General features: G+C 45.3%; 3 protein-coding genes, 1 long non-coding RNA gene and 1 other non-coding gene across 8 annotated transcripts; 2 read left to right on the forward strand and 3 right to left on the reverse strand.

The window, feature by feature from the left end:
- Positions 1 to 277: 277 nt before the first annotated feature.
- ARMH4 (armadillo like helical domain containing 4) lies at positions 278 to 67,858 on the reverse strand. Its single transcript, XM_075152464.1, has 8 exons — positions 67,844 to 67,858; positions 61,527 to 62,919; positions 59,353 to 59,565; positions 57,922 to 58,137; positions 42,480 to 42,731; positions 5,280 to 5,311; positions 552 to 686; positions 278 to 346 (listed from the first exon to the last, which is right to left on the reverse strand). The coding sequence occupies exons 1-8, from the start codon at positions 67,856 to 67,858 to the stop codon at positions 278 to 280; spliced, it is 2,325 nt and encodes a 774-aa protein (XP_075008565.1).
- Positions 67,859 to 71,818: 3,960 nt separating this feature from the next.
- Positions 71,819 to 76,908, reverse strand: LOC142082623 (uncharacterized). Its single transcript, XR_012673763.1, has 3 exons — positions 75,898 to 76,908; positions 73,110 to 74,817; positions 71,819 to 72,161 (listed from the first exon to the last, which is right to left on the reverse strand). It is a non-coding gene; the product is annotated as an uncharacterized LOC142082623 (long non-coding RNA).
- Positions 76,909 to 79,506: 2,598 nt separating this feature from the next.
- On the forward strand, positions 79,507 to 94,587 carry ACTR10 (actin related protein 10). 2 transcript variants are annotated; one of them, XM_075150822.1, is made up of 14 exons: positions 79,507 to 79,723; positions 81,847 to 81,919; positions 82,457 to 82,539; positions 83,578 to 83,686; positions 85,346 to 85,453; positions 85,820 to 85,887; positions 86,172 to 86,251; positions 86,657 to 86,692; positions 88,214 to 88,293; positions 88,384 to 88,457; positions 88,905 to 88,986; positions 90,434 to 90,635; positions 91,843 to 92,065; positions 94,228 to 94,587. In XM_075150822.1, the coding sequence occupies exons 1-13, from the start codon at positions 79,647 to 79,649 to the stop codon at positions 92,022 to 92,024; spliced, it is 1,254 nt and encodes a 417-aa protein (XP_075006923.1). In that variant the 5' UTR covers positions 79,507 to 79,646; the 3' UTR covers positions 92,025 to 92,065; positions 94,228 to 94,587. The 2 variants fall into 2 exon arrangements, with proteins under 2 accessions (XP_075006923.1, XP_075006924.1); XM_075150823.1 differs by lacking the exon at positions 94,228 to 94,587 and adding an exon at positions 81,431 to 81,528 and having other exon boundaries at positions 79,635 to 79,723; positions 91,843 to 93,724.
- Positions 94,588 to 96,879: 2,292 nt separating this feature from the next.
- On the reverse strand, positions 96,880 to 96,952 carry TRNAK-CUU (transfer RNA lysine (anticodon CUU)). Its single transcript has one exon. It is a non-coding gene; the product is annotated as a tRNA-Lys (tRNA).
- Positions 96,953 to 97,021: 69 nt separating this feature from the next.
- On the forward strand, positions 97,022 to 110,959 carry PSMA3 (proteasome 20S subunit alpha 3). Of its 3 annotated transcripts, none has more exons than XM_075150824.1 (11): positions 97,022 to 97,204; positions 98,330 to 98,412; positions 99,514 to 99,637; positions 100,652 to 100,753; positions 102,151 to 102,224; positions 102,826 to 102,898; positions 103,863 to 103,928; positions 107,522 to 107,568; positions 109,986 to 110,053; positions 110,198 to 110,262; positions 110,772 to 110,959. In XM_075150824.1, exons 1-11 carry the CDS (start codon positions 97,184 to 97,186, stop codon positions 110,814 to 110,816), a joined length of 768 nt encoding a protein of 255 aa, XP_075006925.1. In that variant the 5' UTR covers positions 97,022 to 97,183; the 3' UTR covers positions 110,817 to 110,959. The 3 variants fall into 3 exon arrangements, with proteins under 3 accessions (XP_075006925.1, XP_075006927.1, XP_075006926.1); XM_075150826.1 differs by lacking the exon at positions 97,022 to 97,204 and adding an exon at positions 97,686 to 98,161; XM_075150825.1 differs by lacking the exon at positions 97,022 to 97,204 and adding an exon at positions 98,820 to 99,033 and having other exon boundaries at positions 98,331 to 98,412.
- Positions 110,960 to 118,922: the final 7,963 nt, after the last annotated feature.

A 118,922-nucleotide genomic window follows, 5' to 3' on the forward strand; every position in this document is an offset into this window, starting at 1 on the left:
AATCATCCATACGTATCAGCTCCAGCTGTAACAAGACGCGCTGTGGATCTGAATGAGGTGCCGGGTGCGAATGTGAAATCTCACTACTGTATCAAAACAAACATCACTGCGCGGTACACGTAGAGCATAGCATGCCGTTTCGCCGGGGTGGTACCGACCACTGCTCGGTGGCTCGGGGCGGCGGAGAGCAGCGATGCAGGAGAAAGTCACTTGTTCTTTTTCTCCCCCTCCCTCCTTTTAAAAGTCACGGGCTGTCACAAGGGCACTGCGGTTCGATTCAAAATTCATCTTCAGAGCTGTCAGCTAAGAGCATGACTCGGTCTTGCATGCTGTTAAATTCCCTCTGCTAGGGGAAGAAAAGAAACATTGAAGAGCTCCACGTGCAAAAAGGAAATGAAGAGCATTCCGATCCCCCCCACACTCTAACCAAGAGGTCCCGGGCTCTTCAACCCAGACAAGCCATAACCATAACCAGGCTGCGCTCGCTTTACAGCCAAAATGGTTATCAGGAGAGTGGGTGGGATTGGGGTTTTCCTTTGCAGATGCCATACCTTCCTTTTATGTCTCTTTGAGCCATTTCTCCTTCGGCGATTCATAATCTTAATGCTGTAGAGTGCTCCTAGGATAAAGAGAGCTCCGGCTATTCCGACTCCTACAGGAACCAGCATCCCCGACATGTATCCTGCCTACGCGGAAAAGAGAGAAGCAGAGCAGCACTCACAAGACCATCCTTTCAGAGTCGTTTTTCACCAGTCTAGGACTGCAATATATCCCTATGCTGCTTTCGTCAAAGTTTATTTGAGTCCCTATCACCCGCCTGCATAGGATGAGCCCTGCTTCCAGGATTACGAATCAAGCCCCCAACCAGCCCCACTCCAGGACCAAGCTGGTAACCACCACGGCTCGCTCACCATCAGCTTTTGCTAACAGATACTTCCTTGTGATAGCTGAGACACTGCAGCGTTTGCTCGCCTTTAGGAGAGGAAACAATTTTGGTGCAGAGTTGCAAGTGCTGGGGTGAAGTGTCTGTTAAATACGGGTGCACGTGTGAAGGAAAACCTCGATGACCAAGGGCAGGCAATCTCGAGCCACAACAAAGACCTATGACCACCAAACAGCTTCACCGCACGCTGTGTAAAGTAGGCTGAGTGCTGCTCCCCAGGTACCCCCAGCATAAATCAAGGCACAGGTATATGTCTGGCCGTGTTCAACAAAGCTCAATCCGGAGAGCTGCCGTTATGCTTTTCGGCACAAATCCGGACTAGCAGCGTGGCACCGAGTGGTGCGGTGACGAATGCCTCGGCACCCCACTGCCCACAGCCCTCCGCACCGCAGCCCTCGGGGCGGCAGGAGCAGGCAGAGGAGAGCAGGGTGCAGGCAGAAGAGCCCGCGGGTAGGAGGCACCAGGCGAGACGGCGGGCACCAGCCGGGGCAGAACGGGCAAGGAGCTGTTTTCGGAGAACGGCTGCACTGCGAAGCAGGGATGCTGACCTCCACCGTGGGAGGTGGATGGGAAAGGGACCCAACATCCTCCTGGCCAGCTCTGATTGCTGGAGTGTGTCTCACCGTGGCCAAACTGCTAAATTTTCCCCCACTAAAGATTATTACACAGCTCCCACGCTTCCCAGAAACACGCTGGCATGGGAAAGCAAGTGCCCTGGGACGCTAATGTCGTATCTCAGCCCGGGGACGGCAGAAGCTGCTCCCAACACCCGCAGCTGGGTCTCTGAAGGAGCTGAAATGCAAAGCCAGGCTGTGCTCACTTTTGCAGGAAGAAGCAGCAGTTTGCCCTCTCCCTGCCCAGCCTGAGCCTCCTCGCTTTGTACTCAAAATCCTTGAACCAAAAGCTTTCGTTTTGCGGGGGAAGGGGTCGCTTGCGTGAGCAGGACAATGACGTAGGGGAAGGCCACGCACACCTTCAGCTGGCCTTAAGGGAAGCACAGCAAACGTAAATCAGCTCTAATTCAATAGCTGTGATCCGTATGTTTGCATTGCCCAATAAAAAAACATTAAGCATGAGTAATTTAAAATTACACATTTAAAAATTTAAAATTACACATTTGGACATTTCAAATCCTTTGGAAAATATTCCCCAGTGCTTGTTATTTTATATTTTACTGCTTGAAATGAAAATGAACCCAAATTTTAAAGTGCCAAATTGCTTCAGCATCCTCTTCAGCATCTTCACCTAATTCAGGCTGGGAGGCTCAATGGAGTAAGGGAAGGCAGGTACAGCCTGGCTCCCTCCCTCATTAGCGCTGCCTTCGTTCACACTGCAGCAAGAGTCCTCTGCTGTGGCACCACAGCCACCTACACCCCCCAAAATAGATTTTACATCTGCCAAGGGACAATGCACAATTCAGAGGACTATCCGACAGCTCTTAGCAAGCCTCAGTCCATTGCTTACAACCACTCATCTTCATCTGCATTCCCAAACTGCAACGCAACTTAACAACACAGGCTTACACCGTAATTGCTTTTCTGCCATAATCCACTGAGTGGGGGGAAAAAAAAAGCTATTCAGTGTGCGCTGTCCTGGCTTCGTACGCTTACCTGGAGAATGAAAATAACTGCTTTCATCCAGGGAAGAAATAATGCTAGCAAGGGCTGTTTTGCTCTCCCAAACCCCTCCAGATCCTGCTCGGTGCTTTAAACAGTAACAACTTTGTGTGTGGATCGCAAGGCTTGAGGGATCTTCAGCTGCATCGTGCAGGTTCCCTGAATGCCCTCCCAGAAAACCCGGCCCCGCTCAGCAGATGCGCCTGGGGGGGGCTGTGTCCCTGCACCCCAGTTCCCGAAAAAGGAGGTTAGTGAGAACACAGCTAAGAGACTGCCTCTGCGAGGCAATTAAAGTGCCTTAATTGGGTGACCTAATTAGTGCAGTGTGGGTTTTTCTATTTCTGGAACTTTGCTGCTGGCGTGGGTGTGAGACTGGAAATGGCTTTTTAGCTGCTGCCCAGCTGAGTTTCTGTATCAGAAATCACTGGTTTTAACACGGTGAACTCTCTAGCCCGTCCGTGAGCCTTTACCACGCCTGACCAGCCCATGCCCTTTTACAGGTTTCCCCCAACAGCCGGACCAACGATTTCTACCCCAAAAGCCTACAGTGTGAAGCAGATCCAGGACCTGTTCTCCCAGCCCTGTGTCACACAGCCCAACTCATGAGGGCTTCTGCACTTGCCTGATGGGCTACCCCATTTCACAGGCAGCTCCGATGCCACTTTTTTACCCCTTGCCCGTGGGGAAGATGCAGCTTCTTTACAGATCCTAGGGATGTTTTTCATACACCCAATCCATGACCATAACCCTCCTGGCTCTGCTGGACTTTGAGATAACAGCAACAGAGGACTTCAGAGGAACCTCATGTCCATTTTTCGGCACACCAAATGCAACATTCGCACAGCATTTGCAGGAGACTGGACATAAATCTGCCACTGACCCATGCTCCTGGTCCCACGCTCCCCACACCCTTCCCTCTCCCAGCAGGGCGGCCCTGATGGACACAGGAGGACACATCTCTCAGGAGTGGGGCCATCATGCGCCACCATACTCTTTTGGGTGGTGGGATTGTAAAATAGAGAGGACAGGGCTCTGCCAACAACAAATGAGAGGGGCACATATTATGACTGGTGCTGATAAACTCAACAAGGAAGAGGAGGAAACGGGGTGAGCAGGTTTACCTGGGAGTGATTTGCTTCACCAGCATTTGGTTGGGGGTGGGGGAGTGGGTTTTGTTGGGTTTTTCTAAGGGAAAATGTGAGCAAGGTGCAAGATCTGCCTCCACACATCTGCCGTTCCCCAAAGGAGGGAGGTGGCTCAGGGCCGAGTCTCTCTCTTTTAAGTGAACACTAGCAGATCCCCAGTTACACCAATGCTTGTACTGGGCACAGCCACGCAGTCCAACTTCTACCTGCAAGAGGTTCAGACCCTACAGAGCAACTCTGTTGGAGACTGGACCACGCAACCCCCCTCTGCAATGGGGAAGGACAGAGGTAGCCAACAAGGTGCCAAGAGGAAAGAAGTGAAAGCTACAGCTTCAGTGAGAAGACACCTGATGCCCCCGAGCTTGTGTTGTGCCGGCTGGGGTAGGTCTGGCACGAGGAGGTGACCCCTGCATGCTACATTCACTCCAGGCACTCAACCAGTCTTGATATCTGCTTTTTACCTTTGTCGGGAAAACCATTCTCTGTCCTTTCGGCATTCGCTCTGGCTGAATCCCAGGCCAAGGTACTCTGCTATGAGCATAGATCACACTAGACATGCCTCCTTCCTATTGTAGGCAGAAAAGCAACTCAACAAGGGCTGGGCAGGAACCCACCTTAACCCTTCCATGCCCCAGTCCTGGAAAACAGATACCCAGACCCCGTCTCCCTGTTCAGACTTGATGGTAAGGTGCTGCTGAAATTCGGTGGGGATCATGTGGGAAGGCTGGGCTCATTCGGTGACAATCTGCACAAGCTTCGAAATGTATTTTCAGGGGCTGGAGTTTTCTACCGAGTTATCATTCCTTGTCATGGTTTTTTTCTATACTAACTCTAACCCTGTTCAAGAATTTCCAAGCCCTGTTGAGTCACAAAATGTTCTTGTCTTTAAACACTACTGTCACCTCATTTCTAGCTTCCTGGCTTTGCTGTCATCAACACAACATTTGGAAGGTTTCACAATCATTTCAAAATGTTAATATTTTCCCTAGGGCAGCAGAGCCTAGAAAGCCATCACTGCCTGTGGCTGGCACAACTCTTGATTTCACGTACCACCACCCTGTAACATCAGGGTCTGTTATCCTTTCAGTCTTCCCGTGTTTGCTCTTTTTCCTTCCAGGAATTTGCAACTCTTCTTGGATGTGGAGGCAGGAAAGGTCTCGTCCAGAGGCGGTGGTGTGGCACACAGCCTCTCACCAGAGAGGACCACCAGATCCTCTTGACTTGGATCTAGAACCAAGCTTAGGACTTCGAGAAAAGGGGTGGAGGTAAGTTAGAGGGCAATATAAAAAAGTAGCTCGGGTAGTCTGAAGAGAAGGTGATTTTCTAGTGCAGAGAAGTTTACCAAATACCTCTGTCCCTCCTTCTGCTCTTAGTTACTACTCATCAGGGATGTACTGTGGATTTACACCACTATATACAACAGCAGCATCTGGTCCATTTGCCTCCCAGAGAAAATTTTAAGCCCTTTCTCAATTGTTTTTGTAGAGATAATGAACTGCACTGACGAGAGTTTATTTATTCCTGCAAGTAAAAATGTTTTTCCTGTTAAAGTAATCGAAACACTAAGCCTCCTACCTTATCTTTCAGCTTCTCCATCCAGCTTCTCACTGAAAAATAAGACAAAAAAGCTGTAATCATGTTACTTATGTTATATTAATTAGTAACGAATGATAATGATAGTATTAAAATAGACACTAATTAACTTGACAAGCTGATAACACTTCTCATTAGATTTCCTCTCTTCTCATTCATGAAAAAGAGCAAATGCAGCAAATCAACACGAGAAACTCTTCAAGCGAGTTGGCAGGCAAGAAGCTCGCTTTTGCCTGTGCAATTCACATCTTCAGAGTGATTAAAAAAGGAAGATGAAAAACAGTATTTCAGGTTGTGGGTTTTTAACCAGCACTTCTCATACACACAGTGGGATGAAAACCTTACAGCGTGGCTATCCCCTTCCACTGGCCTCCTCCACATGGATATTCTTCCCTCTATTTGGCATAGCCTGTAATGATGCCTAAAAAAGTATTATTCCCTGTCTTTTATTCCCTTGCTTTTTCTGCAAGCAGCCACTGCCTGCTCTGGGAAGTCACCAGATAATATCTGAGGACGGGGATAGCACTGGAGGTGCTAAATTATTAAACCAAGTAAATTTATACTGCCATCACAGAGACTTTCATTTCCTAACAGTTAATATATTAAGTCCCATGAAATATGATACCCAAGAATTAAAAGTCGTTAATGGTATGTACTTTGGGATGAAATATTCAGCTAATTTCAAAGAACTGCAAGCGCTTAGCAGCGGGTGCACAACTCATTAACTCCACAGGCGACTGGATTCATCTGCACTGCACCGAAGACAAAATGCTCAGCCTTTGAGAGATCCGCTAACGTTTTAATGAATTCCTACTTAGGTAAAAGGCAAGAAAACAGTTAAATATTGGGTTTTTTCAGGGTTCTGCAACTGTGTTTTAAGTCCTGGTCAAGGATCCCCATTTCTCCAGGAGGACAATGCTACAGGCTCAAGGGGACTCTTGGATGCGCCAATGTCCTTTAGAGGGATATTTCTCCCAGGATGCATTAGATCCCAAATGTAACACCCCGTTTATGGAGTGAGACCCTACTTCCAAGCCTGCTTTCTTATAGAAGCTCCCTTCAAAGCTCGCATTAGCAGTATTAGAGCCTGCCTGTTGGCACATAGACCACTCAGGGTGACCATCCTACTGCGAGTGGGGAGGGTGCAGCAGTAGGGCCATCACAAATGGCCTCTTTATGTCTCAGATACAATACGGAGAAGCACAGCAGCTAGGAAGTAATAAGACTCATCACAGACGTCAGCATCACTGAATTAAACTGCATGATTTTAACAAGTTCCAAGTGATTTGAATGCTCCCTTTTTAACTATTAGTAATACAAAACTTTCCAAACAGAAGGATCCCAAATTACCTAGAGGTGAAAAAAGTGTGAAACAGGCACAGGAGCGGACATGCAAACTCACCTATCTCTGACAGGTAGATAAGAAAAAAAAGTAGTTATCCAGGAGACATACTCAGACACCCACAGCAGCAGAAGAGGACAAGATGTCTACTTTTATCAACTCTTCTCACCATCAATCCTGACCTGCGTGGACTAAGCCATAGCAAACTCAATTGATGAAGGTGCCATCGCCATCATCCTCTGCCAGTCCACGCCTGCATGCCTTGAATTTCTGGTATTTCACTCCCAGGGGAATACCAGAGAGGAAGGAAACGCATGGTTCCCCTGGGCTAGGTTTCTCAACTGGGTTTCTAGGTGTAACACTAAAACACTGGGCGTAAACATAGACTTTCAAGGAGAGCCCCTACACCATCGCCTTGCTGACAGGCATGGGAGAGACCAAACACCCAGAAAATTCTGCTTGAAACCACAAATATTGCAAACCAAAGGAATTAATCCCAAAAATTCTTGCCAAAGAGCCTTTTCATGATTCTCATGTTTAACGATGCTATCGTGTTTTATTCCAGGCTGCCAGGAGGAGTGGTGACGGTGACTCACAGTCACACAGTAACAGCCACAGCTTCAAAACCACAGTGCACATTTTGAAGCTTTGGACTGATGTCCTCCGTGCACAGGCAGACAGCTACCGGCGCACACGTGGTGCATACACACAGCCGGTTAAAGCCGCTGTGATGCTCGGTTGGCCCCAACTCAAGCTAAGCACAAGGCCTATTTTTACATGTCTTTCACAATAATTACATGGGATCGGTGATCTTGTCAATAGTCCAGCCACTTTCTTGCAGCTGAACAACAATGGTGCCTCTGAAGCAGCAATTAACTCCGGAGTATTTCTGACAAGTCATAGGCAGGGGCTGATCTAATAATATTCTACTGCCTACTTCCAAGGAACACAAATTCTGGCTTCGCTCCCCTCTGCTCCACAAAAATGACAGCAGCACATCTGTTGGGACCCCAAACGCTACAGTACAAATCTTTATTTGCTATTTATACAATTGCTTATTATTAAACCCGACCTTGTTTTCAGCCATGTAGAGCACATGTCAGACACCTTCGTGAATCAGCCCAAGCCACAAGAAAAACAACACAACGTGATTTCTCCCAGACTGGGCGCCTCTCTGAGAGATGCTCCAACGCAGCCACAAGCTGGCTGGCTGGGTGAAAGCCTTTGACCTGTGCTAGAGGAAAATAATGGTCTCAAATTCAGCAGCATTATCCATAATTAATATTCTGAACTCGATCTTGGAAGAGGAACATTGTGAATGACACCTCCTCATAAAAATGCAACGCTTTCCAAGAACCCTAGGTGACTTGCCAATGAGGCCAAGCAAACAATTAGTAACAAATACTCTAGGCCATGTATTTTTCATCATTGCCTTTTTTTAACTTCCCTGATCACTGAATGTCCTCGACAAACGGCAACAGTCTCTGGGTGTGAAATTACTAACAAGTGTCTGCAGTGCTGGCTCCTCTTCCATGGCATTTTAAGGATGGTGACTAGTCCAAACTCTCTGCTTCGGCTTAATTTTGATTCCTTGGTTTCATGGGGAGCTGAGTTAGATGAGTGTGGAGCACTTCTGAAAATTACATACAGAATCTGACATTTCCTCAGTGATTTATATAACGTCTGCATCTCTGCAAATTAATTTAAAATAACATATAGCTTTAGATTCAGCAGGTCAGGAGCACGGAGGAGGAGCACGGTTATCTGGCATTGGCGTCAAAGCAGCCCAGGATGAATTCCGACAGTTAGACGTGCACCGTGCTATTTTCAGTCATTTTTACCCAGCTTTCCCCTTGAAAATATGCAGCTAGCTATTAAGTCACGGTGCCAGCTAAAGAAGTTAGGCTAATTTGCAGAGGTAAGCAGCAGCCTGCGGTGCCTGCTTGGCCGTTCCATGGAGGAACCTGGTCCACAGGGGCAGTCAAAAAACCCCATGAGCAAAAACTTTGTGAAGTTTGGGTTTTGCCAGATGGAGGCTGAAGGCTCAGGGGAGGGGCGACAGGTGACGTTTGAGGGTCTGCGGTATATGGCACTAGATGGCCCAACATCTCCTTTCACCACTGAACTCTTCAATGCTATAAATCCAAACAAACCCTCGTGGGAGACGGCTTGTGTTCCCATCCCTCTCCTCTCCACTGTGTCCTACAGCTTTGCATCCCCTACAAGAATAGATTCAGCCAGCTTACCCAAGCTGCTCATTTGTTTTTTTGCGGAGCTCCTCTTTACAAAGGGGTTGATCAGATATATAATATACATATATAATTATATATAATTATAATTATATATAATTTACAACGGAGAATCGAAGCGGAAGAGGTTTGGAAGCTGCCTCCAAGTTCAGCTGGAAAGATCCTCTAACAATGAAGCGTTTGCATGATTTACATCAGGGGAAAATCCAGTATTTGTCACTTCTGACCAAAGAAAATGAAATTGAGGTAGCATAACAGACCATATTCACTGCAAGTCTAAACCACAGTCTGACACTTTCCTCCTAGGGAAGAGTCTGACCTCTTGGTGCTCTGCTCGAGGATCTCGCAGCACCCTCAGTTTATGGCCCTGCAAACTCTCGCTACAAACAACTCACCTGAAAGGAGAGGGGATGTTAACTGAGGGCAAAGGTTTGGAAAAAGCACACAAAACATTTACTACACAGTAACTCCCATGCATCCCCACCACGGGAAAAAGTGGGTCCATATGTACCGTTATTAGAATCATAGAATATAGAACATCTCGAGTTGGAAGGGACCCGTAAGGATCCAACTCCCTGTGCTCTCCTTCCCTGAACCCTTATCGGTGGCCTTCACTCATGATCTCACTTCTTTTTGCTGTTCCGAAGACCGTCCCTCTTCAAATAAGTTCTTTTTTATTAGTTAGGTCTCTTGAACCCCCTTTTGTTCTGGAAGCTGCAGGGTGCTGGGTAGGAGAGCCAGGCCCTGCCTTTAAGCCTCACCAAAACGCACCATCAAATCTCTCGCCAAAGGCTTTTCCCCGCTTCCCTCACCACCCCCTCTGAAATCAGGAGCACAAGTCCTCTGGGCTTCATGCTTTGCCAACCTCTAGTAATCCTAATTGTCTAATTATCCACTCCAGTGCAATGATAAAGCTGCTTAATAATTCTGTTCACTTCTTATTCATTCTCTCCTTTCCCAGATAAGAAAATGCAAAGACTTTACTTTCTGGTGAAGATTTCAATCAATAATTCATGCTCTCCTGCCATCAGTTCCATCTCTCCCTTCCCCTCTTGGACGCCCTGCTGCTTTAGCTTGTCATTTTAGCTTCATCTTATCGGCTTGTTTTAATCATATTCCCTTTTTTAATCATCATCTAAAGCAATTCTGTTTTTCCATGGCAAAACCGGCACGTTATCCCTCTGCCCTGTGCATCTGGCTGTATTTTCAAAACCAGCATTTACATCTTCATTCCAGAACTTCATCTTGATACTGATGAAGGTACATCCAACACCTTCTTTTTTAATAATTCTCCACCATGACCACCAGACCAGCCGTGAAAATGTGGCACCCAAGCTCCTATACACGCCCCAAAGACTAGAGAAAAGAGCTGAAGGGTGGTTTTATGGTTAAGCTGGAGCTCAGGTAACCTGACCCAGCCATTACGTCTGTAATTCCTTAAATGCAACAGGCTGAGCGCGCTGCACCAACCTTCATTCTGAGAAACCAGAAAATATCAGTCACCCCAATATGCTCGGGGCATGAAAAGATTTTCATCTAACAGCTACTCTTAATTGCTTTCATGTCTGTCTGAAATCAGAGGCATCCCTATCTCAGGAACCAGAGAAGCCTTTTAAGGACAAGGTCCCCACTGCAGCAGATGAGAGTCCCCACCGCAAGTGATCTGTGTGTCAGACAAAATGCAGGAGGCAAAGACAGATGGAGCCAAGGAGCAAAGGGAGCAGCAATTTTTGAGCACTGGCAATGCCTGCCGTGGATGTTGGGTTTGCTCTGTCTTCCTGTGGCCAGGACAAGGTCTTCATCCCACCCACGGCTACGGTTGTTTTAAGGCAGGAAAAGGCCAGCTTGGCATATTTGAAAGAATGTGGAAATTGTAAATACATAGTGAGGAGGCTTTGTGTAGGTCACGGTACAGTGAAACGTTAACTGCACCTTGCAGCCGATGCAGCTCAGCACAGCTCTGCCATCACCTTTTTCCCTAGGACAAATTAATTCACCTCTTCCATGCCTGGCCACTATCCTGCTCTTCCCATTCCCTGTCATGAAATGGCTGGGGTTTGGCGTTGCTTCTGGTTGGGGCTAACAGCTGGTGGTAGTCAGGAGGAGTAAAGTTCCTTCTTGATGGTTAGACTTTGCTAGACTTCGCTAGAGACCTGCTGCCAGAGCAGCTACCTGTGTAAGCCTCTGCAGTGAGAAAACAGGACGATACTGTCCCCTAAAGCGCCTGTTTAATCTCTGTTACATACATTAGAGCAAGAGATTTGCTATAGTTAGTTCTCCTCTTCTCTCACTTACATGCATAATTTCCAAGATGTATTCCTCGCTCCAGCAAAGGAGAGCTGGTTGAAGTGTAAAAAATAAAGAAAAGATCCATTACTTTAAATCAGTCTATCCACACCAAGCAATCTGCTCTTTTACATTACAGATTTCATCCCTTTCTCTTGCAGGTAAGACTTTCTTTTAAATGAAGCTAGTGAGAACAATTTTGCAGAAATGCTCCGTGCTTCACCTGCTCAGCTCTGACAAGTTAATGGCACAAGGCTGCATCGGCTCCTTTTCATTAAAAAACACAATGGCCAATTTACTTACTAGCACAAATAAATAATACAGAAAATGGCATTTGGCTGGAAGGCAGAATATTTTTAATTCCAGAAGAAAAACTATTTCTACTCGATGGGAATTTGGATGAATGCATTTCCCCCATGCCCAACTCAAGAAGACTTGAACGGCCGGATAATCAAACAATTGTCAAACTGACAATTACCATTTAGTTTTCAGAAAAAAATTTTGGTTGGGTGAACTTTGAATTAACAAAGTGAACTTTAACAGTTACCATACAACTGTCTGGTTTGTTAACTCTACAGCCTACAACCTCTTCCCTGTCCACCCAGCTACAGCCCAAGCCTGGCTGCACCCTGCCGCCTGCCACGACCTACCCAAACCTCTTCAGAGAGAAAGGGAGATGGGGACGACAACTCGCCACACTCACCCAGAAAGCAGAAGCTAAAATGGGCTTCTTAACTCCTTCCCTGACCTTAAAAATCCTTTTGACGCTGCCTTCCCCATGGCATTAGGTCAGGTTTCTCCTTTTCCTTTTCCCTTGCGTTTTTTAAGCTGTTTTCCACTTTGATCTGCCCACACCGAGTAGCCACTTGCTGAGCTTCTGCCTTTGCGTTTCTCTATAAATGCAGTTCTTCTGCGGCGCCTTGGAAACACTTGTTGGTATAGACAAACTGTTTGTTTCTCTCTAAGTGATCCCAGACAGGCGCAAGATGTTAAAACAAAGCCGAGGTAGAAAACCTCTCGGTATCCTAAGAGTAAAAGGCATCAGCAGGACGTTGCTGTGAATTGGCTGTCACAATTTGTTGTACGATTGAACATTTACTGGATCGCACCATGTCCAAAAGCTGCGTGCACTCTGGGAGAGGAAATGCAAAGCTTCCTTATGGAAACGGCAACGCCTTGGCCAGAGCCCAGGCTGGACCAGTTTCTCCACCGCTCTGCCCTGGCACAGCTCCTAGAGCAACACAAGGACTTACCAGCGGCGAGAATCCACCCTGCTTTAGCTGATGGGTTTTCTTGTGTGCTGAAAATGTTCATATTCACCAGCTTTCATTCATGACATAGTCACAGCGCCCATATTGGGAATATAAAGCAGTCCTAAAAATTGAATTGCGATGCCTTAGCTGCTAACCGGCTCTGCCACTTGTAGCTAGCCCTCCTCCTCTCCAAGATGCACGTCATCACTGCCTGCCTGAAAGGGAAAAAAATGTTTGCAAGACTTAAGGTGTATCCCATCAAACTGCAACTCCCAGAGTCATCAAGGGAGAGACCGGCACCTGCACAATGTCATCCACCCCATTCCAGGTCTGATTTATCCTCTGAAGAAGCCCTTCTCTTCTGCTGGATACAGACATATGAGCAACTCTGATGCTTCACTTAGAGGGGAGGCTCCTGCACTACATTGCCTGGATGTTTTCAAACAGAAAGTTTCACTCAGGAAAAGTGCAAAGTATAGAGACAAGATGGGTGAGGGTGAAGGAGGAAGCACAAAGGGGGTGAAGCCAGAGGACTTCTGTGCGCTCGCAGCCCAGAAAGCCAACCGTATCCTGGGCTGCATCACAGGAAGCGTGGCCAGCAGGTCGAGGGAGGGGATTCTGCTCCTCTACTCTGCTCTGGTGAGACCCCACCTGCAGTGCTGCATCCAGCTCTGGGGTCCTCAGCACAAGAAAGACATGGACCTGTTGGAGCGGGTCCAGAGGAGGCCACAAAAATGATCAGGGGGAACACCTCTCCTGTGAGGACAGGCTGAGAGAGTTGGGGTTGTTCAGCCTGGAGAAGAGAAGGCTCTGGGGAGACCTTACTGCAGCCTTTCAGTACTTAAAGGGGGCCTATAAGAAAGATGGGGACAGGCTTTTTAGCAGGGCCTGCTGCGACACGAGAAGGGGGAATGGTTTTAAACTAAAAGAGGGCAGATTCAGACTAGATATAAGGAAGCAATTTTTTACAATGAGGGTGGTGAATCCCTGGCACAGGTTGCCCAGAGAGGTGGTAGATGCCCCATCCCTGGGAACATTCCAGGTCAGGCTGGACGGGACTCTGAGCAACCTGATCTGGTTGAAGATGTCCCTGCCCACGGCAGGGGGGCTGGAGTAGATGACCTTTAAAGGTCCCTTCCAACCCACACTGTTCTATGATTCTATAATTCTATGACCTGGAACGGAGCACACACAATACTACTACTGACACATATTGTGATTTATTGCACATGGAAGCTGCCCGATTCCTGTTCTGACTGTGATATTATCTTCCATCCCTCCCTCTGTAGTCCAGCCTCCGTACCATTAGTCTTACTGAACCAAGGAGAGAAAGAGAAATACCTTAAAATCTCCTAAAAAGACATAAAATGCAAGGGCCGTTCTACAACATAAATCTGCCACGACTGCAAGATCTAATATCCTAAAAGCAAACACGGCGTGGTCTTACAGGCAACGGTGAAAATCTCCATTCAAAACTCCAGTCTCTGGGTCCCCTTGGCTGAGACATGAGAGACAGCAAACCCTGGTCTGGGTCTCAAGGGCTTCCAAGGTTGCCAGAAGGTCTTCACGCTGCATTTCTTCTTCAGCCCCTCTCCAAGGGAAGCAGCATGAACAAAGTGGGGTAGTGCTTTCACGGCAGTTTTGGGTTCATCTTGTCGCTCTTTGGAGATTTTTAATCCATTCTTTGGGTCACAGGAACCTGGGTCAATACCACTCACCTGGTCATTGCAGTGAGCAACGAGGGCATTGCACAAGTCCATCCCAGCCCAGCATGATTTGGGCTGGGGAGGGGGGAGCTGCAGAGGGTACTTCAGCTGGGTGGCAGAGTAAAACATCTGTATGGCAAAATTTTACAAGAATTCAGAGTGCAGGGGTTAGCAAAAACTCTGGAACAGATGTATTAGTGCCCTGAGAAAAGCACTGAAAAAGCACATGAAAGCTTTCTTTCATAGGACACATGGCTCTTCAATTGCTGCTTTTATGTAGTAATATTTGGATAGTGTTACGTAAATAAACGACACACAAGAGCTATCTTAAAAAGGGTATTAAAGCTGCAAAGTCAAGACTCATGAGTAAAGAAACGCTCCATTTCGTATATTCAGCAGGATACCACTTCTAATTGCCCAATATTTTTTCCTCAGAGGTTTCCAGCAAAAAAATTACTGATGGTTTCTTTTTTTTTCCCCTCTCTTCATCCACTAGAGCAGGTGAACTCCTTGAGCTAAAAGCTCAGGGCAAGCAGGGGCAAGCAGCATGGAAAATGTTGGTCCAAACAGTTAAAATTTGGCAAAGTTATCAAGAACTAGAATATAACAGGAAACATCCGACAAATTTAATGATTGGCATGGCTGTTATTGCCAGGCAAGCCACAGGCATGTGGAGATTTACACGGCAATGCCTTCTGAGGGAAGCATTACCCTTCCATAGTAAGCACATCTCAACCTTAATGACGGGTTTTTTAAAAAGCTTTAAGGTACGTTGAGATCCTTAGTTGATTTGCAATAGCTGAGGATGCAGCCCTAGAACATAAATTCTTCCTACCGTCAACGGGCTCTGTGTTGTGTTTGCAATCTGCCCAAGTCATCTTGGGGATTAGAGAAAACAAAGCGCGATAAATAACGGCGCGGAGCCGCTCTGCGGCGGTTGGGAAGCTGTGCCATCTGATGCCACCGACGGCGAGAGCCACGCTGCAGAAATGGTTGGGGGATCTTTGTACTTACATTAAGCCAATCTTTTAGGTCTTTCTGGCACCAAGTCCCCCTAAAATCACCAGTGGTTTTTCCTGAGCGACGACTGTAGGATTTGACCCCATATATTTGTAGAAAAAGAACATGAAATGGAAATCGGTCCCACGCTAACTTTTAATGCCCATTTTTCAACAAGCCTATTTTCTGCTCCATAACCCCGCACCCTTTCCCATAATCTGGGAAAGACAGATACATTTTTGCAAATTAAAACTAAATGTCAAGTCGCTGTGATGGGGGGAGTGAAAAAGCAGGGGAGGCTGCAGATGGAGCGCGCCTCACGCATCCCTCTGCTCTAACAGCATCTCATTTCTGCTGCTGGATGGCAGCAAAACAACGGTCACTGTTATTTGACTAAATACCTTCCAAATCTCCAGCTGAAGCCACGTGATTTTCCCCTCTACAGAGAGGAGAGGGCATTTCTTCATGTGGCTACTCAACCCACTCATTCAGCCCTTTCTAAATGCAAGCCACATAGACCCTCCTGTCCTCCTCACAGCCCGCATCCTTATCTACTTTAAAGGATCAGCAGCTAAACTGCAAAATTTCTTTCTGTACTTCAGTTTATGTCTGATATTAATCAGGCTCTGAAAAGATTCTTGGTTTGCTTTTTTCCTTCCATAAAGAGCAAATGTAATTTTCAGAATCATTTTTCCTGGGGACAACGTATGAAGGATTCGCCTGCAGCAAGCAAAGCTGAAATAGGGTATTTTCCATTTTTTTGTATTTAAGAAAAAGAATATATTTTTCTTATTTCAAGTTTTGGCCTTTATTTCGGTTGGAAAGATGCAGCACTCATCATGAAATGACATAAAGATCAATAAAGTACTAAATGGTTGGAAATGAAAATGATGGAGTTGACCTTTAAAGGAAAAAATAGATATTGAACTGTGTTTTCAGCAAACAATTATTCTAGTAATTAAACCACAAAGCCCTGAGCATCGATTAGATGCTAGAAATAAAATCTGATTATCTCAGAGACTCATTTTCATGCAAATACTTAGGAACACGAGCAGACTGAGCACTGTCCTGTGCCAGTCACAAAAGGAAAATGCACTTGCTTATATTTGCTAGCAGAAAAAGTCTGATCCCGCGTTCCTCTTGCATCAAGAACAGAACATCGATTCCCACTGTGATTCGATGCTCTTGTGATGAAACACCAAATGGGAACTTAAGGTTCCTGACACTGGTTCGATAGCCTTGCAATTGACTTCTTGTATAACCACAGGCAAGTAAATTAACCTCTGTTATTCCATTTTCCATCCTTACCACGAGAATATTAAGGGTATAATACATAATATTTAGTCTGTCTTTTCTGTTTCTCTTGTGAGTTACTTGTGTCAGAGCCTCTTCCTACATATTTTAATAGCCCCTACTGTAACATCTCCATCTGGATGTGATGTTCTAGAAGCTAATACAATACATACATTGAATCACAGTAAAATGGTCTTATTCAGAAACAAATACTCTTTAGGAAGCCATTATTTGAAGTATCAAAGTATCTAGGGTGCTAAGGAAAAAAAAATACATTCTCGTTTCCCTACCCTCATTAGCATCCACTCAGACTGTATTACCTGTTCTTGAAGACAGGACACGCAGAGAAGTTTTTAACGAACATTTGCAGGGAGAAGCAAATTGTCAAATAAATATAGGACGAAAGAGGGAAGAACTCTGCTGCTCAGAAAGCTGCTCTGAGCATGTATTTGTGACAGAAATGGAACCTGATCTTACTCCTGCTCCAGGAAGGAACATGAAACGTGGGACAACAGACCAAACTCAGCCTTTCCCTACGCGGTGAGACTCCGCTAACTTCAGCAGAGTTTCCACCAGAGGACGTGCCCTGACCATTATACGCCTCTAGTGTCCACTGATACCTTCAATAACATCAGGAAAATTGTGCATGCTGCCAGGAGAAGCCCGGCTCCAGGGAAGAGGTGATACCCAACTGCTACTCATAAACCTGTGCCTGCCTGGACTTCATACTCGGTGCTAATGAAGAGTCCATGAAAAGATGCTTTTTCATTTAATTCACATAGTGCCTTACCAGCTGTCCACTAAGGACAACATGAACCTGACCGAAGACTCAAAACCAGTATATATTAAGCCCAAAATGGTCAATACCCATCTCCATTTATGGCAGAAATCACAACTGTGAAGGCTGAAAATCTGTGAAGCAAAGCATCCTTATCCAGCCGGGGAAGAAGGGAAGAAAAATGTACTAGATTCATTAAGCAGGTGAAGGAAGTAAATGGGTTTTCCCAAAAACTCTCCCAGCCACCTGTAATGTTCACAGTAGACCTATGGGGATGGGCCCCAGGGAAATCACAAAGAGGGGAAAGGGAATGAGCAAAAGGCAAAGCAAACCAGTGGGGAGAGAACATGGAAATGGTAGGATCTTACTAGTAGCGCAGTGATGTTCCAGCGTGCTTACACTTCCCAGTGATTTATTCCTGCTGTCTACAAATGGCCTCTGTCACTGGCAGATTTTATCCCCCCAAAACCTGAAAAACCCCAGAAATTGCAGCATTCTTCGGAGGGCAGGTCACTGAGAAGGTCGCAGGAGAGCTGGGTACCAGGAGACCGCTGATTAGATTCCGAGCTCCAGAAAAGCGATGGCACAAAAATACTTCATGCCTGGAAGTGAGGCAGACAGGGAGGTAATGACACACAGCATCACGCCAAGGCAGCGTGAATGATGCCTTCTGCTTGCTGTAATGCATTTTGAATGAACACCGCCACCCTAAATTTATAGCATATGAAGAGGGGGAGGGAAATCCTCTGTGTACATCCCATGAAGTCACGTAAGACCAGGCTGAACTAGAAGCCAAGCGACAGGATCTGCTGCGTCAGAAAGTGTTACTACAGCACTGAGTAAAACAAAATATAAATCAGAAACGTAATTCTCGTCGTGCCAGGCTGCTTGGTGCCTACAGGAACCAGAGTGACCGTGGGCAATCATCCAGCCACAGGAACCAGGGTGATGGACCCATTTGCAGCAGAAATCAGCCCCTCCAGTGGGAACGTGCTCCGCTCCCCGCTGCTGGCAAGCTGTCTTAAAATGATTTCTCAGGGGAAGGGGCTCAGGTTAAGGAACATTTTGAGGTGGTTTTGGAATCACAGTCACCTCCCGGGCAAAGACTTTGTGCCTCATTGTATGATGCGCCCAACGCTGCAGCAGCCTGAATGAAGTGCCTGGGACGGGATGAAGGTCAGCACTACAAGTCCCATTTTTTTTTGACATTGTGACATCTTGTGGCTCTTTTTTGACTGGGGACTGCTGTCTCCACGGGACACTACGCTCTTCGGTCTTTTGTCACAACATGGCCTTCAGATGAATGTGGGCTCATCCCATGCCAGTGGTGTGGTGTCAGGTCAGACGCTGTGCAGCCTCCCCGAGTCAGAAACCTCTGCCTTTTGATTTATAACTCCAGACCTTGGAAATTGTGCAAGGGAAAAGGCAGCTCCTGGGACAGCAGAGGCCTGACTTGCTTGGAGAGTCAGTGCTTGGCAGCAGTGAGATACATTTATAAAGTGCCACCACATTATAACAGAAATCCCATCGCTGCTCCAACAGGTCAAGGCACAGGACAGTATGGTGGGAGGATGCCGAAGGCTGGCTGAGCTTTCATTAGAGCCAACTTTAGCAGTCTAGTTCAGGCCAAAAATGCTTGAATTATTCACATCATATCACCACCTCCCCTTTAGATGCTGTCTTTGGGCCGGAGGAGAGTTGCAGACACCACACTCTTGAGGAGCCACCCTGGGCACACCACGGTGTGCTTGGGGAGATGCACGTCCAGCCGGCTGGTCCACCCCACCAGACCTCAGACAGCCACTGGATGGACAGTCCCTCAGGGCATGCGCGTATTCAGTGAGCCCCAACACACATCCAGTATAGGTCATCCACTACAACTAAAGCACTTTTGTTTCCCAGCACCCTGATCCAAATCTCAGCTCAGGACACCCAGTCAGTTATGATGGACCACATTTGTCATCCACATGGTAAGGCTAGAGTTAAATACAAGAGATTTGTAGTGAAGTGATAGCAAATCCTGATTTGATCCATCACCTACTTTCCCCTGAGATCTACAAGCTCCGAACGAGCAGCAGGTACCTGTCCCGCTCCTCAGCAGTAAGCTTGCAAGCTATTTGGCTGATCCTACCAGCCAAACAGCCCACGAACGGTGAAGCAATGGCATGCTGTGGCGTGGTGTTTCAGACATGGCAGTGTCTAGCTTTGCTTCTTCTGCACTATATTTTTATTGTTGCCCTTTGATAGAGTGCTGGAAAACAGAATACTGACGTGCTGCATTGCTAGAGGTTTAGGAATCTGCACTTCCCTCCTGTTTCTCAGGCCCGCTCGAGCCGTGACCAGCAGTGGAGTGAGCACAAGGAGAAGCAGGCAGCACTTCTCCATCAAGGCTCTTGACCATGCTGTGGTTTGCTGGTGAATGCAAACACAACTGTACCGAGAGGATGATGCAGTAAGGAAGAAGAACCTGCAATGGGGAGAAAAAGCTGTCAGTGACAGCACGGGGGGGCTATGGAGACATGGTGAGGGGAGGGAAGAGGCTGTTCTGATTGTCCTCACGCTGAGGTCCCACTCTCAGCTGGCTCCTAGGTGCTACCACACAGCCGAAGACTAAAAAGGGAGAAGACTTCTTCCTGTTCTCCTCCAGGCTGGGCTGGCCATAGGACAGGTCTCCTTGGCGGTCAAGTTGACCGAAGCGCATAGGGCTCTTCCCATCCAACCCTAGGTGGATGTAAGGAAAGATCTGGTCCCAGAAAAGCTGAAAAGCTGATAAGCCCTAAATACAGTCTTTCTAAGCTCATTTCTGAGCCAAGTTGCAATTGTTCTGGCACTGCAAATGCGCACTTATACCAATATAAGCTCACTTACACCAATATAAGCTGAGCAGAAATCACTGCATCATTTGAATGGCAGTGATTTATTCCCATCTCATACCGAAGGAAGCAGCTGAGCCAGGCTCAAGTTAACCAAGTCCCTCCCGCTTCAGTGCTTCACCTCTGTGGGCCATTCCCTCCTGATGAGTCCATTACAAGAAGCTGGAGACTCACAACTGGGTGACAGGAGAACGTCTCTGTGGGAACACAACAGAGAGAGCGTTCTTCTCTATTGCTATCGCAAAGTCACACTGAAGCTCGTGCTGAGCTCTTAGGGACCCTTTCTGTACTACAGAAGTCTATTCTCAGCCCCCTTCCTCCAGGAGCTTGCATGTGTCAACAAAGAACAACTCTGCCTAAGATTTGGCCAGTGCCAACTGCTGCGTGCATCGCTTCCCACTGGCCCACCCCACACCCACGTCGCCTTGCTCAATCCTACCTTGGGTATCTAGGTCTGCAAGACAGACCAGGAAACCCATGGATGCCATGGAGATGCGACTAACTCAGAGCCACCAACCAGACAGGGCTGGGATGCGGGCAGGAGCGAGGTTCTCTATCCCATTTTGTATTCGTGAGCCTCGGTAACGGCATTACTACCATGGGGCAGTGTTTTTCTCACCACAGTGAGAGGAGTGGCAATGCTTTCAATTTTGCCGGCTTGAAACTAGCAACCCAGGACATCTCGTGTGTGACTGAAAAGGCCAAAGTGGCTCTAAGCATTAGCTGCAGAAGCTGCTGGAGGATTTCAGCAACGGCACACCGGCAGAAGTGCACTTCAGTGCTCTCCTCCAGCTCCCTCCTCTGCGCTCAGCCGCCCCAGATCAGGGGAGCTGGAGCTGTCACAGGCAGGGACTGCTGCTTACGGCAGGCACTGTGCTGATGTCTGTCTGCAGATGAGCGTTAATGCTCTGGCAGCGCTCACGCCTTGTCAGTCCTGCCATATATCACAGGCTGCCTTGTGCAGTGAACAAGCTTGGGTTGGTAATTGAAAGCGGTGCCCACCGATTTATTCCACTTCAAACACATTACGTGACATCTCCTGGGCTCTGAGCCTGGTCTACGAAAGGAACTCAGAGTATGGAGAGGAATGAAAAAGAAATAGTTTGCCCTGTTTTGAGGGGTTGGAGGGAGGTGAATCTCTAATTATCCTAACACAGAGGATCATAGTCTCATACTCGGCATCTGTCTATCCCCAAAGCTTGGCGCATGCCTCTGGCCCACACTACTCACCAGACCCTTAAGATATTTGTAAAGCACCTCCCTGTTGCTGGTGTCCCAACATCTTTCTCTGAGTTGCACGCACCTTCCCTAACAGGTTATGAAAAGCCACATATAGGAGATGTTCGTAACAGACGTGCTCAGACTGTCTCAGTGGTAGGATGCAAAACCAGAAGCTATCTTAAAAGGAAAAGCAAAAGACACTTGGCTCATTCAGCTATAGCAAAGGCTGGAAGGGTGCAGCATTGCACTCTATAGGCACATCCTGGTGTGCGAGCACCAGGACAGGAAGAAGAGCTATGGACATGAGATAGTTAAACTAAATAATCATGTTGCTCCAGGGACAAAGGGACCACGGACGCTTGAGACCAGAAAGTCAAAGGCTTCTCATTATCAGAGCCACAAGGCTCCTCTCATAACATGGGCCAAAGCTTAAAGTAACTCCGAGATGGAGCTTGCCGATGGAAGAGGATGGTATGGTACAGCTGCCCATCACAGAGAAGCGATGTGTTTACCAGCATCTCAAGTCAATGCGCCAGGACGTCTCCCTCCTACTGCTATGCATCAAAGCTTCTCAAGATGGCCTTTTGCCACCCCATGGAGAGAAGCCCAGGTTGGGCTGCCCCTGTCATTAGACGGGGCAGGACAACAAGAAGGGATGTAGCTAAAACACAGCATCAGGAACTATCATGTCCTTCAATGCAATGGAAATCCACAATCACAGTGGGCAGGGGAACTTACAAATATTACATGGCTTTGTTCCAAAACAGTAGTTATGGGCTTCCTATCATACCAGGACTTTCCAGGCCTTAGATAAGATACTCCTAGAAACCCATGAAGATCTCCCATCACCACCAATGGGGATCAAACCCAGCCTTGATCAAGCAAAATCTCTGCAATATGCCAGTGAATGGGGCTTGGGGATCACCTCCCTGACTATGATAACTAGGACAAACCGGGAAACTTAGCGCCAGCCAAAACGGTGATTCTGGTCATCTTTTGCGTTGTGAAAGTGATGAAGAGAAGATGCTGTCCAGAAGGGCTCCGGGTACCAGGAGCCCTGCCGCGTGCCCTGGGGAAGTTACTTCATGTCTCTGAGTCTCAGCTCCCCAAATGCAGAAGAGGGTTAATGAGATCAGCTGCCTTTGAGAAGCATCTTGCACAAGACCTGTTCTGCAGAGGGAGCTGGACACTATTATTTGTCAAGTCTACCCTGGAGCTGCACAACAAGGATAATTATTCAGCTCTTCTATTTCTAAAGAAGCCGGTGCTTCGCAAGCATTGGAAAATGATAATGTGTTGTTTGCCATAAATGCGGTAATTATATCTAAAACTCTTCATTAACATGGAAATGACAAATAACAAATTAGAATCAAGCATCTACAATTAGGCTAAAAAGCCATGGCAACTTATTATTCTTCGCAAGAAATCATTTTTCACATCATTTACTGTGAATGAGGTCTCATTATGTAATGATACTTAGCTCTTCCACTACTTTTCAGTTTTGCAGCTTTATTAACTGCATTCACAACAGTTCTCTAATATAAGGAAGCAGTGTTATCTTCATCTATTCACTGGGAATCCAAACCTGAAAGCATCGATGGGATGTATTTACAGCCAAATGGAGGCAGGAAGACCCAAAGCCAGTGGAGAAAGCAGGGGCAAAAATCTGCAAATATCTTCAGCACAGATATGATTCTGTTCCAGCTGAGAAGAGGAATTTGCATTTCATCACAAAGAGGTTAAGACCAGCGCTGAATTCTTCTGCCAATCCCACCAAAGTCCTATTTTACTGTCATAACAAAAATTATCTAGATGACACTTCCCATTCAGTTAATAGCAAAGCTTCTTATTGAAAGTTGGGCCATGAGGCAATGAGGGTTCAAAGCCAGTGGGTATTTCCCAGTACTAATGACTCAGACCCCCAATGGCAATCCAACCAAAATGGTTTCACTGAGTCTGTACCGGCTGAGGAGAAAGAGTCTGACAGACAAAAACTCTCCTAGGAGGCAGAACGTGGCAGTCCAATGCTGGGCTATCCAAATGAAGGAGCCACAAATATATTTGGTAGACGAAAGGTGGAGAAGGCAGCTCCCTTTTTAGCTTGCATTGGGGGAAATGGCTGATCTCCAACACTTCAACACTGAAAAGTCTCTGAAGGGAAACACTTTGAAGGAGAGGAGCAATTTTGGTTACTGGCTAAGTTGGCAACTTCAGCGTATGTGCCATGGTAGGACCTGGCTTTTTTTGCTCTGCATGAGGCCAAATTCAACCCCCTGACAAGCAGACCTGGTTCCATGGGGCTGATGGTGTAAAACCATACTGGCGGGACTCAGCACTGCGCGGCAAACTGGTACACTGCCTTGGCCATCACCTGGACCCTGCAACTCCTGGTTCCCCCTCAGATTTCATCTACACCCTGGAGAGGTGCTCTGGCTTGAGAGAGTAACTCCAAACCAAGCACCAGCCCTACCTCCATGTCCCTCTGGCCTTGTACCTTCAACCTATGTCTTCATATATTAATTGTTATGGAGTGGTTATTCCAGGGGTTGCAGAGAAGCAAAACCTCTCTCTCCTCTGCAGCACCTATTAACAGTTACGGGTGAGACCTCGCAGGCAAATGAATATCCCAAAATCTTGTTGAAGTTTGCTGCCACCCACTGAACCTTGTAAAATCATCATTATCTCCCAGCCAGCTCTGCATGGTGCTGCAAGTGAAAAGGTTAATTTACCCTCACATCATCTGTTATCAGCATTTTCCATTTATTTCACATATGGCACAGAGCACCACTCCTGCTCAGCTGAGGCGGCTAGATTCATGTCTGCGTGATTTCAGTCTCCATGGGGTTTGCTGCTGCCCCCAAGCACCCATACCCGCTGCTGTGGCATTCTCCATCCCAATCCTTCCGCTCAGAAATGAATGGATCTGGTGTTTCTCCAAGCAGATGAAGATAATCTGTAACAATTTACTTACACTGAAAAGGCATTACCCTGATTGGAACTGGTCAGAGACCACTCTCTGATTAGGATAGTGATACGAGGTGGATCTAAGACGTTTTGGAATATGAATGCCTCGGAATGAACACCTGGTTTTGCTGCCATCATCTGTTCAAATAATGAAGAAATGATTTGACGTGCGAGAACCTTCACAAAATTATCTGGATAAGGCTTCAGAGGTTAATCCGCTTTCAAAGTAGCCGCAAATGTTTATTATCTAAATGCTGATGGCCACTCTCTACTGCTCGGCTTCCAAAGTCCACGAAATGAGCCAGAAAGTTTTCTGTTGACTTGGCAAGTGTTGTATCAGGTCCTCTAGGAAGACAAACTCTGCAGAGACAGATGTATAAAGACGGCACTGATAAGCCCCATGGAAGGAATAAACAGAGGACACTTTTTAAGCTTTTTTTTGTAGTGGCCTGATTGCACTGTGGTTTTAAAGGAGATTAGATACACTGAAGAAATTAATGCACATGTGTATAGGGTTTGTGTGGCAAGGTTTTGGTGGGGGGGAGGGCTGCAGGGGTGGCTTCTGTGAGAAGCTGCTAGAAGCTTCCCCCATGTCCGATAGAGCCAATGCCAGGTGGCTCGAAGACATACCCACCGCTGGCCAAGGCTGAGCCCATCAGCGACGGTGGTAGCACCTCTGTGAGAACATATTTAAGAAAGGGAAAAGAAAACTTCGCAACAGCAGCCGGGAGAGAGGAGTGAGAATATGTGAGAGAAACAGCTCTTGCAGACACCACGGTCAGTGAAGAAGGAGGAGGAGGAGGAGCTCCGGGTGCTGGAGCAGAGCTTCCCCTGCAGCCGTGGTGAAGACCATGGTGAGGCAGGCTGTCCCCTGCAGCCCATGGAGGTCCACAATGGAGCAGATATCCACCTGCAGCCCGTGGAGAACCCCACGCCGGAGCAGGTGAATGCACCCCAAGGAGGCTGTGACCCCATGGAGAGCCCGCTCTGGAGCAGGCTCCTGGCAGGACCTGTGGACCCATGGAGAGAAGCCCACGTTGGAGCAGGTTTGCTGACAGGACTTGTGACCCCATGGGGGACCCAGGCTGGAGCAGTCTGTTCCTGAAGGACTGCACCCCGCGGAAGGGACCCACGCTGGAGCAGTTCATGAAGAACTGCAGCCTGTGGGAAGGACACACGATGGAGTTCATGGAGGACTGTCTCCCATGGGAGGGACCCCACGCTGGAGCAGGGGAGGAGTGTGAGCAGCCCTCTCCCTGAGGAGGAAGGAGCAGCAGTGACAACGTGTGATGAACTCACCACAACCCCCATTCCCTGTCCCCCTGCACTGCTCAGGGGGAGGAGGTAGAGAAATCGGGAGTGAAGTTGAGCCCAGGAAGAAAGAAGGAGTGGGGGAAGGTGTTTTAAGATTTAGTTTTTATTTTCTCATTATCCTACTCTGATTTTGATTGGCAATAAATTAAGCTAATTTCCCCAAGTCAAGTCTGTTTTGCCCATGACGGTAATTGCCGAGTGATCTCCCTGCCCTTATCTCAACCCAGGAGCCTTTCATTATATTTTCTCTCCCCTGTCCAGCTGAGGAGGGGAGTGATAGAGTGGCTTGGTGGGCACCTGGCGTCCAGTCAGGGTCAACCCACCACAACATGTAAAGGCTTTCCGACCATACACAACCTCATTTCTTCTTGATGACCACCTCCCCAACATGACTTGACCCGTACATGTCAGCAGATCAATGCTGCAGGCTCTCTCCTCCTCCATGGCCCCACGCACCAGGCAGGAGTCACTCACCCTGCACTGACCAGGTGCTTCATGCCCACCAGGTGAGACGTGCAACGGGATCAGAGCTGAAGGCCCATGCCCAGCTGTGGGCAGCCACTCCTCCTGAGACCTCCAGGTTCTTGGCAGATGATGGGATGCATCAGGCTACATACTTCATCACACAGAGACTTGTTCGCACCCCAAGCAAATGGGGAGATGGGAGATCTTTGTCCAAACTCACCGCAGGCGACTCTCACCTCCAGTCTGGAAGGTTTGTAGGACGCGGTGTCACCCACAAGGTAAGGGGATGCAACAAAGGTCAAAAAAGACAAGAAGCAGCAGCAGGAGAAGGCACAACGAAATATTTAGAGACCTTTGCCAGGATTTTATATCTCCTGGTGTGCAGATAAATCTCCACGTTACATGCTAAAACTAATCAGGCTGGAGGAAGACACAGGCATTTCTCAGACTTCAAGCAGGGGCTGGTCGCTTATCTTCCAACACGTCTTGCAAAATCCTGCAAACAAGCCAGTGAGCAAGCTCTAATCTCAAAGGCAATGTTAACAGCCTTCCCTGAGAAGGAAATTGTTATCCAACAGCATATTCCAGAAATACACAAAGCCAAGAAAAAGTGGGGAACCAGAAGTTTCTTTTGGCTGTTTCGAAAGTATCACAGTCCATCAGACAGGAGAACGCTGTGCCTGAATAAGATGCATTTTTTTTTCAGTTTATAATTGCAAATATTCTGCCCAGAGAATTCCCTGGGGAAAGGTTGCCTTCTCCACAGCACAAACAAAACCTCTACGGGCCACCTAATATCTGCATTTCTTTGTAGGTACAGAAAACAGTGAAACTGTAGAGCACTTCCAAAATTTAGTCCTAAACATGAAAGATAAATTACTGGCCTTACCCTATACTGCTGTGAATCGGTTGACAGATTTAGGCAATTACTGATCAAACCTAGTTAGGAGTTTGATTGACGGACAGACGAACTGTTGACTCAAACCAGTTCATCACAACATCCTGATTTATATCCTGATTTATAAATCTGTCCCTTGACTGAGAAATGCTATTTGTCCACATTTACTTGAACTCGAAGCGATACAGGAGCTTAAGTTTCATTTTCAAAGTCCATTTCTAAGAGATAACAAACAGACCTACCAAAGCCAAAGGAGCAATAAACCATGCGTTTCCATATGAGCTGTTGGACCCATAACCCAGCTTTGGGAATCCACAGCCAATTTGTGCATCCAAGAAAATTTCCATCCCGGTATCTGTGAATAGCAAACAAGACCCTGCGAAACAGAGCAGAACAAACCTATCTGGTGCCTTGCTGAAAATGCCACTACTTTCTATGCTATTGCACCAGCTTTTCTGCATTGAAGACTTGAGATAAGATCCTGCCTGTGCTGCAAGCGGGAAATTAACTCAACCCAACAGCGACAACAACTGCAGGGCAGCCCGGCTGCAAAAGAAAATGTGCAGAGTCCTCGGCAAGGGAAGGGGATGACACAGACCTACGCTGATATCTGTACTCAGCTGCTTGTCTTTGGTCCCTGAGCTAAATTATCAACAGGGTCACACCTCTGATTTCAGCGTAAAAATGTTTTATGTGGAACCTGGTGGACCTGAAAGATACTGCTCAGATAAGCACCTCGGAAGGTACCTTGACTTATTGAGTCACATCTCCCTGCCGGTGCGCAAAGCCGGGGTTTCTGTCCCTGGCATATGGTTAAGGGCTGTGGGGGGAAGCTTGTGCTGAAGGAAGAGAATGTAAGAACGGCTGTACTGGATCAGCTTAGCCCCGCAACCCATCTCTGAAGGCAGATGCTCACAGAAAAGCCTAAATGCAGGGCAAACACACAGTTGAGACTTCCCTGCCTCACTCTCCAGCCTGCGGCAATTTACTGCTGATTCAGGGGGCACAGCTTTCCTCTTTAGCAGGCTTCAATAGATATTTTTGTCTGAGCAACTGTCAACATTTTTTTTATGAGCAAAATATAATACACAGAGGAAGAGAAGGAATTTCTTATTAATTATTTCTATTACTGCAACAGTTGAAAGCCCATCTGAAAGCCCATTATCACTCATGTGATAAATGCTTTACAAACATGTAAAAAGAGACAGTATCTGCCCAAAAGAACCTAAACGAATAAAGCACCACAAAAGCATTTATATTGTCCCGTCTATGAACACCAGTACTCAGGCACAGGATGGGTAAGTGATTTGCTCAAGGACACATAAGAAAAAAGCAGCACTGCAGTAATTAAACAGATGAGGAGATCAGGCTCTGCTTACAGCCATCTAGGTCAGACCAAGGTCTGGCTGGCTTAGTAAGGCTGACAGTGGCCAATGGCATCCATTTAGGAAAAGCTTATGAACGGGACGATCACACAATGACGCTCCCCTTACGCACCCTCCGGGCACCCCGTGCTCTGTGGCTCAGAGACCCACGGAGCCAGATGCAGGGTTTCTGCATGCGGAAGACTGGGATGGATTATTCCTCTGTGAAATTGCCTACCCAAACGGAAAAGCAAACGCGCAAACTGCGGGCATCCTCAGCGAGTGTGGATAGGCGTTCTTCCACGGTCAGCAATGCACCGGGCGACGTCTCCCGTAATTTGTTACGAACCTGCCTCCTCCTGCCTGTTTCACAGGATGCTCCCCAGGTCTGGTATCAGGGGACAGTCACTCGCTGTTCTGCTGCTCAACACCCTTTCTGATTTTACCCACCTCGGCCAAGGTCTGTGTAGTCATTCCTTGCACAGAATCCCATTTATCCTCCGGTTATTCTTGTTTATTTTATCTTTTTGGTTATTCTTTGGTTATCCTTCTTCTTCCACATACCTTTTCCAGCTCTGCTGTATCCTTTTCCAGATGGGCAGAATGGCACTGAGTATTTAGGGTCAAAATGATGGTTGTTATTTTTCTTTCTGTTCCTTTGCTCCCCCACATCCCACCAGACCACTGTTCCTAATGTATCATACTCCCCTTCCTCTCAGAAAGATTTGGAGCAGAGGATTTGCTTTAATTTCTACTCTTTGCCCACAGACTCCCCAGATCACCATCCAACCTCACTCTGTTATGGTGACAGGACTAACAATAAAAACAACTTTCAGCCTAGATTTCCCCCTGGAACTTGACTGTCCCTAGGATTTTCTTCAGGATCTCTTTCAGAAACATTATCTATCCTTTCCTACTCCCCCAGGCATAAATAGGTCCTGTTTTCTTCCATGACTCAGCAGGGATATTTACTCTGAGTGTTAACACCCACCCACCCCAAGCTCAGGGTGACTGTAGAGAAAACCTCTACATCACTGCCTGGGCCTGGGACAGGGTAGGATGGGTCCAGTACTCACCTGGGAACCCTATTAGTAAAGTCTGGTTTTAAGCAGTGCAGAACAGAGGAGGGAAGCACAAAAGCAACTGAGCCAGCAGACCAGGAGGAGGGACTCAACACCCTCAGCAGCGCTCCGGGCAGCTCCAGACCTCTCCCGGCTCATCCCGGGGCGGGGAGGACAAGGGGACGCATCGCCCGCCCATGCGATGTAATATATCCAGTGTCACTGTTGGCAGGAACTTGAAGCAGATTCAGAATATATTAAGAATTAAGAGTCCCACTGTTTTTTAAATCCTCATATTCATCTTCAGAGCCCACACACTAGTAACAAATCAAACCTTAATAACTAATCATTGCTGCTGTCAATTAGTATCATTGAAGCACAGTTTCCCTACAGAAGATGACTCAGATTCGGGGATGCCAGCCCTGGTTTGGAGGGATGTCGTCGCAGCGCCTGTGCCCGTCCATGTTCACGCACTGTCCCAGGAGCTCCCACTGGCTGCAGTGACAGCTCCGGGAGACATCCCCAGGGACAGGATCCCCTGCAGCGCCCTGGGAAGGAGCCATGAAGATGCATCCCAAACCCCGCTCTGCCCCTGAAGGCATTTCTGTACGCTCGGTGCTGTCAGAGCCCACCTGCAGCCAGGCCAGTACCTCCTCTTGCACAGAGGTGATCTAGCATGGTTTGATTTTTTAATTTAATCACTGTGCTTTTGCTCTGAGCTTATCAGGATGCAAAGTTTGAAGTCAAACACGAGGGGCCAGTGACACAGCCCTGCTAAGCATGAAGCAAAATGGTACACAGTCCCGGAGAAGGGTCTTCACAGCCATAGCAGCTCCAAGGCTGTGGGACAAGAGCCTCCACTGGAGCACTCACCAGAACGATGCTCAGTTTTGCTAGCTGGGATTCTGACTTTACCTGCTCCATGAAGATATGCACCTTAGCAAAAAATGCTCCTGGCTTACCTCTGTCTAGTAGAAGTTAAATTAACCCTCTGCCTCTCCTGCTCCATGCTGCGACTGTACTGGAGCATGCAACGTGTGGCTGAACAGGAGTCACCGCAAACTGTGAATTAAGAGGTCATCGCAAAATACCTAAGCTGCACAGACCAGCCACAGGGACATTCCCAAGTGACAGGAAACACAAGGTGCTCTGACCCAGCTCAGCTCGTCTCTCTGTGGCCAGGCGATGGCACGTCACCTTGAGGTCGCTGCAGACTAAGCCCACATGCACAAGCAGCTACCGTGCTTCAGCTGATGCTCCGTAACTTGACAGAAGCCTGAGGCACAAGACCAGGAGTCTTCCAGGAAAGCTGCAATCAGGAACACATTTGCTGGCTACAATAAAGACAGCAAAGAGTACAGAAGTATGCAGCTGCATTTTGTCTGGCAAAGGAACCCACCTCCAGCCTAGATATTACACAGCTGCACACATTTACAGGCAGTAGATGTCTACTGGAGGACTATATCCTTGCCCGCTAAACCCCAAACCATCTTCTAAATCAATAGCATACTATTTGCACCTAATAAAATCTAGCCTTCATAAACAGCACTCAGAGGAACATGTTCTGGCTACAGGAGAGCACATATAACCAGAAAGCATTGCTTCATCGAGGCTATTCACTCAGTCTAATACTATACTCAATCCTCTACCCAACACTCCCTACAACCGAAAACTAGAAAGAGACTGTATTTAACCAGTTCTTACAGATACAGAAAACAACAAAACCCAAGAGGAAGGTATTTTCCTGACAGGGTATTTATACTCAATCTTATATTACAATTTTCCAAAACTTGCTTATGGACAGTTGCAAGGAAAGCCAGAACCAAGCAGGGCAAAGCCACCGCCCCCCAAGGCTTACTCACAGGAAGAAACGGCTTCTGCCTGGACTGGAAGGGCCGACGCCGAGATCTCTCCTCAACCCTGAACCAAAGTACATGCTTAAGTCTGGATTTTTGGAGCTTGGGACAGCTGTGTTGAAAGGAAACAAAATCAGGGCAACTCAAGGGGGGCAATCCCATGGCAGGTCGACGGGGTGGTATGAGGAGAGAGAGGCATCGGGGGCCCTTTGAAATCCTCCACTGGCGTTAGTCCTGTCCTCAAGCGTGCAAAGAGAAATGCCAGCTCAACTTGCACGTGCAGCAAAAGCACAGAAGGACCATCACGATGCCACGTGTGCCAGGGCTGGGTTCCTGACGGGGACCTCGGAGCAGCATCCAGATAGCCCTCGGCATGGGCATCCGTAAGCTGGTATGATGGATGCAACAGCACGTCCAACTTATGGGGATAGAGACAGGAGCGCAGCACATGACACGGCTAAACAAAATGGGGGGTCCCCAGGGGAGACACATTGTGGCTGCAGAACGGGTGGCCAGGAGGACAGAGCTCAGCCCCAGTGATTGCATCGAGCCCCTTGCTAAAAACAAGCGCAAGCCTCAGCATCCACTACTGCAAAACAGGGTTGTGCAAAAGCCTGAGCGGTCAGAGAGAAATGGGGGAGATGTGGGGAAAGCCACTTAGAACAGGAATAAAACTGGAGAAACTCTTGGCCTCGCTTCACATTAATAAAGCCTCAAGCGCAGACGGTGTTGCCGGTATATTAAAATAAATGATAGGCTATAGGGAAACAGCCTTGCTGAAACCCTTTATTATATCCCAGGCTTGGATGAGGCTGTGATTAGAGTTATTCAAAAACAAGGGAAAAAAAAAAAAAAAAAACCAAAAAGTCTCTAGTAATTCTCACCGTATCGACCCCTCTCTGTGATTAATGCTGATACCCAGCATTTTTGCAAAACAACAATTGCTTGAGGTTTGAGGTAATTGTTTTATTGTCAGTCAAAATCTAAGCAATTTACTTATTTCCAATACATGTTCCTAACTCACTCTCAGGCAGGGCAGGATTTATATGCGTATCAAGAGAGCATCCTTCCAGGAAGGAACCTGGATCTCCTTTGATCCTCAAGTAGTCTTAATTTGAGCAAACTCCAGAGGGGAGGTAGGTTTAGCATCAGTCATTTGTGGTTTGCACTGCCCAAGCAGAGAGAAAACACACCTACGGTCTCATTAGAAAGGAATATTTTAAAACCATCTTCTCAATAAATTACCCTCTCTCCCCCGGCTACTTGTCGCAATTAGCTCTTTTCCTCTATTTTTCTCTTATCAGCTCTGCAATGGAGCCAACATTTTAACCCAAAAGATCAGCCTCTGACGCAAATCCCCAGAAGGACAGAGGCAATTCAAGGCCAATGAACCTTCAATTCCCTCTCTCCATTTTTTTTCTGGAGGGCTGAAATGCCATGCAAACAGACAGATCTTTTGCACCGTAGTATAGATGGCTATTAGAAAATAAATGTGATTTCTCCAACATAAGGACAAGTCTCTTTTTACAAGGCAAAGGCCACCCAGACTAGCACATAAAAGAAAAATTAACAACTCTCACCCAGGGAAAGCTACTGCCCTGCCTGTGTTCTTCAATCAAGCTAAGTGATTACTACAATCCAAGGCGGGAGAGAGTTGAAAACCATCTCCTCTGTCTAAATGGAGCCAAGTTTTCTGACACATATAAACTGAAGGATAGAAGAAGAGGCAAAGCACACTGAGATGTGATACACGCATACACTGAAATTACAGACATGAGTCAAAAAAGGATTACTGCAGATGAAAAAGACAGCAAAGACACTACGATTTATATTACAGTAGGACTGACAGACAAGGGGACAGACAGACAGTGCCAAGGCAGCCAACAGTCTAGAAGGATGCCTGCCTCACCACGCTGTGCAGAACCAGATGGTGCTTCGTTAGCAGATGCAGTCCAGCCTTCGCAGCACGGAGCTCTGCGCAGGCTAATGGACCCTATCCTTTAATCCAGGCGAAAAACCAAGATAAATTACTTGGAGCAGCAAATGCCAAGCCATACTCCAAGGTAGACACATCCTAACTCTAAAGGCTGTAGCAAACGGATGGATAGAGCCAGACAGATGGAGAAGGTCAAAAACACTCAGCCACGGGTGTGTTTTCCAACTTTGCTTTCTTGGGCCAACAAGAGCAAGTGGAGGTGCAGGCAGAAAGCCTGGTAGAAGGAGTCCTCCTGTGCTGGGAAAGCCCAGGACTTGGTGCTGCTGCAGGCTGCCTTTCTGTGCTCCCCAGCAAGCTAAGAAGAGTGAATTTGCTCAGCTATGGTCTGCCAGGCAAATTGTAGGCAACCGGTGGCCCAGACTTCAGTTCCCTTCAGCAAAGCTTCCCTAACGCTCTCCGCACACAAACATCACCCAAGGCTCCCCTGCCCCAAGCTGGGGAGACAGCCGTTTCCACCACAGAAGCTGTCATTCCCTCCTTGTGGGTATTTCAGGAGATCTTTGCATGGCAGGGTAGCAAGGACTAGGGCACGCAGGAGTGACAGCAGCCCTCAGGCTTGGGTTCATCCATGCCTTCCACCATCCATTAGAAACGTCTCCCGATCAGCCAGACCTCAGCTGGGACTTCGCATCCCTGCAGATGATTTCTCCATGGCTTCACACTGCCTCACTCCAAACTGAAGAAAAAGAGGCAGAAATGCTGTGGATGGACAGGACCTCTTCACTCCCCCCAGCAACAGCCAGGAACTCCAGTTTAACACCTTGTCTGATGGGATCCCATCTTCTTTGCGGGCAGGGAGAGGGAAGGCAGAGCCAAACCTGAGCAAAACGCCTCTAAATCCAGCCCCAGCTCCTGGAAGCAGCACTTAAGGACTGGTAACAAATGGGCTTAGCCAGTCGTCCTCTGACACAGGTTTAACTAGATGCATAAACCTTGTGGAAGGGCTGCTATTTCAAAGTAATGTATCTGAGGATGTTATAGTGCTGCTGTTTTACTCCACCAAAAATGTCAGGCTAAAATATCAGCCCAAGTTTCCTGCTGGAGGTTTCTGTGTAGAAAGGCCCCTGTTGTCTTCCCCTTCCTTATGATAAATTGCAAGCACACACATTTTTTTATCACAAGCAACAGCTTTATTTCACCTATTTCTGATAGCTGCTTGCTTTCAGAGCTGAAAATCACCAAAACACCCTCCAATCTTTTGTTTTACTCATCTCTATTCCCTTCTCTTGGTCTTGATTTCTGCTTTGAGGACAAGAGTTGAGGTGCTTCCAAGAGGAAGGACGTGGCTCCAACCCATTAGTGATTCATGCTCCGTGGCTGGAAACTCCTCACCCCAGTTCACAGCAGAACAGACACACTGTCAGCTTCTCCCACTGAAAACACGCGGGCCTCGTTCACGAGGGCACGGCAGTCTTGTGCTGGATGGAAGAAGGGAAGGACAGGGTGGTAGGTCAGGTCCACGGGGCTCAGACTTCTCCAAGTTTTGCATCTCCAGGAAGGTCCCATTGTCCAAGGTCCCAGCGCGAGGCATAGGGCTGCTTCTCACCGCGCCACTGAGCACCACGCTGCAGAGCGTGTGCAGGACTGGTCTGCAAGGCTCGTTATCTCAGCTGGCTTCAGAGCAGAACTAGGAGCAAGTCAGGTCGAAGAAAGAAGCAATATTAAAGAAGGGAAAGAGACACAGTCCCCAAAACACCTTGGGATAAAATTTGACGAAAAGAAGAAGCCATCTCTGACGTGAGTTGTTCCCTCGTGGGAGCTGCTCTGTCGTTACAATAGCGCGTGTCACACCGAGCTGGCAGAGAGGATCGTTATTGTTTAGAGGTATGTGGATGCAAAATTTCCTTTGACAAGGCAAACCTGATTAGATATGAGTCTGCTCCAGGATTAAGATGCAACCATGAACAATCTCTTAAAACAGTTAAAAAAAGAAGTCATTCCTAACAGAGTACACATCCCTCACGAGGAACAGAAACTTGATTCAGGCACAGATTGATGATGGGAGCTTTATTACTGCTTGGGAGAGAGAAGGGGAGCTAGCAAGGAACATATGGAACTATATAAATTATTTGGAGCACTCAGAAAGACAGGAAAAATAATCATCTATATTTCTGAGACTGCTCATTTCAGTCTGCAGCCGTCTGGAACACAGACCTCGTGTGGCCAACGCTTTGTGCAACAAAACTCCCATAAACACGGGAGACAAGCTACAGAGGGCAGGGTTGTTGCAGGCAGCTGCACTTCGAACACGTCGGGAAGAAAGCTCTGCTCCTGATCCTGGCTCCTGCCAGCCTCTCTCACCTGGGATTTCTATGGACTCAGTCCCTTCTGTTGGGATGGTGACTTTTTGTGTGATCCTTTGCAACTTTTCCAGGAAGAAATGCAGGTGCGCACATCCTGCCTCCAGCAAGAGAAAGGAAATGCCCAAGCCCTAATTTAATTCACCTTGTTCAAATCCCTACGCTGCTAAAGGCTCCCTCATGAAACCAGTGGGGTCACTTGGCCTCTCTGTGTTTTTGCTTACCACCTGTAAAACATGGATACCCTTTCCAGGGTAATTAAGAACAGAAATGCATTAAAGATTAAAAGGCACTCTGATGTTCCGATAACGCGAACTGTAAGAGTACTTAAAATAGATCCATTTTGGGCAGCAATTAAAGAACATACTACTAACTTCTGAGTCTCAGCTTCTGTCTTCCTAATGCTGGTTATTTTTGTCCATAAAAGCATTAATCCAAGCTTCCTGTAAAAATGACATTTCAAATATTCATCATCTTCCACTACTCTGCCTCTGCTACTCTGCCTTACCATCATTAACCAGTGGCATCCGTTATATGGTTTATGTCGTACAATTTGCAACCACAGATCTGCAATACAGCCAGAGCCATTTTCTCTGTAACTACTCTGAGCTGCAAATATTTTTTATCCATTAAAAAAAAATCACATTCCAAAAGTGTGTTTTTTATGCAAGTGCCTTGTCTTTACCTAAGTGAGAGAGTTATATGACCTTCTGTTATTGTAAGAACTCAGATCCTACACACAAAAATACATGAAACGCAGACATGGTATATATCTTGGAAACTACATGTTGAGAATTACATTGTCACACTTCTTTCTAACTTCCTTCTAAACTGCCATTTTATTTTTTTTATTTTTAATTCCATCTACAGGGATGGCCCAAACTCCACTGTGTACAATATCTCCATGGGTAGATGGAAACCTATAACGAGTGCTGTGGAACCAAGCAACTCAGGTGACTTCTTACAAGCTACAGCATAACCATGTAGCCCTGTAATATGGTATTGCCATTGCCATAAACAGGTGGATGTAAACAACACACCAACGGTCAGTTAAAGAAATGGAGACCTGGACAAAAATGGGTTTAGGGTAAACAAGAGAACAAAAAATAGTATCTAACATACATGAAAGCCACCATATATAGTAAATTCAAATGTAATATGGAACTGCAGATCAGTGAAGAAAGAGCAAGGTGCAAAAGCATGCTAGCAAACATACAAAAATGACTTCAAGTGGACCCTAAAGTGAGAAAGAAGAAACCATCAACGTGAACATCGTATTCCTCCTGGCAATGGACTCCAGATGTTGATGACCCACCTTAATAAACTCACTACAAACCCCTGGATCAAACCACCAACCTTAGGACCCACAGAAGCAAGGGAAGGGCAAGCATAACACCAGGATAAAGCACAGAAACTAAGAAGTGTGTGTGTTACAATCCTAACTGCAGTATTATCTCTTTTCTTTTAATAATTAGATCTGGACTAATAATGATTAGACTCTTAAGATTTCCATTATATTAGCAATAAATTCCTGGTTTTATAAATATATGAGGTGTGCCTCCTCTTTGCCCATAAAACAAGATCTTGAGCATAACAATGGAGTTTCCTCTGTTAAGGCTTATGGTTCAAATCAGTCTCTCCTCTGTTTACTGCTGTTATCTCATATTAGTGGTGGCCTAGGATAAGCAACTGGCGGTTTCAGTCAACATCTTAAAGAACCAAAATCCACCATAACAACCTCTGCTTAGACAGCTTGAGCCATATATTTAAAATGTCACAACCTTATATGCCTCAACGTGAAAATGTCATTGTCACTCCAAACAACTCCATACATTTTGAATGCGCAAAGCAAACTACTGTATGCTCCAAAGCAGCAAAATTAAGGGCTTAGTAAATTGCCCTAGGTCTCCTGCTGCTACCTGACTATGGATAGCAGGAGTTCTTCATCTTGGGACACGGACGATAGGCAAGCACTATGGCATTAACAAATAGGTTGGGAGCCTGGGGACATTTTCATGCTCTACCACAAAGTTCCCACACCAGTTCAAGCTAAGTTGCTATGTCTTGGCTCATGGTTTGTAAAATACGGATTCTTACACACTGGGCGAATAAATACTCTTAAGAAGTGGGAGAATAGCACAGTCATGGTAGCCACCACCAACACAGAAGTAGAGGGCCTTGATCTCCATGAAGGTGTACAACAAACACCATCTACTTTAACATTCATGAGGAATAACTAAAGGACCCAGAAAGTGTTCACTAGGTTTGAACCCATCTAAACCAAGTGCAGTTCTCCTTGTAACGCATAAACACTTAATCACAAAAGAGGTAGCAAGGAAAAATCATGTATTTTTATTAATTCCCAGAAAGCTCAAGTTTCCTGCCCCTCTGTCGCTCTTCAAATAGTGCTCGCCTACCACACACCGCCTACATACAAATCAAGAAACAAGTAGACAAAGGTTAAAGTCATCTCACACACAATGCAGAGAGGTCCCAAAGTACTGCCGTGTCCTTCACTGGCAACTTCTGAAGACAAAGCATTTGAACAGGACACCAAAAGAGATCCCAAAGCGTATTCAGACCTTCCTTCTCCAAAGCTGCAGGCCACCAGAACCGCTTTTGGAGGATCAAATTCTATTTTATAAAGGCACAGATGACATCATCCTCTGCTTTACTTTTTGTCTAAATATTGCTGGTTAGAGAGTCAGCTGATGGACTGTAAAACCGACAGCCTCATTACTGGCGCATATAAATTGCTTTTGCTCAGCTGGAGTTAATATAGGGCCATTTGACTTCCCAGAATTGACATTTTTAATGATTCTGTTTCTCCAGCACTTTCTCATTGACCACTACAAAAATTTAAACTGTCTCTTGCTCCGCCAAGCTGTTTGTGGATCAAGTTACTCGTTCTCTAGGGCTTTGCAGTGTGTCAGCCATCAGACCAAGCAAATGCAATAATAACTGACCTGAGAATAGCTACTCCAATACTTCTGGGCTCTTTTGTACTATAGATTTTAGCGTTAAATGTCAAAATTCTGAAGGCCAGAGGACAGATGCATCCCCAGGAGAAGGAACTTTGTGCAAGGTATTTTAAAGATGGAAAATGCCAACTGTAAAAGTTTGGTGCTTAGATGGAGCACTCCGTTGGGTACTGTTATCTTTCTTCAAGTCTTCCTTTCCTGTGCCGTATCCCACGTCAAGCAGAACAACTCCCCTCTCTAAACCATATTTCACTCACACAAGATGGGAAATGCTTCACATCTCAGCACTATTTGGCGAAGGAAGGGAAGCGCAGAGCTCTTCCTCAGGATGCACAAAGAGGTCCGCCATGGGCTGAGGCAGGCGGGAGCACGGTGCCCCTGGCCCAGCTGCAGCTCCCCCCTCCAGGGACTGCATCTGGAGGCATCCAGCGGTTACAAAACCGTCTTAAAATTAGTCAAGTTAATTTTAGCTTTAGAAGAAAAGCACTTAAAGGAAATGGATTTCAAAGAGGTAGCTTTAGATGAAAAGCACTTAGAGAAAAAGGGTTTCAAAGATAAATAGTCCATGCACATGTCCAGCAGATCTAAAGCTTTACGAGCCCTTCACGGTGAGTCTGGTGTCTCCAGGAGCTCCAGCAGAACAATGTGGGCAGCTCTTCTGGCCTCCTGCCAGGTTTGGGGGATTTCTTCTATTCTTAATAATCCACCTCCTGCTGACACAAGCTTTTCCCACTCTTCCTGTTCCCCCTAACACACCCCTTAAAGAAACACGGAACTAGGACCAGGTATGGACACAGCAGCAGCCCAGCATGTGCCCACACACCCAGGGACATGGAACCAGGGCAGAAACTCCCACCTGGCACAAACTGGGAAGAGGGGAAGGGCTACACTACTGCAGCAGCAGCTCAGGGAAAAGGAGCCCAGCACCACCACGAAGATGCAACAGCATCTCCCATTCCCCACGCACTCCCAGCAAACAATCCCTTCGAATACCTGCGTTCAACTCCTTGCTTGGCCTCAGATTTTTGATGTGAGCTCACGCAAGTCCTTGGTTTTCTTTGTGCCTCTAAAACGTGAATAATTTCCCTTCCTCTTAGGAGCATTGTGGGCATCAGCACATTGTAGATGGGGAAGGAAGCAATATCAAAGAGCCATTAAGGTCATCTAGGCAGAAAAAAAGAATAAATGGCTCTTTCCATAAGTGTTTACCTGGTGGAATAAGAGGGGTGAGTCACAAGCAGAGAGAGTGATCCCACCACATCCCCTCTTTTCTCACATACAACACCACTGCACAGAGGTCCCATTCAACTCTTAAAGATGAATTCAGCTCAGCCACAGCCTCATCCTCTCCCTCACGGCTGCTTGCACAGACTGCAACAGCTTAAAAATAAAAGGCAATCCAAACCATTTGGATCTGGTGACACATAGCCCAGCCAGGCACTTCCAGAAAATGCAGAAATTCACGTCCGCTCAGTCCTTCAGGTGCCCAAACTCGGTGCTCTGCAGCTGACCTACCTTGACAGACTTCACATCAGCTCCTCCAATTTGCATGAGGGTCAATAAAACATAAGTTAGACTGCCTTTTGCCACAGTCAATTTTTTCCACATCTGAAATTTTTGGAAAGGTGGCCTTTCCAAGTTCTAAGAAAGAGAGAAGGTGGTGGAGGATGGAGGCTGCAGGATGATGCAATATTAAACATCAGAAACTGAACTGGGTCTGTATGTTCAGAAGCAGATCTCCAGAAGAGATACTGCAAAGTGCATCCTCCAGCATGGCTCTGCCTAGGCCTAGGGGACCTCATAACAGATGCTATTATGCAAGGAGTGTTGAAGCTAAATATTGTTTCATAGCCCAGGCCTGCTTATTTTCTGTACATGGTTATTACAGCCTCTCCAGCCAGAGGGGTTTACTGCACATCAGGGACAGCTTCAGTCTCTGGTCACTGCTTTCTCACCTGCCTCATTTACCAACGCATCTGATAGGTATCTCCTACCCTGAGCCTCTTCCTCCAGCCGCAAAGATGGTAGGGCTGGAAACGCAGCCGTGACTCCAGTTCAGACCTGCATCAGCTATGAACAGAGACGCGCCTGATGCCTTATGCAGAACAACCTCCTCCAAAGTTCATGGCAACAGCCTATGTCATATACAACAGCATCTTCAGCAGATTCTAGGCACCCTTCCAGACAAACTAACCATTGCCTTGCACGCTGCCCTGGGAACAGGGCTCCCATCAGAGCCCTCTGGAGACCCAAGCCAGATGATACTGCATCAGCCACCCTAGCTGGGACGGTTAAATGTACCAAGATCCAAGCTGCACAACGTGATTGCCTAGTATGTGGGGACACACCTCGGAGTTTGCAAAATGCTGCCTCTCTTCAACACTTTACAAAGCACTGGCACCCTTAGCCAGGATTGACTGATTCGGAGGCAAAGCTCTGCCAAGCCATCCATCCTTATGGTCCCAAACTAGGCAAATAGCTTCAGATGGCCAACAGCTTAATGCTACCTTCTCACTACTGCTAGCAGTCGTAGAGAGCTCACCAAGCCAGCCCATTGCAACCCTCAGTGCAGAAATATGCTGCTTCTCTCATATTTTCTCTTGAGGCACCACAAAGATCCTGCACCAAGGAAATGAGTAAGACGAGAACGCACAGCTGCTGATGTGACTCCCGTCATAACCCTATGTTTCTTACACACTTTTCCTCCAAGCAGTGTCACGTACATTTTTAATCCAGCTTGCAAAAGCCAACCACAAAGCCATTAATCACTTATAACTATTCCCCCCGCACAGCTCCTGTCCAGCCTGATGGGATAACAGGACACGTGAAACAGATCTGACATGGAAACCATCCAGTACGATGTTTTTCAAGCAAGAGTTAGTGGGACTGGGAGATATCAGACCTGATGCAAACTCAATCTGTCCTCAAAGAGCAACCCTCCCACGGAGATCTTGAAATACACTCTTTGATTCGATTCAAAAGAAGCTAACAATGCTAAAGCAGGCTGGAAACAGCATTACAGGGGAAGAACTGCCAGGTTAAATCAGAATTTAATGTCCAGGGGAAGTCATAGTTCTTATAACACAACATATAAAAGAGTTTTGGGGTTTCTTTATTTGACGAGACTCTCAAACCAGCTAGTTCTCTAATAGTCAGACACAGAGATTTTCTGTATAGATGTGGTTCAGCTCCCACCGATTCACCTGAAAGGTTCCCACTGCTTTTGATGGGGCTTGGCTTGGAAATTGAGTATGCTGGAAAATGATCCCAGTGCCCTTAGCCAAGCTGGGCAAGTTCCCTTCTAAACTCTACCTTGTCCCACATCAGCTTTGACTTGCATCAGATGGTCATCACACATATAAACACTGATAAGCTATTCCTAGGTGGAATAAATTAGTCCAGACATAAAACACAGGACCTGTGTGTACAGTGGGAATAAACTGTATAAAGCTTTATAGAGGCCTTGCAGGTTTGTCTTGCTTAACACTGCCACCATAGCGTCCCATGGCTGGACCAAACACCCCTCAAAAATGCCAGAAAAGTGGCATTTTTACTTACAAGAATGCTGCTGAAGGGCTGATGAGCAACTACCCAACTACTCTACTCGCTTTGTCCTCACAGGACGTATATCCCTGCACCAACCCATTTCAGGCAAAGGGCACTGAAATTTCCCCTCACCTGAAAAGTATTTATTTCTCCACCCTCAGAGCAAGACAACAGTAAGCTCTGGGAATGAAGGAGCAGGTCTGGAGTACGCAGCGCAGGTCTTCCCAGAATAAAAACTCAGGTCACGCTGCCTGACACCCATCCCAGTTCAACCAGTTGTCACTGGGGCATGAGGGTTCCTCAGAAATGAATCTGCTCTGTGTTTAGCTTGAGAGCCAACCCATGAGACTCCCCAGCATGAGGGGCTGTCCCGTGCAAAGTGAAGAGCAGGACACGTCCTTTGCAAGGGTAAAGGAAGAAGGGGCTTTTTCTCTTACCCAGACCCTGGTTCTGCTGCTCCCACTCGATGGTGTCAGGAACCTGGTAGGACACCCCAGCCAGCTGGGCCACAGGGTTTTCCAGGCCAGCTATGGGCTCCTGGGAGGTCTCGCCTGGAAGCGTGAAACCTGGCAGCTCAGTGTCACCCTCCATGCTTTCATCCATCGAATCTATGTCTTTGTCCTCCTCATCTTCCTCTTCCTCCTCTTCTTCTTCCTCCTCCTCTTCATCCTCCTCCTCTTCCTCACCCTCTGGCCAGGGAGACATAAAAGCAACATCAGGAAAGATCCCACAAGACAGAAGATTCATACATCTCTATAGGTGAGCACCAAGACAGCCAGCTGATACCACTTCTCCAAAGGCAGACCAGTTGAATGAACTTCTGCCTGTTTTCTAAAAGGAAAGACACCCAAAGCAGTCAATTTGGAAAAGATCACCACCATTTGAAGTTGCTGAGTAACATTGAGATGTTGTCTTAGACTGTCAAATGCATTAGTGGGAAATACTGTTATTTTGCTTCCTAATAGTGGAGCACAAACAAGCATGTGCATGTGTACAAATACCTGGGTATATATAACTACAGTGCTCTCTGCTCAACTAATTTCAGCTCAAGTGAGAACTATTTCCCTGATTTCCGATCTTGGAGGCAGCAATAAGTTGGTTCTACTTTTAACTTTTATTAAGCTCTGGAAACGACGCTGCTTTCCAGATCAATTAGACTGATACGGCCCCTCCTCCAGAAAAAGCATCTCGCTTTGATGCACGCTGGCAGATCAGCTTTTGGGTGCAGGAGAACAGTGGTGATGGTAGTGATCCTCAGCAGGTTTGTACGGGCACTCCCATCACAACAGATTTACACCAGACAAAGGTATGACCAAGGAAGACTTAACTCAGTATTGGAAAGAAGGCAGCACAGCCAACACTTCACGTGAGAGCAGATAAATGTGATGCCGAGGAAATGCCTGTGGATTCTCCACTAGAGCAGATACTTATTCCAAAGCTGACTGTACTGTTAACGTATGGAGAGATAAATATTCAAGCCATATTTCATTGCTAAAATGGCCACAGAAGAACGACCATACTAGATCAAATCAAAGGCCATTTCTGCCCACATCCTATTTCTGACCACAATTATCCAAAAATGCTGAAAAAAGACTAAAGCAGGGCACACACAGAGCCAATCTTCCCACAGTCTCTCTTCCCAGCTTTTAGTTATCAAAGACTCAACGACTTCCAGAGCCAGAATTTTTATCTGAGCTATTTAATAGCTACTAATAGAGCTACCCACCATGAAAAGATAGTATCTGGAATAATGACATGTTTTGAATTTCTGACGGTTAGTTTTTTCAAAGATGAAAGCTAAACCATAATATTTATGCACTTTATCTAATTTACACAAAGCTCTGCTTAGCCCAGTAGAAAAACTCTCTCCTGATGTACTCAGACTGGGAGAGCCGATCACGCTGCATCTGAGCAGCTGGCTTAGGTGTGGAGCCTAAGACCATGTTAAAAACTAACAATCCAGCCAAATCAACATTTGTTGTCTAGATATCCCTTTACTGCTGTTGGAGTTGTACCTCGTACAGGTTACAGACACTGCAATAAGATGGAGCAGCTGAGGTAGGACATCTGAGGGGCTGCACATATCATACCTGCTGTAAGTAAAGCGGGTGATGCTTCGCTCTTCTCCTTTCTGCTGTGGGATGCAATGGCACTCCAGCACAGCTGTTCCACAAAACACCCAAGAAACAAACTGGGGAACTTTGGGGAAGCTATTTAGTTGGTGGCTATCCGACTTGAATTATTTGGGGGGAGCTAGCCTCCTTCCTTTGGCCTCTACTTCACAGACTGGAATACCTAGAGATATCAGTGCACGTTATAAAATCACAGCATTCACTGTGCTGTTACATGACATCTCCTTTCCTTCTTGTCCTGGTTTCGGCTGGGATAGAGTTAATTTTCTTCCCAGTACGCTGGTATAGTGCTGTGTTTTGGATTTAGTATGAGAAGAATGTTGATAACACACTGATGTTTTAGTTGTTGCTAGCAGTGCTTACACTATGCAAGGACTTCTCAGCTTCCCATGCTCTGCCAGGTGCACAAGAAGCTGGGAGGGAGCATAGCCAGGACAGCTGACCCAAACTGGCCAAAGGGGTATTCCATACCATATGATGTCATGCTCAGTATATAAACCGGGGGGAGTTAGCGGGGGGGCAGCGATCGCTACTCGGGGAATGGCTGGGCATCGGTCGGCGGGTGGTGAGCAATTGCATTGTGCATCACTTGCTTTGTATATTTTTTTTTATTATTATTATTATTACTATTACTACTATTTTACTTTATTTCAATGATTAAACTGTTCTTATCTCAAACTACGATACTCTCCCGATTCTCTCCCCCATCCCACCAGAGGTGAGGGGAGTGAGCGAGCGACTGTGTGGTGTTTAGTTGCTGGCTAGGGTTAAACTATGACACTTCTAATTCAAGGATTTGCTTTAAAACGCTGCAAGTTTTTTCTAGCCCTGCATTTCATACAAATGAGCTGCTGTTTGATTTTAGCTGCATCATCCTGCTATAGCATGGCTTTCAGTACCTGGAAAGGAATGATCACTCCTGCAAACAATTATACCACACAGAGCATCTAATGGAGCTTACAGGGATGTACGTAGCCCCTTAAACTCCCATTACATTTTATAGGCAGTTTCTGTCTTATAATGTGCCCGTCATTTCAAATCAACACACGAATTTTCTCTATCAAACCGCATGTTTTCATACAAAATACACAGCTTCTGTAAACCTGAGAATGGCACCTGGAGAGTGCTTGCGGGAAACCTGCAAAGACAAGTTAATGTAGGTCTTTTGCCTCTGCTGAGAGCAACACAGCTATAAACATTTCCAAACTTTAATAGCAAAGACACTACACAGCTAGCACACCGGAGAGGAGGAACATGAACAGAGGTTTTCCCTAGACGGACTGGGTGAAAAAGCAGCCAAGAAAAAACAGGGATCAGATTTTATCTCTGGAAAAACTAGTTTGGGACAAGGTTTTTAGAAGCCTCATGCGATTTTAGCAAGCCAAATCGGAGACACCTGCCAGGATCTAATTTTGAAGCAGCAGATAGCCATCTCTGTACCTCCAAGCCTAGCAGGCAGCCAAGCTGAACACCCAAATTGAAAGTGCCAAGATTACTTATCACCTCTGATCATCACCAAGCTACATCAATCATTAGGCAGCCACAGCACAAAGATGTGAATAATGTAGTCCTTGTAGCACAACCACGGCGAGGGGAAAAGAAAGGGCTCTGAACTTGTTTCCTCCTGCTCTGTAACTCATTCCTACTTCTGAAAACAGCTTTTTAACCCCCCCATCCCAAAATGCCAACAGCTTGCCTTGCTGCAAGGTGCAGCGCAGAGCACCACTTGGTGGTCACAAGGAGGAAGCTACACTTCTAAAAAAATTACAAACTTCACAAAGGTTGTATTTCAGGAGCAGAGGCGCAACAGGAGCCCTGCAGCCGTGGGCAGGATGCGCGTAATGCTTGGTAGTCTCGTAAGACAGAAAATGGAAGCGAGCATCACACAGCTGAACCTCAAGCTGGAGGTTTGCGCTTCACATGAGAGCCTTTTACAAAACTCACGTTTTCCCTCCTAAATTGGCACTTTTTGGCCTTTCAGAACCCTCAGCAGCAGCTTGCAAGAAAAGAAACAGAAGAGATTGAAAATAACAAGGACCGAAAGCGCAAAGCCCAGTAGATTCAGAAGTCATTTGGATTTTCATGTGCATTTGCAGCCCACTGTGAACTATTTTGTGTATCATGCTTGTATATACTCTTCAGTTTTGGCTAAGGTTCATCTTACAAAAGAAGCGAGATAAACGTATAATGAAACGCTAGTGTCTCATGGTCAAGGCACTAGTCTCCAACCAAAAAAATTGCAAGTATTAAGTTTTCTTGGCCACAGACATGAATCTATCCAAATCAGGCGTTCACCTAGAGCCCAGCCGTAGAAGCACTTCTGAACATCTGACAGCGGTCACAAGTGCCCCTTGCTCGCTGAAGAGCCGTCCTTGCTCTATAAATCTTCATATGTTACATATAAGCTGATCCTGTTATTCTGTTTGCACGCACCAAATCCTAGCTCTTGCTTGTGATGTGCCACGCAGACCTATCAAGGCGGGATGGTATCCTGTCTCCTCTCCTGGTGACACCAGCACTGAAACACTTATAGTCCAAGCAGACGTTTGTATTTTCTACTGCAGTTAGGGTAATGTAAGAGTAGTCTAGGGCAGAGTTAAAGATTCATCTCCAAGAGTGAAGAAATCCAAAATCTGTCACTCTTTCACAGACTAAATAAGCACTGTATTCTGTAAAGTAGGCTCTGCTTCGCCTTCATTGAAACGGGAAAGAAAAAAAATCAAGACACTTAACGCCTCCCTGCTGTGACAATGGCACAACCTAAGAAAGATGCAAGCAGCAGGAATTCCCAGGAAAATGAGATTCCCAGTTCGCATGTCAAAGATTTTAGTTTTGAAGGACCTGACAACCTTGTATCAGGCGTTCAAATTTTCAGGTTTGGAGAAGTTATAGGAGAGCACCAACAAAACAAGTCTGAGAAAAAAGAACAAATTTTTAGCAGAGTTTTTGGGGGTTCCCTGCTTTATTAATAGTCACCAGAAATGGCCGTGGTTGGGCTTTACCATGGGGCTCCGGACTGATCCATTAGCAACGGTGATATCCATAGGATAGGATTTGCTATTTCAGGGTGGCAAAAGCTCCCTATGCTTGCTTCAAAAAAAGGTCTTTCGCTACAAAACCGTACATATCCATGATGACTTTTGTGGCTCAGCAGAGAGAAATGAGACCACCTCACACCTCCTTTGTGAGGCATCTCCCTGACCCAGTAGGAACCCACAACCAGCAGCGTTTGAAGCAGCTGGACAACAGCATCCCGCAAGTCAAAGCCTCAGCCCGTGATGGCAGCAGGGATCGCAAATCATCTGCAAAGAGGGATTTTGACCCCTCCGGACCATCCCATGCTGCAGGGAAGGGGGTCACAGGGCCAGCTCTTCCTCCTGGCAACTCAAAGCGCCAACAGCCCATTCCTCATAGATGGCTTCTGTTGGACTTCATGCTTCTCTACGGGCTTCCACAGCTGCAGAAGCTCACGCCCCTCCCAGGCAGGAGGAAATCCAAATTATTCGCAGTGCTGCTGTTTGCAGAGGGCAGCGGCTGGAAGCCCACGCCGTGGGGGAGCAGCACCAGCAAGGCACTCGGCGCAGTGCTCGGTGCAAACGCTGCCGTCAGGAACGTGCTACAAATGGGCTGCGACGTCAATGAAGAAAGGGTTTTTTTGGTACAATGGCATGTAACGAGCCAGAGCCGAAGTCACTGTGGTCATAAGCTTCCTGAAGGCAACGGAGTTATATTGGGGCCTCTGTTTTCAATTGAAGAAACCTTCACTGAAAAGGGATGTTTCTATCTTTAGGTATTTTCCATTAGTGTTTGCAAATGTTTTTACTCCTCAGAAGGTTCAAGAAACCATCATTTGTCAGGTTTAGCACACAAGAGAAATAGCTTGCTGTACCCTGAGCTGCAAGAGTCTCTCATTAGAAGGCGATAGATTCACTCACAGTCACAAACCGAATCCAAACTGGAAAAAAAAAACCCCAAATCTAAAAAGGAGGTTGCAGGATAAAACCTGGAGTTCTCATTTTTCTCTGTCTTTTCCCTTTCCAGCCTTCCTCACACCAAACTCAGAGGACGATGCTGTCTAGACAGTAACGCAGAGCATTGTTGTGCTTCAGGATAATCTAAGCTGTCATTTTACACGGTACCCAGCACTGTAAGGTCTGAATGCCTAGGAGCACCTGACAAGTGCCAAGGAAATTGTGATTAACCAGCAGCCGGTGCTAATTGGTTTCCCGTGGTGAGCCCACTCTTTGCATGACTTGAGGGAGATGCAGTATGCCAAGACCTCTCCTGTACAAGCACCGAGCAAAGGCTCCTCCGAGCTGAGCGACGGCTGCAGAGAGTGCAGATCTAGAACCTACCTGCATAACATGCCCATGAAGGAAAGGACAACGCTGCGGAGCACCATGACACCCAGCTGCGCTGTGACTGAGGAAGCTTCGATTCACACACTATTGAGCAAAATTCTACTTTTCAAGAAATTTTGGCTGGCTGAAACATGCAGAGGACTCAGGGTCTGCTTTGATCTCTGCAACAGCACCACAGACACCAAACCAGCCACCTAAGAGGTATCATGATGCTGCCTCTTAAGGCAATGTTTTGGTCAAAGCTACCCCTCTTCCCTCCATCTACAGGTCTTGTCACGCAACCGAGCAAGGGGATTCATAAGCGTTAAATTACAGACTTCAAAAGGCTGGAAGAGCAAGGTACAGGAGCAGTCATGTATTAATTTGTGTCCCCGCTATAACTCTTCTGCGGTATGCAATCAGGAATGATGTGAAATCAGTCCCACCCTCTCCCAGGGATGCTGCACCAGGGGCATTGTGCCTTGGTCAACCATGTGCGCATACGGTATAGGAAGCAGAGGAGTGTAAATAAAAACAGGATTAGGAATGGGAGTCTATGACCACCTTCTCTTGCCAGAACAGGAGGAAGAGGCTTTAAGAAGTCTCTGCCAAATGCTTTCTTCCAGTGAGGTTCATTTTCTGCATTGCTTTTACGATCACAGCTGATGGTCAAGGCAGGAAGGCCTTTCTAGGACAACTCTCTTTTATTATTAATCTGTTGCTTTCACATGATCAGTAATAACATCACCATCCGACATCTCCAAAATGCTGCCAAGAACAAGCGCTTGTGACAGCTTGGAAGGAGACGGCTGGCAGGAAGATAGATGGGCTCTCATCATGCACAGAGAGCTTTCTGGGCAGAGTACCGTACTGTGGTGGGTCGAGATACCCAAGCAAGCAGTGGGCGCAGACGCTATGCAAAATCATCGGGGTAAAACCCTCATACTGATGAGTTCAGCTAGGCCCAGCCATGTTCACTGCAAAGCTAGCTGGGGTATTTGCAGACCATGTTGCATGAACGTAGTCTTAAATGCTTTGCTCTGGAAGGGGAGCCAAATCGAGCGTGGCCTCTCATGGGAAGTACCAGCATCTGGCCTTGACATCAGAGCCAAGGAAAGGGACTATTGGGAAGAATACATCCGTTGGGTGGGATCCTACCACACAAAGCAAGATAACCTAACCCTACCCCTATAAGTTTCAAGAGAAGAGAAATTACATGTCCAAAGCTTTTCTGTAACAGAGGAAAATCCTTGCCACATCTAGGAGAGGGAACACAGCCCTGGCAGCAGAAGTGAGCTGATGTTCAAGCTGCAGGAAGTCTTCAGCCTCTGCTTGCCAAAGCCCAACGACTGCAGAAGCCGCCTCCCAGCAGAGAGCTCTTCGACATTGCAAAGACAGTACAAGGAGAGATTTGGATTCTGATCCTAACCTACTTCCCCCACAAATCTGAGGGGATTCACACTTGCTGTTTCAGTTCTGGCTCATCGCCTGTCACAGGGGATCCAAGGCACTGAAGAGCTTTTGGGGAAAAAAAAAAGGCAAAAGATATTCCAAGCAGGGACCACGGGTCTGCTTCTGTATTAAGATCAGAAAACAATCATTCTTAAGAGCTGTGTTTTCAGCAGCATTTCAAATTGCTTTCACACTGAACCAAGCTAAGGAGTAGGTTTAGCAACACAAGGCTCTTTTAAAGGGAAAAAAACCCCAGAATGCTACAGAATACATATTATGGACTACAACAAGTTTGCTCCCTAGTTTGCTGCAGAACAGCTCTTCTAACCTGAGGTGTGCAGTTGTTGAACTAACCAGTGTAAAAACCAAGACAAGAAAGAGGTGATTTATCAAGTGAGGGCATTCAAATCAGTCCAGATTTAACGACCATGACCTGTAAGTGGACAGGGCAGAACAAGACAGATGAAGGCAGATACAGAGTTTACTTCTCTCAACAAAACACTTTCACATGAAAAGGGCTGTGGGCATAGTACTTTTTTCCAACCACAAAAAAATAAGCCCCAGCAGAGATGTTAACTCCATTTTCTCTTGCAAAAAGCTGTTAGATGGTGTCTCTTCAGAAGTATCCAATTCAACCACACTGCCTGGGAAAGGAACAACCAGCAGACCAAGAGTTAAGAAAATATTTGATTTAAGCTTCATTTTCCAGACAAACCCAGCATGGATCCATCACAGATGACGTAGATTAGGGGGTGGATCTGTTATTATGGGCAACAGTCTCCAGGGTACCGAGGTTTTAGCTCAAGCGCTATCAGGTGCCAGAAGGGAGGATGACTGCAAGCCCACTCAGCTCACTTCTAGTCAGAGTTCATGCTTCTAAGTCCTTGATCACCCTTCTGCAGCCTCCACTGTCCTTTGTCAAGGGCAGTGCTTCTCCCCAGGGTATTTTCATGAAGAGGTTCAGAACGACTCTGCTAGCCTGTCCTGGCACCCATGTGGCCTGGAGTGTTGATGTCAGTCAGGAGGAAACACACCTCGAGGTCTCCCCCTCATTTAAAAGGCAGCTTATTATTAAAAAAAAAAAAAAAAAAAGGGAAAAAAGCCTATGACTTCCCAGAAGATGAGGTAAAAAGCCAGTGCTCTAGCCACTGCATCCTGTGTCAGAACAATAAGAGGGACAGCATCCCACCCGCACAGGGAGGAAGCGGAAATGAAAGAGCTAAACCAATCTGCAGGGTGGTTTTGCCTGGTCCCAATGCCTAACGCTCCCCAGAGAAGCCCCATGGGCAACACTATCCCCCACGTGGACCCCAGCCATCAGCAGCTCCGAACAAAAATGCTCCTTGCAGAGCCTTCGGAGGAAGCTGCCACATACCTGCTTATCTGAATCCACCTCCCCAGAGCTGCGAGGGTGAACTGCTTAATCCCCAGATTAAAACAAACTCAAAATTAAAACTCATTAAAAACATTCACCCACACAGTCCAATTACCTTTCAATAGCAACTGTAGGGAGCTTCTGTTGTTTTTGTTTAAGCTTGAAGATAAGCATGGGAAAGCTACAACACTAAAGTAATATTTAAGTGAACTCATTTTTTTGGGCAAATGAGAAGTTGGACATAGTTAAAAATTCAAGTACAGCCTGGCCAGAAGAGCAACCAGAGTGGGTCAGACTAAGAAATATCATCTAACCCGCTGGAGGCAGAACAGCACCAGAATATCACCAGAATATCACAAAGAATGAGGTTACTGTGCAGGTCACCTCCAGAGAGCAGCTGGGCAGGCACATGGTGCCACTTCCCAGACAGCTGGGAAAGACCGTGCAACGATGCTTTACACCATTCCTAGAGATTCTTGCAGGAGTTGCTGTTGGAGACCATAAAGCACAGCAGATACGGTATTGGAGATAAAGCCCTCTCATTTGGCATACTCAGCCCCTTGAGCGATCGTGTGGTTTTAGTTTCGTCAGAGCTCCTGTAGCAGAGCGGAGTGGCCGGACCGCGTTCTGCCTCCCTTCGCAGGGAAGCGCTGACAAGGCTGAGCTCAGCACACCGCCTGCACACAGCAGAAGTTTCCTCACTCCTCTTCTCAGTGAGTCTTTAATTAGCCTAACACTCTCTTAGCTGTTCACCTATAAGCTCCCAACTCATTAAGGGCTTGATCATCCTCCCCTCCTCAACTCTCAGTTAGATTTCATGAAACAAAACAAGGGACCACCAGATTTAGCAGCAGAGATGGTGTCTTTGGTCAAACACTTTCAGGAAAAAAAAGGAAAAAAAAAAAGCTTGATTTTAATGCAAAATTCTGTCACACTGTTTTTGCTTTTACAGTTTTCTGCTACAAAAGGAGGAGAATCAGGGATGAACTACCATCTACTGTGAAGAACACGGAGGTCAATCTGCACCAGAGGGACAGCAGTTCCCATTTCAGTGGTAGCAATGAACTGGAAGCAAGGCAAAAGCATGTACCAAAAACATTTAATAATTAATTCATTTTGCATGTGCTTTGTTTTAAATCTTCTGCTCCTTGCTAATTTAGCTGATATCCAAAGAGCTGGTGAGGAATTCTAGTATCAGCCTAGCTAACCATGCTGGGCTAAGTGCCTGTCTTATTTACACCCCTGCAACCTCATTTAAATTTTTAATGGGGTTGGAGAGATTTAATGAGGCAGGTCTTAATCCATACAGTCAGGGTCCAAAATAGCAATCCCAGTCAGAGCCTTGATTTCCAGCAAAAATACCCTTCACATCCAAAAAAAGAAAGCTCCTTGTACTATGACACAGCTCAAGAAAAATGTAAGGAGAATTTGAAGGGTCTTTTATAAAATTATGTAAATGGCTACAAGTTCTGAAGTATTTTCTGAAAAAAGGCAACCACTGCCTTCACTTCTGAAGTATGACACACAGCTTGGATAACTGTGTACAAGAACAAGATGCAGGGGAAGCAGGGGAAACGGGTAGAGAATGGAGGAGAGGACTAGGAGAGCTCTTCTCACCGAAGTTAGTTAAGCTACAGTTTCCTCAGAAGGGTAAACTTGAGTACGCAGGTCAGCAAAGAACGATAGGAACTTTTTAAACCCAAGCACAAGTACGTATTAAAATCTCACTAATATCTTAAGGTCAGAAAGCCCAAAGCTTCATACTGGCACTGTTCTGGAACAGCCTTTAACGCAGTAGATAGAAAAAAATACAGTGAAGCCCACAGCCAAGGTTCAGAGGGGAGATGCCCCATGACTGCAGGATACAGGATTTGCTGATCCCAAGTACCAGCCGTGTTTCAGCATCACAGAGGGAATCCTCCACAGCCAAATGCTGCATTAGGTGGGGACACAGCAGCTAACTGGGCAGAGTACTGGGAACAGCGCTGTGCTGTTCTAGGCAGCAGACATCTGACACTGCCTTTCCAATCCCTGGATTACTTCTCCACCCTAATGACCCAGGATCCTGCCAGCTGCATGTTGAAAGCCAGCCTGATGAATCAGGAACACTTCACATTCAAGAGCTACATGGTTAAGATCTCCTCCCTCTAGAGCAGCTGAGTAAGTTGCCCATTTTCAGAGCTAGTGACTGTTCCTGTACAACAGGCAGAGCATCTCCTGCTATTATGAAGCTCTCAGCACCCTCCACATCCAGCAGCCTACGTGAAAGCTGAACTGTATAAGCAGCTCACCCCCAGCAACAACAGCTTGAAGCAAGCCCAGAGGACTGAACAGGAACCAGCCTTAGGGCTCACACACTGTCACAGAGTATTTTTGGATTTTGGGGGGTAAGGGGTACACGAAAAATAGGATAGGCACATCAGAAACACCAATGCATATCACTTCTTCTTAGTTCTCTTCAAAACATCTATGGGAGAATAGAAGAGCCAGTTATTTGTTCCTCCCTCCATCTCAAAATCACAACTTAATGTTGAAGTGGGCCAAGCTGGAGCTTACTGAGCTGCAGGGAGTGGGTAGCATTGAGCTCAAGTTGTTTTCCTGATGCGCTTGGATGCAGCAAGGGCAGTATGTGGGGGGGTCTAACAGCTGAAAGGCTTCTACTGACTTGTGGGTTGGAACACAGGTACATCAAGCAGCAGCTGTTACTGCTGCATCTGGGCAGCCTTGGAAGGTAACAGTGATATCTGCCCTACATGTCAGAAGAGGTTAATCTTAGCATGGTTCGATGAATGCTGACATTTTCCCATTCTCTATCCCATGTGCCTTGCTCCACAGTCACTATCTCCAGCCATTTCAGCTGAATTTTTGCTGTCCAGGCTGGGTGGTGGCACACAAGAAAAGCAAACCTTGAGTCTGCACTGACAGATACAGACCCACCCTCATCAACAGCCACGGGCAACGGTGCTGTAAGCTGTTCACACGGAACTGGCCTGTGACCCAGGCTGTGATAGGTGAGGAGGAGGCTGTTCTGTACTAACTGCTGGTTTAGGATTAGCATGTAAGGATGACGTGACCTTCGAGGTCCTCATTGGAAGTGCACTAACCTACCTTCTGCTTAGCCTCAGTGCATCCCTGCATCACATCCCATATGGAAGAGTGACAGGAGCTGCTTGAGGAACAACCAAGAGGAGCCAGCTGCTGTCATGCTCTGTCCTCCAGGTTTCAACTAAACGCTGCAGAGATCTTGCAGAAGAGGGAATGTCGCAGGCTACCTGCCACTTTGGAAAGTTGTACCTGCCAAATGTTGCCATGCTTACGGAGTGTAGCCATCTCTGTCCATACCTACCATGATGGATGTTATGGCAAAGGAATCTAGTCCAAGAAGGACATGGTTTCTTTTAAAAGAGCCACTTTTCAAAATGAGTTGGGAGGCTTACACAGTGGTCCTGAGTAGGCAAGCTGAACTAGATTATATCTCTTCAGATCCTAGAAGCCCTACAGAGAAAGCTACAGTGTTTAGCTTGCTAGAGAGACACCCAAATTCTGGGCACAGGAACAAAATATGCAATTAAGTCTCCAAGACAAGTAAGCCTCATCCTTTGCTGTGTCCTGTCCCCATATCCTATAATCCCTTTATAGGATTTCTCTGGCTAGGAAGGGCAAGTAGAACCAGTATCACCAGAGTCAAGGTAGGAGGATATTCATTACCCAGCTAATCTCTCCAGAGTCCACTACAGAGGAGGATAAGCTCATCCAGAGCCATCTTCAAAGCACCTCATGTTTGTCTGTGCAATTTGATTTTTAAAAGAGCTTTGCATCCAAGCCAGGTAGGTGAATATACTGATGCAATTAACTGCAGGCAGTTTGGCACAGATGGTCCCCAAGAAACAGAGCTAGCTGAACAGCAGGGATTTATATTTAATGATGAGCCAGGCCCTCAGTGAGGCAAGTCAGCAAGACCCCACTGAAGGCAGCGGAGACCAGCCGGGCTCACTCAGCTCCTTGCACTTCTTCCACTGGTGAGCAAGGCACAGCCTCCCCGCAAAGGGCCAGGATCCCTCCTTAGGGACTCCAGCATATGCCTGCAACCGCAGTGATGTCTGACCTTGCATCCCCCCCAAGAGCTTCAGCACCCTGGGCTGGAGCTCAGCATAGCTTTATAGGAAAGCACTTCCAAACATCTTGTATCTGGCACCATCTGGATATTCTGAGAGTAAGCACTAGGAACTGTAGTTTTGGGGGAACACAAACCAAGCTTCCAAATGCCACCCCACCCTGAGGATGTGGTACCCCTAGTTGCCATTACACAGAGAAAAAGATATTAGAAAGCAGAGTCACAGCTCAAAAGCTTCCTTTGTGCTTAACTGGGGCAGTAGCATCCCCAGGCAGAAAGCCTATCCCCAGGTGGTATTTGTCCCATTTTACAAGATGTGGATTGGTGAGCCCTAACACCAGGAAAAAGTCTGGCTCACTGCACTAAGGTCTAGGTTGATCAGAAGGGATTTAGACCACAAAAGCTGTGCCAGTTGTCAAAACCACACAGCACACCAGAGAGCACCATGTCCCTTGGCTGACAGGCACCTGCAGAGCCATACACCAGAGCCAAGAAACCCACAACCTTCTAGTTGAGTCATCATCATTTAGGAAAGCTGGTCCTAGCTACTGCCCACATTTGCCCTTAGAGGAGCTCAGAGCATATTCAAGAGCAGGGAAAATAAGCCTGTGGTTGCGTAAGAGAGCTCAGTAGGAACCCAAGAAAGTTGCAGCAGTCCTATGTCAGAGCAGAAAGATTTTTTTTTTAAATGCCTATGCAGAAAGTCTCATTAAATAGGAAGAGACCAATGCTCAGTTGAAACAGAAATCCCTCTTATCTTCCTGTGCAGAAAACCAGGCTTCTAAAGGAGACCCCAGAGGGCTCAGAAACAGTTTAGGCTCCTGAATCATACCACTCTTGCTAAGCGGAGACCTTACTTCCCAGCCTGAAAGATCAGGTTTCCCCCCCACAAATGTCCCCCCAAATGCAGTAGGGTGGCAAGGGCTCTCCAGCTGTCTGAACACGTTCCCATGAGTGTTACCTGGTACAGAGGCTCTGCAATCAATGCACACACCAGCAGTTACAAGTGCACAGAGCCTCTACTGCAACCGCAATACCACCGCTGCTCCCTCTCCAAGGGAAAACCCTTCCCACCACAGCCACTTGAATTTCAAGCACCTTCCATGACACTGTTCACCGCTTGCTTCCTGTACCTCCTGGAACCTGTACCTCCTGCTGCCACTCTCCCATCATCAGCACCGCATCCTTGCGTTGCCAGATATATGCAAGATTCGTCCTGGGAAGGGGCGAGGGCTGTAGCTGAGGCCCAGAGAGGTCGTGGCAGGCTTCAAAGCAAGCAGCAAGCCTGACAGAGGGCAGGAGCTGCAGCACCTCGCACATGCAGCGGGGAGGACTCCCAGCTTCTGCTGCCCTCTAAATTTAACAGGAGCGAGAGTTATTGCTTCGTGCAGAGAAAAGATGCTGATTAGCTGTTGTCTATGGCACCCCACCTCTAATCAAAAGAAAAATACCATCTGGCATGACACCCCTGGAGGGCTGCCAACCTTTGCAGTAAAATACGAAGGCAAGAGAAGGTCAAGATAAAGGGAGGGGAGCAAGACAGGCAGAAAGATTAATCCCTGCCAGGTGGTGTCAGTCCAGACACTGGAGTACAAAACTGGATGGATGAGCAAGCAGAGAAGAGTTTAAGTAGGAGAAAGAGCAAGAAGCAGAAGCGAAACAATTCTCTGCAGGAAAATCATGAATGAGATATCAGATCTGAGCAGCAGACCAGCTCCAGAGTAGGATCCACTTCACCTAAACCTCTCTTGATGGGTGTTTGCCCAGGCAGAATTTACATCACTGGGTTTCAACTGTCTGAAGACCATCAGGGAGCAGAGACTCCAAGACTGGCAGTGGGCAAAAGCAGTTTAAGAGAAGGGAGCCCAGGGGGTGAGGCAAGGCCGGAGGAGCCAGTGACGGGAGAACAGCTTAGCAGGTAGCATTGAGTTGGAAGACCATCTCAAAGGGGATGCACGCTTTGCCTCTCCCAGCAGTGTCACACAGGGCATCACTTGTCCTGGCAAGGTTTCAGCCAGCTGGACACTGAGGTAGCCATCTCACGCTGAACACCCCCCTGCATTGCATGCGGTGAGGATTTCAGCAGTAGGGTGGCAAGGGCTCTCCAGCTGTCCGAACACGTTCCCATGAGTGTTACCTGGTACAGAGGCTCTGCAATCAATGCACACACCAGCAGTTACAAGTGCACAGAGCCTCTACTGCAACCGCAATACCACCGCTGCTCCCTCTCCAAGGGAAAACCCTTCCCGCTACAGCCACTTGAATTTCAAGCACCTTCCATGACACTGTTCACCGCTTGCTTCCTGTACCTCCTGGAAAGGGACAGGTTGTTCAACAGCTTTATTAGCAACAATAACACATGCACATAGCTGAGTGCCAAACAGTCAAACTGGGGAGCTCAGTGTCAAGGCAAGCGTGCCACTCCACATGAAACTGCCCGCCTCTTAGCCCTGGGATCAGTGGTACCTTCTGACTCCAGGCGGTCCAGCCCATAGGTCACAGCTGTACTGATCTTCCTCACAGATGGAAGAGCTGTCCTCCTGACAGAAGATGCCATTGATGCTGGAGTCAGGACCACAGTTCTGCTGGATGTCTCCTCTATCTGTTCAGACTGGGTAGCAGACGACCCACCAGGAGCTGGAACAGCCTTCTCACTGGTGACCAGGACCACATCTGTGAGGTCTACAGAAGACATGAAGCAGCAGCAGTTTGACACAACAATATTTAAAACCCCACCATTTAAGAACAAACTCTTAATGAAAACTTAACTCTGGAAGAAGTTATTAAACTCTTGCCTCTTTCAAGATCCATAAGTGTCTGTGCTGTAATGAAAGCTTCTCCTCTGGGACAGCCATCACAGGAGGTTCCCCTTAATGCAAACTCAGCTAGGTTCTACTTCCATTGCTTTGAGGACTGCTAGTCACCACCCCATAGCAAGACTGGAGCACTGAGACACTGGTTGGGATCTGAACCACGTGACAGATCTAATTGCTTATTGCAAAGATAAAGATTAGTTGAATTTATAATTAAATCCCAGAAGCAAATTAATTAGTGGAAACTGCCAGAAGAGCCTTCTCTCCCCTACAAAGGAACCTTAATTTAAGAAATACAATGCAAATAGGTTTTTTTTTAATGCCCTGCAATGTAAGAATTACCAGAAAAGCTGCCCAGCAGCAGTTTCATTACAGTGGTACCTACTACTACAGAAATACACTCAAGCTCAAAGTCAGCCTTGCTACACTCCTGTCAAGATGACAGGCTCCTACATGTACCTGCCAAGGTGACATTGAGCCAGTAGGCAGCAGCTGGATGAACACGACTGCTTTCTGTATGGGCTACATCAACCCAAGCAGCAAGAACTCACCATTCCTCAGTGGAAGTGATTATCAATGCAGGCTTCCACACCCCAGGGATTGCCAGACTTGCAAGATCACACACCCCACACGGTCCCCCCCGCCCCCCCACCTTACACTGCTCCCATGTTGCCCCAACAAAACCTTTTGGTCCTTCACATTGAACACCAGCAATCTGTGACTGCCGTTGGCTCCAGCATAAGAGTTCTCCCTCCATAAACACGAACTGAATTAAATGTCTTAAGTCAACTTGCTAGCACAGATGGATGTGGGGGTTTTGTTTGGTTTGGTTTGTTAAATCTCTACTCCACTGTTACGTGGGGCAAAAAACACATGCTGGCATATTTCAACGTGGTGGATCTGGTAGCACAGGCAGAAAGCAGTGGCAGCCCAGGGCTAGAGGCAGCCTGCAGAAGGCTAGAAAAAAGTCAATTAGAATATGGATGCTGGGTGTTGAGACTTCAGCGTCCAAGCATTGATACTGGTTTCAGATGTACCATCTCATCTTGTGTGAGAACCCACAGCCCTTGAAGCAGAACCCTACCTTCTACATCTGGAGTGTTCGCCATAGAGGAAGTACCAGTTGCCACCAGCATCTGGGTGGCACTAGGAGCAGTCGGCATCTGGGTGTCCTCCCCACTGTTTTCCTGCAGAAGGCTCGCAGCTCCTGTTCCCTGGGTAGCACCAGGCACCAGTGTCACAACTGACAGAGCAGCATCAGCCTCCTGGGCAACTGTTGTCACCTCCTGAGCAACACCTACAGCAAGAACACGCATCAGTACCAACTCACAGGACAGCCAAGAGCAACAGAGCAGATGCCTGAATTAATATAACTCCATGCATTAGCATTTCCAGAGCCAGAGTGCAAGCAGCAGGTCCGGCCAAGTATCATCAGGGCAGTGCAGCATGAAGAGGTGTGAGAATGTGCATAACAGGAACAAAAGCAGCAGAATCAGTCCTTATTTTCTTAGTTGTCCCTTAGGAAAAAGCGGACCCACAGCGGAACAGTGCCATGGGAGCACAGCACTGCAGGCCTGTGGTGTGAAATACCATTCAAAGCAAGTGATGCTGCCAGAGCAGTGCTTTCAGTGACCGGCTCACAGCTACGAGACTTCAGCTTCGTAGAAGGCTTTATTTTTGTTGCACAAGTCTTATTGATAGTGTTATTTCCCCAACATCTGGGAAACAGCAGAGAGGGAACCTGCTGACAAGTCAAGTGCTTATAAATTAATCTAGAAATTAATCAGTCAGGTTTCAGCACCAGCATGCAATTAGCTTTCCTTCTTTTATAGCAAAAGCTAGATCTTTTGGATGCAGTGAGGGGAAGTCATCCTTTTGTCACTACAGCCCAAGGGAGAAGATTAAAGATGCCCAGCAATTAAAACAAAGTCCTAAACCCAGCTCATGTTTGTCATCAGCCTAGGAACATGTCATTGCCCACCACCTGACCAGAACTTTTCCCCCCCATTTCTACCAGTTTTTTAAATACCGAGTGGAAACATTATCAGTGGGCTGAAGGTGCCACCTCTGCAGGTAAGTACAGCACAGGGTGACACCATCAGCCTGTGGCAGGCTGTCTAGGAGGAAGATTTCTGCCCGCTGGTAACAGAGCTGGCACAAACACTGGACAGTCAGAGCCTGGCCACAGCTTCACTCTAGGGTGGGGAGACAACACCAGGAGCTTTTGTTACAAAGGACAACACAGAGCTCTGGACAGATCTTTTGATCTGAGCATCTTTGTAAAGTCGTGGAAGATGGCAGTCACTCACAGGCTACCAGGACAGCTCACCTGTTCCTGGATTTAGGAAGCATTTACAGCCATCCATTGTCTCTGCATCTTCTGCACTGACTGCAGGTGTCCCTAGCTAGCAGTTGAGAGCCAGCTGATCCCAGATGCTAATTCATTTAACCCCCCAGAAATTATTCCCCCCTCCATTTTGCAGGGTTTCAGAGTGAGCTAGTACAAGGACCACCTTTGTGTCCTTGCACTTGCCATATCAAGGGACACTTGGGGGACCGTTATCCTCCTTGAAATAAAGCGTTTAACCAGTGGGTCAGGGGCTGGGCTCCCTCCCTAATCACAGAAGAGGCGTACCAGAGGGTTGTTCAAAGCAGATTTACTTATCTGTGGTCAAGGCAAGATGCCTACAACCAGACTACAGCTGTCCCCTGCAACCACTATGTGAGCACCAGAACTGAAGCCCCTGCTTTGGTAGTACACCACACATGCAGAACAAAGCAGGTTTTTTAACTAGCACCGAGTCTCCGCTGACGAGACTCCAATTCTCTACGGAGACCTCCATACCCAACCCCAGGCTCAGCTGTGACAGCCTTTCCAGTCTCAGCTTTCCTCTTTGCTACTACAGCCACCTTCCCTCAGCTTGCGGAGCAGAAGAGGCAGCTCAATACAGTCGCTTCACATAACGGTCAGGACAGGGGACCACCCAACAGACTGTGCCCACCTGTACACAGGGACATCGTGTATAGGAACAGCCAAGGCTAGGCAGTACTTCATGGATGTGAGTTACCCGTTTAGGTTGTTACCCCTCCACAAAGGTCCACAGCCTCTCCTGGGGGGAAGAGGTGTCCTACTTCTATTGCAGGTATCAAGATTACACCTTTCTCCACTTTATCTCCCTGAAAGGAAGCACCAATTCCCAAGAGCATCCCTCCTAAACTTACACTTAGAGGCAAGCATCTGTAACAGGCAAGTTTTACCTTTCCACGAGCTTTCCAGAGTAGCAGAGAGATCAGACTGTGCATCTGTCACCACAGCAGCCTCCGCCTGTGATGGTGGGATGCTTTTCTCCTCCTCTGCTGTGACTGCGTTTATGTTTTCCAGCGAGTTGAGATCATCCACATCTGCACCCGTCAGGTTCACAGTGTGGAAAACATCACTGCTGCTTGTGGAAGCTGACGGCAACTCCTCTCCTTGCATGGGTGCTGTGCAGTTGGTCTCCTTGGCAAGCTCATGAGTTGGTGGAGGGGACGCTGGGGATGGCAGTACTCTTGTTGCATCCTCTTCCTCCCCACCACCTTCCTGTGGGGTCTGGGATGGTTCTGTTGCCCCCAGGTCCTCTGTCACCTCCTCATGAGACATGCTTCCCCCTTGACTTATGTCCCCCAGTTTTGTGTCATCCCAGTCAGGTGGCACAGTGTCCACAGGATGGATGGTGACAGTGCCAGGTGTGGTGGGCAGCTCTCCTCGCTCGACACCCGTCCCTGCTTCCAGGCGGAGGGGAGCCTCTGTCACCAGGAGGGGACGTTTTGCAGCCACAGATGCTTGCACAGCCAGGGACTTCAGAGGGCTCCCTGTGTGGGCTCTTGGCATTCCCACCTCAGAGGTCACGCCATGAGCCTGGGGAGTGGGGATGACAGGGTGGTCGCTTGCTGTCTCCCACCTGGGAGAGCTGGGGTACAGTGTGGGCTGGGGTGCTGCTGAGGGGTGCGAGTTGCTCTCTGCCTCCTCCTCCTCCACAGCTGTCCCAGAAAGGGGGTTTGCCGAGAGGCCGGCAGAGCTGTGCTCTACTTGAACACCACCCTCCGTGGTGGTCTCACTAATGGGGCCACCAACAGACTCGTCCTGGACAGCAGAGTTCAGCGTGGTCACAGCTGTGGTCAGCATGGCCTTGAACGCATCATCCTCATCCAGCTCCGACTTCGTGGGACCAAGCTCCTCCTCATCTATGGCAGCCACTGCCACAGCAGAGGTGTGAGCACCCAGGCCCTGGCTGCCCGGGATGACATGGCTGGGGCTTACAGGCAGTGTTTCTCTTTCTGCAGTGAAAGCTTCATTTAAGGGCGTCCCAGATGGCTTTGCTGACACTCCACATGGCTCTTCAGAGACTGTCTGCTCAGAAGGGCCCAGGTTATTTTTCAAGTTCAGCATGCCTATCCTTTCATCTTCTACCCCATTCCCTGCCCAGGGGCCATGCTGGACCTTTGTCATGTCCCTCTCCTCCGGCGGCTGAGATGCAAGGCATGGTGGACTGGAGGACAAGAAAAGGATGCTGCAGGTGACCACACAGATGTTAAATCCTATTGATCTACTCATAGCTGAGAAGAGATGTGCCCAAAAGCCTGCCAGGCTAACAAGTCCAGAGTGCAAGACCTGGAAAGGGAAAAAGGAACCAAGATTACACATACCCATAGCCACCTATTGACCCACAGCCTTAGACAACTGGGTGACAAGTTCCAAGCATGCTAGTCTATGGCCAGTTCTGAGCAGACCCCTCCTATGCATCCTAAGCAATGGATCCCTCCATCTATTTTACTGTTCCCAGCCTACCCAATCTGAAGTCTCACACCAGACAAAACCAATCTTGATCTGAAGTCCAAGACAGACCTTGCCAAGCTCTCGCTTGAGTGGTAGAGAGCTATGCTCTACCCAGCAGGCACCAGACTTGCAAGCATGTCGTGAGGATCAACCTGTCTGCCCAGGACTGATGCTTGTCAGGGCCCATCAGACAAGTCTCAGGCCTGTTCTGTGCACTGACACAGAAGGAAACCAAGGAACTTGCACAGAGAACAAGGAGGGTCTATAGGGTGCAACACAGGACCAGAACCAAACCAGGAGGCTTTAGGGCTGCATTCGTGTCATGTCCTGTACGAGCTCCCGGGCCCCATGGAGAAAGGCCACAGCCCAGACAGCGGCACTGTGCGTTAGCACGGTGTTTATGCTGCACTGCACCACGGAGGCACTTCCAGAACGTTTCATGTGTGTAATCCTTGCGTGCTTCGAGACTTTCCAAGACAGCACCAAACCAGCAGCCCAGCAGCGACCCAGCCAGCTGACGGCCTGCTCTTGGCAGGCTCTGTTGCCTCCACAGCTCAGGCCGCCGGACAGATGGAGGACCCCGCAGCAGCGGCCTGCTCCCAGCCACCTCCCGCCAGCCGATGCCTCTCAGTCCTGGGCTTGCTGCACCATCGCTCCACAGCAGAAGACCATCCCATCCAAGGTCCCGCTCCTCACATGCGGGACAGCTGGTCACGCAAGTCTCACGCACACAGCAAAGAGCCCTCCATCGCGCAGCAGACCTGGTAAGGTCCTCCTGCCAAGGAGGCAGCTTGTCGGTGGCACAGTCAAGCCCTACTACAAGAAGCCTCCAACCATCAACAGCTTCACTTGCTTTGGCTGATACGTTCTCAGTTTCACAAGTGAACTGCTCTCGCCTTCCAGCCGCAGGACTAATGAATATTAGGAAGGAAAGAGGTTGAGTTGTCAGAACCACCCCTCAGGCCTCCAAAGAAGAACAAAGATCACCCTCTGCAGTCATGCTCATCCGCACCAGGACGCGTCCCCCAGCTCGCCAGACTCCTCATCTCCCCACCCAGACAGCATGTAGATAAATATTACTTGCATTTGTACACACGCTGTACAGCAGCAAGCCGCCTGTACGGCTTTGTTACAGCAGGGTGCATCACTCCTCCCCGTGTGGTGCTGCGAGAGGTAACCGCTGTGTGGGGAGAGGGACCTCAGTAACACCACATTTGCGACAGGCCAGCTAGCTCAAAGGCCCTCCGTGTCCTGCTCCTCATGTACATCTGTCTCCTTTTGGAGACATTATTGTATGTGTCCAGTCAGCTAAACACAACCAAGACATCAGAAAGCTTATATCTGGTCTGGTCACACACAGCTATACGTATTCCCACACGTATGGAAAACATACCTCTTATTCCACACAGGAGAGAAAGACTTCTCTAGCTGAAGACCCTTATGATCGGCAGGGCTGTCTGTAGCACAGAGGACAACCTCAGAATTACCAGCTTGGAGAGAGACGGGTCAGAGTCAACTCCTCCAGGCTCCATTACCCGGTCGAGCCTTCAGAGCACTCCAAGTCACTTTTTCCGCTCTCCCTGCAGCCCTGGCCCTCGGCAGTTCGAGCTGCTGGAACAATTCCCCGCCACGGGCCACACACAGGCGCCGGGTGCTCAGGGACAAACAGAAGCTGTTCACCAGCAACAGCTTAGATACCTTCCACTTTATTTTTAGCATCTCCTTTCTCTGGAGGATGGGTGGCCACCCATCTAATCTCCTCTACCCTCCCTGCCAAAAAAATAGTTGAAAACTGACAGTATTCAGCTGTTCTTCCAGGTTAATCCTCTATGCACTTTTGTAATTAAAAGACACTGGAAGTGTATTATGCAAGTTAAATTGATAGTGCCCAGTGACATGCATCTGCCTTGCCAGGCTGATAAATATAAATTATGTCCACCTCACACCCCTTTAGCAAGTGCCAGTTAAGATCAGACATATTGAAACATCAAAAGGTTTGGTTTTTTTAAATAAAGAAGAGTTTGGGTCTAAATACAGTTTCTGTAGAAGTCAGGAGTCTTTTTAGGCTACGCAAGTAGTTTTAGCAGTGGTTAAACCTAAATGGAACTCCAGCTGCACTTGAAAGACAGCCACAGCATTTCTCTTGCAGTCATCTACATTATGCATATGTATATACACTTATGTATATACATTTGTAGGTTTCCAGCTCTAGGTTCTCAAATAGCCTAAGACATTCAGGAGGTGGTTAGCAGAAGTACCGAAACATTAATCTCTCTCTTCCCAACAAACTTACTCCATCTTTATAGGATCAGGAGTGTCAGTGAATAAGAGGGATAGCTGCTCCCTAAAAGGCTGGCTTCTAGAGATCCATTAATTAAAACACACACAAAAAAGCATTCAGAGCCTTTCCTCCTTCTGGCTAGCAGATAACGTGAGCAGTCAGTACTAGCCTGATACAAGAGTTCCGGGGGTACTTTGGGCAGCCTCATACTCTTTCCCCCAGTCTGAAAAGCACTGTTGGCCATAGTCCTACATTTGTAAAGGGTGAAAATAACGTTGGAGAGTTATTTGCTCAGGAAATCCGTAACAACTAGATCTAAGCTAACCTAGACCTCTACATTCAATGAGAACTGGAGATAGTGGCAAGGAGCTTGCTGCAGGATAACGGCACAAGTTCACGCTTCAAAGAAGATTAGTCAGAGCTTAAGATCTACTTAGCTTTAGGAAGAGGCTGGATTAGACAGTGTATGCACAGCAGTGACCTGGCTATCTTCTTAAGCAGAGTTTGACACCTTGCTGTAGCACTTCCACTTAATGCAAAAGCAATCCAGGTTTTAGCAGGTAGCTGGCTGCAGAGCAGTTTGTTACTGAAACTGCATTGGGCTATACATTTATCCTCCCATCTGGCTATTTTTATAGTCAGTCTGCTCCACAGCCTTAGCCAAGCAATAAAAGCAAGCTGGAGCATGCTGCTCTAACCAAGCACCTCCTCTGTAGTAAACTTAAGCTTTTCTGTTACTAGCTTGAAGCTGTAGAATAACTCAGTATTTCATGCCACAGGAGCTCCTTGTCCCCAGATTTCACCTGGCATTCTCCGAGCTGAAGCCCTGAGGACGGCTGCCAAGCACTGGCCAGGCTCTCGGTGGAAAACTAATCCTTGCTTCAAATAGGAAGCACGCACAGAGGGCAAGAGACAACACCAGCTACTTCCCCTGCACTTAATAACAACAAATCCCAAGAGATGCAGTTCCCCCAGCTGCAAAGGCAGCACAACTGCAGACAGCCAAGGAGCTTTAGCATGGAAAAAAAGTAAGTTTTCTTTTAACACCTGGTAGGCTGGAAAGAAGCACAAAGGACAGCTAGGCTAAAAGCAGGTGCCAAAACCAGGCATCTCCAGAAGCTGCCCATCAGAATAAGAACCATCTACTACAGTGGGCAAGTCACCAAGCTGAGGGACAATAAAGACAAACTGGTCACCAGCTGAAGCAGTCTTGCAGATGCCATTAGATCTTTCTGAACCAGGCTGCTTCCTTGCTCCATACAATTAGCATTAGCAATAGCTATTAAACCATTAACCCACTCTGAATTTGAGATCTGTTTGAAGAGTCAGCTCTCAGGAAGTCTGGTAAAAGGAACCCCAGAAGGAATCCCATCCTGTTATGGTCGCTCCAACAGCGCAGGCTTGAAGGGGACCAGCACAGAGCAGACCAGATTTCTCTGGTTCAATAGCTGCTCCTTACATGGACCAGCAGTTTATGGACACATTCTGCAAAGGATGAAACTCCCCCTCTGCCCCAGTTGCATGCAGCTACTCCCTAGGATGGCTTTTTAGTTTCACCCAGCCAGTTTACTTGAAAAAAACTCCCAAGAAAACCCTTTGCTGTTATTTTCTGCCTTTGGCAAGTTGTGGCTGTGTTTTTCCTGAATTGTTGAAACAGTGGAAAAAAACACATCAAGCTTTTAACTCACTTGAATTAATAACCCTGTTCTAACAATCCCTCTCCCACACAGAGAGGACACTTGTACTCCGAAGCTGAAGTGCCTGCATGCATCATATAGCAGAGAGCACAGGAGATGAACAGGTCAGCTTCAGACAAATCACTCTCTAGCCTTTGCAGAGCACAGCTTTTCACACCTCCAAGTATAAGCTCGATTATGCCAGCTTTGACTGGCTGAAGAGTCCTGGATGTGCTCAGCTCTGCAATTCATCTGCTGATTGATAAAAGAAATGGACAAAAATACTGCGAATCTTTTAATGTGAAGATTTAGCCAAAACGTACAAGTCAAGCCAGTAATCAAATGCTATGTTACCGGAGTGCTAATATATGCTATCCAAGCCTTATTACTTGTGCTGAATACAAAAGCCAGCAGATAAGACACTGCAGATCTCCAACTCCTACTTTTGCACACAAGCTGAGAAAAATGTCTTCATTTCATCTACATTATGTCCTTGCCCAGTTCAATCGAGGGAATTGTAGAGCTGATGCTCTTACAGCACATACTTGAGATAAACAGACCTCAACCAGTTAAGCCACCTCCAACAGCTCAGTGAAATCCCAACAGTGACACGACTCCACACCAGCCACCAAAACAGCCCAAGTGGGATAAGTAAAACTATGTAGACACAACCACACATCAGAGGGGCACATCTTCCTCTACCTTTGAGGACAGATCCTTACAAGCAAACAAATGAGAGATTAATATTCCGGGACAGCTTCCTACCAGTCCTAGTGAGGCACCTTAATACATAATACATCACCTCCACTTCCAGCATTGGTGTTCCAGCAGCAGTTCTTTGAGAAGCGAGAGACGCGACATGATTTAGGCATTATTCCCCCAACCACTAAGCAATTGCTTGCTTTGTTCAGAACAGCACAGACCACCTATAGAAATCCCTACTCAGATTTGCAAGTAAAAGCCTCATAGTTCTTCATGGCTTCTGACCCATGCCAGGTCCCCCCATCACAGAAGTCAGAGGTCTACCAAATTCCTGAGGGATTAAAAAGATTGGGAGGAGGGGGGTTTAAGAATGAGGCCAAAGGGTGCAGCAGCAGTTTTCAAACACCAGAAGGATGGAAATGCTGCTCTCCAGACTGACTGGGAGCAGAGCGGTAGCATTCAGATTCCAATCAGCAAGAAACACTCAGAAATTTCAGCGCCTCACCCAACGCAACACCGCGCAGCAGATCTCGTGGAGGATCATGAGTCTCTGCGGGTGAAGGTTTAAGATCAGATTAAATACACCTTGCCAGGCCCTTTTAGCTTGGGTAGAACCTGCTTGTTGGCAAGGGAATGGGATTAGGGATGGCTCAAGGCTTGATTACACCCAGCACACCTGCTTGCGGGGCACAGCTCCATCCCCCTGTCCTCCTTAGTCATATTTACAGGTGAGCTTAAAGACCCACAAGTGCATTCTTCCCCTGCAGCCGCCCACCACACCAATGGATCAAGTGCAAACAACCACCCGGGAATTTCTCCAGCCCAGGCCCGCAGCAGGATGGAGGGACAGCGGTGGTCACCCCCCCTCCCAAATCACCGGGAAAAGACACCCCCACCCAGGATTTTCCGAGGCGCCACCCCCATCCCCGCAGGACGGCGCCCCCCGCTCCCCCCTCCCATCTCCCGGGGGCTGCGGGGACCAGCCCGCTCACCGGGAACAAAGAACCGCGCCGAGGATGCGCTGCCCCGCGGGCAGCGAAACATCATTACCGGGAAAAAAAATTAAATAAAAATGAATCAACACGGGGCAAATTCGGCTTGGGGGGAGTGGGGGGTATGGTCGTGCCCCCCCCCTCCCGCCCCCCCCTGCCGGGTGGCAGCGGAGAAGCCCCCCGCTCCCCCGGGCCTCACCTGCCTCCCGCCGCCTCCGCCCGGTACCTCGGCGCCGCGCCGTGCTCGCCCCCAGCGCCCCGCACGGGCGGAGCGGGCCGGCCCCCCGACACCGCCCCGCCGGGGCGGTGTCAGGGGGCCGGCCCGCTCCGCCCGTGCGCCGTCTCCCGCTCTCCCATGGTGGGGTTCGTACTCAACACCACCCGCATCGCTCGGGAGAGATCCCCCGCAGCCCTTTGTTGTCCCCCCCCCCCCGCTTTCATTTTCTCCTCCAAAATGAAGTTTCAGTACCCAACTCTTCCTCGCGAGCCGGGATCAGGGTCTAACCCAACGGGCTCCCTCTCTTTGCTTCCAAGAGGATGCAAAAGCAAGGCCTACAGCACCTTTAGTAGTTTTCCAGCTGTTACAGATTCTCCTCCAGTGTTTTCAGCTGTAGAGGTCACCTTCCCCTCCCTCTGCAACAGAGGAGGACTCCTTAAATAGTATCCCACACATGTATTAGAAGAGCTTGCTTCAGTTTCTTTTTTTTATTTCTTCATTTTAAGCACCTAATTTGGCCAGAAAGAAAAGTAAACAATTTTACTCCTGGTTTCCTTCTCCCACCTGTTTGTTTTCCACAAGGAACACCACAGCTAGCCTAAAAGAAATATTAAACCTTTACACCACCAGGTCCTGGAGTACGTATCAACTCATTTCATCAAAGAGCAGCTCAGAAGCCCATACCTTACCTCCAAAACCAAAAGAAGAAAGCAGCTTCTCTTCCTCCCACCTCCCCTTCTGCCTGGCATCAGGGGCACCACAAGGTCTCAGCAGCGCAGAAGGGGTTTTATACGCCGTCTTGGGCACCGACTCATTCAGAGCGGTGCTGCAGCAGGTGCAAAGCGTTGGTGGTGAGCAGGGACAGGTGAGAAGAGACCAAAAATCGTGCTCTTTCAAAGGAGAAAATGGCTGGGGCAGAGAGATTTGTGGGGGAATTGCTAGGAGGGATTTGTGGGGGAATGATATAGGAGAGGGAGAGGAGAGTCAAAATCTTGACTTGGCTATGAACGTGCTCTACCACATGAAGCAAATCGGTGAATCCCTCTGTACTTCCAGTTATAATCATCTATAAAATTAGGTTCCTTTTTTTTTTCCCCACATAAGAGAGTAAGATTTAACCTGCTCATACCTGTCAAACACTGGGCTCTCTAAATATCCATTTGATATGACAAGGGGGAATGGTTTTAAACTAAAAGAGGGCAGATTCAGACTAGATATAAGGGAGAATTTTTTATGATGAGGGTGGTGAAACACCGGCACAGGTTGCCCAGAGAGGTGTAGATGCCCCATCCCTGGGAACATTCAAGGCCAGGTTGGACGGGGCTCTGAGCAACCTGGTGCAGTTGAAGGTGTCCCTGCCCACGGCAGAGGGGCTGGACTAGATGACCTTTGAAGGTCTCTTCCAACCCAAACCATTCTGTGATTCTACGATTCTACAAACATAAAAGAACTGACTGAAGAAAACTGAGATATTCCTCATCAAGAAATTGTTCTTTTTTTTTTTCCTGTTTGTTGTGCTACTGGAAATAACGTTTATATTAGCGGGTAGTTCTCTTTACTAGACTCACCCCAATGTTTTACGTCTCTAATTTTAGAGAAATAGAGTGTTTTCTACTGGATTTCAACCAAACTGGAACCAACCCAATTCATTTTGGTAGCATTCTGCATCCAATATTAAAACTTTTAAAAGACAGATTTGTTGTAGGTCAGGGCAATTTCTTTCAGGGTAATATTGCTAACCTCTGCATAAGTTGAAAATAAAGTGTAAAAATGCCTGTCTCAGCAATAAAGACAGTCATTGGCAAAAGACATCAGGAAGAACTTCAGAGTGAGGCTTGGCAGAACAAACGGTCAGACAAAACGATGGGAATAGTCCCTTTGCATCTATGAATTGTAAAATCTGGGCAATTATTCATGAATCAATATCTCTAGTACTGAAACATCTTTCTTTAAAAAATACAAATATGTGAAAAGAAAGGATGTTTACTCTCTCCTGTAAGGGAGACAGAGCGGGGGGGAAAGGAAGAGGTAAGAGCTGCATTTCTGTGGCCATTTTAAACACCATTAATTCCCAGATTAGAGACCCAGAACTCTCCACAGGTTCATCTTCTGTTCCGCCCGTTCCATTTTGGCCGAGGGCTCTGACGGAGAAGAGGGGATGGCTCAGCCGAGGAGGAGGTGCCACCTCTGAAGTTAACGGTGTAGCCAGATTTTACAGCAAACCGAAATCAATGAGGGCTTATTTTCCAATGCAGCACTGCACGTTGTGGCGGGTCAGGGATTGATTCCCAAGCCGGTCGGTCATCCGTGTGCGGGGAGAGGGGCAGGACAACAGAGACCCCCCCTGCCAGGAATCAGAGCCGTCGGCGATGAGTTCGCCAGGCTCAAGCCGGAGGCTTGGCTTCAGTAGCTACAAAATTCACCCCTCACAGTTGACCTGGGATTCAGAATGAACGATATTGTTTTCAACCCCTTTTCTATCTGACCTTTAAAATTACCAGGAAAGTTACTTAAAATGTAAAGCGTGTGTAACTGATGCTCTAAGGCATGCAGAGCACTTAATAGATTGGAGAGGTTTTCACTTCCCCCTTGTCATTGACCGTCTCTGAACCCAGACTGGCACTGCATACTCTCAAGGTTAAATATTTCACTGATAAGCACTGTAACCAAAATAGCCAGTTATCTATGTTTTTTTCCCTGTCTGAAATTGCAAATTCCCCATACACTGCAAGTTTTTCTACCCTGCATAACCCGCCAAAATCACGGGCTTCTGCGTTATCAACAAAAAAAATCTGCAGACTGAAAGAGAGAGGCATGATGAAAGAAGCAGAAATCAGAAATCACCAGAGCGCACTGTTTTGTTATTCATTTCTATGGTTTATTAATTGGAAAAATGAATTTTTAACTCAGCTCAGTATGCCACAGAGCATATACGTAACCAAGCAAAACCAGCTCCACTTCCACAGCACGTTAAGAATCATCCGTTCCTTTCCCTTCTCACCAATGCTCCGGTTTGAGACATTTCAGTGCAATCCTCTACTGGTCTCATCCTTCAAAGACTTCTCACCCCTCAGGTGAAATTCAGAGATTAAATTCAGATGTAAGCTGGTTTATTCTTCCATGCGGGTAGTGTAGCTGGTGAAGAGCATGGGACTTGTTAGATGACTTTCACAACCAAACTTCACCGCTCTCTGCCTTCATTTCCCCGCCTGTAAAATGGAAATAACACCTAATTTTTTTAAGAGTCCCTTATAAGATCTGTATATTATTGTAACAGCGAACTCTGTTGTATAAAGTAATAATGTAATACAGTGGATTTCTTTAAAAGGTGGTATTCCTTTTGCAGCCTTATTGCACAAACCAGAAAGTACAAATAACATGTCCTAATTATAAGACAGGGTCACTTAAAAATTTACATGAAGACATATTTTGTATGTATAAAATGAACTAAAAAATCATTGTCCTGACATCAGAACACTGCATCTCACAACGCTACTTCTTGTATCGGTGTTGAGATGGTACCAGCTATCTTAAGTATGTCAGGACATGCCACAGAAGGTAAAGGCAATTTTAAAATAGTTACCATTAATTTCGCTGCTGAATGACTTTCCCAAATTGAGTATTTGGGACATCCAGCACGTAAATCAGTGCACATCTCCATCACACAATTCACCTTTACATCAGCTGGTAGCATCTGTTTTAAGGGGACCTGCTCTTCCTATTAAACTCCATTGGAATGGAGTAGCAACGAGTCTGAATCAGGGAAAGTGCGAACAGTATCCCCTGTTAGGGAGGGAAGTACGTTTAAAACGAGTCCACTTTGAAAAAGGTATCAGGAAGTTTACGGCCAATCAATTATTTCAAATGTAATCATCTTACAGATGAATGGATTTCTTTTTCCTCCAACTGCAAACCCAATAAATGCCATCTGCAATTAAAACTCAATCAAAAGATCCACTTGGCTTCTTTTCTTCCACGTTCCTCACCACTAGCACTAAGAGAAAAGCTGTGCAAGGCCAAGCGATGCCCGTGCAGCCCCACTGCTGCCTGTAATTTATAGTAATTAATCCTACAAGGAGGCACAGGATCCAGCTTCTGCTTCCCCAGCTCTCGTGGTTCTGCAGTGCTCACAGAGCAGGAAAGCCGTAAAAACTTACTTTTGTCACTGAAGTCAGCAGACTTGGAGAGCACACAGCGACCAGATCTGCTGAGTAGGAAAGTGCCATTTTTACACAGTCACTTCTCAGAGTAGAAGCAGGCTTTTGCTGACTGGTCCAAGGTCACGGGAATCCGTTGCAGTTGCTCTGGGAATACAGCCCAGGAGGACCAATGCTCACCTCCATAACTGAATCACGGTACAGCCCTCACTCTTCTTCATATCCTTTAACAAAATCCAGGCAGTTAAAGTACACCGCATATTACAATTTTTCCAGAAATAAAGTGCTGAGGAAGCCATCCCCATGCATATTGGAGTCTCGGCTAAAACGTGAACCATCTGTCAATTCCCTGTAGTGCTTGGATATTTTTTCCCCCGACCTACATACTCCACTACAAAATTAGGCTGACAATAAAAAAAGCACTTGACACATCACCCCAAAGCAAGCGAACCCTAAGCACTGCTCTGACATTAAACCCGCTGCTTCTCCATTATCTTAAATATAGTTGTTCAGATAATACCCAGAGGGACTTTGAAAACTTCAGCTTTCTTTTGCTTCTCAAAACTTGAGGTTAAACCAAACCCCTGACTGCACAGGTTTTAAAGGAGTGCAGTTTCAGTACCGCCCCTCCATCGCTCACAGTACAGCCCTCGCCAAACTAACGCAGAGGGGCTGAAAGCCCCCAACCACAGGGACGAACGTAACACGCGGTGTCAGGACACCTGGGTGGGAGGCGGACTGTGTTTTAGTATGATACAGGAATGCTCTCCATCCAGACACCACCAGTGTTTTCATTATTCCCCCTTGGGGGGATTTTTAGGGCAGTGCAGATAACTTTTTGGATGGTTATGAGCAGAGAAATACACATTTTTGTGTTGGAAATATTCAAATCAATTAAGCTGAAATCCTAAAGCAGGAACCAGGCCCAGCTGTTAACAGAACCCCAAGCAGCAGAAAGACAATGGGCTTTCTTCCTCTTCTCCTTTTGGAGAGCTGGTAAGTGGATCCCCTTGAATCCGTGTACTGGGAAAAGGTGAGGAGACACTCTGTGAGCTCCAGAAACGACAACAGATCTCTGAGCAATCGCTCTTTTGTTATGTCTAAAGCTGGTCCCAAGTATGCAGCTACCTGATTTTGTGAGGAAAAATGGGTATGTGCCTCAGTCAGCCTGTATATAGGGATTAAGGAGGCTTAAAAGCGAGTACACAGACAAAGCCATCCAATGTAGGGGCACAAAAGACTGTTTATTTTATGACCAAGAAAAAATAATAATGCTTTGCTGTTGAAATATGCATAGGGTTCAGCCGAAATCCGAGTCTCCGCAGGGGTCCAGATAGGCATTTCGGCATTAAGGGGAACAGAATATTAGCTGGGCACGATGCCTCCTTGCCGTACCCATTCGGGCCTGCAGTGTTTATGCTGCAGGACACATTCTTTTATGTTTTCAATGTTTGGAAGCGCACTGCGGGGATTAATTCAACTGAGAGCTGCCATATTTCAGGACTCATACAGAAAAGTAATTTTCTTTATGAAAAACGTTCCCTTTTAACCCTCCGGGATAGTTCTGTAGCTGCCACGTCGAGGCACCAGCATCGCTTTCACCACCGCTCCTTGCAGACGAACGCACGGTGCTGCTCTGTGACAATAACGCGTCTGCATGAGATTCGAAAAGATTTTTTGCTGCCAGTGGCTTGAATACCAACAGGGTCTTGAAAAAAAAAAGAAAAAAAAAAGGACTGCATTAGCTAAAAGGAACTGTCTTATAAATTTGATATAAATCAGAGAGTTTTCACTGATTTCAATGGGCTACTGTTAATTTCTTGTATTTTTATATACTTATGCGACCTCTTCCTTGCTTGTCAGAGGATACCACCGCTTCCAAGAGTCACAGGAACTGGCTGCATTCAGGGAATAATTTTTTGTTGTGTTAGGGAGATCCTGTTTTTACCCTCAACCTTCTGCTTAGTAGCTGGCTTAATTGTCCTACTATCTCCTTAGACTGTGAATAATTATCTTCATTTATATTGTTACCTTGAATGCATTTATAGTCTGATTCTTACGGGTTAGCATCGCCATCTGTTTCTTCAACAGTTACAAATTCGGGAGAGCGCGAGGGCTTTTCACATTATGCAAGCAGCTTCCTTCATTAAACCAGCACGGCGTGGATGGATTTTGTTATGAAACCCTGGCACATTTCTAAGTCTCTGCCTTCTATTATCGATAACTGCTAGGCTCTGAAAAGACATCCATTAAATTAAGCCACTTTTAAGCTGCACCTCGCATTTCAGAACTCACGTTAACTGTGATTGATTAATGTAATTTAAGAAAAGATTTCCAATGGACTATAAAGACAGTGATGTGATTAGCAGTAAACTCTCATCTTTCCTAACCCAGCGATAATACGTTTAGGAGGAAGCGATGGGCTGTGTATTTCAAGTAGGGACCGTGAGTTTTGTAAAACATATCTAAGTAATTAATTTTACCTAAAACATTGAATTTAAAACATAAGCATAGTGTTGTAAACATGTAATTATGGCACGGTAAGATATCATGAAGAGGTGAGATTTGGGGATGAAACAGGTGATGAAAACATCATGCTTAGACTTTAAATTAATCAGGTATTATCTAAACTTTTACTCCAATTTTTAGACTTCAAGTATTTCAAGAGCAACAACATTAAGTACATTATATTACGCCTTTATAAGGCCCCTATCACCGAGATATTCAGGAGCATTTTACAGAATTTAAAGGAATGAAAATTCACACATCAGAGAAAGCATATTCTCACCAGGCACCGTAACCACGCGGTCTTCCTCCTGCTGTCCTTGAAAGAACCAGCGATGGCAGACAGCACTCCAGGTAGTAACTTGGGGAATTCTGGGATCGTTTCCCCGACAGAAAGCCCAAACAGAGAAAAGCTTCTTGAATATAATTCCCAGCTCAGTCAGGCATAATTCTAACTGAGCGTCTATTCTTGGTACACTGGGGTATTGCTCAAACATGGGCTCTGTTGTGAGAATGACATTTAAGCATATTTTTGGGCATCGTTGTTTTCATATGCTTTCAAGTTCAGCTGCATTTCCATATTCTGGAAGGGCATAAAATACTAACCCTTAAAAAAAAAAATTAAAAAAACATTAAAAATATAAAACCACACAAAATCATAAGGCAATTTGAACTCTTGTGTCGGAGCGTTTAATTGCTACAGGCTTTTGTTTATTTTTTCATGTGTCGGCATCCTCCGCTGCTGCCTTGGCAATGATTCCTCCTCCTCCAGAACCCACTGGTGGTGGTCAGTGGGTGAAACAGTGCTGTCACTGTTTCTGCATCTCACATCACCACTACAGCCTTGTTCTTGCTTCTCAGTTTTCCTTTCCAAGGAGAGGTAGCTGCCGGTTTGGGAAGCTGGCGATGGTTCGTATGAAGAGCGCATGGGCTCATATTGAGTCGTGGGCTAGTGTCTGAAGGAGAGATCTAAGGGCTTTATGAGGGATGTAAGGGCTTTGCGAGGAGTCTCCCCTGAGTTTGTCACCGCAGGGTTCCCCTTCTTCACACCTTGCTTGCATTCCCTCTGCACTGCCTGGATTCCTTACATGTCCTCCAGATATACAGAGCCCTTCCAGGATGCCCCTTCTGCTTCAGCTCCTCCGGTCTGCGCTCCTGCTCCGCACGCACACACCCCCCTTCTCTTCTCAGCTCTACACTCCTGACCCCACTTTGTGACCCAGGTGACTTTAGGGAGACCAGAAGGGTGGAAGGTGACAAGGCTGTGACAGCAACAGAAGAGAAAGCGCTTATGTAGAGCCGCTAGTCCCAACGATGGGCTAGTGCAGAGGTTTGCTCAGGCGACAGAGCAGATGGTGGCAGCGGCACCTTTTGGTGTCTCACATCACTCCCACTCATCGTCCGACTCTCCCACACACCTCCGCCTTCACAGATCTTAAATAGAAAGTGAGGATGTGGGACAAACAGCACTGCCGCAGAGTAGGTGAAAAGCACAGCGTCTACGAACTGCTACAGCGGGAGGGAGTTTGGGTTCAGCGGCAACAGAGCACATCAGCGTGACAACAGCCTGCCTTGAAATCCTCTTGCTTCATTAGCGCCCTTGCCCTCCCGCGCGTACGCGCTCAGGCTCTTTGGCTTGCCGTCTGGCAATGAGCAAACGTCTAGACCCAACTCACCAGTTGAGAGCTTTTTCAGTATTTATTTTGCTTCCCTGAAGAAGAAATGGGTCCCGCGCACTGAGCCGATACAAATACCCTGTGACAGATCTTTTGGGGACATGATCAGGGCCGTAGTTACACTCATGGGCGTGCATAAAAAATGCCTAAATCGGCTGATTTTACAGGTGTGGTTACTGTGGGGAAAGGAGAAGGGGAAGATTGGTAGGGGCAAGGAGGTGGCTGTTGGGAGTGGGATGAGCGTTACCTTAGGAATCTCCTTCTCAAGTGATCCCAACATCTGTTACAAACGCCCTTTTCCCAGCTAAGGGATCAAGTCACAGGGAGGCTGATCAAGTCACAAACAATATTCACTAGAACACCTTTTATTGACTAAGCTTTTACTACTAATAGAGTCCAGCTGTTATTATTAATAGCAGATAACTAATTACTCACTTCACTCATGCACACATGCTCTCTCTCAGTTTTCCAGCCGGAGCAACAGTTGGAAGGCCAACCCCAGCTGCTTACCCAGAAACGGAGGCTCGTACTGATGCGCCAATGGCTTCTAGGTGGGTGTTCACAAAGTCCCTCAGGGTGCCTTGTTTCATCGGGTGCATAGATAATCCTGTTGTCTCTCTCAGCGTAGAGCAGCCACCACCTTTGTGGATGCAGTCAGCATTAGACAACCCATCGCTGATGCTGGGGGCCTTGCACGGATGCAGCAAACTCTCGGTCTTCTGAGTTTATTTCTGGCGGATTCAGCAGGATTGCTAGCCTGTGGGGCTTATTAATTCTCGGGGGATTTTCACGTGCTGCCTTTCAGCACCTGCTTTTCCTCTCTTCAGTCTGTTTTTGGATAACTGTCTCTCTATCCACGCCCTGAGGTGTGGATATAGAACCCATTCCCACAAACTGACGCTAAAGGGCGTTCATGACATGGCTGTTACAGACCAGAAATACCAAGACCATCTAATCAAGGCTGCATATTTCAGACACTTCGAATAACTTACTTGTAAGCAAATGGTGACTGACCTCACCTGTAGCAGAGCCGACATTTAGCTACAATGCAGAGATGAAGATTATTTAGAAAAACTTAAAATTTCCTAACCTTGATGGTTAGGAAACCAAGGGGTTTGACTGGGTCAAAGTCTTTCATTGTAATATGTGGGCACATACACACCTGCACACAAACGCAGCTTTTTCTTTGCTCCAAAACTGAGAAAGATCTTGGTTTTGACAGCCTGTTATTTTGTGAGGATTTGAGATAATACAGCATTCCCACAAACTTTGCAAAATGTATCTTGTGGTGTGGCTCTGTGATTCTGGAAGTCCGAACAGCAATAAATTCCCCCTTTCAAAAAAAAGACAGATGAAGGCAAAACCCAGCTGTACGTTGGCACGATACACTTTCATGAAAACGGCTAAAATTGAACTAATTCAAATTACATTTTTAGCACTTGCATCCAACCAGTTGATTCCCACCATAGCTACCATCAGAAGTTCCCACCATCTTCTGCCGCCTGTCTACCAGGCACAGATGACCCCGTCTTGAAAGCACGGGTCATCATGGTGGGGTTTATTTATTATTCCTATCCTCACTGTATTTGCAAACTCCTATCTTTGCTCCTAATCATTAGAGTCTCGGAGCCATGAGATCAAGCTTTTTTGCCCCAAGACATTTTATTTGTTTGAGAGGCAGGATACGGTACCCTAAGGGTACCTACGCATTCAGCCTCGCATTAAAAGCTGCTTGCATTAAATGTCGCAGCAGCCAGAGCACACGCTGCAGGGCCCACGGTGGGTTTACGCGTTCGCGAGGTCGGGTCGGCTGTGGAAGGACCCAAGAATCCGTCTGATGCACGGCTGGCGCAGACAGGCCGCGCCCGGCCCCTCAGAAACGAGCTGTGTGGTATAAATCAGCGCCTCCCCACAGCACGGCCGCTTCAGCGTGGCTTTACGCCCAACCGGCCCTCGGCGCCGCCGCCATTTTGCTTGGGCGGGAAGAGCCCCAGGGCTGGGTCTCCTCACGGGAGCGAGGCCGCCCTCACACCCAACCCCCGCCCCGCCTTCGCGCCGGCACCCGGCTGCGCCTCAGGGGCCTCGTCCAGCGGGACAACCGCCCTTCTCCCTCGGAGAGGCCCCGTCCGCCGCCAGGGCGGAGCTGAGGGAAGGCCGCGCCGCACCGCGCACGCCGCCGCTGCCGGGGCGCTCCCGGCGCTTTCGGAGCGCTGCAGGGCGGGCGGCAGGGCGGCGGTTGTGCCGACAGGCGCCGCGGGCAGCCCGCCGCGCCGGAGAGGAGGAAAGGCCCCCTCGCGCCGCGCCGGGCGGGAGGAAGGCCCCGTCGCGCCGCCGCCTGAGGTGAAGGGAGGCCGCGATGCCGCTCTACGAGGGCCTGGGCAGCGGCGGGGAGAAGACCGCCGTGGTGATAGACCTGGGCGAGGCCTTCACCAAGTGAGTGGCGCCGCGCTCCCCGCCCCGCCTGCCCCCTTTCTGTCGCGACAGGTTTAGCGGGGCGGGCCTGCCGTCGGGATGAATAATTGTGTGGGGTTTTTTTCCCCCTCACCCCCTTTCTGCGGTGATCTGCGTGGTACAAAGCCGACAGTAACAGCCTTATTTTTTAGTCTCGTGTTTTAGATAAAAAAAGGGTGTAGCTCGAGGTGGAAGCAGAAATGCTCAGTATTTGGTAATTTATGTCTTGGGCCAAAAATGTAGCCTCTGCCCACCCCGTGTCAAAACCCCCCGTTGTGTTAGAAACCCCCAGCTCCCCCCACGCTCGTGTCCCAGGTACACAGCCCTCGTGGAAAAGGGGCTGTTTAAACAATCCGTCCCCATGTCCAGGGTTAAAATATTCTGGAAATGTGACCTGGGGTTCAGTGGCCTGTTTGGAAAGGCGGCCTGCAGCCAGGGAAGAAAGATTATCTTGCAAGAAAAGCCCCTCCTCAGATGTTTGCCGTGCTTACTAGGCGAGGCCCGCGCCTGTGGCTGTGTCCGTGTGGGTGCATTTACCTGCTTGAAGCGCTGAGGATTTCTCTGCTTGTCTAAAAAGGCAGGAGTTGCAGGAACAGGGTTTCTTGTCCAAACCTGTTTTCGTATTAAGTTGTACTTGCTCTTTTTTCAAATGACTCTGTAATTGCAGACCAGGCAGGCTTCGTTACCTGGAAATCGCTGCAGTGTGGTTATGGAGAGGATTGAACAAAACCTTCACAGATGGAAACAAGTGATTCCATGAGTGGCTTCTTGTGGATTTATGTTGTGTTGCTGATCGCAAGCTTTTTCCAAATTTGGGGGGCTTGTGAGGTTTTATCTCATAGGCATTATGTCTGTAATAAAATGCTCTCATGTAAAAGCATTTGCCTTGAATAGGTGTTTTTAGGGTCTGTTTCCAACCTTTGTTTTTGTAGAAGAGATAACAACTTAATTACATGAGAGACATCTGTCCTTTTCCAAATGAGGCTGAAATTAACCAAAAGTTCAAAAGTTGTCAGGATGACGGGCAAGGACAACTGCCTATACACGTTGGGGCTACACAAGTCTCTGTTTGGGAGACCAAAGAAAAAAATTAAATTCTGAATTATGTCTATTTTTAGAATTCTTCTGAAATGATCTGAAGAAACATGTTGACAGTTGCCAAATACCAAAATAAAGTATTAATTGACCTTTTGCATTAAAAGTTCTTGAACTCCAGCAGATTTATAGTTTTCTCTAGTGTTTTCTACCATAGTTTGTTTCTGATGTTTGTGCTTAATGGGGGTGGCACTGAGTTTCTTAAATCTTGAGTTTCTTTTGGTTTTAATTTGCCGCCTTCAGTCTGTGGTTCTTGTGTCTTTTAAGGTGCAATCTCTTTATGAAAACCAGACGGGTTTCCAAAAAGTTTGTTTTGGAGTTGCTACTATTTTTATTATGTTGCATCAAAGTTGGATGCAGAACTCTCATGTTTTGTCAGGAGTCCTGGAGCAGTAACCAGTCATCTTGAGGCGGTAATGCTTAAATCACCCAGGGTGCTTGTGAAGGGAATGCATTTCAAAGTATTAAACAAGCTGGAAATAGGGAAAAAGTGTCAATGGAATGGTGCTGGTCAGCAGTGAAATAGGCCACAGGACCTGCATGATCGTGGTCATTAAGTCTCTGTCTTTTGTTTCTTCTAAATAAATGTCACAGAAAATGAGGATTTAAAGAGGACGCGGTAACTTAATCTTGCCTGTGTTTACCTGAGAGCTTCAGTGAAAACTGTGGGCCTGTGTGGAGGACACAGAAAGGTATTTCTTTGGAAATTTAATAGGCAGTAAGGAAAGTAAACAGAAAACTACTCAGTGGAAAGTAGGAGGCACATCAGAGCTGAGCATTAAAATCCTTACAGAAGTGAAGAAAACTTGTTTTGTTTAATGCAGCTGAGAGGGAGTCAATAAAAAGATACACAATCTTTCTCATTCAAAATGGCTAGATAGAAAAGCTATATGCAAAACACCTCTTTGCAGTCACGGAAATATCCCTAATTAATCACTCTTTGATGATTCCTAGGCCCAGCATGTTAAATAGTGACTTCAAATGATAAGGTTTTCAACGTTTTCTTTTAGGTGTGGTTTTGCAGGAGAAACAGGACCAAGATGCATTATTCCTAGTGAAATAAAGAAACCCGATGTCACAAAGGTAAACTATTTTACCTGAACTGTTTTACCTTTACAATGTTTGGTATGTTATGGTATAGAAAGAATTTGCAGATACCTTTTTTTTGTCCATCATAAGCTATTTTTCATTATCTTATAACTGCTGCTATGGAAAGATTGTAACTAGATACAAGTAAGTGTTATACCAACACTCATGTTAATTGGTGCTCATCACTCATACGGCTTATGTTTGGGGCATTTATTGAGAGATTTCTTTGCCTAGCTATGCTTCCCCCTCCCCCCCAATAGAGGATGGCAGCTTTGGAAAACTAATGTTGAGATAAGTTACCAGTACAAAAAATTAGCATTAATTAACTCTGGAGTTTAGTTATAGGGTGAGTTTGAGATGCATTGTTAAGGACGTAGAGCAAATCAGGCAAGAATGAGTATTTCTTTATACATGTCAGATTATATATGTTCAGATATAATATATTATCATATATATCTGTCATATATATATTTCTTCATATATAATTACTGCCTAGTATTTCAGCTGACTGTGGATATTTTTACTTTACAGCCTGTCAAAGTTGTTCAGTATAATATTAATACAGAAGAGCTATATTCGTATCTGAAGGAATTTATCCATATGCTGTATTTCAGGTAAGAGATACTTGGGTGTTAGTTATTCAAGCCTCTGCGGCAATGTTTTGAGTACACTGAGGTATTAGAAGTGTGACTGGAGACTGCTGTCTCGTTGAGTAAGGACACAGAAACAAAATTTTGCAGGTGGCTGCCTGGCTGTGTTCTCGCAGGAGAAATTCGTTGGTGCTCAGATTCAGGTAACGTTACAAAGAGTTAGTGTCCTGCAGCATCAGTTGCTCTCTAGAAATAAAAAGTATTTGATAAGTTGCCTTTTAACTGTGGCACTCATAAAGGACTTAATAGGGGAAAGTCATTACCTAAGGACTTGTACTGATTTTGGTAGGGCTGAAGCTCATCTTATATCGGTGCAGAACTCTCTCCACATGACAATGGTTTGGAAGGAGGAATGTCAACCTGTGGAATATTTTTACCTCAGTAATACGTCTTTTTATTGTATTTTTAGTGAATTCCATTAGTGAATAATTAGGTTGGACTTAGTCTTTTCTCTTTACTTCCAATCCATATTTTTACACATTAAAAATCATCACTTGACACAAGGAAACAAGTACTTAATTTCTGTGCCTCAGATCTTCTGGTGTGGGTTGGTTTTTTTTTTCCTGTCCTTGATCATCGCTTTGTAATTGAAATCAAGACAATTCCATCCTCTTCCACTGAAATCAGGACATCTGTATCGTCATTCCTTTTCTTTTATGGGCACACTATATGACACTGGACAAGCCATTAATGGTGATTATGCATGCCTATTTTTGCATTTCTTTATATTGATTTAGAAATGTATAACAGATACTCAGAACTACAGCCTGCTGGCAGATAGCTCCGTAACTTGTTTTCTGTAACTCAGTTTCCTAACTTTCTTTCAGGAAAGTGTTGGGTTTTTTAAATTTGGGGAAAAGACTTTGGGATCTGCTGTAAGAAAATACTATCTAAATGGAAATTTTTAGGATTTTTGAGGAGAATGGAGTATGAAAATAAGGTAGGTCTCATAATACATGCTTAAACTTACCAGTTCTGTTTTACATGTCTTGCCTTTTTCAGACATCTGTTGGTGAATCCCAGAGACCGCCGTGTTGTGATCATAGAATCTGTCTTGTGCCCTTCACACTTCAGAGACACGCTCACAAGAGTCCTTTTCAAGCATTTTGAGGTACGTGTTTTACGTAACTAGTGCTCAGCGTAGCACTTGCCGGTAGAAATTTCACTTACAATCACTACCAGATATGGCCAAAGAAGTGAAAATAATGCCAAAAGAATGAGAGAGGCAGAAAGAAGATGAAAAAAAGTTGATGGTCGTCTGGGGAATTGGGGGTTGGAGATTGGACTAAAGGCCATTTTTGTTCCATTCTGACTCTTCATGAGACCACAAAACAGGAGCTATTAACAAGAATCTGAAAGGTTTCTCTGGCTTGTATGAAAATACAGCTCACATCGCACTGTTCCAGACAGATCCCATAATCCCCATTGAGTACTGCCTGAAGCCAGAATTTATATTTAAACACTTGTTACTGCTCTGTCAGCAAATCTCATGACTTCTAGCAGAGTCAATATGTTCGCCTAGCACGTGATCTAACCTCTGGCTGTACTCATTTAGATAAGAGCTTACCTGAAATTTATTATCTTCTCTGCTTAATCAGTCTTTTTTGAAGAAAAGTCTGAACCTAATTCTTGCTTAGTTGTAATGGAAAATGGTTTGGAAGGTGAATCCATACTTCTTCAATTCAAATAGAACAAAGGTTAAGGTTCTTTTGTAAAAAGTCGTGAAACTAGTTTGTCTGCAGTACTTCTTCACTGTGTTTCCACAACACAGTTTACCAACTAATCTTAAACTTCTGCATAATTCTTTCCTACTATTGATAAGATTTTCTGATGACTTGAAATTACTGAAAGATTTGAGTGATTTGGTGTTTTTTTTCCTAATCCCCTCACAGGGAAAAAAATATGTTTCAGATAAAGCACTCCCATGCAAAATTGGTTGTCAAAAATGACTCATGACTTGGAAAGTCATATTTTGATGAAGAGGCTTTGTAACTTGTTAAGAAGCCAGCTAATGCTGATATGAGGTTAATTCTCTCTGGCTAGTATTTCCATTTGGTGCAAAGAATGACAGTGGCATATTAATACAGGGTCAACATTATAACTTGTGTCTCTGGGCTAAGTATCAGTAATGTTGCCCTTAAATGCAGGATTTATTGAAATTGCTCATTTAATTCACACTTCAAGGTGTTCCGTTAAAGGAACTGTCACTATCCAGGAAACTTGATTTGTGGAATTCTGGGAGAAGGAAGTAATTTCATGTAATTTTGACTTGAGTTTTCACATTGCTTTGGGGAGAGTGATTTAAATAGCCTCTGATGTGAGGTTATGTGCAACAGAGTGTTGTCATAAGGCACGCTTTTATGGGTTTTCTGGTACCTTTGTTCATATCCTCAAATCTTTATACAACATTTCAAGTAGCTGTGTTTTAGTTTCTTTCATTTCTTTTCAATGACAATGACAATAAGAAACCTGATCTATGACTTAAGATGAGTTCTGTAGTTAATACTTGCTTTTCTTAGAAGCTCATTCCAAGATTCATTGTTACTGAAGTCACTGGTATGTACCACAAATAAGATGAATGTAGAATTTAGAATCCTGTTGTATTTTGTTAATTACTACATTACCTTAAAAACTAAATTAAGAATGGATACCTCAAGATACAGTTGTTTGGGTTTTGCTTTTAATATGACATTTGGGGAAAGCATCAGTGCTTCGGGTGGTTTGTTTCTTTTTCCCCCCTTCTGTAATTGTCCTTTCGTTTTCCATGTAGGTACCTTCCGTTTTGTTTGCTCCGAGTCATCTAATGTCTCTGCTGACGCTTGGGATCAATTCTGCCATGGTGCTAGACTGTGGCTATGCAGAAAGCTTGGTGCTGCCTGTATCCTTTAATAATACAGAAACAAAATTTTCAGCAATAAGGCTATCGTGACAAGATGATATTTTTATAGACTTCAAGCGTGCTAAAAAGTAATAGGAACAGATCAGCCAGTCCAGCTTTTGGCTATCGGATATCATGACTTGGGGAATCTCTTCACAGCTGACGTGCTAAATCTGTGTTCCTTCGAAACTTGGGAAGGGTGGTTCATAACTCCAGCCTTTATATACGAGAAATTAGTTTTGGAGAAAAGCAGTTAGAAAGTTTTTCAAATAGCTAATGCAAGAGAATGTTGAGGGGAAAAAGCATTTAGTTCCAACAGACTGAAAACTCATAACAAAAAAGAACAATTTCCTGATCTTCGTGTAGATATATGAGGGAATTCCGATTCTGAGCTGCTGGGGTTCTCTTCCTTTGGGAGGAAAGGCTATCCACAAGTACGTTCACAGTTATACATTCCAGGTTACCAATGATTTATTTGTGAAAGTTCATATTTGACTAATGACGAAAGATTCCTATTGAACGTGACTAAAATCCCATTTTTAAAGTTACCATTGTTTGGCTTTTGTTGATGTAGTAAAATCTGTGGAAATCAGATTTGCTTCAGTTTATATTTAGAAGAATGTAACTAAAGGGAATAAATACTGTCCCTTAAGCATAATATAGAGAATCAGCCTGAGTTAATAGCTATCTTTAACTAACTTAATGTGCAATGTTTTAGGGAGCTGGAATATCAGTTGTTGGAGCAGTGCACAGTTGATACAGGATTAGCCAAAGGACAAAGCCTTCCATCTGTGATGGGTAAGGTCTGTTTGATGTGGCATATGTGCTGTGAACTTGCACTGGGAAAAGTGGATTAATACTAACAGTGAATAAAATGAGTTTAGTATTCACCAGATCTTATGTGATCTACTTTCATGATTTCTTTCTCCATATTTAACAAGTATATTATTTTTATGATAAGCCACTCATAATAGCGGGTTTGAATGAAGGCTGAGATAAAAGTTTTGTAGTAATTTTTCAGTATGTTTTGAGAGAAGATGAACTTTTAATTTCTGTTCTTAATATTCTTTCTTCCTTAGAAATCTTTAAAAGCTGCTGTCAAAGTGAAACTTTAATGTACTAAATGTAATTCAAACTTAGTTTCATTCTTAAATTCTCTTCCTACTTCAAAAGCTTTTGTTCTAAGTTATTTTTTTATTTCAGGCTCAGTTCCAGAAGACATAGTAGAGGATATAAAAGGTAAAATTTTCTGCTTTGTGAAACTCTAGTTTATTAAATTGTGCAGTAGAGTATGATAGTAACAATTGTGCAATACTTTACATTTAGGAATTTATCTTCTCTGTTTATGTATTTCTTACCTACTGGAGGAACTTGCAGTGTTCTTCCTCTTTGAAAGCAAAACCAAAACCATCTTGAATTCCTCTTTCAGGTTTCGCCTTTGTGTTGTTAGCTCGTAGATGCATTTGGTACACTAGCGCAGAATGAGTATTACACTACTGTATATATCCTATGATCAGCAGGTCAGGTTAACTTCGTGTTGCATTTGTTAACGACTGACATCTTGTTTGCTGCGGTTGAATGTGTACAGTGTGTACTCTACGTGGGACTTAGAGTTAGCAGATCTAATGTTCAAAACCTGTTATCATAGATACGTTTTGGTTGCAAATGCAGCATTTAAGCAGTCTTAACATCACGACATAAGAATATTTTAAGTCAATTTTGCTTATAAATTAACTATGAAGGCTTAATTTGCCTTAAAGTCAATTTTGCAAAAAAAAATAAAGTATGTATAAAAGACATTTTGGCATGTTAATCAGGTAGGCAAGACGAGTCAAGGACTACATTTACACTAGAAAAAATAGAATCTATCTTTGGGCAGAACTTGGATGAATTCCTATGTAATGTTTCATGTGCAACAGATATAAAAATACATTTAACCGTAGAAAACAGCAACTAGTATGTATCTCTTGGGCCAAATTAGGAAGAAATCCATCAGCCAAATGCAAAATAACTTAAATGCAGCTGGTGCTTTGTTAAATGGAAGTTGCTTTTCTAATTCCTGGACTTATACACAATTTTCTGATCAGTTCTGTTTTTTATGCAGTCTTTTGGAACCAGATATAGTATGCTAGAGTTGAAATTACAATTGCCTGTGTATTGAAGGGTGTTTCTTTGTGACAGCCATTTATGAAGAAGATACTAATTTGTGCCAGATACACATAAATAAGTATATGATAACACTAACAGCTGGGATACAAATGAAATTGTGCTCTGTCAGTGTTGCCTGGAGAAAAAAAAAACCTCTGGAATTCTTAGGGTGCTGAAGAGTTGCAGTAGGAAAAATATGGCATGATTACAGCTTGTTTAGAAAACGAGCAATGTCTCATTTGAAGCCATGGTGCAAGACCCACAATGGCGTGTTTGACAGCATAATACAACCCCTGGCACCTTGTGGTAGCCGAAGACACGATTAGTAATGTCCCTCTGTCTTCAAATCTTATGTAGCTCGTCTGAGAAAGAAAGCTTGCCTGTCCTAGCATAGTTTCAGTGTCAGCTGTATTTAAACTCATGGTCTAGATAGCATCTGAACGCTGCTGAAGTGTAGAGACTGTTTTTCTTTGCATTTATTTGATAATGTCTTGGGCCAGCAAGGGCCTAAAGTGTGTGTTCTTCTCTAAATTAAGCAAAATTATTGTCTTTATTGGTGATGAAAGGATCCAACAAGGTCTCTCTTCTGCCCCTTTCTTTTATTTTATGAAGTCCGCACTTGTTTTGTGAGTGATCTCCAACGTGGGCTGAAAATCCAAGCAGCCAAGTTCAACATTGATGGCAGTGCTGAGGTGGGTGGAGAATGAAGCTTATCCTAGTCTTTTGAAGTGGATGTAGCCTTTTTGGCCTCTAAAATAATGCACGTATGTTTTTATTTCTAGCGTCCTTCACCACCTCCGGACGTGGACTATCCTTTAGATGGAGAAAAGATTCTCCATGTAGTTGGCCCCATCAGGTGAGAAATACCGTAGCAGAGTATTTATCTTTAGGAGGATATATTTTCAACTCTAAAAGCACCTAAATTTTCGTAAAATTGAATCTTAATGAAAAAAAGCATATGCTTTTAATGTCTCTTAAATTACGGCTTTGTGCTGGGTACAGTGCAAGCCCATAATAAGAGGCGTCAGCTTCTCTGGAGAGCTCACAGTTGAAGATGAGAGCAAACAGATTGGAGGGATGGGGGAAACAGAAATGGAGTATTAATGCAGGATGATGAGACAGGTTTAGTGAAATGAACAGGGCATTGTCTCCTCCCCGTTGGCACTGCCTGGTATGACAGAAGTAGTGATGGTGTGTTGTCAGCAGGAAGTCTGTAGTTATTTCCAGCCTTGCTGTTCGTGAGTGTTAGCTCATAGTGTAGTATTGCTTCTCATTATACACTCACTTCCTGTCTTTTCAACAGGGACTCCGTTGTGGAAATACTGTTTGAACAGGATAATGAAGAGACATCTGTTGCCACTTTGATCTTAGATTCACTCATTCAGGTATCTTTATATTATAAACAATTTATTGAATGCCTCCAGCCTTAGAGAACCTGCTGTTATAAATGGCTCTTTCTAGAGTAACACCCTTCTGACTGCAGGTTGCGATTGGTTGAAAAAGTTTAGCCCAGCATGACTCCCAGGGTTCTGTCACATGATGGATTTCTGTGGGGTAGTAAGTCACCATGTGTCATCCACTCTGTGATTGTTTTCTTACTCTTTGGTATACTGCAATGTGTCTGGGACAGTTTTCTAAGAAACGCAGTGCTCGCCCATCAGCAAAAGTAATAAACTAGCTTGCGTTTATTTGGGAGTGAGGCTCTACATATGTAATGACGAAGGAGTAGATAATTCTTGGCATTATAGGAATTACACTGCTTAAACTGAAATGTCACAGGTATTCTGTTTCTTCTTTTTTCAAGGTGTTTTGCTAAGAGATTTTGAGTCCTGCAGACTTCTGGTTTACCTGAGATAGAATAAAATTAATTTGGACATCTCTGTTACAGGCAGTGTATTAGCTGTATTATGGAAAACTTTCCTGGCATATACAAACGCTTCATTACTTGTTATATATACAAAAAAATGGATTAGAAAACCACTATAAATAGAAATTTTCATTACATGGTGGTATATGTATGTTAATTAAAGTTGACTTCCTGGAGTTATTGATGCCATTTAAATTAGTTCGCTGAGACATAATTTATTGGATAGCCATAGGCTTGGATGACATGACAAACATTTCAGTTAGAATTCCTTATGAAAACAAATTGTTTAACAAGATCTGTGCCTAGACCCCTCACCTCTGTACCTCTAGGCGTTTGCCTTGCATCACTCTTTGGCCAGAGGAAAGACAAATGTTAAATTTACAAGTGTTAGATAGTGTCCAGTTGCTTCTGCTGGACAAGAGGACCACAGCAGTCTGGAATTTTTTTCAAAGGGATAGCGCAGATCTGTTTGTGAGGGGTGGAACTGACAAAGCTTGGTCTTCTCATGCCTTTGTGTCTTCTGGTTGGATTATCTGATGCCTAAGGCAAGCTCCAGCAGAAACCTTTTCTGCCACTGAGACTTTTGTAGCACCTTTCTCCCCTGTGGAGCTAAAAAGAGTCAGTCTCGTACTAACGATTTTCCCTCTCTGAGAGCACTGGTTGAGGCTTCATCACTCTGGCATATCTTCTCCCAGAACTCATGAGAATTACTGTGACTGATACCTCTGTCCTCTGCTGTTGGCCTGTCTCAGCTGAAGGGCTTTAGAGGGACTCAGTGTGCTCATGTAAGCCTCAACTGGGCAGTTCCTTAAGCCTGGTTTTCTTGGGAAGTCTGGACAAAAAACGATGCAGGTTATGTTTCAGCTGAGTATGAGAAAACAGCAATTGAAGTGCATAGAAGGACCTTTGAATGCTTGTACATGTAACTTTAACTAAAGTGGTTTTTTTATTCCTGTTCGCATTAGTGTCCCATAGACACCAGGAAGCAGTTGGCAGAGAACTTGGTAGTTATCGGTGGCACTGCTATGTTGCCAGGATTCCTTCACAGGCTCATGGCTGAAATCAGATATCTGGTAGAGAAACCGAAATACAAAGAAGCACTTGCCACTAAAACCTTCAGAATTCACACTCCACCTGCCAAACCCAACTGTGTGGCCTGGCTGGGAGGTAAGAATGAAAACAACTGTTAAGCAAAGGTACAAAGTGGAAAAACAAACCTTCCAAGTGGGATTTGTAATGAATAAATAGCAGTAAAACTTAGGCAAACTATTGAAATTAAGCTGCATTGGAGCTCTGTGGGATTGCTTGCCCTCCTGGAAGAAATCTTGTGGAGTAAAGCTCCCTCGGGGAGATTTGGAGGGCAGAATGGCACTGCAGGTTATGGGAGCTTTGAACAGGTGACTTGCAATTTCAAACAGCGGTGTGGAAGATGAGGTGTTGATTCAGGTGCGGTACAGGGCTACTGCCATGTGGTGGCACCAGTGAAGTGATTAGGCAGAGCAGAGACCTGCTGCCTGTAGAAGATCTGCTTATTGGAAAAACAAGTTTAATTGCTGACTGAGGAGCTGTGAGCTACGGAGAGGCCGGAGGCTGCTAACTCCCTGTGCTGTTCCCAGGTACCAATAACAAATACAGGAACTGTGCGATGGATTTTTGGATGCTGTACTGGCAAGCTAGGGAAAAAGAAGGGCTTTCCGATGCTAGCAGCTCTTTTAGGAAAGTTCTGAGGTTGAGAAGACTTCATTCTTTTCTAAACTTAAGGTATATAAGCTAAGCCCATCTGGTATGTATGAAGAGAACTAACTTTAACTGTAAAGGTAGATTTTATTTCCGTATGCTTTGAAATGTGAATGTTTGTAAAATTTTAGTTTTAAAACCTTTTGAGTCTACTTTTAGGATTAGCAAACAAGAATGATTTATATGCACCAAGTTCTGTGATAGTTTTCTTCACTGGCAGTGCTAGTCAGCTGCTGTGGTCTGAATCCTCTCGCAGTGTGTGTAAACTTCTTCTGGGTATTGTGTGACACCCTTCTTGAGGAGACGAAATTTCCTTAAACACAAGGTGGTTTCTTTAAAGTGCCTAAAATCAAACCTTCTAGGAAACTTTGTCGTAAGAAGCAGGTCAGCTAGGCCAGCTGGCAGTTTTGCTGTCAGCAGACTAGATGATTCTTTGCTTTCAGTTACTTTCCAGGCACATAAATGGAAGCAATTTGGGACTAGCTGTGCCACTGAAAAGGAAAGTGGCTAGATCCTTTCATTCCTTTAATTTTGGGGACAGAGCTGAAAAAGAATAATGGAGATTCTTGATGGGAAGAAGTAGAAAAAGAAATTCAGTACACTAAATTAATGCTTTTTTTTTTCCCCAATAATGTAGGAGCCATTTTTGGAGCACTTCAGGACATACTTGGGAGCCGGTCTGTGTCCAAAGAATATTACAGCCAGACAGGCCGCATACCTGACTGGTGCTGTCTTAATAATCCTCCACTGGAAATGATGTTTGATGTTGGAAAAGCACCCCCACCATTGATGAAGAGGGCTTTTTCTACTGAGAAATAAGCACCTAAATGCTACACAAGGATTCTCCTCATCTATTTCAAGTAGATATATATGCTTTTTTTTTTTGTATTAAGTAATTTGCATGTAACACTACTAAATATGAACAATGTGGATGTTTGGGGGAGTATGGTGGTAGGTACTAACACTATTTAAAACCACGTCCAGTTATAGTTTAAAAACTTAACTCTGGCAACCACTATGCTATTTTGTCCTCTTCTGAAGAAATTCTATACCGTCATGAGTGGTAGCCTACTGAGTTGTTTGTTATTTATCTGTACAGTAAATGTCATTGTTGAGAGAATTTGTTTTAAGATATTTTGATTTTAAATGTGCTTAGAAGAATGAAGGTCAGTCTACTGTGGGAAACATCTATGAAAGCTTTTCTGCCAAATTCTGTATTAAAATAATCCACCCTTGAATCACATGTGTGGAAATGGTTTGGGGCTGTTTAGCAAAGGTGCTGGAGCAGTATTTCCCCTTGACACAGTCCTGTCTTGAGAGTTTTATCAGAGAACTCCTTCTGCCTGTAATTCTCAAACAGTGCTGAGCTAACAACTCTCCCAGTATCTCTTCTCCTAGAAAGAAATCAGCCATGTAAGAGTTATAAATGAGTGCGATGAAATCTTGAGTCTCTTACTGAAATATCAACCTCAGAAGTCACTTTTTTGCCCTCCTTCCCACCATCAGAAATATTAAACTTCATTGTCCCGCAGCAATACGTATTAAATGAAAATGCAATACAAAGTTCATTGCTTAAGGAAAAAAAAGTACATTTGGATATTAACACTATATTTAGGAACTGTTGGCTAATTAATAGGCTCTTAGCAATGCTGTAACTTTACATATTGAAGGAGAAGGAGCACTCCTGTGGGAAAACAAACACGTTTCCATTCTTCTGCTAGTGTTGCTGGTTTTGGTTTGTCATGATTCTCACTATCCTTCCATAATACTGCTGTGAATTAACTTTGCAGGCAGAGCTGTGGCTCCCGGTGGGCGCTCCAGGCGGTGCCAGTGCATCTCAGCAGCATCGCTGAGTTGCTGGGAGAGGGCTTTCCCCTGGCCTCAAATACCACTAAACTTGCTGGCAACATGCTGAATTTGACTCACTGACTAAATGGTGACCCCGCTGGTATCTGTTGATTACTGAGGTTTAATCCTACTCTGAGGAGTAATTGTTTATCTCAAATTTGGGGAGATAAAATTATAAAATTAGTGGGAGTGGTGGAGTCTAAACGTGTTTTTTGTGACTGATTTCCCATGCTGTCTGCTACCTCCCTGCTGTGGTTCCCGAAGCACGTTTCTTGAAGTTAAGCATATATTTAAAGAAACGTTCTTGTGGTGAAACTTAACACAGGGCTGTGTGCTATGGCATATAAGTAAGCTTCTGCACGATTTTGTCATTCTGTTTCGTATATGCTTTACCTTAACATATGGTGTTAGTTGGCACATGGTAGGACATACTCCTTTTTATCTTCATGGTTTTCAAATTAAGAAAAAAAAAAACAAAAAACAGGAATCGCTGCTTAAAGTGTTAGTCTGTCATAGGTTAGACTTTGCTGGTTGGTAACAGTGATCTGATAGTATTACCATGGATGATTTCTCTCTGGTGGGTGTATTTTTAAATTGCCTTTTTCCTACTTCAAATGAGCTGTGTGGCTGTTACACAGACAGCATAGAAAAATAAACAGGCATGGTTGTGAGTAGTTGTTAATGGTTGTTTTGTAGTCCTGGGATGAGGTTGGTCTTTTAGAGATCATTTCTTAGTCCTCAAAGCACGATGGGGCCTGGCCAGTGCCTCTTTGGACTGGAGACTCTCACGTCAGTGCAAACACTTTCTGGGTTTCCAGGTCAAACAAGTTGCAATTACCATGCACAAGAAGTTTTCTGCGGCAGCCTGAGGATGCGAATGGTATGCCATGACACAGAAACAGGTTTTTCAAAATGTACTGTCAGGCCTGGACTTGGAAAAATGGATTAAACGCTATAGCCATCATGTCTAATATTTAGCATTCTTTCACATCTTAGGGTTCTTCTCTTGCTTACTTCTATAAGCCTATGGTCCTTGTATGGTTTAATGTCCTTGGGGATGTTCATTCCCCAGCAGATTCCTCGAATACCCGCATTCCCTTTGTTTCCTTGAGTGTTTGGGACTTTCACTCTTAATTTGTTCCCCCTTACCAAGCCCTTCTTATCTCCCCTGCAGCGAGACCGAGGACTGCGGGATTGGGTGCAAGTGGAGAGTGTCCCCTCCAGCAGGGCCCCACTGTGTGGTACGCTGCTCAGCTGCACCGCCCCACCATAGCCTTTCTCATAGGCGTAACACCTACGGGGCTGGGCAGGAGACTCGAGGATCCAGGTGCTTCTGGCAAGAAAACCTGTGGGTGAGGTCTGGTTCTCCTGAACAAGGGAGGAGCAATGGAGTCTAATACTTCGTGCATGAGGTTGACCCGTCTGGAGCAGTCTTTGGCAAGGATTTGGGATATCAGTAGGTTTCCGAGTGACTTCAGAAAGTATATATGATTGCAACAGTTGTGCTTAATAAAGCAAAACGGATAAAAATGCAGTTTTTGGAGACCAGCCTGCTACATCCCTGTTCTTAACTTACAAATTGTTCTTAACAATCTGTGATGTGATTACAGGCTTGATAAATAGAGGCTATTTCGTTGCAAGGCGCAGAGAGCCATCCTTATGCCTGTGTAAAGAACATTCAGACCCAAGCTCTGCTGCTAATTTTCATTTATAATTTGAATAATTGGGATGCAGCTCCGTGACCCATTTTGTGTCTTGCCTCAGTAAGAACTGAGCCAGAGCCTACTGAGGCTTGCTCCTGAAAGAAGAGTTTCCCATCGGCACGAGTCCCACGGAGCTGGCAGGGATTACTCATGTCCGTAAGTAGTTCTCAGTGGGAAGGATATGCAGGGGAGATTAAACTCCTACGGAGCCCGTGTTCGTGGTGGTGCAATGATGTCATTTTCCTGAACTGCAGCAGACTGCAGCTGAGGAAATTCAGAATAGTCTTAGCCCTTCCCTTTTCAGGGATATTTCTGCTGTGCGCTTGTACTCTGGGACCTTTTACAAGCCCGGCATGTTCTGCCACCTCGTCTTCATTCTGCCCGCTCTTCTCTTCTCCTGTGGGGTTTCTGCATCGCTGAACAGCTTCATCAGCTGCTGTTTCACACTGCATAACCAGAAATCCTAAGTCCTGTGTTACTGGCAGGTTTAAGCGCAGAGTCCCATGACCCGTTAAGGACAGAAACAGGATTCTTATTGCATCAAAGAGGTGAGGAAAGACTATTGCATGCTTTTCAGAATGACTAGCCCTGGAAAGCCCTTAGAGATCACCTTAAATGTGTTACCGTGTAGAAAGGGATTTGGCTTATTTTTTTTCAGCCTAAATGTTGTAGTTCTTGCCTCTGTGGCATGGCAGGAATCCATGGATCCTCACAGCAGACAAATTCACAGTGAACTCAAGTGCTTTATCAGGAAGGACAGTGACAGACACAACCCCCTGCAGTAACTGGAGCTTTTTCCTCTGACGTTCCTGATTCTGGACTGGATGCTGTCGCTGAAGGTTGGTGTTAGTCGAGCAAACAGCTCCAGCTGGGCTGAGTCCTGCTGACAGGAGGAATACTTTGGAATATTCATGAGCACGGCCCTCCGCAGTCTGCCTGGTGTCCATGCTGCGTCTGTGGGAGCTGGTCTCTGGGGGAAGCAGCTTTAACTCATTCCCCTCATTTCCCTTTTCATAGAATCACAGAATATCTCAAGTTGGAAGGGACCCATAAGGATCATCGAGTCCAACTCCCTGCTCCTCGCAGGACTACCTAAAACTAAGCCATATGACTAAAAGCATTGTCCAGACGCTCCTTGAACTCTTGACAGGCTTGGTGCCGTGACCACTTCCCTGGGAAGCCTGTTCCAGTGACCAACCATCCTCTCAGGGAAGAACCTTTTCCTAACGTCCAACCTGAACTTCACCTGACGCAGCTTTATTCCCTTTCCTCGTGTCCTGTTGCTGGTCACGAGAGAGGAGAGCAACACCTTCCCCTCTGCCACCCTCCCTTGAGGAAGTTGTAGACTGCGATGGGGTCACCACCCCTCAGTGATGAGGTTGCTCCTCAGCCTTCTCTTCTCCAAGCTGAACAAGCCAAGTGACCTCAGCTGCTTTGCCCTCGAGGCCTTTCCCCATCTTGGTCGCCCTCCTCTGGACACGCTTTAGTAGTTTGATGTCCTCCTTATATCGAGGCGCCCAAAACTGCCCACAGTGCTTGAGGTGGGGCCGTGCTGGAGCAGCCTCGCGTGGGACAATCGCCTCCCTCGACGGGCTGGCTGCGCCATGCTGGATGCACCCCAGGACAGGGCTGGCCCTTCGGGCTGCCAGGGCGCACTGCTGACTCATGTTCAACTCGCCATCAACCCAGACCCCCACATCTCTTTCCGTGGGGCCGCTCTCCAGCCTCTCGCCCCCCAGTTTGTACGTATAACCGGGATTACCCCATCCCTGGTGCAGAATCCTGCGCTTGCTGTTAAATTCCATACGGCTGGTGATTGCCCAGCTCTCTCTGTAAGGCCTCTCTACCCTCAAGGGAGGCCACAGCTCCTCCTAGTTTATTAATGTACATTCGATTCCTGCAGCCAGATCATTTCTAAGAATTTTTTTTTCTGCTGCAAGCCAGCGTTTATCACAGCCACTGCCAAAACGACCCCTGCTCTAGCTGCACCAGGGACGTTTCGTCCAGGCTCCCCTCTGGCCCCTCCGGAGCGGGGGGTGAATTCCCCTCAGAGTCGCGGGGACGGCGGGGCTGAGGCGGCGTTTTCCCGCGCAGAGCCCTTCAAAAGGGGCACAAAATCGATGCGCCCAACGTGGGGCTCGAACCCACGACCCTGGGATTAAGAGTCCCATGCTCTACCGACTGAGCTAGCCGGGCGCTGCCTGCCGTCTCCCCGCCACGTGCCCTTCACCATATGAAGGGCTGATGTCAGCGACCCGCCGCGCGGCCCCGCCCCGGGAAGCGCTGGGGATTGCGCGCCGCTCTCGGCCGGCGCTGGTTGGCCGGTGCGGGGGCCAATGAGAGCGCGTGTTGTTGGACGGTGGGGAGCTGAGCGAGGCCGGGGCGGGAGGGGGGCTCCGTCCGGCTGTGGCTGAGCGCGCCGCCGCCATGAGCTCCATCGGCACCGGGGTGAGTGCGGCCCGGCGGGCCCTGGCGGCAGCGCGGTCAGCCCGCCCCGCCCGGCCCGGCGCCGGCGTGGGGGTCCCCTTTGTGCCGGGGGCGGGGGGGCGCGGCCCGGGGCGAGCAGCCGCCACCTGCGCTCGCCCCCTCCGGCGAGCGCGGCCGCCGCGGGGATGGCGGGGCGCGGGCGGCCTGTCAGCTCGGCCGCCTCGCCGCAGCGGGGCCCGGGCCGGGGCCGCTGCTGAGTCACTGCGGCCCATTAGGCCGAGGAACCAAAGGCGGGGGGCGGGGCTGCCGCCTGGGGGCGGCGGGGCCGGGCCGGGGGCCGACTCGGTCTCGGGCGGTGCGGGGGTGAGGCCGGCCCGGAGGGGTCTGCCGCTGCTGGAGCGGGGGGTGACCGCGGTTCGGCCGAGACTGCCACGGAGGGGCCGCTTTGTTTTGCCCGCGGGGTTACGGCACAGCTCCCGCACGGGGCTCCCCGGGCTGGCGGGGGTCTGGCCCAGCCGCCTCGGTGGCCTCGGGCCGGCTGTTACCTCGGGCCTGCCACCTGCGAGGGTGGCTGCTGAGCCGCGGCCTCCTACCGCCTTCCGCGGCGGGCGTGGACTGCTTTAGCACGAATGAAGCAGGGCTGCTGTTGGGGCCCTTCGGCAGGAGTTCGCGGAGCCCCTGCGCGCTCTTGCCTTTGGGCCCGACCCACAGCTCCGCACCCTTGTGGTGCTCTGCCAGTAGGGAGTGAACCTGCCGACGTGCGTAATATCCTTCTGAGCATTTCAGATATATTCCTGTTATTAAATGTCTGGTTTTCTCAAAAGTTATAAAATAAATTTGAAAGGCACACAGAAAGTTCCCGTAGGTTGTACGTATTGCGTAATGCACGGTGATTTCAGATCTGTGCAACGTCTGGATCGACGGGATTTGAAGTGCGGGTGTATCCAGCACTGATGCCGTGACTTCTTGTAGTTGTTGGTGTGTGCTTGCTGCTGTTCGTGCATCTTATGTAAGGGGGCAGCCGCCTTCTGGTGCTTCATAGCCATCACGCGGGTGACAGTCTTGCATTTTTAAATACGTAAACTTCTTCTGTAAATACTGGGATATTATTGGGTTTTTTTCTGAGTAGTGTGTTTTCTTCTTCAGTACGACCTGTCAGCTTCCACGTTTTCTCCAGATGGCAGAGTATTTCAAGTTGAATATGCTATGAAAGCTGTGGAGAATAGTAGGTAAGATACAAATATCTGCATCTCTAAGGTTGGCCTTTTTTAAAGCAGTGTAATTGGACTTGACAAGCATGATGGCACTGCAGATAAAATTACATTGTTAAAATTAGTTCTGAGGAACTGTGTCCCGAGGTTCATTTTAGGAAGCTTCAAATTAAGTGTAAAAGTAGCATAATCACTTTTGCTTGCTAGAAATCACTTTTCACACTTGCTAGGAATCACTTGCTTGCTAGAAACAGACATGTTGTGGAGAATGCAAAGGAAGGCAGTAAACTTACTCGTGTGTAAGGGCCATAAAAATTTTATGCTTTGGGGAAAAATCTGATTGCAGGTCTCATTAATACATGTAAGGTGCTTAGCTGTTATGGTAGTAGAGCTGCTGTAGCAGTACCTAAATTTCTGTTTTACAGACATGAATTCAGGCACTGAAAGACTGACCTGCTCAGGGCCTCGTAAACTTGTAACTTCAAATGCATTCCTCAGGAAACTGGGGACATCCAAGTTCTGCTAAAGCTACATCAGCTTCTCTGCGAGTATCTGTCTTCCCTTGAGTATATGCAGCAGCGAGATGATTGATCAGCAGGGCACGGACTGGGTCACCCAAGTGTCTGATCGTAGCCACAGGTTGCCAAATAAGGATCAGTGAAAGTATTTTGCGTAGTGGTTCATGCCATGGTTGGTAATTTATGCCTGATGATGCACTTTTTGAGGGTTAGAGAGAGAGTTGTCACATCTCCTAGATCAACAGTGAATTTACAAAAGGAGAGGTTAAACAATCCATGGGTTTCATATTAGTGTTGTTCAGCTCAGTGACGGGGCAGCGGCTATGCGGTCACTCCAGACAATGCCACCACTGTGTATAGTCTGTTCTAAACTATTTGTGTGGGGACTTTTGGCAGCCCCCTCCGCCTTGATTTAAGAAAATGTTTGTAGGTTTAGTGAGTTTTGGCTTTTTTTTCCCCTTGTCTTCAATGCTAAAGTGGAGTTGTAACAAATTTACTTCTGGGGAAATTATGTCATTGTTTCTTGTACTTTATTAATTCTCTGTTACGTATTTTACACTACGGTTCTGTGTGAGAAACTTACATTTATCTTGTCTTTCAGTACAGCAATTGGGATAAGATGCAAAGATGGTGTTGTCTTTGGAGTAGAAAAACTAGTTCTGTCCAAGCTTTATGAAGAGGGTTCCAATAAACGTCTCTTTAATGTTGATCGACATGTTGGAATGGTAAGGTCTACTTTAGTTTTTCATAATTTGAAGGGGACTCCCCTCAAAAGTAGAAATCTATGTATCACAGAATCAATAATAAGTAGATTGAGAAAGTAATGTTAATGTTTTTGTGTACACGGTTGGAAATGCCAGTGGATTTTTTTTTTACAGTTTTCTGTAATTTATTCTTGATTGCACACACACATAGAAGTTAAGTCCAAATTTAAAATAGAAGACATGTACATATTTTGAGACTGTTTTAAATTTTTTAAAAATGTCTTTTAGCACTCCAGTTGTTCAAACATGAATGTAAATATAAGCACAAGTGTTAAAGTCGTCCTTTTTTATGCAGTTAACAAGTAAGGTGTGTTGGGGGGAAAACATGCGGTGTACCAGATCATAGAATATCTCAAGTTGGAAGGGACCAATAAGGATCATCGAGTCCAACTCCCAGAAGATTCTCTTCTCAACAGTGTGGGAGTCAGCTGAGTTCTGTAAAGACTGGCGTATAGATTACTGGCTAATTCGTAATAGTGATGTCAGGATGATATCAAGTAGTTGTTACTGTGCGACAGAAATGCCTGTAATTATCTGCTGGTGACATCATCATTATCGGGCAGAGAGTTGGATTTGCTTCTAATCCAAGTAGTCATGCAAAACAGGAAGAAAAATAGTATATTGCTATGGTTGTCTTTTTTTAAGTATTAGATGAAGTATTATAATAAACGATACTTCATATATAATAAGAATATTTATAATGTGAAGTATTGTTTGGGTTAGTGTAGTGGTGGCAAACCATAAGACACTATTTAACATGAAGATAATTTTGGTTATTGACTTTTCCTAGAGAAAAATTCTGTACTGTTTTGAGCTTGCTAGCGGATGAATACCTTGATTGAATTCACTTGTAGACATACATAGAATTCAGTAAAGATCACAGTTAAGTCACATAATTAGACTTTTGTACGTTGATTTTATTAATAAGTTATTGCAAGGTGTGTTTGGCCTAGCTGATGACAATTCTCATTTCAGGCAGTAGCGGGACTTCTGGCAGATGCTCGTTCTTTGGCGGACATAGCTAGAGAAGAGGCTTCTAACTTTAGATCTAACTATGGCTACGATATTCCACTGAAGGTAAGAAATTGGTGCAGTTCACTCAAGGTTTCTGGCTTTTTTAGTCTTGACAGGACAGCCAGGGGATCAGGCGCAGTCAGCATGGATTTATGAAAGGCAGGTCCTGCTTGACCAACCTGATCTCCTTCTGTGACAAGGTGACCCGCTTAGTGGATGAGGGAAAGGCTGTGGATGTGGTCTGCCTGACTTCAGTAAAGCCTTTGACACTGTCTCCCACAGCATTCTCCTGGAGAAACTGGCTGCTCATGGCTTAAACGGGCGTACTCTTCGCTGGGTAAAAAACTGGCTGGACGGCCGAGCCCAGAGAGTTGTGGTCAACGGAATTAAATCCAGTTGGCGGCCGGTCACGAGCGGTGTTCCCCAGGGCTCAGTGCTGGGGCCGGTCCTGTTCAATATCTTTATCAATGATCTGGACGAGGGGATCGAGTGCTCCCTCAGTAACTTTGCAGATGACACCAAGCTGGGCAGGAGTGTTGATCTGCTGGAGGGTAGGAAGGCTCTGCAGAGGGACCTGGACAGGCTGGATCGATGGGCCGAGGCCAACTGTATGAGGTTCAACAAGGCCAAGTGCCGGGTCCTGCACTTGGGCCACAACAACCCCAGGCAACGCTACAGGCTTGGGGAAGAGTGGCTGGAAAGCTGCCCAGAGGAAAAGGACCTGGGGGTGCTGGTTGACAGCCGGCTGAACATGAGCCGGCAGTGTGCTCAGGTGGCCAAGAAGGCCAACGGCATCCTGGCCTGTATCAGAACTAGTGTGGCCAGCAGGAGCAGGGAGGTGATGGTGCCCCTGTACTGGGCACTGGTGAGGCCGCACCTCGAATCCTGTGTTCAGTTTTGGGCCCCTCACTACAAGAAGGACATGGAGGTGCTGGAGCGTGTCCAGAGGAGGGCAACGAAGCTGGTGAAGGGCCTGGAGCACAAGTCTTGTGAGGAGCGGCTGAGGGAACTGGGGTTGTTTAGCCTGGAGAAGAGGAGGCTGAGGGGAGACCTCATTGCGCTCTACAACTGCCTGAAAGGAGGTTGTAGCGAGGTGGGGGTTGGTCTCTTCTCCCAAGTAACCAGTGATAGGACGAGAGGAAATGGCCTCAAGTTGCGCCAGAGGGGGTTTAGACTGGCTATTAGGAGAAATTTCTTCACCGAAAGGGTTGTCAAGCACTGGAACAGGCTGCCCAGGGAAGTGGTTGAGTCACCATCCTGGGAGGGATTTAAAGGACGTGGTGCTCGGGGACATGGTTTAGTGGTGGACTTGGCAGTGCTTGATTAACAGTTGGACTTGATGGCCTTAAAGCTCTTTTCCAACCTAAATGATTGTATGACACACAGAATTAAATTTTATTACCTGAGATTTACTTATTTCTGTAAATAAAGTTTTTCTTTTTTTTTCTTTTTCCACTTAGCATCTTGCCGACAGAGTGGCTATGTATGTGCATGCATACACACTATACAGTGCTGTCAGACCTTTTGGTTGCAGGTAAGTCTTTCAGACATACACTGTTTGTGAAGATCTTTTGTTTCACAATTGCTGGAACTATTTAGTTTGTCTAAGGTCTTTTTTTAAACTTGGAATTAGTAACCTACAATTCATCTTGTAAACAAATTCCCTCCCCCTTTTCTTTTTGTGTGTGTGTAAAACCTTAGGTGAAGAATTCAGATTTGCGTAACAGTATGCCAAGCTTCTACATAGATTGCCAGTTTGTCCCTGAATTTTAAAGTTGAAGAGTTGATGCTATTAAGTCTGTGACAGTGATGAAAGCAGAACTTTTCTCTGCAATCATCCTGTTTGCCCTGATACCTAAAGAGTAGGTTACAACTATTATGCAGTTCTAGTACAAAGGGACTAATAAAATGAGATCTGCTGCCTAGTTACAGATAAGTAAAATGTTTCTGGCAACTTGCAGGTACTTGGCTGTCATGGTAACACTAAATTGTTGAGACAAATTGCTTAATAGAATGTAGCAGGATGGTAGGAGTTTTGCTCCAAGAAGAATGTAGGAAACCTCAGTTGGTGTAGTCTCTGTAATTCTGTGTGGGTTGGTAGAAGAAATGTTTCTTATTTCACTTTTCCCCTCCAGTTTCATGTTGGGGTCCTATGATGATGATGATGGTGCACAACTATACATGATTGATCCATCAGGAGTTTCATACGTGAGTGTGTCAAAAATATTTCCATCTTGGCGTAAGTTCTCCTTTTAAAAGTTCCTAGTTAAGAAAATAGTAAGTGCTATTCCAAAAGAGCTGTTAATTTTTTCTTTTTTCGCCTGGGAAGATCTCCGGTGAATCACTGCTTAAAATGAACAGAGCTGGGTTTTGCTCATTTGCATGTGCTTGTTAAGCACACATTGTGTATTTCTTAGATGTACAGTCTCTGAGAAACTAGTTCTAAAGCTTGTCTCAGAAATTTGGGAGTTCATTCCACCTGGCTATATCCAGTGAAAAGTCCCATGCACTGCCCAAAGAGGGCAAGTCTTGTAGTGATCCCCCATTCACAAAATACTTCAGGTAAGAGAGAGCTTCAGGTAAGAGAGGGCTGCTACTCTGACGCTGGCTGCTCACAGCAGGTCAAATCAAAACAGATACTTTTGTTCATTCTTGTTAATGCTCTCTTCAGCTGTGTATTACACACAGGATGATACACACTCATACTGTTCTGATTTTTTAAATTTTCTTCCAATATATCCAATACCATAGCTGTTGAGGGAAATAGAAGCGCTTAATTTTTATGTGCTTACACTTCAATATATTTTCATGGTAGGTGGGTTTGGGTTTTTTTGATCCTGTGGAACTTCTCTAATTCTAGTTTGCTCTTCCATTTACTGTAATAACAATAAAAAAATGATGTATTACAACAAATTGAGTAGGTATGTTTCTGTCCAGGAACTACTGAGCTCTTCTGTTTTCTATCAACAGTGGTAGTACTTCATCTAGTAATTGGGTTCTATTCAACAACTTGGGAATGTGCCCTGAGAGAAAACAATACCAAGGGTTACTGTATATTAACCCCTTGATATGTGAGTAGGGTGGGGGTTGTCATATGCTAAGTGACAGTAAGAACTGTAGAGGGCTTAGTATTTAATTAAATGTGCATATTTTGTTTCTTTTTTTTTTTTAGGGTTATTGGGGGTGTGCCATTGGTAAAGCCAGGCAGGCTGCAAAAACAGAGATAGAAAAACTTCAGGTATGATGTTACAGTTTTGTTGTGCTGTTTCAAACAAATATTCCTAGCTTATAATGTTACCTTTTTGGATGCCTAAAACATATAAAATACAAGAGAAGCAGATGGAATATTCCCTTGTATGTTCTAGGAGATGTTTTAGCCTCTCGGCTAGCAGTATTTCTCAAGTCTTGCCCCTGTCTGTAGGGAGTGTACATGTTTAAAACAGGAGGCATAAACATACACTCCCATGCATGCCAGTGAGCAAAGTAATGGAGTGAATATAAAAGTGTAACTAAGTTTTTAGTTGTGAATGAAAACCTTAGGGCAGCATTGTACAGGGTGCTGTATCTATTTTTTTCCGAAGGTTTTAGATGATCCTTTTGTTTAAAAAGTTGAAAAAAGCTGGTCTTGTTAAGGACAATGAGTGGAACTGCAGAATACTGAATGACCGCTGGAATATTATGGCTCTGGAAATGTAATGGAGAAAAATAAAATCCTTGCCAGGTAAGACAGTGTTTCCCAGCTGGCTAGTGTTGAGGTACTGCCTTTTTTCAAAAGATGTGTTCAAGTAGCTTGTTGTTGCTGACTGTAACATACCTTTCAAAACATCTTTACACGTCTGATGAAAAGGACTTTAGTGCTGTGAACACTAGGAAGAGTACAACTGCATGGCACACCGCCATTGACACCAGAAAGAGCTGTTTCTGTTTGGCATCTCCTGCTTGCACAATACTGTAACTTGGCAAGTGCTACAAGGAGGTTCTGCGAGTGTACACCGAGAAGTTGTTCTGTAGCTTTCTGAATGAGCGTGCAAACAGTTGGCTGTGTAAAACTAGTCTGTGGAGAGAAGAGTACTGAAGTGTGCCTTACGCTGATTTAGAACTATGTTAGGATCCTGAGGGACTTCTGTCCTTCTCTTGTGTTTTAATATCTGGCACCCTTGGAATTGGAGACAGTTAATGTGGGACAAAATCCTGCTTCTGGCCTGTCTCAGGTAATTCTTACTTTATACTCTGCTTGCATCTTATTTATGGTTTGGGGCTGCAGAAGTACATCACAGCTGTTCATGGAAAGGTTCAGAGTTCTTATGGTGGTTATATTCTTAAGAATAGTCTGTTTATGGTGCTCTAGCATCGTAACTGAAAAATTACAGGAAAAATTACAATGTTCTTAGACTTGCTTCATTCAGTCTTGAATCTGGTCAGATGCTCAAATACCAAATTAAAAGTCAGAAGCCTACAAGATCATCTGATCTTGATACTGGAATCGTGGCATCTGGGAAATCATAATTTCAGTTTCCATGTGTGCAAATTGGCAGAAAGATAATGGTAATGTTGGGTAACATATAATTACCCCCCCAAAAATTCATTTTCTGTGCACTGTTGGGATTTTCAAAAACTTGTGTTTTATTAACTGAGTTTTTGTACAGCTAATAAGTGTGTGTATTGCTTGAGTTTTACAGTAGAGCCTGTAAAACTTAGTACCTGGGAACAGTGGTGCCATATTGCCTAACTGCATTTATTCATTTAATGGCTTATTTACAGAATGTCTTCAGTAATGCATATGATCTTGTCACAGCGATGTGAAGCAAGTCCAGTCTTGCATGCCGATGCTTTTTGTTAACCATAGAATGGGCAGGTTTCCAGGTCACAGTTAATTTTGACAAGATGAATTTGTCAAAACTGAAATGGGAAAGAGACAGGAGTACAAAAGCTTTTGTGGGGGATACCGCCTACTGTAGCCTGTCAGCTAAGATGCGTTCCTGTGGAAGAGATGACTACAGGTGGAAAGTAAGAGGCAAGCGGGTAGTCAAAACTTTAAACCCGCCTTACAGGTACTGCAGAGCAGATACTGTGTCTGGGGGACACAGCATGCGAGACCCTCATATGTAGCTGAGGGCGCAAGCAGAAAACACTGCATTTGTCAGTCTGTTACATCTTATGCAAATGTCTGATAGCTTCAGCTACAGGAAAACTTGTAGTGGTGTGGAGAGTACTTGAATCTTGTGAGCTCTTCTACAGCGCTTCTCATGTAGCTCCGACGCTGCACACAACTTTTTGATTATATGGACATAACCGTCATTAGCTCTTGTGATAAACCGTTACGGTGTTTACTCTTATTGTCTGCGGAATTAATATACCTGGGATGGGAAAAGGATAATGGCAAAAAATAAATGTACTTCAGTTTTCTCTCTTGTAAATATGCGTGATAGTAGCAGACCTTTGGGTTTTCCTATTTCACTACTAACTTTATATGCATAAATACACATAGTAATTTAAATGCTTGTGTGACACAAGTTACATTTGTACCCAGCAGCCAGTGCTGTGTGTGTTACGGGTCGAGTGTCACAAACGTAAGGGCTGGGGCAATGGGTCTCTGTCTGTTTAGGAAACTTCCTGGGAGGGGACTGTGATGGCCTGTCTGTCTAACCAGGCACGGGCATTTCTCCTCTGGCCCACTGCTTGCGTGGGTGTGTGCTTCACCCCAGAAAGTGCTGTGACGTTCAACATGAACAAAGGACTGTTGTCGTCTTAGTTCCTTCACCGGTGTCTCAAAACTAGCTTCCCTACTATGGTTTTGACAACTATATGTAATTTTTTTTAAACTATATGTAATTAATGGTTTGCACTCTGAGCTCAGTGTAAATAATGGGGAAAAATAAGAAACGATAATTTACTTTGAACTTGAAAATCATTTTATGCTAGGGGAAGTGTCAGTAAAATGTGTAATGTATTGGCCTGTATTTTGTGACTAATGGCCCGTTGGCTTCAATCAGTAACGACAGGTGCATTCTTGCGAGTGCAGTATCAACGGCTCATGTCTATCTGGTTTGTGCAAATGAAACCTTGAGACAGGAAATGAGGCTTATCTTGTTTTAACCCTGAATTAATGAAATATAGTAGAATATATTACTACTTCATAGTCCAGAAGAGTTGACTGGCAAGAGATTTGACCTACAAAACATCAGTTTATTATGTCATGGAAATTGGCAAGAGACTTTGTTTTGATTAACTGTGAAACTGTCAGAGACTGTGATATAACAGAGAGAAAATATAAAACGAGGTGCTGATACCTTGCTCAGGCATGTAGTTGGTTGTTAACACTGGAACAATACTCTCCTCTTAGGGCATTACTTAAAAGTCAAAATTGCTTGCATAAAATGTCGGTAAGACCGAAAGTATTACTACACTACCCAGAAAGAATATGAATATTACATGTGGAAATATGGTGCCTCCCCCAGATTGTACATGTGGTTACTTTATGTCAGTTGATCATAAAGCGTTTAAGAACAAGTCAAGCTTCTATGACCTAAGGTTTTCTGTTCGGCTTCTAAGCTTCCTGCTGATGAGTACATTAAACTGGGGAAATTTCCACGTAACAGTTTTTTCATGGAATCTTTCAGTTGTGAAATTCTTCACTGGAAGAATGACTTGCATTTAGCAGGCTGGAAGACTTATCGTAGAGAATAAATTTGGTTCTAGTCTTAACTTTTTGTCACTTTTATCACTGCTGAACAGAAAGCTCATTAGGCATGTGCGCAGCCCCTCATGTTCTGGCCTTATAGAAATGGAAAACAGTATATTCTTTTAATCTGTGTATAATTTTGTCTACAGATGAAGGAAATGACCTGCCGTGATGTTGTTAAAGAGGTTGCGAAAATGTAAGTCTCCAACCTGTTTTTCCAACTCGACAAAAATCCATACTGGTGAGCTTGCTGTGGTTTCAAACTGAAGCTATTCCTTTTAAATTGGGTACCAGGTTTCATTTCTACTAGATGAGTGCTCATGCTGACTCCAGTATCTTCTGCTATTCATATTTTGTCTCTTGTGAGATGGGATATGCTGCTCAGTACTGAAAAATGCCGAAGGATGTGAAAAATGCACCTTTTGATCTCATCTGGTACTTCTTATAGGTGCAACTTGTAGCAGCAATGGATTAAAGGTTAAGCTGTCTGAATATGGTCAATGGTTTTAAAATATATAAACCAGGTGACAGATGGGGGAAATTCCTTGGTGTTCCAATTCTGAAGAAAGAGCTGTACACTTTCTTACGCAGATTGAACAACGAACTGATGCTTCAGACATTAAGTAGCAGTCCAGAAATGAAGCTGAGGTCTTTGACCCAGCCTTCCTATTTGGCTAAAAAAAGACTCAAGAGCTTAGGAAAGAAGCAAAGTGTAATTCCTTGTTTAAAGATGTATACAGGGTCTAACTGGTCTCATTTAAGTGATAAAGCTTGATACCACATGAAAAGACTAGAAATATTTAATTTGCTATTTAGTGATCCCATTTAGAACACCACATCAGCGATAGCATCACCTGTAGTCACAAACTCCATGTGAGGAGAGTGTATTTACAGGGAAAAAAGGTACCATTCAGTAAGTCATGTACTAGTGAGGGGAAGAAAGATACCAGGCAGAGAGAAGACTTTCTGCTAGGTAGAGCATGCATTGGCCAGTAGTAAACTGTCTTGAACATACTTTGTGAATTAGTATCTCTTCAAACAAATACAAGTATCCTTTCAGGTATCTACAACACTTCATTTTAACGCTTTAGGGACATGTTCTGTCACAAATTTAATAATCTGCAGCTGAAAACTGTAATCTCCAGCATTTTACGGCGATTGCTTAGAAGGTTATAAAGAAGTAATAAATATGCTTCTACCATTGGTGTTGCAGCATGTGAGCTTATTTCAGAGTTTGTGTCTGAGGCTGTCACAGCAGCAGCTAGAGAAAAGCATTTGTGGGATCTCTGTTCTTAAAACCTAGCAAGGACCTCAAAGCAGTTCTAAAATGGCACAAATAAGGCACAGATTTTCAAATAATGAAAAGCTTTCTGTTCTTTAATTCTGCCTCAGCTCAAAACTTAACAGCAGGTCTAGATACAGTTCTGTTTTTCACCTCAAATTCAGCTCCTTAGTAGCATTTAGCAAGATAGTAAAGATATTAATCATTTTTTTTAACCCTAAAATACTAGCCAGATTCCAGAGTTATGATTTCTCCAAGAGCTTGTAATGGTACACTTTGTTGCAAAAGGCTTGTAACCAGCTTGTAACACATAGGAAAGGCCTATAGATCATCTTAATCAATGATCAGTAAGTCCAGTCTAAGTGACAGAAGGGTGTCAGAAGAACATAAGCATATAGTGATACTTCTCTGGACACCAATGTTAACTTTGTTCTTTATGTTTGTTTCACAATACTTTTATTAAACTTTAATTGGAAGTACTTAATGTGGTGCTGAAGGTATCCTTCCTTCCTCCACTATCTCCAAGCTTTCTATGTTGGCTAGAAATAGCTGGTGTTTTTCAGCTTTTCACTTATTAATGGTTTCTGAAACGAACTAAGGAATATAACCTTCTCAACAAGTGAAGCCACAGGTTATTGTAAGTTCTACTATTGTTTTGAGTGTATGTCTCAACTCAGGGTTGTTATAGTTTGTTTACATGTTCTGCCACTGAGGACTGAATACTCTGATGCAATCAAATCAGTATTGCTATTACAGCGTAACATTTTTATCCCACAGACTAAGGAGTGATTTTACTAATCTGGATGGTACGGCGTATGCTGCAATACCACTTGTAGGTTAAATTCTGATTACCATTGTGTTTGCCATTAAGTATGGCAGTCTGTATAGAGATCTATGCACGGGCTTCTAATTAGACACAAGATACTATGGTGTTGGGATTTAGTCTTAAGTGTAAATTGAAATAAGATTTATAGGAGAAATACAGGACACTCCTAACTGTATTATAACTCATCTAGCAGGAGCAGGCAATGATGACGTAGCCTTGGTTCTGCAGTACTTGAATCTTAATGTTTGTTCTAATTAAGATAACTCGAACATCTCAACCTGCATCTTAGCTGTAATAATTTAATGTATAGTTATACTAGCAATTAAGGCTGGAAAATTCTCTGATGGGTTTTTTTTGTGTGTGTGTGGGCAGGGGAGAAAGCGTGGGGAGAGCTTCTATTAACTGTAAGAGGAATACTTCAACAGAAGAAATCTGTGAAAGGAAGAAAGTGTATTTAGCCTATTAATCAATCTGTTCTAATCTGTACTTTTTCTGTTCCTTCCAGAATCTACATAGTTCACGATGAAGTAAAGGATAAAGCTTTTGAGCTGGAACTCAGCTGGGTTGGAGAAAGTAATGCATTTCTGTAATTTCTATAAACACTATAGAAAATTTATAACTTTCTGTAACTAAAGTAAAACACTGCTTCTTAAATGCACTCTGTACGTCAAGGTCTTTGTGTGAATTCTACTTAAGATGTACTCTTTTTATTGGCAGTAACCAATGGAAAACATGAAATTGTTCCCAAAGACATCAGGGAAGAAGCAGAAAAATACGCCAAGGTAAGGTCCTACTTTGGTGTTGTCTCAGTGCTTCACTTGACTTCTAGAGTAGAAGGAACTCACTGAAGGTTAGGTTTCTACTGCTGTGATGGCTGGAAAATGTATAGTCACAACACACACCACTTCAGCAAGGGATAATAGTGACGTTCAGAGTGTAATCCAGGGATAGTTCTTACTTTCAAAACCAGTGTAATTCAGCAGGCTTGCACAGGTGGCGTGTTTCTCCTTCAAAAGTAGATGTATTAACTCTTCAGCAATGGCGTAAGTGAGCAGGAGAGGTAGTAAGTCATATTGCCTAGAACAATTTTTAAAGATAACCAGCTGGAGAAAGTTAGACTTCCAGCACTTAACAGCTTTTAAAGTACTGATGGGGCTCAGTATTACCTCCTAAAGATACGAACTAGCCTGCTGAATACAAGGCTTTGATAAGCAACTCATTTTGCTTGTTATAAGCTGAATTACAAAATAACTGTTAAACTATTTTTTAATCAAACTTTTTTTAAAAACAGGAATCTTTGAAAGAGGAAGATGAATCAGATGATGACAATATGTAACACATTGTTACTTCAAGACAAGTTCAACTTTCCTTAACTTACAACAGTTTGTTTATAATGTATTAAGCATGGGATGCTGTTATGTACTTGTTGGATGAAACTGAGTGACCAACTTGCACTAATAAATTTTCCATTTTACTGTCTGTTAGCTTTTATTTCAAAAGAGTATAGGCCAGCATCATCAAGAAGCAACTGTACTCTGTATCAGAACAGGCATTAAGAAGGAAAGGTATTATCAGGCTGGTGTTGCTTCCTCTTAGTACAGCACTCTATTTGAGCCAGGCTAGGTACAGAAAAACAATCTGCTTAGAAATTTGACAAGTCTCTTGTTTATACTGCATAGTTTAATATTAAAAACTAGTACTCAGTTATTCCTTGATTAACCAGTATCACGCTTTGCAGTTCATTCATAGCCACAGTCTGATTGCTCTTGGCAGAAGAGATGAGAACACACCTAACTGCAAAACAGCTGGTTACAGGTTAAGCTGATGTGCACAGCTGACAACTCCAAACAGCCTACATTACAAGAAAGAGTTCAGGAAAAGGAATTTTAATCTGAAGTATTAAGCCGAGGCTTATTTGAAGAGTAGGAGAAGTTAAAAACTAATTCAACTTAAAATAGTGCTTGTGTTAAGTTCTAAAGCTGTGAGATCTATTAAGCAATGTAACTGGAATTAATGCTTGGAGAGCCAAACTATTTTTAAACAGCTTCATTCAGCTGTAGTTTCTTAAATCACTTCTGAATCAGCTTTATCAATTGTTGACCTTCCCAAAAGTTGAAAACACACCTTCCTGCTTTCTTTCCCAACTTCTTAGGAAAAAAGACTGTCTATTCTAGTTACTTCAAAGTCTTGAAAGACAAGATAACAAACTGTTCTGTTCACCACCTTAAGACTCAGTTAAAATTGAAGTCTTGTTTGTATATGCAGTTAAAATTCTAATGGTCATCTTAATCTAAAATGCATACTTTTCTAATGAGTCAAATTCCTCAGCTTTAGTACTACACACTAATGATCACCAGCCCTTAAAACAAAAGCTTTCTGTTACAGGTTTATTTTTTATACAGTTTTTTTCCCTTTGAAAAAACACCTGTCTGCCTATAGTTTCTCTTCTAATGGGATTACAAGACACAGGTTCTACTTCCTTTTTGTGACAAGGAACAGTCAATAGAGATAGACGGGTCTGTCTTGATACTTAGTGACTGTCTCAGGCTTAAACCACCTGAACTCTTGCCCCTCCAGTGGGACATAGGTTTCAGAGGCTGCTAGAACTCTTGATCGGGCCTGCCTGAGCCAACATTAATCATGGCCGTGACAGCCAGCCTCCTCCAGTGTCTCCTCCCAGGCAACAGTATAGCTGTTACACTGAGTCAGCCTTTAGTTCTGACTGAACTTTGTTGCATTTCTCCAAACTGAATTTACTACTGAAGTTTACTGCTGATCCAGCTGTTTGATTCATTAGCGAGTGCCAGTCAGGAAACTCTAATCAGCACTCTAAAGCACTAGCTGAGGGCTGATCTTCCACTCACTGTATATGACAGCGGAATACTTGATTCTCTTCACTTTGTCTTTATCCTATACCTAAAGTGTTGCTGAAAAACCACTAAATGGAAGTTAAAAGCCATCCTTGTGTGGTGACACACGTCCATCCAAGCCCTTCAGTGACAGCCATTCAGAATTGGGGACAGGAAGCATAACAACAGTTACACAAGTCAGGTTTCAGGGTTAAGGAAGAAGAGCAAGATCAGTTGTGCATATTTACAAGACAAAGCGGAAGGAAGATGTTCTACAATATGTGAGAAGATACAGGTAGGAACAGAGCCACCTACTTGCTTATTCAGAATTTCCAAGTTGCCATGTTCTTTAATAAGTAGCTATCTAAAAAGTTCCTTTGAAGAACCATGCTCTGATGTTTTGCTTGTTGTGGAAAGGTGTATAGTGAAGTCCAATGAGAAGCAATTCAAGAGTATGTGCATTTTGCAGTGTCTAGTAGTACATACAAAGTGCTGCACAGCAGTCTTGCTTGTCATGGCAACATTTAGTTAAACAATACCAAGGTGATTATTACTGTCAGGTTCTTTTCCAAATTAAATCACTAAGTTATGAGAGTATAGGCTCACTATTTACAAAAATTGATCTTTATCTGTGGTAAGGAAAAAATGTATCACTTCCCTTTCCATTGACTGCAGATGGGGAAAGAGACAAAAAAGTGAGCATTAGAAGGTGGGGAAAAAATATTTGCATTTATTCAGGAGAGGGGGGTCAAGGATGAAAAAAGCAAGAAGATACTGAATAAGCTATTCTAGTATTAAAATTTCCCTTAACTTTAGAAACAGAAAGCTAGCAGGCTTCTATTCAATCTGAAATTAAGCTTTGCTACCTTTTTAACAATAAGGCCCAGGGAACATTAGAATACATTTCTAATCCAGGACGACTCTCATTTCAGCAGAAAAACTACTGCAGACTCCCCCATTACAGCTATTTTTGTAGCCTTAACCTTGTTGCAGTTCCAACTGGGATAACCAATGAGACAACCATATAGCACTTAACAAGTAACTTACTAATTTGAAGCTAGTTACCTAAAAATGCTTAATTATACAGTTGTGCAGTAGCCATCGTAAAGTTTCACTAATTTAGTCCACACGTGATAGGCCAAATGCCAACTTTAATGAATTTTGCTACTGAGAAAGAGTATTTACTTGTTGCTGTGTCAAACTTCCCCTGCTGTGGAAGCTGAGCAGGGGAAGAAGTCGTCCAAAAAGAAGGAAGTGGCAACTCACGGCAACACTGATCACATAAAGACTTAAAAATGCAGTGGGACAGCATGGCATCATTAAACTTTGATTAAATGTTGAAGACCATGGGGTTTTTTTCTAAGTACATAGAGCTGTCTGAGGCAAATCACTTGGTGAAAGCTAAGCTCCAGAAGGGCTCAAGCTGGATCTGAGATGATTATTTAAGTGAAGACTAGATCTGTTACAGAACAAGAGAAAAGAATATTAAATCTCAACCAAAAAAAAAGCAAGCTTACTTTTAGCAGAGGCTCTGATTTAAGTACAGGACTAGGAAAAAAAAATCTAGCTGTATGGTAGATATTCCCTTACCCTCCAGACTTAAATAATATCTAGAGGGAAGAGTTTGGTTTAAGCCCAGAGAACAACTGATCAGGTAGCTAAAACAAAGACTTGAAAGCTTCCACCAGCCAGTCTCCTGTAGCTTCAGCTGTGGGGCATGTCTGGAGAAAGTATGTACGCTCAGGGTCTGCGGAGTTGAAGCTCCGGAAGAGCTGTTCCTTGAGACCAAGGATAGCACGTGCTCCCGCTTAAATCTTACTACTTTTGCGTAAGCTCGCTCTGAGAGCAGCGAGTCTCACAACGTGCCAAGGGACTAGGGCAGCCCAGTTGGCTGACCTGATTCAGAGCTGCTTGCAACACACACCAGCCCAATACGAGAGCAGCGGTCTGTGACAGTGACCTCTGAAGGCTCCCTGAACCAGCCTTCAGCAGCAGAGGCAGCATGCTTTCCTACAAAAGTAGGGCTTGGATCCCCTTCCCTAAAATGAAAAGTAGCTTTTATAATTGGCTTGAAAATGGTCAATTATAACTTCAGTGTAACATTGACATGTGAAAATGCATTGCAAGGCTAACAAATGGGCAGGGTAAAAGTTTCTGAATTGGAGATTTGAGCAAGAGGTGATTCTTAACAGTCTCATTTGTATTGTTTCTGCCCAAAGCACTGGGAAGTTTCAGTTCTGAAGATATCAGAAAAAGCGTAATTAGCCCATACCAAGCAGCACTTCTTGCTTCAGGCTCCACAAGTAACTTAGTCCAGACTCTGGCCATTTATGGGAATACATAATAGAGCAGAAAGTCAAATACCCACTTGGAATGCGTAACTGCAGTTCTTGCCATGCTGAAACATTTTACGTTCAGAGTTTTAATGGCACGTGCTGTTGCTTAAGACCCAAAGCACAGGCTTTAACAGAAGACCAGAAAGTGAGTTGTATAGACCAACTAATCTCTTAGCTTAAAGTCATCACTCCACCAAGGAGTATTTTAGAAATACATAGATCCAACAATAACACAAAAGTAGGATGTACAGTAAGATGCTTCCTCTCCCTTTAAGTCTCATACATCCACTGGCTGTTACTCAGCACCTGATGAATCACTACTGTGATATTTAATAGGACTGGATGTGTCACATTCCCTGTTATTTTGTCAGCAAGTCCAGATACAGAAACCTTGTTAAAGAGAATTAAGAAGGGGACTATGGTGAACTGCAGATGACAAATTAAAAAAAAATAGGCTCCCGTGTCTAGTTAACTTACACACATCTCTATGACTGCACCAGGACAGATCTTAGAATATGCAGCTGGACTTGCAGAGTGCAAAAATCACGCTTAGGCTATTGCATCAATTTGTACTACCACTGTTTGTACTATCTTTACGTGGCCATAAACATTACCAGTTTGGATAATATCTTCATGACAACTGACTAGACTGCTGATCAAATTATGGTAAGATTAAGCTGTTAGAAGCTCATAGAAGTAACCCATATGTAAAATTTCCTGTGTGGCTGATACACGTAAGGGTATCTCCAAAAGAAATGCTCCTAATCTGTATTTGGTGCTGACTCCCAGAAAGGAAACATTTCAGAGTTTGTCTCACGCAGATCTGAAGTATGCCAAGCATCAGGTCATTTGTTGTTTCCTTCCCATCACCAAAAACAGTTTGATGGCCTGAGGTTAAAAGCCCCACGTGCTGGAAGTGTGACTGTCCATACGGACGCAATACCACTTGAGATGCTATCTGGCTATATAGTCCCAGTCATCCTTAAGGAAGGAGATCCGGAGTAACTACATACGCTGCTTTGCAAGTCTCTTCCTTAAGACAAAACTGCAACCATAGAAGGGAACACAAAACAGTGAATTCAACAACGCATCTTAAGCATTTATCAGCTGGAAGATAATCATGACCTTAAAATAAATTACACAGTTTCAAGATTCTGAACAGAAAAATAGTATTAGTTGTCATGACAATCTTGAGACTGTAACAGCACCAAAAATACAGTACGGAGACTCTTCTCTCCCCCTCATTTTCTTCCTTCAGTTGCATATGCCTATAAGACAAGGACTAGCTTTTCCTCCACCCACCGGTTTTTCAAGTTACATGCAGCAAGGAAGTTACTTTTACTTAAGAATTGGGAGCTATTTTGAGACACCAACTGCTTGTAACTTTCCATCATAGAAGATCTTGCTACCTAGTACGTCTAATTGTCAGAGTTGCAGAAAACAGGTAGTAGAATAGGTAAGAGCGTAGCCTTACTGTTTGTCCAGTAAATACATTCTATGAATGAGAACATGGGATTTACAAACAAGCTCAAACCAAGTCTCCTATTTCCAGATGGACTAAGCAACCACCATGCAGTGCTCTTTCATCTTCGGTACATTGCTATTAAAGGACTCCAAAACAGTTGTTTAAAAATGGACAAGTTGCTGTGCCAACCAAAAATGGACAACTAGAATAAAGCAGGCAGCAGCATCACATAGTTTATACTGCAAACATGTGCATATAATCAGATACAGGAAAACCTGAAATCCCATGAACTCTTCCCTAAAGATAGTATAAGAACTACCCACTGAAAATACCATTTTAGGTGACATGGTAAGACAAGCCAAGTAAGAATTTAGAAAGAACATGGGGTGCTTTATTGCTGCATAAAGTTAGATATCATTTGGTATATGTACTGTCTGCATATCCAAAATACGTTCGTTAAGATTCCAATTTCAGCAGATTAATAGTAGGTTCAGTTATAGTAAATTCACCCAGAAGCCGATACATTCCAAATGCACACACACACAAAATCCAAAAACCCACCCAAGTGATGCTTAAGTTTTTGGAAGTGAAATTTATCTTGTTTGCAGGCTTTTAGAAAAGCAGGAAATCTGCTAATTTCATTATTTTGGGGAAGGACAGAGACCTGTTACATTAGACTGCATTAACATGTGTCAAGAGCAGCAAAGGAAGTGCTAGATGACTTTAACAGAATGCTTTCATAAAGCTCAATTTCAGCTCTAATTCTAGGTGTTTCCACACTACAAAGCACACCACTTGAGAGGCTGTTTTTCCCAAATATCCTTCTATATACATCAGGAATAGAAACAAATCTGAAATACTGTTTTAGGAGGCAGAATCAAAATGTAGCTTAACATGTTTCCTGTCAGTCTGTTTAATAAGCAACTAGTTCCCCCAGCCAAATACTTGTTCTACGCTCATAGCAGTTTGTCCCCCGTTGTGCTGCTTGCAAGGAGGAGATCACTCCCACACTAATAAAAGATCTTTCATTGATCCAGAATAATTAAACTCTCCAAAAAGACATGTATTTTGTTCTTTCAGAGTTCTGGACGTCACACAACATAGCTCATTTCAGTGGTTCTGTTTACAGCTGTACTGGTGTAACTAATGGGGTGACAGACTACACAGAAGCACTGCAGAGAAAAGCATATCCTTGAAGGTACAAACCTCCTGCAAACAATACGGTCTTGCAATTAATTCACAGGTTAAGTGTGCATTACACAGTGTTGATTGGTCAGCTAACTCCCTGGCCACCTGGAAATTAGCTACCTGTAATAATACCCTCCAAACAACATACACAAATAAAAAGTATCTTTTGAAAAAGGCAGCTAAGTAGGAAAATTACATCAGTGGCTGAACTGTAGAGTTTCACTAGCAGCAGCTACTTATAGCTAGAAACATTTAATTCAAAAGATTGAGGGCATTAATACTTTTAAAAAAGAATCAGTACTAACTGCAGTCTTGTTAGCTGAGGCTGAAAAGTAAGTTAACCCTAAATGATTAAAGTAATTTGGACAAGCAAAAGCCTGAGAAGAAAGGCCACGTAACCACTGCCTTCACAAGCTTTCTTTTGCTGAGCAACTATGCTTTGCAGAAGTAGCGCTTGCTGCTTTGTGCTAGACTGCATACTATTAGTGGCCTCTAATTGCTTTCTGGAGACTAGTTACAAGGAAAGACCATCCTGATTCAGTGGGATCATGTTGCTCTACAACCTGCATCCGTAACTATTCCATTATTTTAATCAACAGCTTATCAGTGCTGACAAGCTTGAGTGTGACACCTGTGCTGGCAGGTAGACCACATCCAAGGACTCACCATTGGTATTAGAACCCTATTTTTTATCTCTACAAGTATGGAAAGATATATTTCAGTAAAAATCCAATCTGAGCAAGCCACTTACCAGTGTCTGAAAAAGCTTGTGTATATGAGAACATAGCTCTTAACAACTTTATTTCCTTTTTGTACTTTTTAACATGGCTACTTCTGCAGCAACAAGTCTTATCAGGAGGAGGGGTGGAAAGCCTTCCAAGATATAAACTAGCAACAGGTAGCATAAGCGAGGAAGATTCTTACTTCAGATTGGCCATGACAGATCACTCAAAACTACTTCTGAAAAACAAGAAAACCCTGAATCTACTAACACAAGTATTGAGAAATCAACCCAGCCAGAGTTAGTTCTCTTTGCCAAAGTGAAACAACAGCCTATTTCAGCTCTCCAACATCAGCAACAATTGACATTTTAGATATGGATAGCATTGGACACCTATTCAGTATACATTTACTCCCAGTCTGCTATCACAAAAGGCTGAAAAAGTACCCACACTGTTACTCCAAAGTAGATATTAGAAGTTAAATATTTAAGGAGGAATACCTTCTATTTCAGAAGCTTAACTTACTCAGAAGATTGCAGTAAGGTTCTTCAAATACCACATGCAACCTCATTAAATGTTAAAACTTTAAAGACTTTTTCTCCTGTAAGTTTTCATAGCAATGAAATATGTAATTGCCGCTCCCAAAACCACAGGGTTTTTGCATTCAAGTTTTACCCTCTATGTTTGATTTAGATGGGAGGTTGCTCAAGCAGTAGTATTTATAAAGAAGATTTGACTCTGTTAGGAAGAATACAGACTATTTAGAGATTCAGATGCGAGTTTAAATGTTTTCAACTTAAGTTTATTTCAGGAACACTAAAACGGTATTTGCTCTGTAGACTGGTGACTTGACCGTATTTACACAGAAAACCACTCCCCCAA

Source organism: Calonectris borealis, chromosome 5 (genome assembly GCF_964195595.1).
Source record: "Calonectris borealis chromosome 5, bCalBor7.hap1.2, whole genome shotgun sequence".
In the NCBI taxonomy this organism is placed as follows: domain Eukaryota; kingdom Metazoa; phylum Chordata; class Aves; order Procellariiformes; family Procellariidae; genus Calonectris; species Calonectris borealis.

Excerpts from the sequence above, each read along its gene's own strand:
- ACTR10 (XM_075150822.1), top strand. The coding sequence starts at position 79,647 with ATGCCGCTCTACGAGGGCCTGGGCAGCGGCGGGGAGAAGACCGCCGTG. Across the intron at positions 86,252-86,656 it reads AAGCCTTCCATCTGTGATGG|GCTCAGTTCCAGAAGACATA; the intron begins GTAAGGTCTGTT and ends TTTTTATTTCAG. Across the intron at positions 88,458-88,904 it reads CATGTAGTTGGCCCCATCAG|GGACTCCGTTGTGGAAATAC; the intron begins GTGAGAAATACC and ends TCTTTTCAACAG.
- ARMH4 (XM_075152464.1), bottom strand. Across the intron at positions 58,138-59,352 it reads GAACACTCCAGATGTAGAAG|ACCTCACAGATGTGGTCCTG; the intron begins GTAGGGTTCTGC and ends TGTCTTCTGTAG. Across the intron at positions 687-5,279 it reads TGGAGAAGCTGAAAGATAAG|GCAGGATACATGTCGGGGAT; the intron begins GTAGGAGGCTTA and ends TTTTCCGCGTAG.
- PSMA3 (XM_075150824.1), top strand. The coding sequence starts at position 97,184 with ATGAGCTCCATCGGCACCGGG. Across the intron at positions 98,413-99,513 it reads AAAGCTGTGGAGAATAGTAG|TACAGCAATTGGGATAAGAT; the intron begins GTAAGATACAAA and ends CTTGTCTTTCAG. Across the intron at positions 110,054-110,197 it reads ACTCAGCTGGGTTGGAGAAA|TAACCAATGGAAAACATGAA; the intron begins GTAATGCATTTC and ends TTTTATTGGCAG.